The 121,896-nt window shown below is 46.5% G+C and overlaps 2 protein-coding genes across 5 annotated transcripts; both read right to left on the bottom strand.

Moving 5' to 3' along the window:
• Positions 1-296: 296 nt before the first annotated feature.
• On the bottom strand, positions 297-40,273 carry TULP1 (TUB like protein 1). Of its 2 annotated transcripts, none has more exons than XM_030561271.1 (14): positions 39,872-40,273; positions 36,540-36,588; positions 17,919-18,048; positions 16,863-17,012; positions 14,860-14,991; positions 13,457-13,570; positions 12,073-12,213; positions 11,401-11,498; positions 10,472-10,642; positions 8,402-8,514; positions 5,688-5,796; positions 5,153-5,251; positions 4,562-4,733; positions 297-1,114 (listed from the first exon to the last, which is right to left on the bottom strand). In XM_030561271.1, the coding sequence occupies exons 1-14, from the start codon at positions 39,916-39,918 to the stop codon at positions 981-983; spliced, it is 1,659 nt and encodes a 552-aa protein (XP_030417131.1). In that variant the 5' UTR covers positions 39,919-40,273; the 3' UTR covers positions 297-980. The 2 variants fall into 2 exon arrangements, with proteins under 2 accessions (XP_030417131.1, XP_030417132.1); XM_030561272.1 differs by lacking the exon at positions 39,872-40,273 and adding an exon at positions 38,075-38,203.
• Positions 40,274-60,932: 20,659 nt separating this feature from the next.
• FKBP5 (FKBP prolyl isomerase 5) lies at positions 60,933-112,557 on the bottom strand. Of its 3 annotated transcripts, none has more exons than XM_030561268.1 (11): positions 112,479-112,557; positions 88,088-88,216; positions 86,583-86,727; positions 84,806-84,948; positions 83,222-83,336; positions 73,768-73,924; positions 72,703-72,793; positions 71,219-71,302; positions 68,814-68,999; positions 63,837-64,076; positions 60,933-62,547 (listed from the first exon to the last, which is right to left on the bottom strand). In XM_030561268.1, exons 2-11 carry the CDS (start codon positions 88,190-88,192, stop codon positions 62,458-62,460), a joined length of 1,356 nt encoding a protein of 451 aa, XP_030417128.1. In that variant the 5' UTR covers positions 88,193-88,216; positions 112,479-112,557; the 3' UTR covers positions 60,933-62,457. The 3 variants fall into 3 exon arrangements, with proteins under 3 accessions (XP_030417128.1, XP_030417129.1, XP_030417130.1); XM_030561269.1 differs by lacking the exon at positions 112,479-112,557 and adding an exon at positions 111,700-111,794; XM_030561270.1 differs by lacking the exon at positions 71,219-71,302.
• Between the last annotated feature and the right edge of the window lie 9,339 nt (positions 112,558-121,896).

Genomic DNA, 121,896 nt, shown 5'->3' with positions numbered 1-121,896 from the left:
ATCCAGACAAGCTCTTGACGAAGTTTGTGCCTTGTTCTGGTTAGAAGCACCTTCACAAGTACATCCCAGACCGGTGCTCTCCATGAACCAGCCATGTCTGCTGCATAGCTAGAGGTCAGAGTATTGCTCTCCAAGAATCCAATACATGTTCTGCCTGGAGAGGGAGGAATCACATTGGCTGGACAGTGCACGTGAGGGATACTTACCTTCCATTCCCTTGCTGTACCTATTGTGGGGATATAGAAAGTACTCTGGTCCAGCACAAAGTTCAATTTCATTTTTTTAATGATCAGAGACTTGTCCCACAGTTCTTCATTTATTAACCATTATCAGTACAAAGAAAACAAATTAAAACAACCTGCTCCCCCACCTGTGTCATTTAAACCTAATGCTACAATCTATAAAACAGAATCTAAAAAAATCAAAGTATTTCAGGGATTCCGAGGAACTTCCTGAAGTCAGAGCAACTGTCGGGCTCATCCGCTAAACATATAGAGGGGGCAATTGTGCTTTGTGGTCTGGGACCAGTGGCCAGTTCTGAACCACCCACAGACTCAATGGAGACAAGAATACAAAAAGTATCTGGTATTCTACAGTAATGATCCAACCCACTATAGCTTAAAAGAGCGTATCTGCAGTGCTTGGGGTCATCTCCTCCATCAGGGTGGAAGCTGAGGAAGACGGAATGGTGACTGTGTGATATCTGACCTTCTACACCCTAATCAGTGGATATGTATTTGCATTTAACGACTCCACTTGGTCTCATTCCGCTCCACTCTCCAGATGTGGACAGGTAACATTAGTAACACCAGTCCAGCTTTATTCACATCCGCAGAGTGATTCATGGGTTCTCGAGTGTCAGCACAGATCCCCGTATTGTAGGCGAACCCCTGCCTAACTCAGCTGCTCCAGCTGGCAATGTTGCCCCTCCATCTGGCCTAGGCTCAGTGCGGCTCAGGGACGTAGGGCTCCCAGGCATGTTATTCACAGGCCAGCTTCCCATCAAAGCTGGACAGGGCAATGGCGAAAGCCTGCACAGTGCACATAGGGTAGTTGTAGTCCATGGTGAAAGCATCGTCAGCCACGCGGCCGAACTGCATCACAATGTAGTCAGCTGAAAGAGAGGCGGTAAGAGGCCATCAGAGCACACGAACAGGTTCCTGGGCTGGACTGAGCACCAAGGGTCAAAGCCCCACACCCTCCAACCAGCCAGAACTCTGGCATAGGGGACTACACAAGGCTACGCAGTCTGTGGCAGAGCCCAGAACAGAATTCAGATCTCCAGCGTCCTGGTCCCTCCTAGTCACTTTGAACCTCGTGAGCTGCATCAGTTTTCCCATCGGTAACCCAGGGATAACTAAATGGGTTGAGAGGTTTGATTCATTAATACATGTCAAAGCTTTGAGATCCTTGACTAGGAGGAGGCACCAGACGAAGTGCTCCTCTATACCTCTGAATTCCTGTTCGCGCTGTTACCCCCAGCAGCCCAGCCAGAAAACCCACGAGGATGTCCATCTGATGAACTGTTTCCAGTTCAGTTTTTCAGCTCCCAGAGGCTGAAGTCGTACCACTAGGGATCTGAATGCCCAGGGGCTCAGCTTGAACCCAGCCTCTGCAGTCTGTCTATCGAAGGTGACCTTCCAAAGAAGCAATGCGTCGTGTCTCCAAGTTTGAATGTGTGGGTCCTGCACCTGCTGCCAGCTCCCAGGCTGTGGCTGAGCGAAGCACTGTGCCATGGTGGACTGAAAGGCCGCAGGGCTCTCGCTCAAATGTCAAACCCAGCAGAGCAGGAGGAGACTGAGCAGGGTGGGGGCTGAGCTCAGCCACCTGCCTGACAATAAGCATTGCCATTTAATCAGCAGAACCAGCCCTTCCTCTCTCAGCGCCGATAGGGTAAGAGAACACAGGAGTCCCAAACACTGCCTCTCCCAAGGGGAAACTGATCCCTTGCTAGAATTCCTGACCTGACCATTTTCAGCACGGCAGTGGCACTCCCCCAGCCCACAGCCTCTCCCGTGGCTTCCTTTTGTTACACCAGCGAGGGTGACAGGAAATCTGTAAAAATAACCGGGGGGCCCCCTGACAGGTTCTTTCTGTCCTGTAATCCAACACTCTGGACATGAACGTCCCCTGATTGGACTGGACAGGTGACAGGCAGAAGAGTGCCTCACTGCTTTGCACGCTTCATAAAGCCGCTGAGCTGCTCTCGCTCAGATATTTGCAGGTGGTCTCTGCTGCAAGTCTGGGGTACAGGGTGGGTGGAGCCCGACAGCCCCCAAGCAGTCAGCTGTCTAAACTTCGAACTCTCTGACTGATCCTCAGGGACCTTCCAAATCCAGCCAAGTCATGAAGCCAACCAAGTAAAATGTCATTCCGTCTCCAGCATCAGCCTCGGAACGGAGCCAACACACGATTGTTTCGGCCTCTGGGTGGGACTCCCTCCCCTGAGCAGAGGCTGCCCAAGGTCTGTAGATTGCTGAACTCCCACTTACACCTAGGGGCCAGAATTTTCAAAAGGTCTCATCACCCCCCGCTGCTTGGGCCAGGTTTCCCAAAGAGCTCAGCTCCCAAAGCGCCAGGCCCCATTTGTGGGTGCTGAATGCTTGAAAATGTAGCCCTGAGCTCTTTTAGCCCCACAAGCCTGATTTTTGAGGACTTACGTGATGCATATCGGGGGACATAAGTGGTTGTGCCAGGACTCTGCCCAGAGGTGAATTTTCATAGATTCCAAAGCCAGACGGGACCACAGTGATCATGTAGCCTGACCTCCGGCAGAGCACGGGCCCAGAGAACTGCCCCCAAATAATTCCTATAATTTCTCCCTCTATGATCGTACATGTGATACGGGGAGTTCAGATGCAATGGATTCAAAACCAACCACAAAAGAGGCCCACGTAACGCTGGTGTAGGCAGGCGCTCAGCTATTGGCATCAGTGGGAGCTGGGCTTGCTTACACCAGGGTTGGATTTGCTTATCGAATGGGTTTTGGGGCGAGGGTGCTCACTGCCTCTCGTGCCCCCCCCCAGCTCAGGGCTTGGGCCCAGCTGGCCCAGGTTGGGGCCCTGGTAGGGTGACCTGCTCTGTGAGCTCTCCCCATCAGCGGGGGCCCCACCAGGAGTGGGCAGCAGCACCGATGGCCTGGGTGGGGAATTCTGGACAGCGGCATCCCAGGGCCTTCTCCTAGTTCAGGGATAGGCAACCTATGGCACAGATGCCGAAGGCGGCACGCAAGGTGATTTTCAGTGGCACTCACACTGCCCGGGTCCTGGCCACCGGTCCAGGGGGCTCTGCATTTTAATTTAATTTTAAATGAAGCTTCTTAAACATTTTAAAATCCTTATTTACTTTACATACAACAATAGTTTAGTTATATATTATAGACTTATAGAAAGAGACCTTCTAAAAATGTTTAAATGTATTACTGGCACGTGAAACCTTAAATTAGAGTGAATAAATGAAGATTCGGCACACCACTTCTGAAAGGTTGTCGACCCCTGTCCTAGTTATTCATCCAGTGACCAGCAGCGAGAAGCTGAGCCGGGAGCACAGCAAGGCAGAGCCCTTGTTTAAAGGCCCGGAGGAGAACAATTTCCTTGCTGCTAGACCGTGCCCATGGAAGGTTCCAGGCTCAAGCAGCATGAGCCAGACTGGGGAACTGCAGAACTTTGGCCGGGCTCCCTTGTCCACCAGACCCACGTAGCCCCAATCCCCTAGTACAATCTGCCTGGCCCTCTGGCTCCCCCTGGTGCTCCACTCCAGCACGATCCACACAGAGCATGAATTTGGCCCACCATGGGCCCAGAGCTGTGAGCAGCAAGGCTCCTAAGGAGTACCGTTTTGCTTGCGCAATGGGCCTAACGCTCCCTCCAAGCAGGTTCATTGCAGAGCGTAGCCCCTTATTTGAAGTGAGATTATGGTCTGGAAACTCCCACCAGGATTCCTCTCAGATCAAATGGCCTGCATGTTTCCGAGCGGGAACAAGACCTTTCCACCACTCAGCCTGCTGGGACTGTTCCTTCTCCCTCATGGTAAAGACTCTGCCCCCACCACTGGATGTCTGACTCTCCAGGTGATGCCTGAAGCCGAGCAGACTCAGCTGACCCTCTGTGACTGTCAGGAGGGGAAACTCGCTTTGGCTCAGATACTACCTACGCCCGGGGAGCAGAGAGGGTGAATGAAGCGACCGTGCTCAGTAAGGTGTGTGCCTAGCACCATAACTGCCATGTCAGTAACGTGCAAGCCCCAGAGCAGGGTGCCAGGACTGTGTTCCGGGGACAGACTGCAGCAGCCCAGAAAAGTTGCTGAGGACACCATATTCTCCCAGTTCTCATCTGGTGCCAATTCAAGGCCCAGATCAGCTTTCCATTCATATCCCACAGGATAACGCTGCTCACAATGACCAGAATGAAGCTCACAAGCACAAAACCTAAGCTGGAGAGATGGCGTGAGATCCCTCCAGACTGACAATCCCCAACCTCTTGGCAGGAATCGCCTGTGTCTCGTGCGCTGCTCCCTGACTGGGGAAATCGACCTTGCCGGGTGACTCTCCCTGCGGACTTACGATCGTTGCTGTGCACAATCTGGAAGTTCTTGACGGAGGCGTGGGTGACTCTGCCGTGGAAGTTCAGGACGTAAGACTGGGTCTCGTCATTCCATACCGGGGCCTTGTTGTGCAGCTCAATCAGGTTGTCCATGTTCTTGTTCTGCCATCTCGTAAGCAGCCCATCGTTATCCTGGGACCAGTGAGAAAACACGCTCAGGAGGCAGCGTGAGTCTTTCTACCCCTAGGAGTCCCTGTGACTATTTCCCAGGGTGTGCAGGGTCCATATCAGGTTGTGTACCATGTGCGCACCCCCTTGGTACTCCTGACATCAAGGGGAGCTGGCCATGGAGATCCAAGGCAGTATATGGCCCCATGTATCTCATGTGTGCATCTGGGCACTGGTCTGGACCTTCCATGCCCCTTTAAATCATCTCCAAGCTGTAGGCTTCTGCCATTCTGTTCTAGTTCTTATACCGTGCCTGTCCCCGTGGTATCTGAGTGCGTGGGTGGGGAATGATCACCTCCCTTAGAGATTGCTAAAAAGTGGGCGATGCCTCAGAGGAAAGAGGGGGCCTGCTCCCAGCATTGCTGGCTGGTGCGCTGACTTACGTTTCGGGGCCGGATTGGCACCCGCTCATTGTCCGAATTCATTCCAGGGATGATCACAGTCATCTTCCGGGGTCCTTTGAACCCTAAAACGTTTGTCTCCTGGAATAGAAACCCCAGTGGTCTCATCAATACATCACTGGAGGCTCACGCATGCCGAACAGGGAGAACAAACATCCCACTCCAAGAGTGAGCAGCTATTTCCTGACCCACTGGTAACAGGAGCATGCTCTGGGACTCCCTATCATGACCGGGATACGCAGTGCTCCACACTGCCCTGCCTCCCATCCAGATGTGCACGCAGCTGGGAGAAGCTCGCCCCACCGCCGCCCCCCAGTGGATCAACAGAGACCTCCGCTCTCCAGGACAGGATCAGGACAGCCACGCTTACTGGCAATGAATCCAGGACTCTCTCAGTCTGGCACAGACTGCAATGGGCACAGGAGTCGGAGATCATGGGCAGCCACTGTGGGATGCTGCTCAGCGAGCGCAGCTCTCTACTGGGAGAGGGTGGAAAGAGCCTACATCTGTTACTTACATACACGACGGCTGACAGCTCCTGTCGCACGTTTGACCAGTCGGCGTTTGCTCTGTCGGGGTTCACACCGTTATCAAACACAGTAAACTTAGTCCCCATTAAATTGGATCTACAACAAAAGACAGAAATCAGGCTGAGGACCTGGGGTGGGGGCATATGTGGCACCGTCACCCCTCTGTTTGCTCTTCCTTAGATTCCCCTCTGTGCTGCTATGAAAGGGGTCTTCGGGGCACCATGGTATCTCAGCAGATGCCCCACAGCAGCACAATGAAAGGGAGGAAACAGGAGGGGACGTGGGGTCTTTGCAGTGATCCCAAAAGTCCAGATCTCTCCGCAGGGAGCGACAGGAACAGCTCTCCTCCACCAGAGTCTGTCAAGGACAGTCACTTCCTGACAAGCACCTGATTAATGGGGTGGTGGGAGGGGCATGGGCTGTATCCTGCACAGGGAACAACCTGCACCAGGCCAGGCTCTGTATGGCCACATGAGACCCCAAGGCATGGAAGTGCTCCCTAGCTTCCTCCGGACCCAGTTTCCCCTTGCACATGGCTCCCTTCATCCATCGCACCTATCAGTTTGCCTAGCACATTTGTGTAGATTGCTGGCATTTCCCTAGATAGCCAAGCGGGGCAGGGTCTAGGCACAGAGGGGATTTGGGGGTCCCAATCCCACCATGCTTCCCAACGCAGCAACCGAGCAGGTGGTCTAACTGCAAATGCAGCCCGGATTCCTTTACACCACGGTTGTCGTGCTTTGAGGGGCATTGTCAGTAAGATTCTGGATAGGTGCCTGCTACACACAACTGAGCAGAAACAAAACAGTCTGCAGCGGGAGAATAGCATGTCACAGACACTGGCCAGTTTATGGGTGATTCCCGTGGCCTCTGCACCGGTCCTGCTACACCCCCATATAAGTAGAGGCTTATCTGTGCACAGATATTGCACCGGATTAACTTTAAAGGGATTGAAAAGGGATGCAAAGTCTCATGTGGACACTTTTATATATGGGTTTAAACTGGTTCTCTCTGTAACTTGCACCTGCAAAGTTACTCACTCGCTAACCCGATGTAAGAAGACAGGTTTGCATTGACCGAAGAGCGCCCATACACAGAGTCACGCTGGTATAACGAAACCAGTTTACAATCACAGCTTTAGGTAAGCATCTTTAGGTGCAACTCTGCAGGTAGAAAAGGTCTTGGCTCCCTAGGCAGCTCTGTGCTTAGTCCATGCCTGAGGTAGCCAGCCTCTGACCTGCTCTGAGCTAACCTCCTGTCATTTATGTGACAGGGTAGGGTGCTCGTAGGGTGGAACCTGTCTCTGAACTACCATACACACAGCTACCTCCCACTCCCTGCTCCAACAGACCACAGTGAACGCCTCTGGCCCACAACAAAGGCTGCTAGGATGGGCAGGACTCCTCCCCGCTGAAAGCAGTGTCAAGAGGTGACCTCTCTCTCCTTCCGAAAGAACCAGATGAGCCAGTTCTCCCCTCCCTGCCCCGCAGTGCCAGTCCAGAAGCCAGATCTAGTAACAGGAGGCTCCAGTTCTAGCCAGAAAAGCTGTGACCCCCAGCTACAAAGTCAGAAGGACCCAACTAGGCCGCAATGGGAAGCAGCAACCTAAACAACACGCGCACCCTCTTTGGCTTCTCATTGTGTTTCCAAGCAACTGCCAGTCTTGGATCCCCTCCCTCCAACAGTTTTCTTTCGGGGGCTGAACTGTGTGGGATTCATTCCTCCCTCTGAGGGATTCAGTGTAAGATCTGTTCCCTATGTCTGTGGGGGACATGTTCTCCCCACGTCAGCCATTGAAGGACCAGTTTCCACCCTACGTGCAGTATCAGTGCAGGGCCTGCACTGTAGGTAGTAAGCCAACCAGCCCGAATGGAGCTGGGGGGAAGCTGAATGCTGCTGTGTGGGTCACATCTCCGTGTAGGAAGGAGGGTATGTACATGGGGAAACTGCACCTGAGCCCAGGAAGTGAGGGAGCAGTGGGGGAAGGATCACCCCTTGCCCACTGTCTCCTGATAGCTTTTAGACATCAATTTAGTGCCAGTGAAAGGAGCCAGATGGACAGTCCTGGAGACTGGAGTCCTCCCTGTATCTCTGCAGCAGGGACAGACCAGGGTGGGACAGGGCTGGCTGCTCTCACGCTGCACCCACCATGGGCCCATCCTGCTCAGGACGGACCCCTCTAGGGCTGAGATACGAGTTCTGTCCCAATGGCCCAGACCGTCCCTGGATGCTCTGCTGAGGCTGCCAGCCCGGGGGCTGATTCGTGTCAAGTACGAAGGCACTTTTCATTATATGAACAACTGTCCCCAGAGAACAGGATTGGGACCCACCAAATCGCTACACACAGGCCACCTAACAACCCTTGGTTGGTGACCACTTTCACTCATTACCCACCAGGGTGGGATCTGAACCCATCACCTACATGTGCAAGCTCCCTGTCCCTCCCAGCATTCACGTAACTGTGGCAGCGTTTGCTAAACCAGGGTTCAGAGCTGCAGGAACAGCAGAATGCAGGAAATAGCCCACGCAGCAGGAGACCTAGGCTGGCATGATTCTAGATGTACAGGCAGAAGCTGCAATATAGCGGGTATTCTCACTTCACTCCCTGGCACAGTCACCTGCTGGGAATTTGCTCTGGACTCCTGGAAATGGGAGGTGGCCTAGGACTCAGTTTTGCCCAGTGCCACAGCTTTTCTCGTACCTCAGCTTCCCAATGAAGTTCTCTCCGCCTCGGGACAAATCAGTGGGATCAATGGAAATCAGGTAGTTTGAGGTCTTGCTCTTTTTCCGCTTCCGACCAGCCAATAGGAACACCTGTCGGAGACGGGAAGGAGGGGGCTGGATTACAGGGGCTGCGTGGGGGATGCTCAATTGTTGTAACTCATGGTACGTAGGACTGAAGCTGCACACCTTGAAGAAGCTCTACCAGGCACAAAACACTCACGCTGCTTGCTAACACGCTGCTGGGAATACAACACATGGTGCACTACCTCCCTAGTAAATACAGTACAAGGCCGCTGTCCTGATATTCAAAGCCCCCTTGGTGACTGGCCTTAGCTACCATAGAGATCACCTGTCTCTGTCTCCATGACCACCACCACCTATGACAGTTGTCTTCCCTGGAACAATGAAACTGTCAACACACAGGAGAAGCTCGGAGTGCAGGATGCAGCTTTCACAGGAGCTGGGCCTAGACCCACTGCCACAAGAGCTGGGAGTGACTAGGGAGCTCACCGTGTTCCAGACTAACTGCTAGACTCATGTCTGGGATTTAGATCTCCAGGGATCCTTACCATGGAGGGGTCTTTTTCAAGTCTCTGGGGACAGTGGCTCTAGGCCTCTTGGAAATTCTGCCTTGTGCAATAGGACAAGCTCATGAGTGGCCATCCTGTGACATTTATGTGACCCACGTTGCAGCAGGAAGCCATGCTAGAGGAGGAGAGGGTGGCGGCCCAATGTCTACGGGCTATGATTGTGATGACATCTATGGGTCTCCCAAAAGGAGACACTCTCAAAGACACTGGCTAAGCAGTGACACTGCCTGGGGAGTTCGATTCTGTGCCAGGCCTTGTATTCATACATTGGGTATATCTACGCTGCAAAGAAAAACCCATGGTGCAGTCTCAGAGCCTGAGTCAATTGTCTTGGGCTCTCAGGATATGTCTACACAGGGTTTGTGAGGTGGAAGAGCCCCAAAGTCTACACAGCAATGGAACAGCCCTGCAGCCCAAGCCCAAGTCACCTGGCCAGCCTTGGGTTTTTCTTTGCAGTGTAGACATGGCCCCTGTGGCTAGGGCTTTCTAACTGCACCTGCGGAGTGACAAAATCACACTGAATGTAAAGAGCCTGGGGTATCTCCCAAGAGGGATTGTGTGAATATGGACAGAAGGGAACAGATCAATCAGCGGACAAACGCATTTCAAATCGCAAGCTGCAGCCCTACTCCAGAAGCAGTGTGAAAACTCCACCACTGAAACAGCATCACCATTGGAAATGAGGCATCAGCTCCTGGGAGAGGTGCATCTTCAGGCAGACACAGTGGGCCTGAATTGAATAGGAGTGCTGACAGTCATCCTTCTCCCATCAGTATGCAGGCACAGCTGCATGGGTTCGTAACACTGCTCTCAGTCTGGAGCAAACAGGGGAAACCACCATGGAATATCAGGAAATAGAGATGGGAAAGACCCACTGGAACAAACTCAGCCTTGGAGTAACTGCAGTGACTGCCACAGGCTTATGCCAGGGATGGTTCTGACCCATTAGGTCAGTGTTCATCTCGATAGTATATTTTCAAGTGCTTTGTCTGGCTTTAAGTGTCCCGAGTAGAGCTGGTTGGGAATTTTCGAAAACAAACGTTTTTCGTGCTCAAGCAAAAGTTGGTTTCAACCACTTTCCCGATTCAAAAAATGTTTGAAACATACTGACACTGCCAGGACGGCTGATTCCACAGGTCCAGAACAAAACTGTTCACTTTACGATTCAAAATCACTTTCCCTTTGGACATTTCTATCAATTCAGCTAACACCAGGTTAAAATCCAAGTTACAAGGTCCAAGTGGAAATTAAACGTTTTGAACTTCTCAAAAAGGAACACTTCAGTTGATGCTTGCTGAAATGGGGACTTTTCGCCTCATTTCAGGGTGGGGAAAATTGCACAAAAACTCTCGCGGAAAAATCATTCCCCACTGAGCTCTCACCCTGAGCGAGGGGTTTGCCCCGCTCCCCTGGGAGGGGTACTCCGCAGTCTAATAGGCTGGGACCTCACTGCTTGCCTTTTTCTCATTGTCCAGGTGCAAGTAATATGTAGGATAGAGGCCCCGGTCCATCCCCTTTTTGTCTCGAGTGACCCGACACTTGATGGTCACCCCCTGAGGAGCCGGCCGCAGCACAAAGTCTTCCAGGTTGTCCACTTCGATGACAGGGGATGGCGGCCTCTCCTCTTTCTGTGGCCCGGCACCCAGAACAGAAAGGGGAGAAGGCTTTAGGGAGGGCTCATTTCAGGCACACACTGCTCTAGGGCTTTCCAGAAAGAAAGTGTCAGCAGCCAGAAACACACCCACCACCGCGCGACGTGTGCCCAGGCACATCTTGTTCTGATACCTTTCCCTTCCCATCCAGTCACAGAGCTGTTCCCTAGGCCATATTCCTCATTATCCCTAGGTCTGGCCAGTCAAGTGCCAGGCTCCTCAGTATCTCCCTTCTCTGAACTTAGTCCCCCCAACCACTGTGCGAACCTGCCGGGGCGACCTCCTCCTGACCCATGCCACCTCAGGAACCTGTTGGGGTGACCCCCTCCTCACCCTGGCCACCTCAGGAACCTGTTGGGGTGACCCCCTCTTCACCCTGACCACCGCAGGAACCTGCCGGGGTGGCCTCCTCCTCCCCCTGGCCACTTCAGGAACCTGCCAGGGACAACCTCCACTATGGGAACCTGCCGGGGCGACCCCCTCCCGCCAGCTGTTGCGGGAACCTGCCAGGGGCCCCTTTAGGCAGCCCCACCCTCTATTCTTTCTGTGGCCCTGCTCTGCGAGATGGGCTGCCTGCCCATCCTCCCACCCTCCTTCAGCATTAACACCAGAAAGCTACTGCAACTGCCCCTTGACTTGGCTCCGGGGCTGCCATACCCCAGGGGGGGAGGGAGGCCGCGAGGAAACCCCCGTTCCCTGCGCTGCCCATTAGCCTGGACCTGCTGGCCCTTTACCTTCTTGGATTTCTTCCCTTTCCCTTTCCTATTGGAGTTCTTCTGAGGGCTTTCCAAGGCCTCTCCCTCACTCTCCTCTCTGGCGGCTTTGGGGAGAGCTGCAGAGAGAAACACACAATGGGCATCGCCCGCTTTGCTGCCCAGAAGCAGCCCAGACCCCATCAACCCAGCGGGATGGCAGGGAGGAGCTGAGTGCACTGGCAGGTGGAGGGCATTGGTGGATTGATTTATAGAGGAAGTGGCTTCCCTCGACACAGCCTGCCATCCGGGAGCAGAGCATTTTAAATGACCCCCGGCTGTGGCAGGTCATGTCTGAAGCAATGTGATGAGTACCCTGCCAGCAAAGGGAGGGTGAGGAATCCTAACTCAATCATGTGGACCTGCTGGCCTGGACAAGCAGCCACTGTGGCATTTCTGCACAAGGCAAGTCAAAGGACATGGACAATTCCACTAGTTAAATTAGCCAGCAGGGGGCAATACATCCTCCTCCTCTAGAGCCCAAACATATGACCCACAATAATACCCCCACCTGGCGAAGATGGAAGAGTTCGTAACCCCAGGTGTCCAGTATCTGCCCATGCGCTGCCCTGCTGCTGGCCCTGAGTAATGGGACTTGTACCCTTCAGTGCCCAGAGCCCACCATGGTGCACCCCTTGCTCAGGGAGCAACCACCTTTCTTTTTGGTCTTCTTCTCTTTGTGGCTGTCGCCTCCCGCCTGGAACATGGAAGCCGTGTCCTTTTTTGTGTTGGGTTTGATTGGCTTGGTGCTGGAATCAGAGTCGTCTTCCTCCTCGCTGTTTGTGAAAGCTGGGGCTATGGTGGGGAAGACGCGCACAGAGGAATCAGTCAAGAGAGGGACTACAGATTCCTGTGCTAACACTCGTGCCTTTCATCTGAGGATCTCAAAGCCATAGAGAGACATTAGCTAAGGACTGTACACATCTGTCATGACAAGGGAATATTTCTCTCAGGAGAATGGAGTTGCTCAGGGTGGGATTTGGTCAAGATCTGGCTAGTGGCAGTCAAAAAGACGAACAGAATGTTGGGGAATCATTAAGAAAGGGATAGATAATAAGACAGAAAATATCATATTGCCTCTATATAAATCCATGGTACACCCACATCTTGAATACTTGTGCAGATGTGGTCACTCCATCTCAAAAAGATATATTGGAATTGGAAAAGGTTCAGAAAAGGGCAATAAAAATGATTAGGGGTATGGAACAGCTTCCATATGAAGAGAGATTAATAAGACTGGGACTTTTCAGCTTGGAAAAAGACGATTACAGGAAGGATATGATAGAGGTCTATAAAATCACGACAGGTGTAGAGAAAGTAAGAAGTGTTATTTACTCCTTCTCATAACCCAAGAACTAGGGGTCACCAAATGAAATTAATAGGCAACAGGTTTAAAACAAACCAAAGGAAGTATTTCTTCACACAGCGCAGAGTCAACCAGTGGAACTCTTTGCCAGAGGATGTTGTGAAGGCCAAGACTACAACAGGGTTCAAAAAAGAACTACATAAGTTCCTGGAGGATAGGTTCATCAATGGCTATTAGCCAGGATGGGGAGGGACAGTGTCCCTAGCCTCTGTTGCCAGAAGCTGGGAATGAGCGACAGAGGATGGATCACTTGATAATTACCTGTTCTATTCATTCCCTCTGGGGCACCTGGCATTGGCCACTGTGGGAAGGCAGGATATGGGCTAGATGGACTTTGGTCTGACCCAGTATGGCTGTTTTTATGTTCTTATGTAGCACCTGCACTCTTTGGAGACATGTCATGGGTCTATTACTGATTGCATGGGCCTCATCCAAACGTTGGACAGGCATGTGCCAGGGGAATCGGGTCAGCACTGAGGCAGGGCAGGATGCTTCCCTTGCTGAAGCCTCACCAGAGTTTTCCTGGGAGGTCTCCCATCCAAGTACTGACCACCCACTCCTAGCCATATCCCAAGGGCTCCCATGGTACCAGTGGTGACTCCTCATGCACCCTTTGTTGATGACGAGAGCTCTGGGGGCCCAGGGGATGTATGGGCAGCTGTCACTCTTCACCTTTCTTTTTGCCTTTTCTCTCCTTCTTGTCCCTGCTCACTTGGAACATGGACGTCGGCTCCTTCTTCGTGGGCTTGGCAGCTCTGGGCTTGGCATCGCAATCACTTTTGTCTCCTACCGGGCGGGAGAAAGGACCCAGTGTGAGGACAGGAGGGGAGAGAAAGGGCAGCAAGCAGGGAGGGCGGAGGGAATAGCGAGGGGTAAGAGATGGAGAAGGGAGGGGGAGAGAGCAGGAAGGAGTGGGGACAAGCCTGGGAGAAAGGAAAGAGGGGGAATGGGGGAAAGCCAGGTTTGTTGAGGGGAGAGAGCGAGGGGCAGGGAGGAGACGAGAGAAAAGGGGGACAGAGGGACATGACTTCAGGGCCTCTGGAAACACAGACACAGGAGAGCCTCAGCCCTCTGCTGCCCTCCTCCCTCAGTCACTTCCCAGGAGGCTTGGGGACTCAGCCGGCCAGTGCTCTCTGCTCATTCCTGGCCTGGGTGTTAACCGCTCAATCCTGCCGACTTCCTTAATAACCACCCATTGCAACCTGCCACCTCTGGCTGGGGCTTACCTTAGGCCAGCCCCGAGTCCTGGCTCTCCCTGGATCAGAGCTGCCCTCTTCATGCCCTGCCTGTGTCCCAGGCCCCCATCTCCTGCTCTCTAGCAGTGTGTGTCACATAACACCCAGCCTTAGCCTGCTCCACTGACCCGGGGGAGAGAGATTTCCTCTTGGCTCCTCTGGGAGGCAACTAATTGGAAGACAATGCTGAGAATACCCTGCCAGTGGAGTCCCCAGGGAGGAACTCGGATGGGCTCCAGCTGGGAGGAGGGTGCTTGATTGGAAAGAGCCTTGTCCGCCCCTCATGCCCTGTGGTGGATCCTCAGGCTTCGGAAGCTCAGCTCTGCTGTGAATTACTCTGAATGCCGAGCTCCATCTGACTCCTGGGCTGTCTGCTCGCAAGGTGGAGGGATCCCAAAGTCAGGCAAAGAAACATCAGCCCCAGCCCATCTGCCTCACTTGACAGGGAAATGGAAATATGCAGCAAAAGGATCCTTCCACTCCTGTCCCCTAGGGCGTTTCCAGGAGAGGGACTCTGATGGACACACACAGATCCCCAGGGACAGAGGGTACCTCACCGAGCCTTGCATCACCATAGCATTTGAGCACCTCACGCCCTATGACCGGGCAGGGCTATGGTCCCCATCGGACAGAGCGGGGACTGAGGCTTGTAAAGGGGGAATGACTTACCCAAGATCACACCCGGAATCTGCAGAGGAGCAGGGAATTGACCCAGCTCCCCCAAGTCCTAGTCTAGCACCCTCACTGGGGGAGCATCCTTCCTCTCACCCATGCAGCACGGCTCACTCCCAGGGTTCACCTCCACATGTCAGCCCCTTCTCCGGGGCTCCAGCTGCTGACCTTTCAGCTTGGGTTTTCTCTCCCTGCTTTCTCCAGCTGGGATTTCTTTGGGGGGCTTCCTTTTTGGCTTTTTTGGTGGGTCATCATTCTCCACCTCCTCCTCTTCCTCCTCCTCCTCAGAGTCCTCTGGAGCTGCAGGGATGTGGGGGAGTGGAACGGGGATGAGAAGACGATTAAAGAAAAACGGACACAGCCACGTTAATAAGTGACTGTGGTGACGGTTCCGCCTGTCCTGTTTAGAGGAACTTTCCCCCCAGCTGGGGACTAGCTTGGGGCCCACTGGACCTGGACCTACCCATTGCCATATGTCACCCATTGCTTACACCACACCCACCTAGTATCTGGGAGTCTAGTCCGTGCTGGGACTCAAACCAAATTTGATCACAAATCCTGGAAAACTGGTTTCTAAACGGCATGGCCAGTCAGTGCAAATGGGATCAATCCAGGTGAGAAGAAGGCATAAAAGTGTGCTTAAAAGCCTACATAGAAACCTCCAGTCTGGAGGGCTGCTCTGACTTCACCGGGCCCACACTGGGGCCCACACTGGGCCCCCCCCCCCCCCCGCTCCCCAAACACATTCAAACCGCTTTGAGAACCAGTTACACCAGCTGAACCAGTTTCAAACCTGGTTGGAAATGCTGGAGTGTTTCCCCCAGTGTAGATTAGGCGCTAGAGCTTTTTACCCCAGGAGTTTACCCTATAGGAAACAGCAGGTTAGAAAATAAAGGCCACTGTATTTGTGTGCAGAAGAGTAAGAGAATTTGTGTGTTTGGTGGGTGGGGAGGGGGAAGCCCTGTGGTACAAGGCTGCCACCTAGTGATTGTCTTGCCTCCTGGGCTTTTCCTAGGAGTCTGTGTGGTACATGCATCCCTCCAGGGAGTCCTTTCCAGGGCTGCCCAGAGGATTCAGGGGGCCTGTGGCAAAGCGGGGAAGCTGTGGCGCTTGTACTCACCCCGCGGCAGTCCAGGTCTTTGGCGGCATTTTGGCGGAGGGGGACCCTTCAGTAGCTCCGCATCATTGGCAGCACTGAAGGGCCCCCTGCTGCTGAAATGCCAGCCAAAGACCCGAACTGTCACCGGGCCAGGGCTCTCAGGGCCCCTGTGGGGCCCGGGACCTGGGGCAAATTGCCCCCCCCCTCTGGGCAGCCCTGGTCCTTTCCTCTATCCCTCACCTCCTCCCTCCCCTGGAGAGACAGTAACAAGGAATGGAGCAATTGCCCATAGACATCCACCAATGATCAGGAGCTGATGGGTCCGGGTGGGTGAAATATTTGTCTGGAAAATGGACCTGGTGTGCATTAGAGGACAGGTATTAGAATGGGGCCCAAAACTGCAAAAGCCACCTGCCTGTTCTGTGCAGCTGTCTTCCGAAAGCAGAGCCGGGCGTTACTCACCCTATGTGGGAGTTGGGGACTTTCCCAGCACACGGCCTTTCATTGCCTTTTAGGGGTGGAGGGGGTCGGTTCTCCAGTGGTGCCAAGAGTGTTTTCAAGCAGGCTTTTGGATGGCTTTGGATCAAAAGTGCATAGCTCGTGTGGGAAGGCTGGGCTTGGCCTGGGATGCAAGGTGCTGTTTTGTGTCTGGATGGAGATTGTGTTGCAGTGTGATTTTTGGATTGTGGGATATGTGCAGGGCTGTGTGCTGGATTGTGAATGCCGTGTGTGTGTGTGGACTGCATTTGCATGGCGTAGTTGTGTTTGGATCGGGTTGTGAGTGCAAAGCAGTGTGCTGGATTGGGAGCACAATGCCAGTGTGTGAGGATTGTGTTTGGCTGGGCCATGTGGCATAGCTGTGTTTGGATTACCATGGTGCTGCGAGGATGTGCTTGCATTGTGGCGTGCAGGCCTGGCTGTTGTGTTTGGGCTGCGAGTGTGTGTGGCTGGATTGTGACACAGGCAGGAGTCTGTGGCCTGTATACTGGTGTGTGGCTGGTCGTGGCTGTGTGCTAGGGTTGGTTGTGATGGGCGTGAGGGTGTGCAGCACACATTAGACACACCTTCTTACCTTGCTTCTTTTTTGAGGCTTTGGCCACACTGAAATGCGATGTGGGACTTTCCTTCTTCTTCCTGGGATCTTTGGTGGATTTGGGGTAGGACTGCTTTTCACTCTCCTCCTTCAGTTTCTCCTCCTTCTTCTCCCTCAGTTTCCTGATAGCTGCATGTGGTGAGAGCGGCTAGAGTGAGGACGGAAACACAGACCAGGACAGGCGGGGGGGGGCGGAACGGCACATGCTCGGTGTGGTACGGCTTGGAATGAAGTCAGACTCCACTTACCCCCTAGTGCACTGCGGGAGGGGAGAAGTGGATGGGGATGTGTCTCGCCGGGGAAGGATGGGGGGGGGGGCGTTTGTCTCTGGGAGGCCATGGAAGTGAGTCCCTCAGGTGATCTTCCAGAGGGGGTGGATCAGATTGGGGAGGGGAGGCTATGGGTGCTGGGAGGGAGAGCTCATATATGGGACCCCCCTATATTTAGGGGCTTGTGCAGGCATACAGGTGGGGTTGGCCCTGGCTTGTGTCTAGGTCCAAATACGCTTTGCAGGGGTCAATCCCAGAGTACAGGCCTGCGTCTTGGAGGCAAAACTTAGGCACTGTGCCAGGCTAAATGCCAGGAGATGTCTGCATGTGTGCATGGCTGGCCTGGCACTGCTTTGGGGACAGTACAGCGAGGCACCACCACAGACAGGGGCTCAACCTCTTCTACTGGTAGAGCTCCCTCCAGCAGCTGGTTTCGTGCCCTGCAAGGGATCATGCACGCTGGACTGCTCCTACCAGCACTGCTGGGATTCTCAAGTCCCAGTCCCAGAATGGGTACTGGCACACAGAGATGGCCGGTGCCTTGTTCTGGGGACAAACCCAGGGCTTTGCTGGCTGCCCCAGTGCTGCTGGAGAGGAGAGAGGCAGGAAGCTGGCACAGAAGGGTAATGCACAGCCGGGAAGGCAGCAGGTGTGGGCTGTGTGCGCGTGTGTGATTAAGAGCCCTTCCCGATTTCTTATCACCCCTGTCCGCAGCTCCCAGGGGCTGCCTGTCCCTGGCTGTGGCCAAGCTGCTTACGTCTCTTACTCTGAGAGGGGGCGCTGGGCTCTTCTGCCGGGCTCAGGTTGTCCAACTTTTTTACTTTTGGTTTCTTGGGCTTGGCTTCCAGCGTGGGCTCCTGGCGCTGCTTCTTCTGCTTCTGCCCCGGCAAGAGGCGCTGGATGGAGGGACACATCATTTACAGGCATGCGAAAGACCCAATAACAGAGCCCCGGCCCTGGAAACCCTACAGTCCACAGGCACAGTCCAGTACAACCCACTGCAATACAGAACATGCACGAGGGGACCAGAACCCTTCTGCACGGGGGTGCAGTCTGCATAACTGCAATGTTTCCTGGGACAAGTGGGTCTCCACAGAGCCTCAGAGAGGAGGGGCAGGGCAATAGGAGGAAGTGAGAAGGCCACAGTGGGCAGAACAGACAGAGGCTGGAGCGGGCACAGGCAGGGAGCAGTCAGGAGAGAAGGGATGTGCAGGGAGGGGAAACTGAGGCGAGAGATCTAGGAGGGAACAGAGCTGCCAGGTGAGGATGAGAAGAATGATGGACCCTGAGAGCAGGAGGTATGCATGCAGGAGAGGGGCAAAGGGTCCAGTACAGAGACAGAGGGAGAGAGAAGATAAAGGAAAAATCAGCCTGGCCCAATCTGTTTTGTGTCTGGGTCTACCTTCAAAACCAGACACACTTGCTGACTAGCTAAACAGAAATTTTAAAGAAATGCTCCAGTGAAGCACTGGCAAAGGTGAGGGCCAGGAGTGAAGGGGCAGGTGGACAGGGCTAACAGCCCGCAGAGAAGGGACCTAGCTAGCTAGGGGAAGACATCCCTAACCTAGGCATCCCCCTTGCTGCTTGAAAAAAGCAGTTTTTCCTTAGTGGGTCCCTCCTTCAGCACCTAGAGCCTGATTCCCATTTCACCCAGCCTGGTGTAAATCAGGAGTAACTCTGTTGAAGTAAATGGAGTAACTCTGCTGAAGTAAATGGAGTTATACTGATGTAAAAGCAGTGTGAATGAGATCAGAATCATGTCCTATGTCTTTCTCCCATTCTCAAGTCCTCTATTCAGCAATCACATTTTCCCCTCATCGTTTTAAAAAGACGCTGCCAGGGTGGTCCAAAAGGAAAATTTTGTTAGGGAAAATAAGACAATAAAACTTATTTTAATACACTGATTTCTCCTTTTCTTTTACCTTTCCCCCCTTTCTTAACAAAATGAAAAGCCTCATTGTACAATAACGTGGATTTCTTTTCAATGTGCCCCTGCTCCACCTACAACCCAAGCAGTGCCCCATTGTGCTAATGCCTGGGAGCCAATGTGAAATGATCTGATCTGAAATGTCAAAAGGAAAACCACCACCACCAAATAAGAGAATTAGATTTTTAAAATTTCCCTCCATTTTAAATCATTTCAGGGGTTAAAAGAAACACAGGTCTGGACTCCTCTGCCTTTTTTTTTTTTTTTTAATTGTATGTTTAATCTGACAATGTTCCTTTAAGCGCTAAACATTAACACCTGGATCTTTCCTTCACAGTCATTCTGCCCGCAGGCTGATGTTGAGACATGCAGGGAGCCAGGAGCCAGACAAGCCTTTCCCAGCCGGGGATGGTGGCCAGAGAGTCACAATCGCCTAAAACTCGAACCAGGCTTCTTTATTCCGTTCTTTTCCCTGTCGTCTTTCATAGGCTGCCCTATGGGTGGAGACGGAACTGCACCGTGGTCACTGTTTTTGTCATGGATTTTCCGCTGACATAAGGGGAGAGATGGCCAGCCCTAGAGCCTGACTGATGTCCTGCTACAGTCCACGATCAGTGCGGGCAGCAGCCACGCATGCGGCCTTCATGCCATCCCTACCGGGATCTCCAGAAACCATTCCTAGGCTTGGATGGGCGCTCCAGTTCCAGACTTTTACCTCTGTGTTGAGATGGACAGTTAGTGCCAACTGAGAGGGTGACGTCTACAGCCAAATAGAGCCACCAACTGATTTCACAACCAGCCACTTGGTTGCAACCCTGCTGAAAGGACAGTTACCTGTTCCGTAACTGGCATTTTTCGAGATGTGTTGCTCAGGTGTATTTAGGGTGACCAGATGTCCCGATTTTATAGGGACAGTCCCGATTTTTGGGTCTTTTTCTTATATAGGCTCCTATTACCCCCCACCCCCTGTCCTGATTTTTCACACTTGCTCTCTGTTCGCCCTAGGTGTATTCCACAGTAGGTGTTCATGCTCACCATATGCACTGGTGCTGGAAGTTTTTCCCTTAGCGGTACCCGTACGGAGGGAGCACAGCTGCAATCCCTGGAGTGGCACCTCTATATCACGCTGTACGATGAGCTGCGCACTCCCCTCACCCTCGATTCCTTCTTGCCAGACAACTCCGACAGAGAGGAAGGAGGGCAAGATGTGGAATACAGCTAAGCAGCACATCTTGAAGAACGCCAGTTACAGAACAGGTAACTGTCCTTTCTTCTTCGAGTGATTGCTCATGTGTATTCCACAGTAGGTGACTCCAAGCTATATCTGATGGAACTGGGTAGGAGTTTAAGGGTTTGTGGGATGTGTTTGGGAGATGATCGCATAATGCGAAGAAAAGGTGTGGACAGAGGACCACGTGGCAGCTCTACATATGTCCTGGATAGGGACATGAGCTACACAGGTGGCTGATGAATTAGAATGCGCCTTAACGATAGGTGGCAGGGGAACCCCTGCCAGGTCATAACACGTGAGTATGCATGAGGTGATCCAGGGGAAAGGCGCTGGGTGGAAATTGGTTGCCCCCTCATACGTTCGGCTGACGCAATGAACAGCTGCGAGGATTTCCGAAACGGCCTGGTTCGGTCCAGGTAAAAAGCTAGCACCCGACACACATCTAGCAGATGTAGGCGGCACTCCTTGTTGGAGGAATGGGGCTTAGGACAGAGTACCGGTAGGAAGATGTCCTGATACATATGGAAGGCAGAGACCACCTTTGGAAGATAAGCAGGGTGTGGGCGAAGCTGGACCTTATCCTTGTGGAAGACCGTATACGGGGGTTCCGAGGTCAAGGCCCTAAGCTCTGAGACATGACGAGCTGATGTGATTGCAACAAGGAATGCTACCTTCCATGACAGGTGGGACCAGGAACACGTGGCCAAGGGTTCAGAGGCAAGACCTGTGAGGTGGAATAACATTAGGTTTAGATCCCATTGCGGCACGGGGTGCCTAGCATATGGGAATGAACGATCCAGGCCCTTTAGAAAGCAGGAGGTCATATGGTGGGAAAAGACTGAGTGGCCCTGTACCAGGGAGTGGAAGGCCGATATGGCCACCAAATGCACCCTGACGGAGACAGGAGCTAGCCCTTGGGTCCTAAGGGACAGGAGGTAATCGAAAATGAGTTGGAGTGATGTGACGATGGGGAAGTTCCCCACTCCGCCGCCCACCTAGAGAACCTATACCATTTGGCCAGGTACATCCGTTGTGTGGATGGATTTCTGCTTTCCAATGTAACTCGTTTGACATTCTCCAAACACCTCCCCTCCTCCACTCTAACCATGGAGCAACCATGCTGTCAAGTGAAGTGTGGCCAGGTTGGGGTGGAGGAGGCATACCCCCTCCTGGGAGAGGAGATCCGAGTGACGAAGAAGTCTCCACAGGGGAGCCGCTAAGAGTTGAAGAAGCTGACAGGCCCAATCCAGGGCTATGAGGATGACCCGCATCCTGTCTGGTTTTACGTTCTGCAGGACTTTGCCTATCAGGGGGAGCAGTGGTAAGGCGTAGAAAAGCTGGCCTGATCACCGAAGGAGGAAGGTGTCTGAGATTGCCCCACTTCCTGCTCTTTCCCTGGAGCAGAACTGGGGGCAGCGTCGATTCTGGTCGATTGCAAAGAGGTCGACCTGGGGAGCTCCCCACTTTCAGAAAAGCTGCAGGACGACCTCCCGGTGGAGTGACCACTCATGTTGGTGGGAAAAAACCCTGTTGAGGTGATTGACTCGCACATTGCGGACGCCAGGTAAGTGGAAGGGTCTCAGGGAGATATTGTGGGCTATACAGAACTCCCATAGGCTCAGGGCTTCCAGGCACAGGGCAGAGGAGTGCATTCCCCATCTGTTGATGTAATACATCACAGCCATATTGTCCGTGAGGGCTCTGATCACCCTCCCACGAAGGTGCGCACTGAAAGCTACACATGCCAGGCGTATTGTCCTGAGCTCCCTGACGTTTATGTGTAGGGACAATTCTGAGGCCGACCATCTCCCTTGGGTTTGACTGTCCCCTATATGGGCTCCCCAGTGCAGGTCCGAGGCATTCGACACCAGGTCTAGTGAGAGGAAGACTTCTTGGAAGGGGATCCCTTGTTGCATGTTGCATGGGAGGGACCACCATTGCAGGGCAGCCACTACGTGGGGCGGTAACGAGACAACCTTGTCCAGCCCGTCCCTGATCTGGGAATACTGGGAGGCTAACCAGAGCTGGAGGGGCCTGTCATGGAGTCACCAGGTGATGCTCTGGAACTGCTCCCCACCAAGCCAGTCAGGACTTTGGGGAGCCTCCTCTCCCTTGGAGCAGACTTGTTCAGGGCAAGAAGCTCACACAGCTTCACCTCCTGGGTCTCTCCTTGGAGCATTCAGCATCCTCTGCCCCTCCGTGCGCTTCCCACAGCGAGCCCGCCCCAAAGGGGTCCTGGGGAAGCCACAGGGTCCTGCACCCCCACTTCGCAGTCAGACGTGACTCTCAGCCAGCCAGTAACACAGAGGTTTATTCGATGACAGGAACAGGGTCTAAAACAGAGCTTGTAGATACAGCGAACCAGACCCCTCAGCCGGGTCCATTTTGGGGGGCAGTGAGCCAGACCCCCCACGTCTGCACTTCACTCCTCGACCCCAGCCAGCTCCAGACTAACCACCCCTCCCAGCCCCTCCTCTCTGCTCAGCTCCTTTCCCGGGCCAGGAGGTCACCTGATCCCTTTGTCTCCAAGACCTTCAGCTGGCACCTTTGCAGAGGAGGGGCCCAGGCCATCAGTTGCTAGGAGACAGAGTGCCAGGTATTTAGGTGCACTGGCCCTTTGCTCTGCCAGATACTTAAGAACTGCCTAGGGGACACTGAGGCACCAACACAGTATTTAGAGAAAACATTAAGAACATTCCTAGTTCGTCACAGGGCCTCATTCTGAGCCTGGCATAGCGGGCCATGGACGTGCATGCTGCCATGTGACTGAGGATCTGAAGGCACACCCTCACCGTCATCACAGGGAATGCCGTGACTGAGGCGATGAGACCTTTGAGGGTCTCGAATCTGTCCTAGGAAAGAGAGGCTGTCGCCTCTAATGAGTCCAGTAGAGTCCCTATGAATTGTATGCGTTGAACCAGAACTAACGTAGACTTGGCCTCGTTCAGCACTAGGCTGAGATCTGCCCACATGGACAGAAGTCATCCCACCTGGGCTTGTACCTGGGACTGAGAGTTGCCCTTCAGGAGCCAATTGTCCAGGTAAGGGAAAATTTGTACCCCTTTCCTCTGGAGGTACGCTGCTACCACCGCCATGCATTTGGTGAAAACACTGGGGGCCGTGGAAAGGCCAAATGGAAGGACTGTGAACTAGTAATGGTCCCCCCGCCCAGGAATCGGAGGAAACACCTGTGCCTCTCGATAATATTGGTATGGAAGTACACATCCTGGAGGTCCAGGGCTGCAAACCAATCCCCTGGGTCCAAGGAGGGGATGACAGAGGCCAGGGATACCATATGGAACCTGTAGCGGACCATAACATTGTTGAGATCCCATAGGTCTAGGATGGGCCTGAGCCCCTCTTTTGCCTTCAGGATCAGGAAATACCAGGAGTAGAAGCCCTTACCCTGGAATTCTACTGGTACCTTTCCACCGCCCCCAGGCGGAGGAGGCGCGCCATTTTCTGGTCTAGGAGGCGGGCATGTTCTGGATCCCTGAGGCTCACCCAGCGTGGGAGGTGGGGGGGGGCGGGCAGCGAGGTGAACTGCAACATGTAGCCCTTGAGAACAGTGTTGAGGAGAGGTCTGACGTTATATGGGACCACTCCACTTGGAAGGCAGATAAACGGTTGCAGAACACAAACTTTATTAACTGGGGGGCTTCCCTGGCAACAGGCCCGGTGGCCCCCCGCAAAAAGTCAAAACCACCTCTTTCCCTGCCTTTTTCCTTCAAGGAGCCAGGCTGAACGGGACTGATGCTGGGACCAGCGTGTCTGTTCCCTCGGTCTCTTAGGCAGGGGTTTGTATCTGCTCCTAGTAGGAGGAGCCGAAGTTTAAGGCCTAGGTTTGTCCTTTGCCAGAGGGACATACAGGCCCAAGGTTTGCAGGGTGGTGTGGGAGTCTTTCATCCCATGAAGGTGGACATCAGTTTGGTCCACAAACAATGCTTTCCTGCTGAAGGGAAGGTCCTGCATCAAGGACTGGGACTCCACAGACAGTCCGGACAGGAGAAGCCACGACGCCCTGCGCATAGATATGGCGGAGGCCTTCGAACGGGCTGTCGTGTCTACCGCATCCAATGCTGCCTGGAGGGCTGCTTTAGCTGCTGACGTGCCTTCCTCTACCAGAGCCCTGAACTCCTTTTTGTCCCGCTCCAGGAGGAGAGGTTCAAACTTTGGTAGGGACCCCCATAAACTGAAGTCATATCGACTCAGAAATGGTTGGCTACCCTAAGCTGGAAACTTGCAGAGGAATAAATCTTCCTGCCAAAAGTGTCCAGTCTCCTGGCATCTTTGTCCTTGGGGGTGGGTGCGGGCTGACCATGATGTTCCCAGTGGTTCACTGACTCTACCACTAGGGAGTTAGGTGCTGGGTGGAAGTACAGGTATTCGTGGCCCTTAGCTGGCATGAAGTATTTCCTCTCCGCTTTCCTGGAGATGGGGGCCAAAGAAGCTGGGGTTTGCCACAGTGTAGTCGAGATGTTGCCTACCCTTTGGTGAAGAGGTAGGGCCACCCGGCTCGGTGCCAAGGATGACAGTACATTAAAGAGAGAGTCAGATGGCTCCTCCATCTCCTCAGCCTGGAGCTGGAGTTTGGACACCACCCACTTGAGGTGCTCTTGGTGAGCCTTGAAGTTCTCCTGTGGGATGGGTGGCGGTGCTGCTATGGTGTCCTCCGGTGCCAGCGAGGGGACTGGCACAGAGCCTAGGGTGTTGGGCGGTACCGGTGGGTTGATCCCCAGGTCAGAGGCCGGGCACAGTGCCGTCGGCTCGGGACCCATTGATTTTTCCCTCTGTCGAGGACGGAAGGCTGATGGAGCCTGAGACGCTCCGGCCACCACGCGGGATCACCTTGCCATGGTGTTCCGTGCCATTGCCCAACTTGGGTTCCAGGCGGCGCCGTTTGTTCTCGCTGAGCTGTCTGACTTGGAGACGGGCGACTGGGTGCTGATGCGGAAGTTGCCGTCGACCGCACGGTACTGTATGAGTGGCAAGAGCAACGGTGTCCGCGATGGTGCCATCCGTGTGATTGGGACCTCGAGGACGAGGATCAGTACCCATCCAAGGTGCTGCTCCTGTACTCAGCCTGGTGGCTGGAGCTACGATGCTTCAGTGCCAGTGAATCTCAAGAGGAGTTCCGAGAGTGATATCTGGCGGATCAGGAACTCGAATCGGAGCATCTATGTTGTTGGTGTCGGGATCAGTTTCGGCAGCTGCGGCACGAGGAGGAGCATTGGCACTGCTTATCCAGGTGCCTGCGTCCTTGGTCACAGGGCGTGGAGGAGCTCTGAGGCTTCTTCGCGGTGGTGAGTTGATCAGCCTGAGAGGGGTAGAGGGCTGGCGCGAGCTGTGGGAAGACCACATCTAGCAAGGCGGCTGTTGTTAGAGCGGGGACTGTGCTGCATCGGGGAGGCCTGTTGTGCTCCCAGTGGCGTTTTCCCTCAAGACTGGGGGCCCACCTCAGGTGGCGCCCCAGGTACTAGGAGGGTTAAAATGTCACGCACAGCCTGTGCAGCCTCCGGAGTCAACAGCATCCTCTCTGCAGGGGAGGCACGTGCAAACGGGACCGGGCTGCTCCACTCAATGTGAGTCAGATGTCTGGGTCCTGAGAGGGATCGTGGGCTGCCCAGCTCGGGTCCGGCCTCACCTCTATCTTTCTCTCGGCACCGCTAAGTCTTCCCCTGCTTCTTGGAGGGGGAGCGGTGCTGGCTAGTGGAGGGGACTTCACTCTGTACTGAAGACGCGGTGCCGAGCACAGAGTCTGTTCAGCGTGCCAGTGCCGGGGCCACTGCTGATTCCATTAGGAGAGCGCGAAGCCTAATGTCCCTCTCCTTCTTAGTCAGGGGCTTGAATGATCTGCAGATCCTACAGCGCTCACTTACATGGGTCTCGCCCAAGCAACGGAGACACTGAGTGTGCGGGTCGCTTCTTGGCATAGAACTGCGACAGGAGTCACAGGACTTGAAGCCTGGGGCATGGGGCATGCCCCGAACCCAGACAACTAACTGGAGAAAACTATTTAACTATTGGAAGAACTGTACTTCTAAGGCTAACTAGAGAAGCTGCAGCAAGGCTGGAGCACGAAGTTCCAACTACCTTCACCGGCGTTAAGAAGGAACTGAGGGTGGCGGGAAGTGCACGGCTCCGCTTGTAGTGCGATATACAGGCGCCACTCCAGGGGTCCCAGCGGTGCTCCCCCGCCCCCCGTATAGGTACTGCTAAGGGAAAAACTTCCGGCACTGGTGCACGTGGCAAGCACGTACAGCTACTGTGGAATACACATGAGCAATCACTCAAGGAAGAACTTTCTGGTTCATTACCAAACTGCCATGATTTGGACTGGCAGAAACCATCCACCTCTGTGCTCTTTCATTGTCTCATTCAACCTGCTCCAGCTGCAGTTCTATTGTGGTGGTGGATGGGTGGTGGTTGTTTTTTAAACAATCCAAAAATATCCTTCCAAGAATTCCTTGTGCCTCAGGGAAACAGCTTCAAAGAACAAAAGAAAAATCAGATTGGGCCACATTCTTCTGAAAGTTTCTCCCACCAACATCGTTTTTTGAAGCAAAATTCCCAAGCTGCCATCCTCCCGCTGAACTTTGCACTTTGCCCGCGAGTCTTTTTTGTGCGTAGAGGGCGGTGTGGATTATACTTCTTCCAAAGTCTTCAGGTTGAGTTTCCTCAAAACCTTTTCTGCTGGAGAATGGAATTCCTGAGAAAGCAGCATCCATCGGCTACAGGAGCAGGCCAATTGGCAGTAGGAATAATTGCCTCCAGCCCCAGAACCAGCACATTGGAGCGATCTCCCCAACACAATATGAATCTAATTACATGTCAAACCCCTGCCCAGAGCCAATATGATACAGAGGTCAGAGGAGAGTGACGAGGGGCTGCTGGCAAAGAGCCCAGAGTGCTGATGACTTGACCTTCTGGAGAGTTAATGCAGGTCAGTCTTTGGGGTTTAGTGATCACACAGTGTCACTAGCTGTCAAAATGCACAGAGTAAATATGAATGGGAGCACTGCAGCCTCCCCACACACACTGATGTAAATCAGGAGAGATTCCTGGGAGCCAAGGGAGTTACCTCAGTGTAAAAGTGATGGTAATGGGGTCAGAGCCAGGGGCAGGAGGACGTGGGATATGCCTTCGTAGGATGGACCAAACTATTTGTGATGTGGTGAAGGCCAAGACTATAACAGGGTTCAAAAAAGAACTAGATAAGTTCATGGAGGATAGATCCACCCATGGCTATTAGCCAGGTTGGGCAGGAATGATGTCCTTAGTCTCTGTTTCCCAGAAGCTGGGAATGAGCGACAGGGGATGGATCACTTGATGATTCCATATTCTGTTCGTTCCCTTTGGGGCACCTGGCATTGGCCACTGTTGGTAGACAGGATACTGGGCTAGATGGATCTTTGGTCTGACCCAGTATGGCCATTTGTTCTTATGGGGAAAGAATGAAGAATTAAGCCAACGGATGGGACCTGGCTAAAGGTGAAACATATCTCTACTCAGCTTCAGAACTGCCAGGCTCGGCAGACCAGAGGTCTGTCTAGTTCAGTATTGTGTCTCCGGCAATGGTCGGAACTGGCTGTTTGGCAGAAGATGTAAGAACCCTGCTGGACGCAGAGGTGGGATAACATGCCCCCAGCATTGGTCTCATCCTGGTCTCTAAGAGGTTGGCACCTCTGAAGCATGAAGTTGAATATCCCTTCCAGAATCATTGAAATGCAGAGCTGGAAGGGACCTCGAGAGACCTAGTCCAGCCCACTGCACTGAGGTGGGACCAAGTAAACCTAGACCAGCCCTGACAGGGGTTTGTCCAACCTGTTCTTAGAAACGTCTAATGATGGGGATTCCACACCTTCCCTTGGAAGCCTATTCCAGAGCTTAAACTAACCTGCCAGTTAGCAAGCTTTTCCCAATAGCTAATCTCCCTTGCTGCAGATTAAGCCTTTTACTTCTTGTTCTACCTTCGGTGGATGTGAAGAACAATTGTTACCCATCCTATTTATAACAGTCCTTTGCATATTTGAAGACTGTTACCGGGTCTGTTCATCCCCAAGTCTTCTTTTCTCAAGACTAAACGTGCCTACTTTTTAAGCTTTCCTCACATGTCAGGTTTTCTAAACCTTTTGTCCGTTTTGTCACTCTCCTTTGGACTCTCTCCAATTTGTCCACATCTTCCCTGAAGTGCGGCACCCAGAACCAGACCCAGGACTCCAGCTGAGGCCTCACCAGTGCCAAGTAGAGTGGGATAAGCTGTAACGCTACGTATTCTTGATATCCATATGAATAGCCAATCCCTTCTCTGAGCAGAGACAAGAACAACAGAGGCGGGTGGGGGGGGGGAGAGGTGGGGGGGGGCCGTCATTAAAGGCACAGAGAGGAGTGGGAGTGATAAGGAAACAGGTTTGTGAAAGGAATTGGAGCTCTCACAGCAGTTCCTAGTGGGCAGGTGTCCTCAGCTCAATACACACTAGCTGGTCCTGGTTCCTCGAGATAATGCTCCCCTCTGCAGTCCCTCCAGGCGCACACAGGCACCTTGGTGGTAGAAGTTCACAACTCTGGGACCTATGCTGTACATACTCTGGGGATAAAGGGAGGGTTTCAGTCTGCAGGGCTGGCAATACCTTTGCTTTAAAATAAAGGCGAACGGGACCAGGGGGTTTAGCCAAATTCAAGGAAGTTAAGTCCATTAATGGCTATTAGCCAGGATGGGTAAGGAATGGTGTCCCTAGCCTCTGTCTGTCAGAGGATGGAGATGGATGGCAGGAGAGAGATCACTTGATCATTACCTGTTAGGTTAACTGCCTCCGGGGCACCTTGCATTGGCCACTGTCAGAAGACAGGATACTGGGCTAGATGGACCTTTGGTCTGACCCAGTATGGCCGTTCTTATGTACCATTGAAATGAACGGGAGTGTGTGTCTAAGTCCCTGTGTCAGCACTGAAACTCTCAGCCGAGCAGCTGAAAGTTTTTGAGGGTAGACCCTGCCTTGTGTCCAGTCGCTAGCTAGGACTATCTCCCTCGCCGAGAGAGGACGGCATAGAAATGGGTGTGAGCCTAAACTCAGCTCCAAACCTCGCCCAGCTCCTGAGGAAGCCTGACTCGAAATGTAAAAGCTCAGGCCTGTCTCTAACTAAACAACACAATGACAGAGCAGGGAGGGGCGGTTGAGAGACACTTACTCATGTCAGAGTCTGTATTGCGTCCATCACAGTAGTATCTGGGTGCGTTCCCAGAACACAACCAAACCAATGTTGTCCCAAAACCAGGCCAGTTCCTGCCTTTGCACTGCACCTGCTAGCAAAATAATACTGGTGTGTGAAGCACGGACTGTGTGTGTATGTGCTCCCCTCCAATGCCACAAATTTAGTTTTTGGGAACCAACAGGGTTTGATTGCCAGGGGAGGACTCTTTGGAGAAAGGAATATTCTGGCTTTCTTCTAAATCACAGGCCTATTGTTTCTTTGCTCATCTGGTTATTACAGCACTAATAGCTTTCTGCCCTTCTGTCTTGCTCACTCTGAGGATCTTTGAACTCTTTATAAATGCCTTCTAACACAGGCATTACTTCACAAATGTGATTAAATGAAGATTTAATCAGCCTCAGATGTGGTCGCCCCATCTCAATAAAAAATACATTGGAATTGGAAAAGGTTCAGAAAAGGGCAACAAAAGTGTTTAGGGGTATGGAACGGCTTCCATATGAGGAGAGATTAATAAGACTGGGACTTTTCAGCTTGGAAAAGAGATGGCTATGGAGAGAGATTATAGAGGTCTATAAAATTGTAACTGGTGTGGAGAAAGTAAATAAGGACGTGTTATTTACTCTCTCTCATAACACAAGAACTAAGGGTCAGCAAATAAAATTAATAGGCAGCAGGTTTAAAACAAATAAAAGGAAGTATTTCTTCACACAATGCATAGTCAACCTGTGGAATTCCTTGCCAGAGAATGTTGTGAAGGCCAAGACTATAACAGGGTTAAAAAAAGAACTAGATAGATTCAGGGAGGATGGGCAGGAATGGTGTCCCAGCCTCTCTTTGCCAGAAGCTGGGAATGGATGACGGGGATGGATCACTTGATGATTACCTGTTCTGTTCATTCCCCCTGGGGCACCTGCATTAGCCACTGTGGGAAGACAGGATACTGGGCTAGATGAACCTTTGGTCTGACCCAGTATGGCCGTTCTTATGTTCTTTCAGCACATGGCAGATTCAAGAACAGAACCCAGAAATGCTGGCTCATGTGCTTTTCTACTCCCTGCAACTAAGCTAGGGGTTTGTACTGACAGTATCTACATTTGTGTTACCTCTATCAAGGGCACAACATTTTAAAAACCATAGAAACAAATTTTGGATGGAAAACCCTTTTGGCCCTGTCATAAACGGATAGTTAAGAGTTAATAGAACAGAAGTACTTCATATCTCTTTTGCCTGTAAAGGGTTAACAAGATTAGTGAGAGCCAGGCTGTCACCTGACCAGAGGATCAGTCAGGGGACAGGATACTTTCAAATCTTGAGGGAGGGAAGTTTTTGTGTGTGCTGATATTTTTTGGTTGTTGTTCACTCTGGGGGCTCAGAGGGACCAGACGTGCAACCAGGTTTCTCTCCAATCTCTCCGATACAAGCTCTTATAAGTTCAGAATAGTGAGTACTAGGTAGATAAAGCGAGTTAGGCTTATGGTTGTTTTCTTTATTTGAAAATGTGTATTTGGCTGGAAGGAGTTCAAATTTGTATTTTGCTGGAAGGATTTTAATTTGTACTTGTATACTTAGGCTGGGAGGGTATTCCCAGTGTCTATAGCTGAAAGACCCTGTACCTATTCCATTTTAAATTTACAAAGATAATTTTTACTGTTTTTCCTTTCTTTAATTAAAAGCTTTTCTTGTTTAAGAACCTGATTGTTTTTTTATTCTGGTGAGACCCCAGGGGACTGGGTCTGGATTCACCAGGGAATTGGTGGGGAAAAAGGAGGGAAGGGGGAGAGAAAGGTTAATTTTCTCTCTTATGTTAGGATTACTTTCTCTCTCTCAGGGAGAGTCTGGGAGGGGGAGAGAGAAGGAGGGGGGAAGGTGGATTTTCCTCTCTGTTTAAAGATTAGAGGAGTTTGAATCACAGTGATCTTCCAGGGTAACCCAGGGAGGGGAAGCCTGGGAGAGGAACAGTGAGGGAAAGGGTTTACCTTCCTTATGTTAAGATCCAGAGGGTCTGGGTCTTGGGGGTCCCCGGGCAAGGTTTTGGGGGGACCAGAGTGTACCAGGCACTGGAATTCCTGGTTGGTGGCAGCGCTACAAGTACTAAGCTGGTAACTGAGCTTAGAGGAATTCATGCTGGTACCCCATCTTTTGGACGCTAAGGTTCAGAGTGGGGAATTATACCTTGACAGGCCCATCAACCTAACTGAGCCTCCATTTCACAGAAGGACAGCCCCACCTCTCCACCCATGTAGCCAGAGATGTTGGGAGCTTTGAGGTAATTCTCCATTCTTGCCTTAAATTCTCAGCTTCTACAATTCTTTGCAGATTTGTTGTGTGCAGTGTTGTTGTAGCCGTGTTGGTTCCAACAGGACATGAGAGAGACAAGGTGGTTATGGTGATATCTTCGATTGGACCAACTTCTGTTGGTGAGAGAGACAAGCTTTCAAGCTTATAGAGAGCTCTTCTTCAGGTTTTTTTCAGATTATTGCAGGTTAGTTGACAGTTCAGCGAGCTTTCTTCTCAGAGAAGGAGCCTCTCCAGATATCTAATCTCATGTCACCCAGGTCTCAGAGCAGGTGGGCTTCTATCTTCTTCTGGTTGAAGATGTGGGCCCTTAGGAATATAGGAACTACCCTGACTTGATCAGACCACCTAGCTCAGGATCCTGCCTCCAACACTGGCCAGCACCAGCTGCATCAGAGAAAGGAGCAAGAAACTCTCAAGTGAGCAGTTATGGGATAACCTGCCCTTAGGGGAAGTTTCCTCTTGACCCCCAGTTGTGAGAGGTTGGCCTGGGCCCTGAAGCAGGAGGGTTGATGGCCATTCCAAAACTATTCTAAATCTAAATAACCTCATTATCCATACAACTATTCCAGGGGTCAGCAAACCTTTCAGAAGTGGTGTGCCATGTCTTCATTTATTTGCTGTAATTTAAGGTTTCACATGCCAGTAATACATTTTACATTTACAGGGACTGGCAGATGGAACCTCAGATGGGCAGTGGGCTGAGCGGACTGGCGGCTGAGATCCCAGGCCAGCAGTGGGCTGAGTGGCTGATGCTAGGAAGGAAAGCCTGGGCTGATTAGGGAAGGTAGGCTCAGCTGTGGCCAGGCCCCAATCAGACCCAGCTGGTCCCTATAAAAGGCTGTGAGCCAGAGGCCCAGGGGAGTCTCTCTCTGGCTATAGAGGGAGATGGGCTTGGCTACGGGGACCTGAGCAGAGTACCTGAGTGGAGCAGGGCTGGGGAAAGGTTGAGGAGCTGGGGAGCTCCAGCCTGGAAAGCTCCAGGCTGCAGCCTAGCATTGGGCCAACAGGTACTAGGGGTTGCAGAGGGCAGGCCAGAGGTAGGTCAAGGCAGCAGGTCTAAACCCTCCTTGCCAGTGATGACTGGCTGATACTGCAGTCTGCCCCAGTGAACGGGGGCTAGATGGAGACTGGGCTTATCATAACCTAGTCCTAGATTTGGACCTTAGCGTCCAAAATATGGGGGTTAGCATGAAAACCTCCAAGCTTAGTTACCAGCTTGGACCTGGTAAAGCTGCCACCACCCAAAAAATTAGAGTGTTTTGGGGCACTCTGGTCCCCCCAACAACCTTCCCTGGGGACCCCAAGACCCAAATTCCTTGAGTCTTATAACAAAGGGGAATAAACCTTTTCCCTTCCCCCCCCTCCAGGTGTTCCTGGAGAGACACACAGAAGCAAGCTCCGTGAATCTAAACAGAGGGATTCCACCCTCCCCGTTCCCAGCCTTGGAAAACAAAAGTACCGAGAGCTAATCTCTCTTCCCCCCTCACCCAGAGGGAATGCAAAGTCAGGCTAGTAAATCTAACACACACAGATTTCCCCCTGACTTCTTTCTCCCACCACTTCCCTGACGAGCACAGACTCAATTCCCTGGAGTTCCCCACTAAAGAAAAACTCCAACAGGTCTTAAAAAGAAAGCTTTATGTAAAAAGAAAGACAAATACATAAAAATTGGTCTCTCTGTATTAAGGTGACAAATACAGGGTCAATTGCTTAAAAGAAATATGAATAAACAGCCTTATTCAAAAAGAATACAATTCAAAGCACTCCAGCAACTATACCATGTAAATACAAAAGAAAAAAACAATAACCCCTATTGTATTATGATCTCTGTACTCACAACTTGGAAACAGAAGATTAGAAAGCAGGAAACAGAAATCCTCTCATAGCCGAGAGAGAGTCAGACAGAAGACCCAAGAACAAAGGACTCACACACAAACTTCCCTCCACCCAGATTTGAAAAAGTCTGGTTTCCTGATTGGTCCTCTGGTCAGGTGTTTCAGGTACTTCTTTCCAGGTGTAAGAGACATTAACCCTTAGCTATCTGTTTATGACAGGGCTGTAGCCAAAACTGAGGCAAAGTGGGGGTAGTGGGTTGGGGGTTCCCCAGGGAGGGGAGACCCAGATTGGAGGGGTTACTGCCAGTGGGCAGCATCCGCAGCTAAAAGGGAACCAGGGTCCTGGGAGGGACACGGGGACCAGAGAACAGGCGGATCACTGGCCTGCAGAGGGCTCTCCGGAGGCTGGAATGAGCTAATTCCCAGGAGTTAGCAGAAGGAGGCACCGCAGGTGTGAGTCCTCTCCTCTACAAAGCTCTTTCACTTACACAACACCTGCAGAGAAGGGATAACTTCCCTGGGAAGGACGTTTCAGCCACTCACTAGACCAGGATGCTTTCTCAAGTGTGTTCCATGTATTGTAACAAACACGGCCACCATGTGGGTGTTTCAGGTGAGCGTGGGAGGCCATTCCCCCTGGCCCGGCATAATCATGGTGCTCCGACGTTCATCTTCAGTGGAGACTGTGAAGGAGGCGTCTTGCTTCGCAGCCAGGGAGTGACAGGAGGAGCCTGTGCTAAAGACGATTAGGGTCCTATGGAAGAGTGGTAGCAGGTAAAGAGATTTCAGTGACTCGAAGGTGTCCAGAAATAGCTTGTGAGAACCAGTTCCTCTGGGACTGAGGTCACCCAGAGCCAGAGCACAGAGGAAGTAAATGGATTAGGTGTACCACATCTAATCCCATTGAGCCAGGGCTATAAATAATGAAGATTCATCAGATAGAGACCACATGGCTTGGCAATTAGCTAGATAATAAAACATTTGGGAAGTAGGTGCTGATGTAGAGCCCGCAGCCTGGTGCAAGGTGATGTAAGTAACACCGGCTGCAGCCTCTTGCTGGATTGCTGGTGTATTTGCCATTAAATCAAATCACCTTTCACGTCTCCACCTACAACCTGCGCTCCAGTGGTTTCATTCTGGGCTGCTGCGTGGGCTGGGGCTAATTATAAATTGATACCGAAACGAAAAAGGAAACAGAGTAGGTCTCAGTCACTTCAATGAAATAGCGCCATATTGTGATAATTTACCATCTCCTGGGACATTTTGCAAGAGAAGGGGTGTGACCTCCACTGCCCTGGCCAGATTGCATCTGCCTCCCTACACTCTCCTGCAGCTTCAACGGGCTACCGGTTTCTCCTTCCCCAAACTGCCATGTGTTGTTGCCGTGTGCTGTTAAACAGCAGATGTGTTGCACCCCAGAGGTGATCGCCCTTGCAGGATGTGCAAAGTAATTTGTGCTCCAACAAGTTCCGTAGCGCTAGTGGTGAGGATGATATTATCCAGTCTACTGAGAAGGTAAGGCCTTTGCTCTGAGTTTTCATTCCAGAGAGTTTATACATATGCAATACACTGGTTTTAAAAGATTTTGATGACAGAAACTCTTCAAGCTCCATCTGGATGAAAATTAGAAGATCACTGTCAGATCCTAATGAGAAAAGCAGCTCCCTGTCCGTTTTTGCTCTGTCGACCATGGCATACAGTTCAAACAGAAGAGGAGATTTGGGTAGGCAGAACACAATTACCTTCATCGGAATAAGACCTTCCAGGCCAAGTTTTAGCTGTAAACCAACTGTTACGAACCACTGGACAGAGGAACATGTTGTCACAGAAACACTGACAGACCCGTAAGCGTCAGAATGGGGCTGCCAGCTGCTGCTGCCACGGATCAGAAAGCGTTCCACCCATTGAGGAGTCATGTATAGCTCAGCCCAGACCTTGAGATAAGCGTGGAGCAAGGAATTGACTTGCCCCAGGCTACGCGCCGCAGCTACGGGAGCCAATCCTGATGCCACCGACGCAGACGCTCTGATTAGAGTGCCCGCAGTGAGCGGGCAGCATGCGAGATGAAAGATGCGGACTGATTTCCCTGCTGAATTTGATTTTGAACACCATTGTAAGCTGAAGCCACGTGAGCTCTGCCATAGCTTTGGCCCCACCAATCAGCCATATCTAAACCATCTTTTTTCAGCTTCTCTAAAATAACCTCAGTAATCAGCTGTCTTGCTTTGGTGTGGAGGGCAATGAAATCTGCAAAGCATTAAAGAGGGCTCTGAATGATCCATTTGGGGCTCTTGTTGGAAGGAAAGAGCAACAAAACAAAACAAAGAATGAGGTCCTGTACATGCCTGGTTCCACTGGAATCATTTGAACCTCCGTTCACACGGGCCTGCTCAGGCCCCAAGTTCAGAGCTGGACCAGAATTTAGCCAAAGTCTTGGCTGTGGGTGGTGTAGGGGAACCAGCTGGGGTCACACTCGCATGGGTGTGTTTGGGTAGACCCACCAGTACAAACTCCAGAGAGGGCAGCGTGTCATTCCCAAAACTCACCGTTAGTTCTAAGAGCCTCATACACAAACACAACTGCTTTGAGCACAAGAAACTGGAGAGTCCCTCCGTTCTGGGCTCACAACCCATACCCCCATCTCTGTGAAACACCGTCACAGTCACAATTATCTTCCCAGCCCTGCCAGCAGGTTCAGTCCAGGAACACAAACACAGATCGGTACCCGAAGCAGACGGCAAGTCTGCATCTCCTGCATTCTCATCAGCTACTCTCAGAAACTGTGTGAGATATTGCCATGATGGGAGCCAGAGGAAAACCGAAGGTAGGCAGACGTATAGGGGCTTAGCATTAGGCAGAAGAAGTGTGGGAAGATTTTCTTACCTGCTTGTTAAGTTTCTGCTTCTGGGGGCTCCCGGGTTCCTCATTCACGCTGTGAGGGGAAAAAGTGCAATGAGATGAGGGCCTGTGTTTCCAAAAGCGACGGTGACTTCGCATGGTTCTGTTTTCAAGGGCCCACGTGGAGTGGCCTTAAAGGCCATGCTTAATTTGTGCCAGGGCCTGGCATTTCCGAGCCCCGGCACCTCTGGGCCTGGCAGTTCTGAGCCCCGGCACCTCTGGGCCTGCTGCATCACTTATGGATGTAAAAAAATTGCTTGAGCCCTGTCACGCCTTTCATTACAAATTAAGCGCTGCTTAAAAGGGCTTGATTGTCAAAGGATGGATGCGCAGTGCTGTCTCACACAGCATGCCCCAAGCTGGGCTCCCAACCGTGGAAGCAGCCAAAGTCACCAGTCCCATTAGAAAATCGTGGAGAGGGAAACAAACAAACATTGACCCTTGGGTTTACATCAATCCCAGCTGAGAGAGAGAATCCACTGCCTACTCCCACTCCTCCATATGCTCCCTGCCCACTTCTTTCTTCTGGGGCTAGAGAGAACATACCTCTGTACCAAGTGGGCATTCTGTAGACTGGCGTATTACAGGTCCCTAACCCAGGATCTCTGAGCGAGAGGTGGACAATCCACAGAGGTGCCCTGTGTGCCCTTCTAAGTTGCCACTTGCTGTTTCCTATCCCCTTTATTTCCCACTGGTTTCAGTTCCCATTCCCATTCTTGCCTGTTCTTCTGGCTGCTCCCAGCACTTGTGGCTGTTTGTCACAGGAACAGAGAATTTGGGAGTGTTTACAATAGAAGAACCAGCAAACAGACCTCTAGCAAATCCAGCTGCGCAACAAGGTAGTTCTGGGACACCCAGAAAAGCTGCACGAGCTGTTAAGGCTCTCAGGGGGAGGGAGGGAGGGAGGGAAGGAGATTCTGCTTCTAGTTTAGCCCAGAAAGTCCTAATGCTGCTCAGAGCTGGAGATGCGGAGTGGGGTGAGTGATGGCAGATGGGATAGACCAGCAGTGCTCAGGCTGTCATGGCACCATTGGTAAAACATCTCTGAACAGAAATTGCCACTGTCCTCTGGAGAGGTGACCCTCTCATTCCAGCAGATGGCACTGCAGCCTGTCAGTGTAGCTAGCAATGTTTGTTGTTAAATACTAATTACACACACACACACACACACACACACACACACACACACACACACCCCCCAGTGGCTGTTGGGGAGAGGGATCCTTTGGTAGGCTTGTGGCCCAGTGGTCAGGCAGAGGAACCCCTGCCGGTATGGGTTTTGTGCATTTTCAGACCAGAAGAGATCAACCAGCCTGACATCCTGCCTAACCCAGGCCAGAGGATTTCACCGAGTGACTGATTCGTGCATCAAGCCCACGAGTGCTGGCTGAGCCAGAGCAGATCTTTTAGAAAGAGACACCCAGCCTGGATTTAAACACCCTGTCCCATCCCCAAGTAAGATATTCTAGGGGTTAATCACCTCACTGGTAAAATAATCAATACATAGATATAAATTTCACCTCATTTCTACTCTGAATTTATGTAGCTCCAACTTCCGGCCATTGGATCGTTGTCTGCGAGATTCAGAAAGCTTCTCTCCCGTTAGGTACGTACAGACAGTGATCAGGTTACCTCTGAACCTACCCCTTTGGCAAACTAAATGGATTGAGCTGCTTTAGTCTCGCTGCAGAGGCAGGTTTTCCAGAGCTCAGTAATTCTTGTAGTCCCCCTTCCCCCCCGCCAAATCTGCCAACATACTTTTTGAATTGTGATGATCCTTCCAGCCAAGGATGGCCAGAACCCCTTTCGGAGCCTGGCAATGCCAGAGGGGGTATTGCTGATCCCTGAAAAATATCTCGGTCATCGCCAGCCCAGGAACAGATGTTCGGGTCTCTGACATGGCAGGCGGTAGCCAACCCTTGGTCCTGTCTGGCCCATTGCTGCTAGTGGAGATGGTGAATGTCAGATTACTAGCTTCACTCTCTCCTGGGTTTTGGAGCAAGCATCTGTTTGCAGTCTTACAGATTGCTGCTCTTTTTGGAACAGTCTAAGAAGCCATCAGCTGGCCCAAGAAAATTCTGCAGGCCTCTCGTCTAACTCAGATGTCTGCAGTCCATCAGAGCAGCCATCTGAAATGCCCAGTATTCTGCTGCAGCGTTTCCTGGGGGACATATAGGAGTCCAATGAATATGCTGGCTAAGGCAGCAGCAAAGCACACATCCAGAGCATGCCAGTGACTGAGTATACGCTCGGCTGCGTAGGGACTCAGGTAATAGCTCTGTTCTCCCAAATACAGCCAGCCTATCTGGTAGGTGAGCCTGATGACAAAGATACCTTAGCACAGTGTTTCCACGCAGCCAGCCCCGCCAGACCCCTCCCAAGCAGGAAACCTGCGAAGCAACCCCCCCTCCCCCGCAAGCAATCCCTGTTCTTCACTCTTTGTTCAACAGACTCTGCCTGCTTACAGCTGGTGGAAATTTTCCGATGGGAGGGTTTCCCGTAGGAACAGGGCAAGTTTAGTCGAAACCAAAACCTTTCCTGTTTTGATTTCAATGACAATTTCAATGGGCACAAAGTCAATAAAACACATTTTGTGTCAACAGCATCATTTCAATTCATTCCATTCAGATTCGTAAATTTGAATTTGAATAGTAATGTGATATTTAGATCTATATCATACAGCATCATGTTTTGACATAATTGAAAAACTTTTTGATGGCCCTGAATGGACATGTTTTAGAATTTTCATTATCTGGCCAATTGCATCTCGTTCTTCCGATTCCAAATGATTAGCCCCTCCCTCCAAAATATTGACATTTCCCACAGAATGGAAATTTCCCTCGCTGGCCAACTCTAGGTCTGCTGACTGATGACTGTAGAGTATCCCTTCCCACAGGAGAAAGTGGGATGGGATCTCCCCAGGACAAGATTGAGGTACAGCAATAGACTGTGGGGGAACCCTAAAATGGTAGGCTCCCTTTGGGGTCCACGGGAAAGCCTCTCTCATCTTCCATAAAGCTTTGGATGAGGCCCTGAATGAACATGGAGAGACTGGTTTCCTGGAGAGCAACGTTCCTCCAAGTCAGGGGTAGGGTCTACACTGGGGAGACCCCTGTGTTTGATCGAGGCAATGCTCCCTGACTGCTCAGGGGTAGAGAAGCGCCGAGGCTACAAACCCAGGCTGCAGTATTCCACTGTGATCTTGGAGCCTGATCTTCAGACAAAACTAACCCCTCCCCCGCCACCTTCCCCCTACAACCAGGACCATGTCAAATATGTGTGTGAGCAGCCTGAGGCAGAAGGAATTGAACACTCACCTGTCTGAGGTCCATACCTCACGCAGGATCTCCGACTGAAGGGGCATGGCAAGCTGCCGGTGGGGCTCTGGCTCACGGGGAAGAGAGGCTGGGCCGCAGACCTGGAGCACAAAGTCACCTTATTGGCAGATGCGAAGCTGGAGCACTCCCTGCTCCTCCTCCAGATGTTCGTCTTCTCCGGCACAGACTTGAAAACGGCGCACACAGACGGGGTGGATTTTAAATGCAAGATGTGACTATCTACAGATTTGATCTTATCTGGCTGGGGAATCCCCGCTCCAGCTTGCCCGTTAATCTGCCCCAGAGAATCCTGGGGCAGCCTCACAACATTCACTTATTTCGATGGAGTCGATTAGCTGATCAAATTCATTTTCTCTGGTACCCACCACCCAGCCTTCAGCTCAGGCAGGTCTGCGTAGCACTTCGGCGGCCACAGACAGCCACAGAGATGATTAACTTTATTTATCTTGAAACTCCGTAATAGGATTTCAGGGGCTCAGGGCCAGGCAGCCAGGCCTCCGGAGAGGTTCTACAGAATGCAGCAGCTGTCACAGTAATTCATTCAAACAGGGCCAAGGGAGCTTGATGGATCACACAATATACCGCTGCGACTCCGGATGAGTGAGTGTAAAACGCATGTGTGCCATGCACACAGAGAGACACATAGACAGTGTGTGTGCATATACAGTTAGTGAGTGCGAGTGTGCATGTGTATAGCACACCAGAGTTTCAATGGCACCTCTCTGTGCTCAACAAAAGCTGGAGCAGGGCATGCTAGCCTGGGATGGAAAGAGAAGGGAGCTGAAGTCTGATATATGATCAGCTATAGAAGCCGAGCCATTCACAGGGGAGATGTCGCTGTGGGTTCGTCTCCACTGCGATCTGAGGCGTGACTGCAGCATGCGTAGTACCAGACTAGCCTTCATCTTGCTAGCTCCAATAACAGCAGCAGTGGTGGCACAGGCTGGACAAGCCTATGAGGGATACGTGCTGGAGCAGCACTAGCAGGGAAGCTAAAGCAGGACAGGCCGGCTGCGTAGATTTCAAGGCCAGAGAGCCCATTCTGAACACGTTGTCTGAGCGTCTGCATTTCCCGGAGTTTACTGCGGTGCGACTGAGAGTCCGGTCTGCCTCCCCATCGACTCCCACCATATAAACCACTGACATTCAGTGGAGTTCCATCAGCATCAAACCCACACAAGAGGCAAACCAGGTCTAGGATCTCTTTGGGTCAGTTACCCCTCACCCTCTCTGGCATCACAGAACACCACGCCCCCATCCCCATATGCCCACAGTGCAAGCGGAGGTGTGGCTGCAGCTTCCTTCTTGCGTGGCTACATGCAGACAAAGCCCTCAGCATTGCTGGGTAATCAGTGCTAATGATTCCACCCACGTGACCCCTTCCTCCCCCCATTTTGGTGGGCTGATGCCATCGACACAGGCAGGTTCAGCTTAAACATGAGCAGGGAGCTGGGCAAGCTATTCTGGGCACTCCAGCCCCACATCGCTCAGCCTTGAGACAAGGGATTTCAACCTTGATCTACTTAGGAGAAACACAACCTGACTGAGCTGGGCCCCTGATGTAACTGCCCTGGCACACAGATGCCGTCCTGTGGCCTAGAATTGCTGTGGAAGATGATACCATGGATCCTGGTTCTGCATTGGCTTACCCCTGTTCCTAGGGGAGTGGAGTACGGCTGGCATGCACAACTGCACGACATAGAGCATCAGGGCTACAACAAACTGTATCTTCGGCTGCTTTACGGCATCAAGCCCCACAGGCAGGGGGCCTGGTTCTGTGTAGCTAATCCCTTTACCTAACTATGCCACGCTCAGCCCTTTGCATAGTCAGCCCCCACTTTCCGCTAGCAGAAGCTGAGCTTGCAAGACCTGGTCGCAATGAGTCTGTCTGCACGGGGGTTCCAGCCACCGGGGCCGGATTAACCCATAGGCTAATAAGGCTACAAGCCTTAGACCCTACTGGTCAGGCAGGGGGTGCAGCCGGGGCCAGGTGAGGGGGGAGCTTGCTCACGCAGCCCTGCTGGAGCGCTCCTGCCAGCAGGAAAGGCAAAGCAGCCCCCTGTGGATTGGCAGGAGCTCAGACCACCACCTGCTGCTGCGTCGCCCCCCGCTGTAGGAACACACTGACAGGGATCCGGTTAACACTGGTGACCGGACACTAAAAATCCGGTTACCATGGGAACCCATTGTTGTGTATTTGGTTGTCGCGGTTTTTGTTCCTGTGGCAACTGAGTTAGATTATTAGAGGATAGCCCAGCCAGCTTCGGCAGGTTAGGCGAGCTCTGTGTCTGTAAATAAATGGTAGTTTTGTTAGCTGTCTGCTGTCTGGCCTCAAGTGATTTCTTCCTAAACCAGCTGCCCCCAAGGATGTAACAAGTGGCGACGATAGATGGGATTCCGGTGCTGCTTCAGTAACAGAAGGAAGTAAGTAGAAGTCAAGGTAAAGAACAAACAAACAAAAAAACTGCTTGTTTGCACTGACTGTGAAAGTGAAACTAAAAATCACGGCTACTCTGACCGGGCCGCTGGAACCTTTTGATGAGAGCAATGGCCTGTGTATACTCAGCGTTTTGAGCTTTTTGTTATTGCAAATGACATTACAGAAGAGAAGAAGGTGCCAACATTCTTAAGTGTTGTAGGGGCTAAAACCTACTCCCTGCTACGCAGCTGTTAAGCCTGAGACTAAATCTTACACTGACATTGTGGAAATCCTGGGGTCCCATTTTTCCCCCAAACCACTGGTAATTGCTGAAAGATATCGGTTCCACAAAAGAGACCAAAAAGAAGATGAAACAGTTGTACAATTTGTAGCAATTTTAAAAAAGCTAGCAGAAAACTGTGAATTTGAAGAGATGTTAAATGATGCCCTGCGTGACAGGTTAGTGTGTGGCCTGTACAGTGAAGCTATACGGAAGTGCCTACTGACAGAGGCTCAGCTTACATTACAGAAGGCTGTTGATATTGCTGTCTCCATGGAACTGGCTACAAGGGAGGCGCAGTACATCGATGCATCCCCTAGGGTGCAAAAAGCGTCACAAGAACCTACCCACAAAACTGTGCAGAGTCAGGAATGTTACCGCTGTGGTAAGCCAGGTCACCAGGCATCACAATGCTGGTGTAAGGACCTGGTGTGTCGACACTGTGGCAAAAAGGGACACATTGAGTGTGCCTGTAAACAAAAGAAAAAAAAAAAAGAGGCCTGTGGTCTGGCTGACAAAAAGAGGAACCCTGCATACCCTAGAGCAGACCCAGGATGATCAAGGTGACACCTCATCGCAAGAGGAAGTGCCACTGCATGTTTTGTCTTTGGCAGTGGGCTCACATGAATACAGGGTAACCCTGTTGTTGGATGGCAAACCTATACGCGTGGAACTGGACACCGGTGCAGCCGTCTCACTGGTCTCCGAGACTGTGTATAAAGAAAAGCTACAGCATCTTCCGCTTAAGGCAACAAAAACTGTTCCGAAGACGTATACAGGAGAAGCTGTGCCCATGTTGGGTACTATTGATGTTAAGGTGGAGCTCAATGGACAGGCTGCTAAATTGCCACTGTTTGTGGTGAGAGGTAATTACCCAGCCTTAATGGGTAGGTATTGGCTTGGGAAGATTCAGCTGAACTGGGCAGAAGAGCACCGGATGACTAAAGAAGAAACCAGTCTAACCCCTATACTAAGGAAACATGGTGCTGTTTTTGGAGAGGATTTGGGAAGTACGAAGGGAATCACTGTGACATTGAACATTAAACCTGACAGTCCACCAAAATATCTGAAAGCCTGAACTGTGCCATATGCCATCAGGCCAAAAGTTGAAGCAGACCTAGAGCGCCTGGTCACCAACGGAGTCCTAACACCAGTTACCCATAGCCCATGGGCCACTCCTATCATTCCAATAGTGAAGAAAGATGGCTCTCTCCGGATCTGCGGTGATTTTAAAGTCACTGTCAACCCAGTGTTATGTGCAGAGCAATACCCGCTTCCCTGCATCAATGACCTTTTCGCAGGCCTGGCTAGGGGACAAAAGTTCAGTAAGATTGATCTGAGTCAAGCATATTTACAGATGCACATCGATGAAAAGTCCCAAGAGCTGTTGACTATTGTGACTCATAAGGGGCTTTATTGATACTGTCGCCTACCCTTCGGAATAACATCTGCTCCCGCCCTGTTCCAGAGGGCTATGGACCAGATCTTGTGTGGCTTGTCAGGAGTTCAGTGCTATCTGGATGATATCTTGGTCACTGGAAGGAATGAAGAGGATCACTTAAAGAATTTAGAGGCTACCCTACAAAGACTGGAAGAGTATGGCCTACGAGTTCGCAAAGACAAGTGTAAATTCTTCAAGCCCTCTGTTGAATATTTGGGACACATCATTGATTCTGCAGGTCTTCATAAGGCCCCTGCAAAAGTTAAAGCTATTGTGGAGGCTTCCCCACCTCGAAATGTAAGCCAGCTACGCTCGTTTCTAGGACTACTGAACTATTATGGAAAGTTCATCTCACAGTTAGCCACACTGCTAAAACCACTTCATGAGCTCCTGGGGCAGAACAAGGCCTGGAAGTGGACTGAAGCCTGTGATGTTGCATTTAACAAAGCTAAGGATGCATTGCTAAATTCTGAAGTTCTAACGCACTTTGATCCATCTTTACCCCTACAATTGGCCTGCGATGCCTCCCCTTATGGAGTGGGAGCAGTCGTGTCACACATTATGCCTTCGGGAGAAAAGAGACCTATTGCTTTTGCTTCAAGTACTCTAAGCAAAGCAGAAACTAACTACGCCCAAATCGAACGTGAGGCATTAGGAATTGTTTTTGGAATTCGGAAGTTTCATCAGTACCTGTTTGGGCGGAAGTTTACTCTTCTCACAGACCATCGACCTCTGACATCAGTTTTTGGACCCTACAAAGGCATTCCCCCATTAGCTGCTAGTCATATGCAACGTTGGGCATTGTTACTTTCAGCACACACATATGAAATCAAATATCGGAAATCCACTCTGTATGGCAATGGAGATGGCCTCTCAAGGTTGCCTTTGCCGGTCAAACATCAAGATAGTGCCCAAAAGGAAATCTTCTACTTTGAACAGGTAGAGAATACACCCATCACTGCTACTCAGATAAAGAAGGCAACTCGTGTTGACCCAGTATTGTCCCAAGTTATGGACCTGGTGATGCATGGAAAAATCTTGACCAACCTCTCCGGTCTCACCCGTCCTTGTTACCTACATGTGCAGGAGGAGGGAGTTATCGGTCCAATCTGGTTGTTTGTTGTGGGGGAGAAGTGTCGTCATTCCACCACCACTGAGATCACAGATGTTAGAACAGCTACATTCCGGTCACTGTGGAATAGTGCGCATGAAGGAAATTGCACGAAGCTATTTTTGGTGGCCTGGATTGGACAGTGCTATTGAAGAGAAGGCAAAAGCTTGTATGTCGTGTCAGGGTGTGAGGAATGCACCCCAGTGGGCACCCCTACACCCATGAGACTGGCCTGAAAACCCGTGGCAACGTATTCATATTGACTTCGCTGGCCCCCTTGAAGGAAGCATGTTCTTGGTGGCAGTAGATGCCCATTCTAAATGGCCAGAAGTCTCTATAATGCAGTCCACTACTGCAGAGAGTACTATCCAAAAACTACGGGGACTCTTTAGTCGTTTCGGTCTGCCAGAACAACTTGTGAGCGACAACGGACCGCAGTTCGTCTCTCAGGAGTTTCAAAATTTTATGAAGGCAACCGGGGTACACCACATCATGTCAGCACCATATCATCCATCCACCAATGGATTAGCTGAAAGATTTGTGCAGACAATGAAACACGCTTTCAAATCAGCAAGGGGACAACACTCCATTCAAAAGCGTCTGGATACCTTCTTAGCATTTCTGTAGGAAAGTACGACCCAGGCATCCCCGGCCTTTCTAATGATGGGACAACAGCTGCGCACTTGCTTTGATCTGCTGAAACCTTCTGAACCCCGACAAATTGTGCAATATCAGCAGCAATATCAAGTTATCAGACGGGCACCCAGAACAAAAGACCGAACCTTTAGCCTGGGACAGCCAGTTTTGGCTCGGAATTATACTTCCGGAGCTAAATGGGTCCCTGCCACGATCATCACTCAAACAGGACCTGTTTCCTACACAGTCCGGACTGCAGAGAATCTTACCTGGAGGCAACATGTAGATCAGCTGTTGCCAGGTCATGCCAGTCCTCAGGACACATCTGCAGTTGAGTGGTCTGACTTCACCTCTTCTGGTGAGACACCGAATCACGAATCACCTGTTCCTGACTGTTCTCCTCCATTACTGCTGGCGGCTGAGATACCCCTTTGCCCAGCACGAGCTGATACCACCTTCTCACCTGTTTGTGCTTCGGATCAGGAACCCATGGTACTTTCGGGTGCAACAACACCAGAAATTCACCGTAATCCACCTACAGACAGAAGGCCTCCTCATCGGCTGGATCTTTAGCTAGGGCGAACCCACATTTATGGGGCAAAATAATCCCCAGGGTTTAGCCCGGAATGGAGGCAGTCTATCCTCCTTCTCTAGTCTAGTGTGTGTTTTATTTAGGGGAGGTGTTCTTATTGGGGGGGGGGGAGGAATATGTTGTGTATTTGGTTGTCATGGTTTTTGTTCCAATGGCAACTGAGTTAGATTATTAGGGGATAGCCCAGCCAGCTTCGGCCCGTTAGGTGAGCTCTGTGTCTGTAAATAAATGGTAGTTTTGTTAGCTGTCTGCTATCTGGCCTCAAGTGATTTCTTCCTAAACCGGCTGCCCCCAAGGATATAACACCCATGCCAGCCATGGGTGTCGTTTGAGCAAGCATTGCCCCCTCCCCAGCAGCTCCCCCCAGCCCCGATTTCTCTTCTGGGCTGAGGCTGGCCGGCAGCTTCAGGACATTGCCTCCTGGGTCCTAGTGCCTGTCATGGTCATCTTCTGTGTGTTCTGGGTCCCATTTCTGGACAACTGATGAGTGCCTGGAGGTGGGAGGGCAGGGTAAGGGAGTGGCAGGGGGAAGAGGCAGTACCACAGTGGTAGGGGAGGAAGCTTGCACAGAACCCGCATACACACTATCCAGCTCCAGCCAGAACTACTGCCCCTCCCGTGTCTAAGGAACGAATTCCTGCACATTTGTAGGAAAAGCAAATCCAAACCTCCCATTCTGGATACCAGTCCTTTAACTTTTACAGAACTTTCCACTGAGGGGCTTCAGATGTATATGATGCACTGTGTTCGACGCTGTATTGAACTGTACTAAAAATCAAAGAAATCCATTTTTTTTCTCTCTGATATATTTTTCGGTACTTGGATGCACAAGCCACCAAGTTCTTTCCTTCTCCTCAGTCTAGTCACCAGCCAACACATCTTTGCAAAAGCACTGGAGGAAGCTCAACACACAATGTTGTAGGTTGCTCCTTCCCCTCTCCCTCAAGGATTTTAAATCCACTTCTTAGCAGGCTATGATAGAAAGACTGGCTGAATAGGCTAAAGGCTGGTTCTCTAGCAGTTCAATCCATCATAGAAGTACCTCTCATTTGATTTCTTTTGAGTTTCATTCCAAAAACTTAAAGCTAAATAAACCTGAAGTTAGTCCCCGTTTTTCTGCCCCAACTCCAACTAACTGCTTTCCCAAGTGGAAAATGTTGGGTGAGCCTGGAATGTGATTCGAGAAGGGAACAGGAACACCTGCCAATTCCTGCCGACAGTGACACCTGTGCAGCCTGATTGACTTCAGGGAGAACAGATTTTTGTCCCTTCTGCTTTTTCACACTGGTAGAAGCAGAACCTCATTCACTTTCCTCCCCTAAGCTCTGAGCACTTTAAAGAAAACAAAGCCAGGTCTGCTTGATTTAGACATGCAAACAGAACAGGAAGCTCTCCCTTCACAAGAACATAACATAAGAACGGCCGTACTAGGTCAGACCAAAGGTCCATCTTGCCCAGTATCCTGTCTACCGACAGTGGCCAATGCCAGGTTCCCCAGAGGGAGTGGACCTAACAGGCAATGATCAAGTGATCTCTCTCCTGCCATCCATCTCCAGCCTCTGACAAACAGAGGCTAGAGACACCCTTCCTTACCCATCCTGGCTAACAGCCATTTATGGACTTAACCACCATGAATTTATCCAGTTCCCTTTTAAACACTGTTATAGTTCTAACCTTCACAACTTCCACAGGCAAGGAGTTCCACAGGTTGACTCTGTGCTGCTTGAAGAACTTCCTTTTATTCGTTTAAAACCTGCTGCCTATTAACTCTACCTCAGCCTTAAACTAGGGTGACCAGACAGCAAATATGAAAAATTGGGATGGGGGTGGGGGGTAATAGGATCCTATATAAGATAAAGACCCCAAAATTAGGACTGTCCCTATAAAATCAGGACATCTGGTCACCCTAGCCTTAAACAAACACTAGACCTGATGTAACAAGGGTGTCACTACAGCAGCCTTGGTTGGACTGTTTTTCTGAAAGATCCTTCACAGTTCTTTTAAGATGCTGATTTTCAGTGAAGTCTTTTTGTTCACGAGGGGCAGAGAACACAACAGGGAATAGCTCTGTTTTGTCACCTCCTAGTCCAAGGGTAGGCAACCTATGGCACAGGTGCTGAAGGCAGCACGCGAGCTGATTTTCAGTGGTACTCACACTGCCCGGGTCCTGGCCACCGGTCCGGGGGACTCTGCATTTTAATTTAATTTTAAATGAAGCTTCTTAAACATTTTAAAAACTTTATTTACTTTATATACAACAATAGTTTAGTTATATATTATAGACTTATAGAAAGAGACCTTCTAAAAATGTTAAAATGTATTACTGGCATGTGAAACCTTAAACTAGAGTGAATAAATGAAGACTTGGCACACCACTTCTGAAAAGTTGCCGACCCCTGTCCTAGTCATTCAAAAGCTGAAAGGCTTTCGATTAAGTCTGTTTAATGTTTATACAGTGATTTTGAAGAGCTAATATAGTACAGAAGTGCTAAATATTATGACTGGGCAGCCACCTAAAGATCTGTGTCACTTCTAGCTGTTACATTTTTCTTTCAGAAAGCTTAAAACAAACAAATGCAAATGGTAGGGGGCTGGTGCACACAGAACTCATGCTTAAAAAACCTCATGTCAGAGCTGCTGATCACACATTCTAGAATAGATAATACTTAGTCCTGCCAGGAGTGCAGGGACCAGACTAGGTGACCTCTCGAGGTCCCTTCCAGTCCTATGATTCTAATTGCGGCAGAGCTTGGTGACAGAGTGGCCTGATGTGGTGAATCACTGGAGATTAACTACACAAACTGGGTATCATCCCACAAATAATATTGGGGTCCAATACATTGTCCTCAGCCAGTGCAACACTGGGAGGCAGCTTTCAGAGCAAGACAAGCCTAAAATACAACGGCACCCAATGTAATTTCCCCACTCCTCCTTCCTCTACTTCAGTGGATTTTACACTCCCAGTGCTTTTCTTTTACATAATTAATGCTGTCTGCCTCCCAGAGTGCAGTCAGAGTGAGATAGGGTGTGTGGTGTAGAGTCCATAGCTTGGGGGAAAACACCTGCAGGGCTTGGCTTTGCATTGTGCCATGTGGAGAGCAGAGGGTAGACGCACAAGGTGGAAAGAGGTGAGCAGGATGGGGGATGTTGCAGTGTTCATCCTCATACAGATGAGCACTCCACTTCCTCAGAGGAAGAATGCCCAGGAGAACGACAGCATAGCATCCCCTGTGCTACCTCTTACTCAGAAGTATCTGTAGAGAGATGTTTGATGACTTCTTCATTTTTTTTCTTTTTTGCAATATATCATTCATACTTAGGCCCTTCCCTCCATTAGCATTAGGCCCCTCGTAACTTTAATCCTGCCCTGCCAGCCACACAGGTATCCTGCAACTCTCTGTTCCACCATGGGGCTCGGAGCCAGCTGGAGCAGCCTAGAAACTGGGTGTGAGGGCATGTAGCCAGAGCACCCATACAATGAGTCGATTCATACAATGAGTCGGCTTATGTGAACGGGGCTCTTTCCAAGCCTGGAACCCCCGAGAGGGGGCAGTACCAGTGCCTGCCCTCCGTCAGTGTGAACACCTCCACTGGCACAGATGACAGCACGGTCGACAGGGTTCCATCCCTCTCTACCCGAGGGGTGAATGGAGCCCAGGAAGTGATGCAACCAATCAGTGCTCTGCTTGAAGACAGAACTTTCTCTCCTCTTTCCTGTGTAACATCAGGGCTGGGAACCCTGAAGAACAGACAGGCTAGTTGCTAGCAGCTGGCTGTACTATCTAATCCATCTATGTATTTACAGGTGTGCAACTTCATAGCATCTAACATTCCCTTTGAAGTTACTTCGCTTGCATATTATGCACACAATATTATGCACACAATCACATCTCTGCCTACTGAGCAGGGTCACTGGGTCTTTTTTACCTGTTGAGTTGATGAGGTTAAATCTGATGCGACTCGGCTGCCAGGACAGATCAATTGTATTTTTGACTTTCCCATTGTTGCTTGACTGTCATTGTTGTGTCACCAAGCCAGCACACACAGCACAACGCGAGTGAGAGAGGTTATAAACTTACAGAGAAACGGGATGGAAAGAGACTGAAAGGTGAAATCTATAGCATGTGCAGCCTTCACCTGGTGGTAATGGAAAGTCAGGTCCTGATCCTGTCCCTTGTGCCTGTGCAAAGTTCCAGCCAAATCAGCAGGGCTCCAGCCACATGCATCTGATTGGGAGTCAGAGTAGTGTTTCTTGTGACCACTTGAGGGTCTGCATAACATTCTCCTAGTGCAACCGAAACCTACTGAGAACAAAACGTTAATCAAGAAATGCTATGGGGAAAGCTCTAAAGTTCCTTAGTTTAGCCAGAGGGCTGCAGAGATGCAAGATATCAAGTCACTGCACTTAATCTCTTATATTCTGCTTCATTGTCAGCACCAGTGAGTGATTTTTCATTCAGCAGGCCGTGCATCATCTCTCAGGGTGGTCTGCTGACGTCCCGAGGTGGGTGCCCTGGAATTTTCTAACTGTGACTCTGAAGACCAAGGCCTTGTTCACGGGTGGGCGGAGTCAAATGTCTGTCCACTGGCGATAAACTTTTTCCCTATTATAGCAATGACCAGAGTAAAGAAATGGCAGGCACTTGTTCAAGTCTAATTTATCCTGAGCCGTTCAGCTGTTAAAATGTCTTGGTTTCATTCATTTAAATGTGTTAGGAAACTTTTGTATCATTTCCCTTACCAAACCAAGAACGGCTCCCTGAGTCATTCCCCAGCTCAACTCCTGCAGTGGCTTCACCCCCTGATTTTGGGTTTTTTTCTCTATTTTACCTTCCAGGATCCTGGAGCCTGGCAGACAATTTGGGACTTAGCTGCTGTCTTTCCCCATCTGTTTAGCCAGAAAGACAAATTTCTGGCCCCATTCCTAGGCTACTTCTCAAGGTAACAGAGGCTTTGTCACTGAACCGGAGCTGTAGAAATGGGATCAGCTGCTCCCTCGGGAGAGCCATAGTTCAGTGAAGCTACTTCTGATCTACCCAGGGGTAAGTCAGAGTTGAATGGGGCCCCATCTGCTAATCACCGAAGTTCCAGTCTGGCTGCCTGCATGCTGGGGCAGAATGTGAATGGTTCAACAATCAGAACAAACTTGGAGGAAAAACTTTCCTGTTGAAGGGGAATGCTCCCCTGTGCCCACATTGCCACAAGCAACACTTGGTAAAATGAAGGGGGTCTAGAACTCGGATGATGCTAAGAACATTGGCTACTAAGGCAGTGATGGTTTATTAATGAAGTGCAGGTAACAGCAAGGGAAGATAGGCAGAGCCAAGAGCACGCAACGCATGCAGTGAGGCTCTTGAAGTCTTCTCAGCTCCAATGGAGTCAAGCTTCGCAGCAGCACTGCTTCCAAGAATGGGCCACGATCCCCCCTCAAACTCAGCGCCTAGAGTTGAGCTCTGACCCCCTGGTTAGTACAGCTTTGACTTATTTGCAGCAATCATCCTACTTTTAATGCTCATGGTGTGTTCTGCCCGTCTTACTTCCTAACCAGCTGCATCTGTGCCACTAGGTGGCACCACAATACCATTTATCTATTTGAATGTCAGAGCAAAAACATGCCGTGGTTTCGAAGAGGAAAGGGGACCCGTGTGATGGGCCGAGGGAGGACTGCGGTGCGTGAGCCCTTTCCCTCCACATCAAACATCGTCTGCAAAGCAATTGCTCTTGTTATTCTTTGACCAGGCTAATGCATTATTCTTAGCCAGCGAGTCACTGTGACTGGCATTTGGCAAGCTTCCAAGCCAGTGGCTCCTTCACCTACAACATCCTCCCACGCCTTCAAATCCTTTTTCCAATACTTGCTTCTTGTCACCAGAATCCTTCCTCCACGTCTCTCCTCTCTGCAGCCCTCTGCCGGAACACAGAAACCTCTACTCTAGCTCCCCCATGTTCAGTCCCTCCAAGCCACCTCTTCCCCAGAGGCCTGCCAATAAAGGTGGGTGTTGCAGGAATTCTAACAAATCAGGGGGTGCTCTCCATTTTAAGTCAGTCCTGAGACAATTGACCGGCATGGCAATAGAGTGATGAGCTGCTGATGGTATCTCCACCAGCACGGGATGTCAAACCAAAGAGCTAAGCAGCCATGGCCATTAGACCTCCATAATATTTTGCACAAGAGTAACAGTGTTAGCCCAGGCATCCTGATCGGATTCCAATCTGTGCGTAAATACATTCTGCCTAACTCTCTCCTTCATGTCTCATTTTAAAACTGCTGTGAAGTGTCGCCATGCATCATTAAACAGTCCGCCCCAGAGGCAGCTGCATTTCAGCAGTGGGTGATGCTGGGCACAGCTTTCAAAACACCGGGCTCCTTTACGGTTGAATCTTTTCACTCTGATGACAGCTATAATTAATAAAACAGCCAACAGGCGTAGCTCAACTGATTGTCTCAGCACCCTGCAAAATGTTCAGTTAAACACAGACCAGTTCTCGAGTTACATGAGGTCAGCAAAGCAACACACTCATTTTTCATTACCCGAATGCGTAGTAAAAACAGACAATCACAAGTAAAACCCAATCATGCATGCATGGCCTCTTGTGGGTTCAGTTTCGCCTCTGATCTTATTTTTATAGTCATTATGCATATACTTCCAAGAAACTGCAGCGTAGGAACGGCCGGCCGCTATAGGAACAGGGTTGCTATAATTAAGCAACAAGCCAGATTAGGAGATGTTACACACACACACACACACACACACACACACACACACACACACACACACACACACACACACACACACACACACACACACACACGGTGAGTTTTACAGAGCATAGCATATAGCAAAGTGCTTCTAAGGTGCTTTGACACCGAGGTAGGACCCATGTCATGTACAATGGTAACAAGCCACTGCTCTGACCTGTATTTTCAAGTGCTGGGTCAAACTGATCCGTCACCCGTGGTTATCACAGAGGAGGGAATCCAGGTCAGTAGCTGACAGACTGGAACTAAGAGGTCTGGGTTTTTTGGTCTCAGTTCCATTTCAGGCTCACTGTGTTAATTCACTCTCTGTGCCTCGTTGGCCCCCATTTATAGACAAAGCAGCAAACACACCCCTACCTCTACAGCTTGTGAAGCTTGGTTTGTATTCGGGGAAGGGTATAGACAGCCTCAGCGCAAAGACACTACGGGCAAAGCATTTCTTACGTCGTATATAAGAATTAACACTAACAAGATCGCTTATTGTGCCTTGTTCATGCTAAGGCATCCAATCCAGCCGAATGATTTTGAAGAGCGGACTCTGGCTGGGTGGGAAGCTTTTAGGAGTTTGTCAACTCTCAGCTAAGCTGGGATAAGTGTAGTTGTTGTCAATACTTCGGTGGAAGGACTCAGGGAGTTAGTGGCCTCTCATCAGAATCTGGACTGCCCCAATGTGCCAGGTGGCACCATGCTGATGGAAGTCACGTCTCTTGGAGACGGTCTCGATCACACATGTAGTCATTAAAGATCACATGGTGTTCTTCACGAGACAGGATGTGAATGGGACACGGGCAGGCCAAGTGCCAGGTTATGCCAAAGTCCCCATGTCTCAACTAAACGCTGACAAGTATGTTGCTGGAACCTGTCTGGCTCACCTGCGTGTTACCATTGTTCCAATAGGAAGCAGCCTTCTAAGGACGTGTTTGGACATTATTGAATGCGTGTGAGTTGCTGCCTGCTTTAATCTCATTTAGCGCATCTGTATCCCGTGGAACTGGCATTTTCTTACATCCCATCAACAAGATAAAAAGCTGTGTTATTCTGCCCTCCTCCCCTGAAAGTGAGTCATGCAAGCGGATTCCCCTCATCAGCTGAGCTTGCAGCTCTGGGTACATGGCAGGGAGGGAATAAAACCCCTTAAAAAGGGAACTAATTATCTCTATGCTTCTTGGATTCCAGGAGGCAAGGCTTTTCTAGGCATAAGCAAGATCCTCAGCTGCTTAGCCTGGGTTAGCCCTAATGGACACAGAGTTTGCAGTTCATAGAAGCTTCTATGACCTTTAGAAAAAGTTAAGATTGGAACTCATTTGTGTCCTTACATTTGCCAGCTTTAATCTTGTAAATACTTCTTTAATTTCCTTTTCCCATTTAATCACTCTGTATATAGTTTATTATAAGATTGGCTACAAGCATTGTCTTTGGTGAGAGATCGAAGGTGCGACTGACCTAGGGTAACTGACTGGTCCTTTAGGACTGGGACTAATCTAAATATTGCTGTGATCCTTGGTGGAAGGGTCTATATCGATCCCAAAAGAATGCTCACCTGGGTAGCGAGATCAGAGTGCCCAAGGGAACTGTTCAGGCTGTTCTAGTCCATGAGGATTTACACTCGATAAGTGGTTTGTGAAATCCAAGCGTAGGACTCACAACCAGTTTGGGGTTTGTGCCGTGGTTCTAACAGTTTGCCCTGACAGTGGTAGTCACACTCTCGAGTCACTGAAAGCAGCCTTACAGTGAGCTAACAGGTCCTTTCTGAATTCCAGATTCTGGACCACACATCCTGGCCCCTTTAAATTCCCCTCTGCAGTTTCAGTTCAATACAGGATTCTTTGTCACTTCCTCTCCTACACAGTTTCCTAGAGTTGCTATGCACTGGTAGGTAGCTGCCAGGCTGTAACCTCCAAGATCCTGCCCCTTCCTGGTAACACAACCATCTCTGAACAGGACCCAGAGAACCTCTGCAACCATTCACAATGAACACTGGGGCAGTTCTCTGTAGGTAAGTTATAATGAGCCAGGATGCTGGTGCTCAGATCTCCTATTCTTCAAAAAGGTGTGGAAAGATTTTAATTGGCCACATTCATTGAAGTGAAGAAACTGACACCCTAGCAGCACAGTGTCCCTAGCCATGGGAGGGAGGGGGTGTTATGATTCAGCAGCCCAAGGGAAGAGAGCCGTTTGCTGAATAACCAGTGCACTACCTGAACAACCCAAGTGTACCCTGCCAATCTCCCATCCACATATAGACCAGGCCAAACCCTATTTAGCTTGTGATAACTGACAAGTTTGCAGTCAGCAATGTTACAGCAGCAGACGCTTAGAAGACTGTTCAGCAGATTGTGGGTGGCCAGTGTCGAGAACCCCACTTCCACAGGCAGAGGTGCTTAGGTGCCATATAGAACTCCTGAAAAGTAAATAAACACATACGAGAACACACTTCTTGGCAGCAGGCTTGGCATAGTCTCTACCCTTGTGGCCTGCAGGGTTGTGGGGGAAGAGGTGGGGAGAAAGCGAAATCTTAAATCCTAGCTTTAAAACAAAGACTGATCATATTGTAGGTGTGAATCAGATTTGCATTTATGCAAGTGATAGCAATGATAACCAGGAAATGTCCAGGGCCCAAACCGATTAGCTGGGGTAATTAGAAATGTCTGCGCTTAGGCCTTCTCTCCTCTGCATAAATGACTAGATGCAATATGGGGTTCCCTCTTCCTCTGCCTGAGCCATGTCAGGAGCCAAACAAAGCGTTCATAGGAGGGACACTCGGCTTCCAAGATCACTTTCTACTTCCATCCTGTTGCCATCCAGCTGTTGGTTTCTTAGCAACTTCTCCTGTTCCACAAAGACATGCATGAGAGAACCACAGTCCATTCACAGCAGGAAATAAGGAAAGATACTGTGCAGCTAAGGGGCTGATCTAGATATGCCTGCCTGGTGGGAATTGATCCGCTTTTACAGGAAGCATGCTACCCCTCCCCCTTCTATGCTTACCTCAGGGCACTGTGGCAAATAGAGAGAGCTGTGAACAGATGCTGAAATTTTGCCAGGTGCTCCTATGCGAGTGGGGTGGGGTGGGGTGGGGGAAGCCCCATGACCTCCAGCAGGAATAGCAATAGCAGTAAGAGCTACTGCAGTTCTGCAGCATGAGGATGTACAATCCAACATCCCAGCCTAACTGGAGAGCAGACCCTGGTGCAATGCACGCCAAAGATGCGACCGCAGGGTGATAACCAATCTACAGAAACACTGCAGGTAGAAGGAAGGCTTCTAAAGAGTCTAGCTATACCAGAAGTGAAAACACTGCGAGGAAGCTCAATATCTATGCCAGTGGCTCTCAATGGGTATGTGTGCTCCTGGGAGTACACAGAGGTCTTCCAGGGGTTACATCAACACATCTAGAATCTGCCTTGTTTTATAAAAGGCTACACAAAAAGCACTAAAAGTCAGTACGAACTAAAATGTCATAGGCAATTATTTGTTTATACTCCTCTGTATACTGTACACTGAAATGGAGGTACAATATTTATATTCCAACTGATCTATTTTATAATTACGTGGTAAAAATGAGAAAGGACAGAATTCTTCAGTAATAGTGGCTGTAACATTTCTGTATTTGTATGTCAGATTTTGTAAGTTTCTATGTGAAGTGAAACTTGGGGGTACACAAGACAAATAAGACTCTTGAAAGGGGAAGAGAGAAGTCTGGAGAGGTTGAGTGCTACTGATCTACGCTTCAGAATTCTGCGGGCGGCTCAGACCGCCTCTCCCATTGGTGAGAATGAGCAGTTTAGGGTGACAGCCAGGAAAGCAAAAGGAGAATCGGATGCAGAGGGCGGAGCCGGAGTGACAGAAGGCACAGCCGTCTTTCCCATGCGGGAGAGCTGCAGATGAGCTGGGTGGTTGTAGGACACCAGACAGCTGTTGCAGGACACAGACAGCAACAAAGGGACAGAAAAACTGTCCAATTTGATGAGTGTTTCAAGCTTTGATGTGCCCAGGGATACAACATCCCCCAGGATAATAAATGCTTTAAAAACACTAACAGGCATGGCCAAGAGCCCTGTAGCCCCTCTAGTGATGAGGAGAGAGTTGGCAGTAAACCTCCCTCAGAACCATCTTCCTCAGCACTACATATATGCACCAGTGGCAACGGACACGGACTTGTAGGCCGCCCATTCCTCACCACAATAGAAATTAAACCACATCCAAGCCGAGGCACTCTCCACTCACAGGAGGAGTGGAACGCTAGGGTTGTGTATTGCTGCAATATACTGAACTGAAAGACACCTGGGTTGCTCTCTGCACAACAGCCCATGGCGTGGCAGCCGGAGCCGGGAAACAACTGGCAACATTCGTTTGGAGTTTTTCCTTATTAGCTGTCCAAGTAACGCTGGCTTCAAATCCTGCAATTTTGGCTTCACAAAATAAAGAGAAAAGGGTTGGCTTTGCTTTCAGCTACATCTTTATTATGATGTAAACGGATGACCACGCATGCTTTTGACCAGGCTCCCCAGACTGTAATACCAGGAGCATCTGCCATCAATACAGCCCTGCTAGCCCCTGGCCGAGGAACCCTGCTTCGGACTCAAAGATCCAGATACCCTTATTTTTTCATTCAAGGCTACTGCAGTTATCAATACAAGGAAGCCGCGTGGTCACTTGTGGCTGTGTATCTGTGTCTCCCCATCTCCCTGAGGCACCAAGCGTACAGTAGCATAGAGGATCCAGAGGCCAGGTTGAGTGCTGGGGAAGTCTCCAGCAGGTGAAACAACAGATGAGCTCAAAAGATACTGCAGCCTCAGGCAGCATTTGAATGAAGAGGAAGAAAGGATGCTGAATTTATCTGGCCTGCACTCTCCCTTTAAGGTGATGGGGTCTGGACTCCCACAACCTTTGCAGTGGGGTACAGGAAGATCACTGCCACTTACAGATACAATAAATTCCTCCGTTCCTGCTCTCTATTCCCTTTATGGCCTTCAGTAGGGACAGGCTGGATGAAGCAGCCTGTGTGGAACAACATATTCCGAGAAGAGGGAATGCTGAGCAGAGATGGGGTCCACACTATCACGGAAGGGGAAGAGTATCTGTGTAACCTTGTGAGGCGGGTTTCAAACAAGGTTCAATGGGGGCAGGAGACAAAAGCCCATAGGTAAACCCAACACATGGAGAGCTGGGTGAAGGGTCAGAGTCTGGGAGGATCATGAGCAATCATAGCAGGGAGAGATAAGAGAGATGAGAGAGGGGAATCTAATGAACATCTTAGGATGTCTGTATATGCAAGAAGCATGGGGGAATCAACTGGAAGAACTAGATATGCTTGTGAATAATCACAATTGTGACAACTGGCATCACAGACTTGGTGGGATAATTCACATGACTGGAATACTGGTACAGAAGGGACAGGCAGGAGAAAAAGTGATGATTTGATCGGGGCTACCACGTTGGCTGTGGGCAAAGGGGCTTTGGATAGCAAAGGTGGGGACTAGGGGAGCAGTTTATGACAGAGGATAGGGCAAGTGGATTGAGTAAGAGGCCCTGTTACCCTAGAAAGGGAATTTAGAAGAGCATGGGGAAGGGGGTGGATCTTGTGCCTATTACAGAAGTGATGTGTGACCACATGACCCGAGTCACCTTCATTCTTGCAGCTCCTGCCCATTTATCCACCTACAGGGGCTATGTATGAATACAAGTGTGGCATTTAGGGCTGGGTGTCCCAGGGCCATGAGAATAGGATACAGCACCTTCCATCTCTGTCCCCAGTTGAAATGTGGCCCAGTTGCACGTACTTAACAGGTAACTGTTTGGCCCTCTAGGAAATCAGTCCGTCCAGTCTGGATCACAAATGGTCACTTAAGCGCACTGGTCTCATCCAAGATTCAGTATGGAATGGGCAAGGAGTCTTACCTCCCCGCTCACTCCTAAAGATGGTACCTTTTACCGCCAGGTTGATGTTAGGCATACTGGAAGGACTGTGCATAGGGAGAAGGGGGAGGGACAGCTTGCCTGGCTGGATGCAATTCGTCTCCAAAGCCCAGTCTACACTAGAAACTTTTCCTGTGGTGCAACAGTCAAACTGAGGTCAGGTGCACATGCGGACAAGGACAAAATCTACATTCAGCCATACATGGTTTGTCTTTCCCATCTCTTGCAACTACACTGCATTCGGCATTCATTTAGCCGCACTAGCTGCTGACACCCATTGTCTGCAAGAAGTAGGTTTTCTAACAAAGGCTCAAGTCTCCCAGCCTGGCCCCTTTTGTACACCCTACAAAACCTGCAAATAAACACCACCAAAAACCATAATGCACGCATGCACTTTAGAAGTTAGTGTGCAGATCCCTGTAGAAGCAGAAGTCCTTTTACAGTGGCAAGAAAAGCTTTCCAAACACCAAACTGCTCACCCATCCTCCAGGTCAAATCACCTTTGTTGTCCAAAAGCATGCAAACTGATGCTTAAAGTTTCCCCAAAATACATTCAAATGAGATGACAAGGTCTGACTAAATAGACACAAAAGGCAGGACATTCAGCGTTCGGACTCAAATGCTATATTGAATGTACTTCACTGTGGAGCTACCATATAGTAGATGGAACATTCACTCAAATCCCTGCAAGGTTTAAAGAAGACAAGGACAGATTTAATCTTCCCTGGTTTGTGGGCTGAAGTTAAGCTCTTCCCGTTATCTAAGTGTCCTGCTTCATGGTAATAAAAAAGGGCAAATGCAGTTAAAGTATCAGAATCTTCCCTCCCGATGGACCCTCTAGCGTATCAGCTAATTCATTCAAGGGGCACTGCTTTCCTGCTCAGGACAAAAATGTTTATAAAGTGAGAATTGGGCTTTAAGTTCTAAATATATTGTGACAGGGTCAGGCCAGATGGCTGCAAGAGAGTGGTCGACGGTAGATACATTAGCTCCAGGTTAAGCAGGTCCCTTTCCCCTGGGTAAGTCAACAGGGGCTATTTCAGAACACTCAGGAAATTTCTAGAACTAATTAAGGCAGGCAGGCTAATTAGGACACCTGTAGCCAATTGGGAAGTTACTAGAATTAATTAAGGCTAATCAGGACACCTGTTATAAAAAGGCTCTCACCCCAGTTAGTGAGGTGTGTGTGCAGACCTGTGCAGAGCTGGGAGTGAGAAGGCATATTGCTGGAGCACTGAGGAGTACAAGCATTAACAGACATCAGGGGGAAGGTTCTGTGGTGAGGACAAAGAAGGTGTTGGGAGGAGGCCATGGGGAAGTAGCCCAGGAAATTGTAGCTGTCGTGTAGTTGTTCCAGGAGGCACGCTAGACAGCTGCAGTCCACAGGTCCCTGGGCTGGAACCTGGGGTAGAGGGCTGGCGGAGGAAGATCTCTGAGGCTAGCAAAATCCGCCAATAAGCGCACCTAGAGGAGGAACTTTATCACAATAGTTAACATTGTTTAAATCAATTACCAAGCTGATTTTTTAAAGCTGCTTTCCGTTTTCATGGGATTACACTAAAATACAACCATCTCCCTCTATTATGCCCTCAGCAGAGGCTAAACTCTGCCCTCAGGTACATAACTCCCAATTATGGTCAATGGCACCTTTTCATGCATGCACCAGGGCAGCGTTAGCCTGTGCCTTTATATAATGAACAGACTCCATCACTAGGGTCAAGCAGATTTTCAGGTTGGTTCCATTATCAGCCATGCACATTCCCCATGTCACAGTGCAAGGTGGAGAGACCGAGAAGTGAAGAGAGAGAGCCCGTTGGTTTCTGCAGCATTAAAAAAGAAAGAGCAAAATAAAATCCAGTATTTGCTAAATGGAGAACAAAACTGATAGGAAAAGAAGATTTTATTTTCAAGCTTCAAAAGGGGGTATTACAAACAATGGAGAGTAAATAAAAATTTAAAAGGTGGTTTAAAAAGGTAGTGACAATGTCCCTTTAAGGTAGAAGTACGTACTAGGTTTCAAAGGAGCCATAACGGTGTATGTTGAGAATGTGTATTCCCAGTCAGATCTGGGATTCACAACGTATTTCTGTGCTTTGTAAGTTATTAATAAACAAATACAGCTCTCACTAAAACAGCAGTGAGTGTTGGATAAAAGATATACATTGGCAAGCTATGATTCCTGGTACCACGTATGTGCAGTAAGAGACCAAATAACCATTTTGAACCACAATATTTCATCTGCCTTTTTTTTTTTTTGCACAACCCCCTAATAAGCTGTAAACTCCATTAAAAAAAAATTAAACCTGCAGATTGTAAATTAAGCATCTGAAAACAGCAGCTTCTGAAAACAATCTTTTGCACACCAACAACATTAAAATGTGGTGCAACTTTTTTTTTTTAATGTAAATAAATTAACTCCCAGAATAAAACCCTATTTTAAAGCCAAATTATAAATCCCTAAGAAGAGAGAGGAGTTCTAATGGAAGGGATGAAAAACGTAACTGAAGCAGCGCTACTGGGAGCCGTTGTAAGTTTCCGAAAAGGAAATGGGGAAGTCATGATGAAATGCAGTACTTTAATGCTGGTTACTGTCATCACTTTAATGCTGGTTACTGTAATCACATTGTAACATCCCCAGAAACGCGTCCAAGAAACCTCCAGACAGAAACCAACCCCCAACCGCTGAATGTAACTACAAGAGCTAGATTGTTCCATCCCCTGTGCTACACAAACCCATTTGAAGTCTATACTGAAGTGAGAGAGAAGAAAAATTACAGAGGAAGGTAACCTCTCTGCTTCTGGCTTTCAAGTCCATAACACTTCAGTACACAAACCATGGCACACTGCTTTGCACTTTGTTCTAATAGGTACAGCGCGATATCTTGAATCGGTAGCACTTGGGTCAAAAAAATTTTTTTTTAAACAACAACATAGACCCGTGTCGTGCTATAGCAGTACAACCCAAAGCAATACTGAATTGTACAACTGATAGCTCCTCCATTCTAACTCATTTCAGAGGACCCTGGACATTGTACAGAAAGTCGACACGAACTGAAATAAGCAGGACTTGAGCCGCCTCAGTTAACCCCCTTAGTGCCAAGTTTTGTTGTTTTGTTGTTTTTTTTGTCATTCCCCCTTTCTTTTAAAAAACCCATTTGTTCCACTTGGAGTGGTCCCACCATCCCTTTGCTTCTGCTCCACTGCCGAGCATGCTCACAGCAGAAGGGCTGTTTAAACATTTTTGTTTGTGAAGCTGCTGGTTAGGCATTTTGCTTCCACGATCACACAAACTGTAACAAGCTTTACAATAAACACTGTGGAGTCCTGAGTTCCGCAGAAACCTGTTTTGGCGCAGGCCAAGTTCATAAAGATCAACTTTCCACCTTCGCTTCTATCGGATGTGCCCTTCAGACTTTGCTTTCAGCCACTGGAGTCTTTAGCCCTTGTTCACATGTTTCTTTCTCCGCCTCGCTCTCTCCCACGGCTTTGCTGGCTTCCTGCACAACGGCAAGTAAACCACGCATGGTTAGTTGAGACACAAGCAGTAAAGACAAAGGGAACCCAAGGCTCCTCCCATGCATTCGTGAGGACAGACAATCCCTGCAAACACATTGTAAAGGATGTCTCTTCCTAATCTCAGGTTTGCCTACGGCATAGCAGGGGTAGTCATACAGAGCGCACCGACTGGGAACGTGTACCTTCTTGGCTAGGAGCGTTAGTACATCATATGCACATTACACTCCACTCCTCTTGGCTAAGTGAGATTAGGTACCTTATAGAAAGTACTGGATTAGCACTTCCGCAACTAATTCACAGGAACGGGGTGTTGTATGATTCACTCCTCCTCTGTGGACATTTGGTCCCATCACTGAGAACTCTTTCCAAAGTGGGTGTTTGGGGACATGGGGGAGTAGAACAGGGAAACAAGGTAAAATCTTCAGGATAGACTACATGGCATTATGGATGGAGCTACAGTGAATGCTCAAATACCGGGGGCCAACACTACAGAAACAGGAGAACATTATTCCTGGGAGAGCAACTCAACTGGCTATGCTAAATGTGACACAAAGAGGAAGTTAATAGCCCTGAGTATTCATTGATCCTTACGTAGCAATGTCTGGCAGAGTTAATTATTTGGCAGGGTTCTTTATTTATTTATCAGGCATTAGTTCTGAAGATAATGCTGTAAAGGATTTATGGTTTCACAGTTCATGTATTCCCTCCCGCTAGAGTAGTGTGTGCATTAGGTACTTGTTTGTTTAGGTGACTCAGCCTGCTGTTGTAAGAAAGAGAATCTATATTATAGATGGAGGAAATGGGGTCTTGTGTGGCAAGACACATGCTTGATATCCAGTGGATTTCCACTACCAACTCCTATCAGACATTTCAGGCCGAGCAATAGGACTGAATGACACCTTCAGTCCAGCACAGGTCGGCAGTGACCAGGAGCATGTCACCAAACAGTTGTCAGATGGAAATAATAAAATTGAGTCTTGGTCCCTGGAAAAGGTTCACATTGCAAATACACTTAACAACTGATACCTGTGATATCAGCCTCAGCTGTAGAGAGACCAAGAATGGACCATCAAAAAAATACACAGACTCTCTTTCCATAGGGTTGGTCCCTCCAGGTAATGGGTCAAACACCCCTTCATGCTCTATCTGTTAGAAAAATACAATCTGCAGTTCTGTTAATCTGGTCCCTTTCTCCATCACAAAGTCCACTTAACTTGTGTCAGCTATCAAGTCATAATGCATGCGCTCCAAGCATTAACACAATACAAACCTTTGCATCTCTCTCTGCAAACTTCTTGAACATGTTGGCATATATCCTCCGGTCACGCTCATTGTGCTCCTTCATCTTCTTCTGGCAGACTGTGATCTGGGACTTGGCAGCTTTGTTCTGCGGATTTACTTCCAGTACTTTTTGAAAGTCACATTTCGCTAAATCAAATTCGTTCATTAGTAGTCTGGCTTCACCTCTCCTATACAACCCCTTCTCGTTGACTTGATCCAGTCCTAATGCCTGTGAAGAGACACTTCCACATTAATGCTGGATGCCATCCTAAACTTTGCTAGTTACACTGGGGTTTCCCTTTACTGTACTCCAGTTAACACAAGCAAGGACTGTGCTGGAGGAAATGACTTTAGCACATATGCACCAGGTACAATTTATAAAAGATGTACATGGCCACAGGCATCATCAGGTATTTTTTGGCAGAACAGTCTGCCACCGAAAGGCACATAGAAGAATTCCATTACCTAACTGTTAGGTTGCGCAACAACAAAAATGGTCGCATGCTACTCTTTGGTGAGATGGAGTGCTTCATTCTGATCTCACACCAGTCTAACTCCACTGACTTCGCTGAAGTTACTCCAACTAAGATCAGATGAAAGGGATAAATACTTCCACCACAACTCAAAACCTAACCCCATAAAATGAGACATGCTGTAAGACACCCCTGTCATAAACAGATAGTTAAGGGTTAATGCCTCTTTTACCTGTAAAAGGTTAAGAAGCTCAGTAAACCTGGCTGACACCTGACCAGAGAACCAATAAAGGGACAAGATACTTTCAAATCTTGGTGGAGGGAAGTCTTTGTTTGTGCTCTTTGTTTTGGGTGTTGTTCGCTCTTGGGACTAAGAGGGACCAGACGTCAATCCAGGCTCTCCAAATCTTTCTGAATCAGTCTCTCATGTTTCAAAATTGTAAGTAACAGCCAGGCAAGGTGGATTAGTTTTATTTTTGTTTTCTCAACTTGTAAATGTCCCTTTTTTGCTGAGAGGATTTTACCTCTGCTTGCTGTAACTTTGAACCTAAGGCTAGAGGGGGTTCCTCTGGGCTATATGAATCTGAGTACCCTGTAAAGTATTTTCCATCCTGATTTTACAGAAATGATTTTTTACTTTTCTTTCTTTAATTAAAAACTTTCTTTTTAAAAATCTGATTGATTTTTCCTTGTTTTAAGATCCAAGGGGATTGGATCTGGACTTACCAGGGAATTGGTGGGGGGAAAAAAGGGGGGATGGTTAATTTATCCTTGTTTTAAGATCCAAGGGGTTTGGATCTGTGTTCACCAGGGAATTGGTGAAGCCTCTCAAGGCTGCCCAGAGAGGGGGAGGTTTTGGGGGGGACAAGAAGTGATCCAGACACTGAAATTTCTGGATGGTGGCAGAGTTACCAGATCTAAGCTAGTAAGTAAGCTTAGAAGCATCCATGCAGGTCCCCACATTTGTACCCTAAAGTTCAGAGTGGGGAAGAAACCTTGACAACCCCAATAATGTTGAGGTCATTCAGTCACCTGAGCGCTCCTTGTTCTGGGGTCCTAAATGCTCTGCTAATGTGAATGTGTCTCTCTTTCAAAAGCATTGCAAGTTGTAAAGCCTCATCAAGCATGACGAAATCGGAATGGCAGGAAGGCTTGAAATCTCTACAGTGCTCCTAACTTGTCTACAGAAAATGGCACTGGTCTCCAGTAGTGGTTGAAAATCCATATAAATATACTGTAGTTGATTAATATTATAATTGCTCCTCCCTCTCCCCCCCAAAAAGTAACATAGTCAGTGGGAGACAAACCATAAATGCAACAATTCGTGGGTAAATACCAAACCCAAGCCCAGAGGAACACACATGGACAACAGTAAAGTGAAACTCTCAGAACCCACTAAAGTTTAATCCTTAGCAGTGTCTGCTTTTTCACAAGTTTGTTTCACTGCTGTAAGCCCCTTCTTGAGGCAGCTGCATTACTTTCTCTCCGTTTTAAAAAATTATCTTCAGTTGACTTATACTTAAGAACATAAGAACGGCCAGACTGGGTCAGACCAAAGGTCCATCAAGCCCAGTATCCTGTCTGCCAACAGTGGCAGGTGCCCCAGAGGGAGTGAACCTAACAGGTAATGACCAAGTGATTTCTCTCCTGCCGCCCATCTCCATCCTCTGACAAACAGAGGCTAGGGACACCATTCCTTATCCATCCTGGCTAATTGCCATTAATGGACTTAACCACCATGAATTTATCTAGTTCTCTTTTAAACCCTGTTATAGTCCTAGCCTTCACAAACTCCTCAGGCAAGGAGTTCCACAGGTTGACTGTGTGCTGTATGAAGAAAAACTTCCTTTTATTTGTTTTAAACCTGCTGCCCATTGATTTCATTTGGTGGCCCCTAGTTCTTATATTATGGGAACAAGTAAATAACTTTTCCTTATTCAGTTTTTCCACACCACTCATGATTTTATATACCTCTATCATATCCCCCCTTAGTCTCCTCTTTTCCAAACTTAGTTGTGTGTGGAAAAGAGAAGACTGAGAGGGGACATGACAGCAGTTTTCAGGTATCTAAAAGGGTGTCATCAGGAGGAGGGAGAAAACTTGTTCACCTTTGCCTCTAAGGATAGAGCAAGAAGCAATGGGCTTAAACTGCAGCAAGGGAGGTTTAGGTTGGACATTAGGAAAAACTTCCTGTCAGGGTGGCTGAACACTGGAACAAATTGCCTAGGGAGGTTGTGGAATCTCCATCTCTGGAGATATTTAAGAATAGATTAGATAAATGTCTATCAGGGATGGTCTAGACAGTATTTGGTCCTGCCATGAGTGCAGGGGACTGGACTTGATGACCTCTCGAGGTCCCTTCCAGTCCTAGAATCTATGAATCTCTTCTAGAATTCCTTATGATAAGATCTTTATCTTTCATATTATTATCTATTACACACACACACATCTCTATGCCTACCCCAAGACAGAATTTGGCCCATTGGTAATTGTGAGTAACTGCATTATTAGTTCATGGAAAGAATGTAAGACTCATTTAGAAAAGCTTTGTTGAACAAATGTACCATGACTCATGATTACACGCAGAAGCTGATATTTAAAGGTTTCAATTTTATTTTTTTCCAGTTAAAATGACTAACTTATACTACAGATCAAGTCTGCAAGAATCCTAACCACCAAAGTCTAAGACAAAACTTAGACACAAGTTTAAGCTAAGTTAAGTTTAAGTTAAAAACTTAGCACAAGACAAAACTTTCAACACTCTAGCTTTTAGTTTACACAAACTCTTTTATTGCTGGCTACATGCTCAATATGCTTACATGTCTGCTGACATTCCAAAAGGCTGTTGGTATGCTGAAGAATGTCACTGATGCACAGGTCAGCACCTAGGGGCTAGATTCAAATTAGCTGTGTGTGGGTAGAACCCCACTGAAGTCATTGGGGTCTATCCACATGGATCCAGCTGCAGGATCTGGCCGTAAAAGTCATACCTTCTGGCTCCAAATTTCAGACAAACACACTTTTTAAAAAGACCAAAGGGCTAAATTTTGAACGCCTGAAGATCAAGGGGACCACCTCCCCCCGCATCTGAAATGCTTTTCCCCACCCAACCGATCTGTACCAGGCAGTCCTTGGGATGAATCAGCTCCTGAACTAATTCTGTGAAGTATTTCATTTTAACAAAGTTTGCATGAAAGACACTGTTCAAAATAAAATTATACCAGCATTACAAAGCATCTTAGTACAAATGAAATTGTGTCCCTTTAAAATCTTTAGGACCAAAACTCCCCTGGACAAGAGCACATAATTCCCTCACTAGGGTTAACAAGATATGCAGCAGAGATCAAGAGATCACCACTCCTAGCGCATGCAGCAATTTATTTTTAAGCAATTTTTAGAAGTGTTTGTAGTTAAGTAAGAGAAATAATCAAATGTCTGAAATTGACTTAGTTCAGATGCTTGTATGTTCCTGAAACTTAACAGATTGGTTTCAACTTACTTTAACTTCTCCATTCACAAACAGCACTAGACCCTTTTTTTTTCTTTTTAAAGAAACCCTGAGATTCTACAAAAACAAGTCTATACTGTCCAAGTGCCATGATGAAAAAGTACATTAGAACAGCCCCAGCAAGAGCAGCACAACACTCTGCTAGTATTTTTCATCTTTTAACAAATTTAACTTCAGTTTACTGATCTGTAACAACATTGCTAGACAGGGCCAGGCTCGGCAAGAAGGATTTGTTTGGCTCTACTTCACACCTTTCCAGCGAGACAGGCACTTTGATATGAATAGGTTAATTCGTATGCAAGTTGTACGAAGGGATGGATTACTATAACTATTTTCTGACGTTTTCAACTTTCGTTGTTAAATGATTACCAGCAGAATACTGTTTCAAGAACAGAATACATACAAGAGTAATCTTATTTAATCCCAGCAATGGGATTTTGATGTACATTTGCTAACCTATAAGGTTATTAATACTGCAAGTCCACAGAACATTTCAATTATTTGTTTTCCTGATTACAAGATAGGCTAGTCATCCTAAACGTACGAAGGCTGGCACGTTATCAATAAAACAGATACAAAGTGCAGTTAGTTGGGCTGAGGCTATTAGGAATTAGACACTAATCAACTTCTGAATATTTGAGAAGCCAAATTTGCTCTTACTTCACATTTTAATTGAGAAAATTCTTCTTTGATGCCAGCCCTCATTTTGTTCGATGCTGCTTTTAATTTAGTTTGAGTTGTAATGTGTCCAAGACCACTCTGTGCATAACTTTGTACAGAGGTGCTACCGCTTTACCCCTCCAAAAAAGTTACATTCAGAAAACCTTAAGTTTCAGTTCTAAGCCTACCAGAGAGGAGAGTAAACTTACACTGAGGTTTGGAAGTTGCTTCTGGAACGTAAAGAAATTCAGTGTAAGGGAAGAGGAGAAAGACAGGAGAGGTAGTGGTCAGAAAAACAATCTATTCTAGCCAGGTGTACGTTTACCTTATCGCAGCACTCAACAGCTTTGATGTACTCCCGCAGCTTCAGGTAGCACATGGCTAAGTTGAGGAAGGCTGCCAGCAAGAAGGATTCAGCTTCTTTAGATTCCCTTTCTGATAAGCCGTACTCCATCTCTAACCAGGACACGATTTTCCCATACTGAATCACTGCCTGCATGTACTTGCCTTCCTGGGATGAAGGGAAGACAAGGCTAAAGGATTGTTATTTGGCAAACTGAAGCTGATATGCTTCTGGAACAGTTTTAAAAGACAGTTTAACAATCTGAGCCACCTTGAGTCTTTTAAAATTAAAAACAAGGGGGTTGATTTTCAGAGGTGCTGTGCACTCACAACTCCAGAGGAAGTTAATGGAAGCTGCAATGCTCAGCACCTCTGCAAAGTCAGGCCCTGTTTTCTACTCCCCACTCCCATGAGTGCTAGGAGGAATGCCCACACATCCCACCGTCCTAGGCTTTCACCTGCCTGAGGAAATGAACTCAGCATTAGCCTGGTCCAAGTGGGAGACAGTGCTTCTCTCCTGTCCTTCCCTTTCAACGGCCATCTCTCTCTTTTCAGGGTTCCAAGGAGACACTCCCCTTGAAGCTAGGAGGGCAGGATGCAAGCCAACACCACCTGATAGGATGCCCGCTGTGGGAGTAGAAAAAAATTATGCCCTTTCCCCTGCCGGACAGGCAAAACTAGAGTAAATAAATATGGAGATATACCTATCTCAGAAATGGAAGGGACCCTGAAAGGTCATTGAGTCCAGCCCCCTGCCTTCACTAGCAGAATCAAGTACTGATTTTGCCCCAGATCCCTAATTGGCCCCCTCAAGGATTGAACTCACAACCCTGGGTTTAGCAGGCCAATGCTCAAACCACTGAGCTATCCCTCCCCCAAGTACAGTTTCCAGGGACCCAAAAAATGGGTGTCCCATAGTTCTCATGAGAGATAGACTGAACAGGGAACTGCTTATTCAGAAACACGCTGTGACACAGAGGGAGAAGGACCAATGGTGTTCATCCAGTTTCAGAAATTAAACAGAGCGTCACAGCTGAAAGTGGAAGGCTGAAAGGCAAGGATATGAATATCTTCATTAACTCAAATACAAATCCATCAAAACAGCCAACTACATTTAAACAATATGACTTGTAACAGATAACAGATGCCGATATCTCCTGACAGAGCAAAGTTTGGAGACTAAAACATCTTCTCCCAATCCGCTGTAGCCTTGATGGAAGCTATCTGATTTTCAAGGTCAGCTATATTTTGATGTTTCCCTGAATTCAAGTAATTTCGTTTTACTTACAAATACGTGTATCTTCCTTTCAATAAAGCTCTCTACTATTATAAGGAGCTATTGAAATTGTCATACCAGATAAAGCCAATATCCTGCATGGCACAGTGGCCAGTACCAGATGCTTCAGAGCAAGGGGTGAGAAACCACACAGCAGACCGTTTAGAATAACTAACCTATACAGGAATTTTCTTGGCAATTCCTCTCAGTGTTGAGGTTACATCCCAAAGCAGGAGGGTTTATAGCCCCATAAATTGTATTTGGCATAATGTAATTGTGGATATTCTCACTAGTCATATAAATGCCCAATCCTTTTTTTGAATCTTGCTAAACTCTTGATCTTAATATCCTATGACAATGAGTTCCACAGATTAAATTTGCACTGTGTAAATAACCATTAGCTGCATGAAGTTTGGCAGTCCTAAGGCTATTCCATACAGCGCCCAAAAAGGCAGCCAATAGTATTAAATGAAGAAACCTTTTCTTAGCAGTACCACCTTAGTCAGTAGGAACGATCTATCAGGCAAGAACAGTCCAATGCCAAACTGCTGTCCTACACTGCAGATCCTTCCTCAGGCTTCTGTGCCAGGCCAAGCTGGGAAGGTCAAGTTTGCAATAGATCATACTGGTCATCTGAAGAGGAGGGTAGGCAGGAGAGGGGCAATATTTGCCTTGCCTAGGGCTAAAACTGTTTGGGAGGGACAAACTGCGACACTTTAGGCCTGTTCAATGACGTTTTAGAGCTTGTCTACACAGGGAAGTTAGCGTGCAGCAAACTCGCGTGTGAATTTACAGCACACCGGCTACTTCGCATTAACTTCTCAAGTGAACACTCTTACTGCACACTAAAAGTACTCTCAGGAAGTTTAGCTTATTACACTGTAAAGCTAAACCACACAAAAGGCACCTTCAGGGTGCTATGAGTGTGCAGTTTAGCGAGCAGCAGCTAGCACACTGTAAAGTCAAACTCCAGCTTGCTGTACAGTAACTTCCCATGCTGACAAGCCCTTCAGTTGTTTCTCTGAAGGGTCCACCAGCAATTTAAGAAAATGTTAGACTGGAAGCCCAGTTTCATTTCTTGGCGACCCAGTTTCTACTAAGTCTTTACAAACCTTGAAATACACTGTCCCTTTCTCTTTGACAATGGCAGCCTGCTCAAGTTTCTCTTTGGTGTCCATCTCCCAGGATTCTTTGGCCTGTGTGCAAACATTTATAACAATTGTTAGAAGGTGAGACAGGAAACAATATCAGCTGGAGTTCCTGACTTCTAGGGCGGCTCCTCATCCCAACTTGTTTGTCATGTTGTTGTAGCCGTGTTGGTCCTAGATAGACGAGGTGGGGGAGGTAATATCTTTTATTTACCAACTTCTGGTGATAAAATAGACAAACTTTCGATCTACGTAGGGGATCTGAAGATCTCTGTGTAGCTTGAAAACTTGTCTTTTACCAACAGAATAAAATAAAAGGTATCACTCCACCCACCTCACTTCTCCTTATCCCAACAACAGAAACTGACTTCTAGAAACCCAGATTTTAAGACATGCTGGCTCCAAGCCACGTTGCTATTACCAATTCTTTGCCATGCCAATGCTCACTCATTATCTGAAGGCGTTTGTTCTCTGGTGTCAGGAGGAAGCCACTTTGCCCACTGGAGGCAGTTGGGAGGAGTTGATCACAAGAGCAAGTATGGGTCTATAGTCATAAATAAATCCTTGATCTGTCCACCAGATCCATTCAGCTTTAGGAATTGAAAAGGCAATAAAGTCAAAATGAGCAGCCCGTACGGTAACCTGAGACTCAAGTCCTTCATGTCAAGTGGCCAGAGCTGTCTAGGGTTTCTCCTTGACTGGCTGGGCTCGGCAGTGCTGCATGTTAAAGAAAGCCATTCTGTGCCTAAGATCAGTTAAGAGGACACTTGTTTAACAGGACTGGTCCATTCAACCCCCACGGGCTCCAAAACCCCATTCAAAACAACACACCAGCCAGCATCGGAGGGGTGGGTAAAGTGTCTCCACAGGGAAAAGGGAAATTCTGTCCTCTCCCTTTTTAAGAGGTGGGGGAGGGAAGCCAGGCACAGAAATCTTCCTCCCACAAACATGCCCCGGGACAGAGCCTGGCAGCACCTGCTCCGCCCCATGTACATCTTGTTCTTCATTAACACTGTACAAACACGGGCACAATTTCCAGCCTCCCGAAGAGGGCACAGCTTGTTCAGCAGCCCAGCCCTGCCCTCCTTTCAGAGCACTTTGGCAGGACATGAACTTTTTTGTCTGCAGTCCAGTAAAAAAAAAAAAAAAAAAAAAAAAAAAAAAAAAAAAAAGTACAAAGAGAACAGGCCTAGGAACAAATAAAGGAACAAGTCTTGAACCGCATCCAAAAAAATAAAACAAACATAGGAGAACAAATTTAAGAACACCGAGATCTTTGTTGATGTAACTGCTTTACCAGGGCTGCATTACAGCCACACCAAAGACAAAGTGTTAAACGCTTTCAATGCAGAACGGCTTCCAGTAGGTCTTGAGCGGGGGGGGGGGGGGGGGAGAGAGAGAGAGAGAGAGAGTGTGTGTGTGTGTGTGTAGAGAAATTCTATTCTCACCTTTTCAAAGCTTTTAAGTGTAACTTCATACACAAGCTCAGCATTTGCCTCGATGTCAAATTTAGGCTTCCCTGCCTCGCCAAACCCATATCTGAAACACAGCATAAAAATAAAGCGTCAGAGGAAAGGGTGTGTGATCAGGCACTTCATTCAATATTCTGATTACGCATGCACGCATGGAGGTACCAGTGGGGAGCTAAACACTAGACCCTAGAGACAAGCCAGATGTTGAATAGGAAACTGTGCCAAGTTTCTCGTCGGTGGCAATGTTGTTTTTAGAAACAGGACTGAATTCAACCCTATTTCCCTGGCATTCAGATGGGATGCATCACCCATGCTCTTAGGAATTATTAACCCCACCTGGTCTCCAGCTCTGTTGTTCTTCAGTTCATTGTCTATTTTCATTTTCTTTCAATATCACCCTTCTAGGGCAGTGCTCTTTTCCCTTTGCCTCTGAAAGGCAGGCAATCCGTATGTAGGCACCTGACCCTGCAAACCAGAATTGGACGTTTTGGCCAAAATTTATCTTGGTAACTGGATGCCGTTCCAACCCTCTCCTAGTGTTTAAACATGTCAGGATAGGATGACTTTATTCTGTAAAAGCAAAATGAAGATATCTTAGATCACAGGATGCTTTGGGTGCATGTGGATATTCCTATCATCAACCACCAGGCATGTGATTTTGGTCTATGTAATATGCGGAAGCTATAAGGCTGCACAAAAACAAGTAGTTCAGATACAAATACTTGAACAAGAGCACTCGCTCACAACTCAACTCTCCTTAATCCTGTGTTTGTGACAGATCATGAACAAGGCCAAACTAGATGCCATTATCTATTCCACAGATGGAGTTTCGCACAGGCACAACAATGCTCTTGTCAAACTTTCCAGAAACGGAAAATATCAGTTTACGAGTCTGAGTGGCTCCTAGGAGATTGAAGGGGTGGGCATTTGTAGAGAACATCCTAGGAAAGAAACATCTCCTTTTCAGTAACAGCCTGCTACTGAGATTGTCTGCAAGATGCTCAGACAGATACTGCTCACCCAGAGCTAGAAGTTTCTTACCGTGGTGCAAGGTACAAGATACAGTATTCTTCTCTCTGCATTTTTTCTAGAGCTTTGTCAATTCCAATTGGAATGTCATGATCTTCCCCTTCTCCAACAATGAACGTCACATCTCTGCAGTCAAACATTCTGCCACCATAAAATCCTTCCAGGTGGACTGCAGGGAAACAAAACAGAGTAAGAGATGCAAGGAAGGCACACAAAATTGCCAGAAAAGTTTCACTGGGCCCACAGAGTTGCACAATTAAAGACCGTTTTGCTAGCACTGTTACAGCGCTGTTATCCAACACAGCAAATCAGTTTCCAATATGGAGTTCTCTAAATTACTCCCTGCATTTGGGAAGTAAGGCAGTCTTAAGGATCTAGAAGTGCAGTTTGTCTCTGGACATCTGAGTTCTACCAGGTTGAGAAAACTAGTCTTATGGTCTTGATCTAATTCCCCATTTGTGATTATTGCCTAAACTCCACCTGCAATCTTTGATCAGATCGATAACTGGGGGAATACTACAGAAAAGTGTGGGGAAGCCAGCCAGCCAGCCAGCCAGCCAATCTGTGCAGCACTTGGCGGTACACCGATGATTAGCCCGTCATAGGGGGGCAGGGGGAAGGACCTGAAAACTAGTATTGGAGAGCACTGTATTTGAATCTCTGACCATGCACCTTCTGTCCAAGGTGAGGACATCAGATAAGCACACTGACTAACACATCCTCTTGTCCTAAACTATACTGGACAGACTCCTCGAATCTGAAATAGACACAGCCCCTTGCATTGCAATTACAACTCCTCTGCATAGTGCTATAAGCTTGCCCTATACTTTACACAGCTAAGACCAAGTCCCCTGCCCTTAAGAGTTTCAAGTACAAGGTTAACATTTTGTAATCTTCAGGAACAACCCAGCTCTATTTTGAGACAGAGACAAATACAGTCTCAGGTACGTAGCTTCTGGCTACAGGTAAGAAGAATCCTGTCTATAGCATCCATGTTTGTTTACACAAATTGAAACCTCTTGTAAGCAACAACCAAATTGTCTTTAAAAGTTTACTGCCTACCCCCAGGGCAGTCTCAAAGAGTTACCACAATGCTGCTAAAAATCTCGGTGATTACTTAAAGTGGCGACTTAAGACAAGTGGGTGCCTACTAGTGGTCAGGGACTTTGTGTAAGCGTCACTACAATCTGGGAAAAGAAGGGTTTTCGTTCTTTTGCAATATAAAGTTTAAAATTAGTTCTCGTGAAAATACCTTTAAAATTTGGGGGAAAAGCTGTCCCTAACCCATGGCTGAACAGAATGTGACAGACTGAATCTGTAGACTATGGAAAAAGCATGAACTTCCTGCTTGTTTAAGATTCATGTACTCTGTGTTCTCAAAGTGGTACCAATACCCACAACATCTCCAGTATGTTTAAATAAAAGTTACTAAGAATCGTAAAGTCTGGACACTACAAGAACCACAGTCGTTTAGACTGGGTTTCAGCTTGCAAATTCTCAACAATGAGAAGTGTATTCATACTACTGTGCCTAGTCACTACAGTGAGGGGTGCTTTAGAACCGTTCAGGGATATATTCCTTTATTCTGTCTTCATGTAGCACACAGCCTGCAGTGAGATATGCAACACAGCAGTTCACTTTCCTTGGGTTTTGGAAGGTTCAGCTCCTCCCTGCTTATGCAAAATCTAGCCAGCTACTGACCATGTGGCCCAGATTTCTGGTGGTGAGGAGGTTCAACATTCCTCTCTCCTCTGACCAGAAGCATTACAAAGCAAGGCAATGGGAAAGTAACTGAAAGTGTATTTTCCTTTAATCCCACCATCCTTAGTCAGATACGAGTTCTCCTGAAGTCAACAGGACCCTGGCCTGAGTAAGGAAACTGACTTACAGCCTGAGGCTGCAGGTATAATTCCTGTTCATTGCTAACTGGTGCTCAGATACTCACTTTTAAAAAACTATTGATTTAGGCAGTTTTAACAGGTTTATAAATCCTTTACTTGTAAATATCAGACAAAACAATCATCATTATAACACTGATGTTCTGTGTAGGGAAACATACACAAATGTTAGCATCAGGTCTCTCTATCCAGTAGCCATAGGGTATACCATACTAAAGCATACATTTCACACGACCCACATATTTAACAAATCAGGTGTGTCTAACCAATGTTAACATTCAAAGAAGTTGGACAGGTGTGCTTTTTTTTGGGGGGGGGGGAAGGATATGTAACTGGTGCGTTAAATTTTGCCATTCCTCCTCTGCTGGACTATTTTTCTTTTTCTAGAGAGAGGCTATCAGTAGCCTAGCAGCTCCCAGCAGATGAGAGAGTAATTCTCCATTTCCTTTCATGGGACCATTTTTGCTAGGAAGCCCCAGGAGGTTTGGTAATAAATACCCAAGTTACAAACTATCCCAATGCTCTCAAGACTGGACATGGCCACTATATATTCCTAGAATGTCCTCTCTCACCACAATTCCCCGCCATCTTATCCCCATTCAGTCATGTATACATATATTTTTAGCTGACTGGTGTAAGATGCCACTGAAGCAGAACCTTAAAGAAATGTTCTTTCATCATGCTACAGACTGAGGTTGCTTGTCCCCTTTTCCAAATCAAATCCCATTCCTCTGGGATAATCTGTCTATCCAGATGCTCTTTTTTTTCCTTCTGCGCACTTGGATAAGTTGTCTGCAAAGATTGATATAATCCATTATAATTTTTTGTTTAATTGACCAGTCACCATCACATCTATTAAAAGTGAACTTTCTAGGAAAGTTATTTTATACAGAAAGCTGAGAAACATAATGCCTAACTGGAATGTAGTGGTACCATGGGAGAGTGAGCCAGTTAAAGTTAGTTTTGATCTTTAAATAGGTTAGAAAAGTCTCTTTACCTAATATCTGACCAACCGTATCTATTCCATGGCCTTCCCAATCTTTAAAACTCTTTGGTTCTACTCACATATTTCTAATGATCCTAAATCAGCAACATGCTCTGCTGGTGTGCTCCGCAGGTGCTGCTGCGCCAGCTCAAATGTTTCCCGTATGGGCTAATAGTTTTATACATTTTATTAAAGTTAATGGTAAAAAATTATATAGTACACAGGTTAAGAAAAGAGTGTCTGTACATCTGGGTATAGTGCTTAGATTATCCACAAATACAAAGTTTGTTTTTAAAGTCATAAGATACATATAGTGCATAATCAGCAATAACCCAAATTTAAGTGAATAAATTTAAGAATACAGTTTAGATATTAGCATCCAAGTATTCGGGTACATTACTCATGAAAAGTTATACAGAGAGTTGGTTGTGGAAAGCAAATATGGCAATGAGTGAAGATTGTCCCTCAGTAATTGAGAATTTAGGGTAGGTTGTTCATTTAGAAAATACAATCCACGAGGAAAGTTACTACAAGTGGTAAGGAACAGAGAAAAGATATCAAACTAAAATGTTTTCCAGGATAACCTGAAGGAGAATCCATTTCAGTGTCAGAAGTCGATAAAACAGACAAATAGGAGTAACATAATGACACAAAGGAAGAGCTACTGATCTCTCTTGTAGAGAGCTGGCAAACCTCTGTCATGCAGAGGTTATCTTGCTTTGTGCCCTGTCTGGTGGGAGCCACCCCAGTTCAGCACACAGCAGTTAAACAGCCTTCTGATGAGACAGATCACTCTCTATTGCTACATCTGCACTGTTGTGTGATTTTGCGAAATTCTAGCCCACAACATGGATGACTAATCCAGTTTCCATTTAATCACAATTAGAGGCACTTGGAACTTTTACAAAGTGCAATCATTAGAGAGAGAGACATGAATCTTTACCAGCTTAACAAAGCCACATCTTAGCACTGATGCTGCACATGGAATACTGCAGAGAAGGACAGGGATTGTGATGATGCTCTGGAGTTGCCCAACAGCCTCGGGACATGTCTTGCATTGGGCATCTATAGTTAACAACTACAACAGCAGGACAGTGCGTGGCTGGCCAGTCACTGAACTAGAAAGCACAATGTGACAAGTTCTGTGCAATTGGTAACAGAGATCCTCTGACAATAGGGTCAAGAGACTCCAAGGGGAGAACGTCAGGTTGAACCTTCCCCAAAATGAGCAGCTGAACCAACTGATGGCAAGCTGTATTTCATCAACATTTGCAGTGTTCTGAACTGGAGGGTCATTATGAGATATCTACACAGGCTGCGGTTATGAATTTATGTATTTGTGTACATACAAAACTCTACACAAAATCTGTGTTGCAACATTTCGCTACCCCTTGCAGCAGTGCTGGGAGCAGTTAAGTGGAGAGGAGCAGCTCCCAAACCAGGCGTTTATACAAACCCAGTTCCAAGAAATGACTGATTGTGCAGCCTAGGAAAGGACAATGGTGGACCATTAGGAGTTAACCAGAAGATACTGAGACATCCTCAGCTATCAAGTCAAGAGGGAATTTCCTCTACTCTGAAGAAACAAGGAAACATCATGGACAGAGAGAGAAAGTGTCTTTTAAAAAAGAAGGCTTGTGTCTGAAGTTTGGCATGCAGGTTTAGGGCTATGCTGGGAAACAGCTCCCAGGCAATAGGAAACTTGCATTAGGAAAGGGATTTTATTTAACATGAAAGTGTAAAGCCTAAGGTTGCGTCTTTCCATTTATTTTCTTCCCTGACAATTTCATTTTTCAATCTGGGGGATTTGTATTAATTAAACCTTTTGTTTATTTTTATCCAGTCAGGTTTCTGGTGTGCAAACTGTGTGGAGCACGCATCCCAAAAGAAGCGGTGTCAGGGTGGCTGGTTTGGGGGAAGGAGTGACGAAGGAGAGGGGAAAAGTCCAAGTGTCCGGTACTTATGAACTCTGGAAGGACGGATCTAGGGAGACTCGGGACTGCATGGGCTGCAGGTATCACCCTGCAAAGAGTAACTAGCCTGGCAGAAGCTAGGGTGAGACCTTTTGCTTGTGGGAAGGCTTCCAATGTGAGGGACCTGAACCAACACTGCACAGCATGAAGGCACCCATGGTTACCAGACAGGCAATGAGGGAACTCTTCACTGGTTTGAGTGATCCCCTAAATGTCACAGCTCCCTACACAAGCCAGAGCTACAAGAAATCTACTGATTTCTATTTTCTATTTCTATTGCTGCATGAGGGCCCCTGTATGAATGATATGAAAGGACACCAACTGGAGAGAGGAGAGCTGGTCGGGAATTTTTGATCAAATGTTTCTGTAGGAAAATACCAATTCCTTGAAACAAACTCTTTGCGCACATGTATCGGTTCTAATGAAACTTTAGTTGGGAAGGTTTCTCAGGTCCAAAAACGAGAGTGCAAGAGACAGATGGGAACACCGCACCTCAGAATAGCCAACTGCCCAGTGGTTAGAGCACTCTTCTTGGATGTGGGAAACCGAGCCTCAAGCCCCGGCTCCAAATCTTCCCCCTCCACAAAAGGGTTCAAAAAGGTCTGGGGGGGGGGACACAAACAGTTTTTGAAACCTCAATTTTTCAGGAAAAGGAATCCTTGTTATCCCAGCCAGCCCTAGCCAAAAGCACGGTGATTCCTGACCTACACTCTTCCACTACCACCAAGTCACCTTGGTTTTCTGCTTTAACAAAAAACAGTGCACCTCACACACTCCCACACCAATTCTCAGCGTACATTCTGAAAACAAGTAACCTGATAACTTTGCAGTATCATGTGAAGCCTCCCTCCTCCTTTGCTTTGGTGCAGAGATCTGGCCTGCTATTGCCTGTAAACACCAACCACAATAATGGGGCTATCCAGGTTATTATAATTATTGAAACTGGCAGGAATCACTGTCGGGAATAAGCCAAAAGACTGAGCCGAAGAGGGAGCTCCTTGCTACTCCAGATCCATGCTGCTTTAAGAGGGAAAAGAAGGCTCATTGAAACGAGTGCTCCCAATTACCCAAATCCTTGCCTTTATCAGAATAATTCTGAGAGTCTGATATAAAAGGGATAGAGAAGAGGGGAGGGATAGGTCAGTGGTTTGAGCATTGGTCTGCTAAACCCAGGGTTGTGAGCTCAATCCTTAAGGGGGCCATTTAAGGATCTGGGACAAAAATCCGTCTGGGGATTGGTCCCCCTTTGAGCAGGGGCTGGACTAGATGACTTCCTGAGGTCCCTTCCAACCCTGATATTCTGTGATCCCTGGTTTTGGCAGTCACAGTTAATCTGTTGCCAGCCTCTGCCAGCATGAGAAGACAATGATCTAAGGTGCGAGCTTTAAGACTAAAACACACAGGATGGCATGAAGCTTCCAGCTGGCCTTTCACAGACTTGCTGTGAATTCAAGCGTGCTTTTTTTTTTTTTTTAAAGGCACAGTAGTTTTATTCCGTTTTAATTATATGGAAATATAATGGCAACAGGAAAGTCTCCTGCTCCATTTTTCAACTGTATTTAAGAGCTATCTAAAGCAGATCATTTGGATACAGTTACACTTGGATTACACAGCAAGAAGCCCCAGCCCGGCTGCAGAACATCACTTCAGCTGCAGCGTTGACTTATTGTTCTCTCAGTGCCTAGAGCGATTTTGTTTTGAAGAGCACAGAACGCTGTGTTCTGAATGTGGCTGGCACATGAACCTGATGTGCTGACTGCAATTTGTACTCCTATTAAAACAGAAAAAAGGCTGTAACAAAAGCTGGCATGCACAAATTCTACTGCAGGCTGTGTTTTAGGAAGTGAAGACTGTGAATTATGCCCTATAACTCAAGCTAATAACATTGCCTTTGAAAATCCAACCCAGAGATGTCAGTTCTGGTAAATGCACATTTTCTTCCAGTTTAATTATAGCAGTGATGCCAGGTTCCTTTGTACTAGTTTCTGAGTTAATACTGGGGTTTTTACTAGAACTGAATGGAAATATTTGAACAGTGAAAATGTGGCGGCTGTCTGATTGAAAATAGATTATGACAGATCATTGCTCTTCTTCTGGTTTTGTGCCATTCTAATCCTACTACCTGTGTCTGATCCTACTGCCTTGTGCCAGACATGGAGTCTAGATCAGAGTACACAGAGATAGACAGACAGACAGACATGTGTGTGCAACCAAAATACTGTTTTTAAGAGGCTATCAGGTCTGAAATGTGCCCCTATCCTTGAAGCACATTTAAGGAAACCCAGGCCCTAGTTAGATCAGAATGAAACTGAGGGCCACATTGGGAACTTGCTCTGAATCAAACTACTGGTACAGCACAACTTTGGGGAATAGGATTAGTAAAGAGTTCTTGACCTCAGCCTTGCACAGGCTGCATGTGTTATACAAAACTGCCTCAAGAGGGCATTAATCTCCACTATCCTGACTATGCTTGCGTCTGAATTAATGCAATAAGCTAAGAAGAAAATGTACCTTTTAAATAGTTAAAAAAAAAAAAAATTAAAGGAGGATTTACAATCATGTGCCATGAGAAAGGCCCAATACTAACGACCACTCTGAGGGAGTCTTTAAAGAACTGCTATATCAGGATGTTTTAAATCAAGATTGTATATATTTCCAAAGGATCTGCTCTAGGGATTATTTCAGGAAGTCCTATGGTCTGTGCAATGCAGGACATCAGACTAGATCATCACTATGGTTCCTTCTGGCCCTAGAATCTATGCTTAAGGAAGAGCCAAATTGCTGATTGATTTATCAGAAAGAGGAAAAAATATCAATTTCACTATATAGTGATTAAAAACAAAAATTGTGCTGTAAATGAGAACAGGGCTTTGTTCTATTTGTTACTTTGTGGCGTAACAAAGATAATTGTGTGTCTGGTTACAAACTTTCTGAGCACACAAAAGCATAATGGGTACGATGTTTAAATGAAACCAAAAAAATAAGTAATAAAAAAGAATGCAGCAGTTAGAACTATTAAACTGGTATCTACTTTGATTTTTTTTTTAACTTGGCCTTTAGGTACAATAAAGCAAGCTTAAAACTTTACACAAAGCTTGTCTCAGTGCACACAACCACAACCCAAAACATTTCATAGGCAGAGTGAAATTAGCAGGGCCCAAAGGAGTTCTCTCTAAAATCAGTCCCACTAAAGGACTAGACACTTAGATTAACAGGCTTAACAAGCTGAATGGATCAATTTCTCCCCTCCCAAAAAGGTTCAGAAACTCATACTGTACAGAAGCTCTGATATAGGGAGAAGGGTGACCAGCTAGTTCGAAATGTACAATTTGGCCATTCAAATGGCCAAGACTTCCGTAACTGCTGTTTCTCTCTTGTTCTATGGTTCAGTGGTTCTCTTTAAGCTTGGAAAGAGTACTATAAGAAATCTGAATGGGATTTCAGCTCACTACTTCGGGGTCAAATTAGGACTTCAGTTAAGCCCATAGAACAGTACTGACTCCAGTAGACCCTTCTCATTAATCTGTGCTCTCCAGTTAGTAGCCATCCAAAGTTAGCAGTAGTATTCTGGTCACAGGGAGAGGGAAAGAAAAACCTTAATTGTATTATGGATGCAACCCAAACATTGTGTAGGACTATGAAAATAGGAAGCTGCCTAGTTTAGGCCAAGACATGCATGCACGTAACAATTAATAAATATTGGACTCAAGTAAAAGTAGCTAAATTGAGGCTGAGATTTTAATCACATATACACAAGGAAATCCAGAGTTTGGATATACAAAGCAGCCTACACACTGTCCCCTATCGCATTGCAGTGCCTTTCAGACTGCAACGTGAGAACAGAAAATCTTCCAAAAAAAATTAATGAATAAAGGAAGACAACAAAGGAGACAGAACTCTCATACCGTACACGCTAATTTTCTTCCAAGTTTCCACATCAAGCTAAGGAGAACTGGTTGCACAATTTAGTATTGGTTTGTTTATCAAAGCCCGAGGGGGGCCTTCGACAGAATGCAGGACCAGGGTGACTCAGAGAGAAGAGCTGGAGTTATGCCTCAGTGGCCATTTCATCATCACCTACCTGCTGCCTTGGTTTAATGCTTTCCATTAAACCCTTATGAGCTAGTGTCTCTGGATTGGTCAAGGAAGGAAGAATTGTGTTAACATATGAAATGCTGACACTCACAGGCTGAGAGTTAACTGCCTCTTTCTTCTACTTCCTCCCTCCCCCCTCCACATCCCCATCTTCACATAAAACCACACAAACCATGGCCAGTGTCCTCTACGTGTATACCTTGTGTGCTACTGGACAAACGGCACACTCCAGTCTTTGAGCTAGAACATGTGCTAGAGAAACTCAATTCTAGCACAGCTGCAGGGTCTGACCTAGTCACACAGAAAGACAGTACAAAATACAGACTGGCAACCCGATGATGGATGAGCCTCCCACCACTCCTCAGAAACAACCCCTTCAACCTGCTTCATCGCCAGAGATGGCTACAGTGCTGCAAATCCTCTGGAATGCTATTACACAGGCTCATCTCACCAACACATTTGCACTCGGCTGCTAAGGTGCGTTTAGTTACTCCTGCAGCCAAGCTGGTACTCACTTTCTACGGTGGCTCCTTCGTTTGGGTTGGAGTATCCCTCCCCTTTTCGTTTGATTCTCCGGATGATTCCTCCATCCTCAAATAAATCCTCTCCTTTGAAATCAAGAAGCTCGATCTAAAAAAATAAATAAATAAAAAAGGTAGTCAAAGCAACAGTTGATCCTAGATGTGGAAAACCAACCAATCCAATTCTGCTGACACTGGAAGAAGCCCATGAAAGCCAGCTCTAAGCGAGGTAACAGGTCCAATGTATTAAAAACTGGAACGTGCATAATACCTGAAAAGCAGCACAAAGAAAGAATAAAACAAGAGTTACTAATCCTGTAAGGGTGTAATTCAAACAGTGATGTGGGATTCTCTGAAAACTGCCCTGAAAGGCACAGACCATAAGAATGTAAGAACGGCCACACTGGGTCAGACCAATGGCCCATCTATCCCAATATTCTGTCTTCTGACAGTGCCAATGCCAGATGCTTCGATGGAATGAACAGAACATGGCAATTATCGAGAGATCCATCCCATTGTCCAGTCCCAGCTGCTGGCAGTTAGAGGTTTAGGGATACCCAGAGCATGGGATTGCATCCCTGAGCATCTTGGCTAACAGTCATTGATGGATCTGTCCTCTATGGCTAATCTTATTATTTTTTTGGATCCAGTTATATTTCTGGCCTTCACAACATCCCCTGGCAAAGAGTTCCACAGGCTGACTATGCACTGTGTGAAGAAGTACTTCCTTATGTGTTTTAAACCTGCTGCCTATTAATTTAATTGGGTGACCACTGGCTCCTGCATTCTGCACAGAGCTAAATAATACTTCCCTATTTACTTTCTTGACACCATTCATGAGTTTATGGCCCTCTATCACAACTCCTCCCCCATAGTCATCTCTTTTCTAAGCAAACAAGTTCCAGTCATTTTAATCTCTCCTCATATGGAAGCTGTTCCCTTCCCCTAATCGTTTCTGTCGCCCTTCTCGATCTCTGTTGACCAGACATAGCACCATTAAGAAAGAGGCCATTAAGCCTGTTGACAATGAAAACAGGCACACTGAGGCCAATGGCTCTCCAAGGCAATCAATTGCAGCCAGAGCTGGGACAATCTGTGCCTTAATTAACTAAAGATGCTTTACTTCTGTTGGGTTTTGCAAGGTTTTGCCAAATGAACACATACACACTGTGCTCAGTTTGGCTGACCAGCAGCTGCTCCATGCCAACTCTCATGTTGATTTAGTTCACTGGCATTAATGGATTTTTATGACATGAAAACATTTTTGACCTGCCCTCCCCCAATTTTACAGATGTGTGCACACGCAGCAGAGAATTAACAGAATCTGTGTCCTATGTGTATCATTGTTTTCCATATGCTTCCAAGACAAGACTTCTTTTCTGGGCTTGGTAGCTTCAGATCCTGTTTGGGCACCGCTTCTCCAGTTTAGACACACATTTCTGAGACAGCATGGGAATGAATTGCTGAAGGTGGGGAAAAAAAAAAAATTCAAGAAGCCAACTGCTTTGTTGAATTGTTTTTTTAACAGCATGCTTCAAGGGAGGGAGTTTCCATACTAACACTCTTACACATACTTGCCTCAAAAAAGAGGGTTGCATTGGAAGGGATTTTCGGGATGCTACCAGCAGAGCCATACGCATATTCTGGTTTACACAGCAAGTGGCAGATCTCCCCTTTCTTCATGGTGGCAACCCCAATGTCCCATGCCTTGATTACCTGGCCTAAGAGAAGGACAAGCTTCAATACGAGAGAATGATTTATAACACAAACATGCCAAAAACAAGTTTTAGACACAGTCCGTTTTCTTTTTTCAAATGCTCTGCCATATCTAGGCATGCACGGTCTTTACTTGTGGTCATGAAACCAATACAATAAGAGTCACAACAGCTACACAACTCAGCTACTACAAGGAATCCATCAGATCCACCTGTCATCATTATCTAGGGATACTCTGAAGCATAAGTCGGAAAGTAGCGCAGGGAAATTTGCTGCCATCCCCTCCACATTAGTAGAGAACTTCACCCCAACACAGACAGGCTGCATAGCACTGTGTTATTTAGGTGCTAGAATAGGGCTGTGGAGGGGATATGCTCAGAGTGGCTACAAAGGGGTGTGTTGACACCCCCTGGGAGCAGAGGGCAGCTCCCCACAAGCTTGCACGAAAGGCCCCACAGCAGAATTCTAGGAGGGAAGGACTGTTGCATTGAGCTGTTCTTCTGGCTTAATACCCCAAATTCTATAGTCAGAGTTACATAAACTTGACAATCCATGAGTCTGGTCCACGTTCTCCAGTCCACTTTCTACAGAAGCATTTTGGAGCTGTAAACCATTACAGGAGCAAATGTTTCCATTCTGTAAGCTTAAAGGGTCATGAAGGGGAATGCAATTTTAGTATATAGAGGCCCTTAGTAAATGGAGGCCATTCATTCAAAAAAAATAAAGTCATTAAAAGCCATGTGCTCCAAAACAATTCCTTTTTGTTCTCAACCTGCCACGTGGCAGAGGGTAGAATTTCATTTATCTAAGCGTAACTCCATTCGTTGCTCACGAAGGGGTAATAGGAAGGCCAAAACCAAATTGCCTGGAAGATCTGCTGACACCTCATAAGAGCTTTGAAAAGCAAGTGTTCTAATTAGAAATCACTCCTTTATATTTTTAATTTGTTACAGCTCCACTCTTCCCACTCCCCGCGTTTATGTTACTAGCGAGATATGCCTGACAACAGGAACTTAAAAACTTCATGAGAGTTCTTCAGTCATTATTCAAGTTGGGGGATATAAAGGTTACCACTGGCTGCAAAAGATACGAATAGGCAGGTATTCAATTCAAATCCTGTCACACTCAACGTGAAGCACACTTAAAAAACCCATTTTGCAAGTGGCTATAACTCTGTGGACAGCTGGAATGGGTAAAGCAGCATACAAAATTAGAGGGAAAGGAAATATCTATTTCCATTGTGACTTGATTTTGAGCACCCACAGACAGATTCTCAGGGGTGCTGAGCGCAAGCATCAACTATTGACTTAATATAAACTGCTGGATATTAAACACCCACTGTCAGATATCCAGAGGCACCCAAAATCAGGAAACACTTGAAAATTTGGGCCTAATAAAACATGATCTCAATATCCCAGGGGTTCTGAACAGACACACTAAATGACTGAATACCCAGAGCCACATTTACTCAGCGACAGAACCAGGATTACAACCTAAAATTTCCTTATTCCCAGTCTTGTGTTCATTCCACTTAATCATGCGCTCTCTCTAACAACAAAATTATGTATCAACAAACTGACATTATCCAGAGAAAATGCACTGTGAAGCCCTGAGACTGCATTTCCATTTCACTCCTTACCTTTTCCCAGACTGAAAATAAATGGCTCATTTCTATCACGGCTGGAATCAAATTTTTTTCCATTGGCCAGCTTTCCTTTATAGTGGACGTAAACCTTGTCTCCAATCATAGGGGACTTATCCTCATGACCTGGCCTCTTCACGATCTAGGAGAGAGAAGGACAACTAGGATGAAGATGGTAGGAGTCCATTTTAACAAAGAGGAAGGCTTCAGTTGACTGAGTCCAACAGTTCTTCTACTTTAGGCAAGTGTCTTGGTTCTAGACACACCTGTGCAGCTAAGTGTTGCTAGCACAGCTCCTCTGTCCAACAACTCCAAACTCCCGTAACATAAAGCATATTTTTAATAAGGTGGTGCTGGCGCACCCCAACCTCATCCTAGCTGTGGTTCCAGCAATGCAATAAAACACCCACCACACAGTTCCTTGCACAGTTGCAATCCCAGAGAACAAGCCCAATTAGTATTGCATACCAGCCAGCAGGTCCAAAGTTGGTAGCACAGCAACACTGTCTTGTTTTTAAGTTTAAGTAGTACCACTGACACAGTGTTTAAGTAAAATTGCTGAACTTTCCCAGGTACTTTTTTTTATGCCACGTTTGAACCCAGAGCATGTTTTTATAGCCGTTTCCTTGGAGATCTAGGGTTGCTGATTCAGCCTCCCAATGGCCATGGCTATTCAAGCTATCTTCTGCCATAACCAGATCTCTAGATCAACCCTGTCTTCCAACTCACAATGGCAGAAATCTAAAGAGGTAATGATTTAAGTAACCTTTTTATTAATTTGTCCCCTCAAAATAAAAATCAATAAATAGCATTAGTTGTTCCCATCACATATATGGAGATTTTTACAGGTCTCAATAGAGAGAGCTGTAGAGGCTTTACAATTATACAACGATGTGTTTAAGTATCATATTTAGAAATCTAGTTAGTAAAATAATATTTACTTGCTGACAATGTAATGCCACATCTATGGGGTAAAATCATTTCATTCACTTTTGGTCAAAATGCTTTTATGCTACTGTTTGGAGCAGGTAGTTCTTAAGCTAAAAGAAGCAGGGAGTGTGCACAGAGGAGATACCACTGGGGAAAGAGTTATATTCATCGATGGGATGAAGCACTCGAAAATATACAGCGGAACAATTCTGAATTTGCCTCCAGTAGGAAAAGGGGAAATTAGATTTAGGGAAAAGCCTATGAGGACTGCATGGATGTACTACTAACGATCTGATTAGACATACACTAGCAGTGAAATTCACAGCGAAGGCTGATATCTGCACTGCAGTTGTGGTCTCCATGCCATTTAAGTCTTCCTATTTTTGTAAAGGGAATTGGACAATGAAATCCCCTGGACAACTTTGAAAAGCTCAGCTTTATTGTGCTAGAAGCTGTAAGACAACCCATGTCACTAACATTCAGATAGTTAACAGATGTGTACGTGCTCTAGATTCACTGAAGTAGGAGAGTAGCTATTGAAATGTGCCATTAAGCTTTGGCAATGACCTCACCTTCAGAACCCCTCGATCTTGATTCGGTGTGATGTCCTCTCCCTGTTCAGCAAGAGCTGCTGTCTGGACCTCTCCTTCATTCTTTGTGGCCTCGTCAGTTGTCATTGTCTTCTTTCATAAGCACAGACGCTGTCAAAACACACACAATATACCATGCTCAGTGGCAATTTGTATTTTCAGAGATCTACACTCCTCTAAAGTGTCCAGTGCTAGAGCACAAATCCAGAGAGGTATGAAACATTTTAGAAAAGTGACAGAGGAAACTTAACTACAAAGTTCTCCCATTTGACCTTTGCAGGAAAGAAAATCTATTAGCATAAAACTGATCTACATATACAAAGTGGAACATCCCTTTCTATGGAGGACACGAGCCACAAATTGTTAAAAAAGAAAATTTGTAAAACACAGAATCTAACTTGTATACACAACCAGGACTAGACCAATCTGATCTCCCATTGCACTGTTAGTGACTGGGAACAACTTTTTTTTAAACAGTCAATGAAAGCCAGATTTCTCCATGCAAGGCTTCCTCTGAATAGCCAATATGACTTCACCACCACTGCAGTCTACATAGTAGGATTCCAGGAGTGTCACTCAGAAGCCTAAAATGTCTGTTGAGTCAGTCTGAAGTGATGAAACAGCTACAAGCCTGGTGGAGAGCTCTTTTTGTTTAGAAGATCACCAGGTTCAATCATCAGTAGGGCTGGTGGGCTGTTCCCGTCCAATTTAAGTTTGCAGCCATTTTTGGCTTTTAATAAATACAAGTTACGCCCGTGTGACAAGCATGAGTTTTCAGCTACTAACAGTCTTGTTAATTCTTTGAGGATCTGTTTAGCAATACAGATCAGTGATAACCTCACACAATCACTCAATTACATGGAGTCATGGTGAGGTGTAAAGTTATCCTGGTTTACATGTTCTGTCATTGTCAATCAATCACTGCCATGTTTTGAGGCAACAGTATGACATCACAAATCAGCGTATCATGCCACAGAACGCCCTCAGATGAGTCTTGCCAATGGTCCTGGAAGGTTTAACACCAGGGACCCACAGCAAGAGCATGCTAGATAATCAACTGCTATGATGGGACAAAAAGACGGTCTCAAGCAGATGAACTCCAGATAATTCTGAGTTTGAAAGATTCCCACCGATGTGCTGAAATGGAACCCAAGCAGAGCAGAAGACCAGGACAGAGACCTGAGCACCAGAACTATGAGCCCCAAGTGTCCCATTCCAGTTAGCTAACAGATAGCTGTGTTCTGCATCCCTAGATTGCGAGAGTAGCACATTACAGTAGAAGCTTAGCAGAAAGGTGACAAAGGCATGGATGACAGTCTCAGCCTCTTGACCAACCGTAACAGATAGGCACAAGCGCTACCCCCATCAGAAATACACTAGCCATTTCTTCCGGGATCTTAGAGAGGAACCCATTTTAGAAAAACATACAAAAAGTTCAGCTTGGACCAGCCCAGTGTCCTCGTGACCATAAAGCTTCCAAACACAAGGTGACCAGCACGTGTGTTAAAGTTTGGTGGTAAAGATGCCAAGTAACATAGAAAACTCCTTCATTCCCTAAAAGGTAGACATTTCTGTTTACAAGGTATGGAAAACCATACATGTGCAAACTCCCCCTCATCCATCAGCCAAATAAGCCCGATCACTGAGGAGCTGTTTCAGGGCCCACAAGCTGAGAAAGTTATTTAGAACACTAACCTTTTTGTGCATTGTACTGCAAATTACTTTTGGCCCACAGTACATGTCAACCGTTTCCCATAGAGGATTATTTACTGTGTCTTTGGAAAATCAAAACCAAAAGCTATTTTTAAAAGCAGCAGCCCCACCCCAGATTCCTTGTTGTTTCTTCTTGCCCACCCTCCTGATCCATCTCATTTTTTGAAAATAAATTGACATCTATATCCAAAATATGCTCAGCACTGTACAGATGTGCCGGGAAGTATAATTCCCGCTCCAGTGAGCTGACATCCTGAAATCTCTGCATGCTTGTTGCCTTTTAAGATCCACTGCCTTTTGTCCTGTCAATGTCTTTCCTTGTTCCCTGTGTTGCAGACACACGCAGTAAAACAAGTCTCAAGACACTTGGTATTTTTATTTAAGCCCAAATTCCTGGAATCCTCTGCTTACATAAAAAGCTCAGCCTTTTTTTTAGAAGAGGGTTTAACCCACATGGCTGCAGAGGAAAGCTTGACAACATGACCTAAGTGTGCCCTTGACTACATCTGCACTGCACCTGGGAAGGGAGGTGTGATTCCCAACACATGTCGACAGGTGGTGGACTCTCCATCCTTACAGGTTTTTAAGTTCTGGCATGACAAAGCCCTAGCTGGGATGATTTAGTTGGGGACTGGTCCTGCTGTGAGCAGGGAGTTGGACTAGATGACCTCCTGAGGTCTCTTCCAACCCTAATCTTCTATGATTCTATGGCAGAGTCACACTAGCTTAGCTTGAGCTAGTGTGCTGAAATAGCAGCGTCGATGCTACAGAATGGGTGGTGGCTTGGGATAGCCATCCAAGCTTGGATGTAGAGGGTTGGGCAGGCTTGGACTCAGATGGCTAGCCTGAGCCGCTGCCCAGAACACAACGGGCACACTGGTATTTTCAGTGTGCTAGGTCAAGCTAAGCTAGTGCAAGTCTGAGTACCTGGGCTGAGAAACACATCCCCAGCTGTGCAGAGGCAGGTTCAAAAGCTAAAAGTCAAATAAAAAGAACCCCATGTTTTTTGTTTTGGTTTCAAAACCCATGATTTGTTAAGCCAATCACACAATTTCAGGGGTACTGACTCATGATTTTTGAACACTGAGGGCTGGCAATATTGCCTTCCTTCCCCTCAGTCTGGTATCTCATCTCACCACGTTATTCTTTTTGCCCTATTCCTCTTCCCACTTCCACCTCCTTCATTTGTCTCTTCCACATTCCTCCACTTTCCACTGCTCATGGACTACAGGCCTCAGAGAGAGACTAAAGTAAGTTTGTCTTTTAAACACATAGCTCAGATGGGGAGAGCAGAGAAGAGACGCACAGGGCCCAATGTGCCTGGTAAACTGGATTTCCTCTTGGAGTGCTAGGCCCATTGCTGCAAACAATTCTTGTTTAAAAAGATATACGATATGGCCATTATCTGAGAAAACACACTACTCGGGGTGTGGAGAGTAGAGGGGGGGAGTGTTCAAAAATCATGAATCAGATCCTGCCAAAAATATTATATATCATAAGGGTTTTTTAACATAACAAGTGTGCGGCTCTTTATTAGCCTTTAGGGTGTATTTGAAGATTTTTTCGTGGTTTTCACTGTGACAAAAAAGGGCTGAAGAAAGAAAGACGAGATTCTCACACGTGTGCAGAACCCCTTGGGCTGGAGCTTTAAGAAAAACACCAAGTCTCGCAAGCTGCATGATAGTAATGGCACTGAGTTGGCAACAAGGTCAGAAGGATGGAGGACAGAATTTGTGTAATTACAGACAGCCCTGCGACAACACCAGGCTCTTCTGGACTCATTGCGCAACCAGCTGAGGTTTTGACAATGAGGCAATTTTCTCCATCAAGGACACATGCTTTACAATACCCCCCCCCGATGAGAGAGGAATTGCCTGACATTTTAAAAATATTTCCTGGCAATTTCCTTATAATCATTTTTCTATTTTGGTAGCTGCACTGCTGTGCAATGCGTAATCAGGGAAACGCATGACGTAGAACTAAAAAGCAATTGTGTTTAGACATTAAACAGATCTATTAAACTAGTTACAATTGTGAAACTTTCCCACTGCCTTTGGCGTTGAGGCTAATAGAAACCAGTGGGAGAAATCATTCATTCAAGGATTTATAAACAGAAAACGGATTTTTCAAGTTTAAGTAGAGAAATCATTTGGTAAGGACACATCCACCTTTAAAGGTGAACACGACTTTGAACTCATGCTAACAGGGGAAACTGACTAGAGACAGTGTTGTTAAATACATGAGATAAACAAACAGAAAAGTAAAAAACATGCTTTGTTTAGTTAATTTCCCCTTACCTGTGGGTTTCGCACACTGGAACCAGGGAAAGAAAAACAACCACCTTTAAATGTCCTAAAGCCAGAAACCTTAGCAGAGGGACTTAGTGGCAGATATAATTGCAAAATTATCTAAAATTTTTTAAAAAACCAGATTGCATTTTAGATTGACAGTGTTCCTTGAGAGCTCTCTTTCCCAGTGATATTCATCTTTATACTATGTATTTTTTAAAATTATAAACATTTTGTGCACTATACACTCAAAGAAGCAGTTAGGGCAAAGACACTCTTGTATATCTCATTTTTTGTTTTAATTGAGAAGGGTTTTTTTTTCCCCCTTGGGACATCCACCCTAAGGTTTATTCGGTATTTAAGAGCTCATCTGTAGCTATGGATATTAACCCAAATAACAACAAAAAAGCTACCAACCAAACCCTACTGCACCCCAAAAAAGGGGTACTTACCCCAGCCAACAAGAAGGTAGCCTTTTTCTCTCTCCACACAGCTTCTATAAACACTTCTACTGCACTCATGTCCAAGGATCTCAAAGGTCTCTACAAATATTACAAAGCCTCAGAATTCCCCAAAGCAGCAGTTACACATTGTCCTGTTTTATTGGTGTGGATGATGAGGTACAGAAAGATTTACAAGACTTGCCAAACGTTACACAAGCGAGCCAACAGCAGAGCCAGGAACAGAAACCCAAAGTCCCAACTCGGAGGTCTGCGCTCTAAGCTACTGGACAATTTTTCCACGTGCCCACAAGTTACTGCTGTGTTCCCCCATAGTTCCAACAAGCACCTATCACAACAGAATAAACACTTCCTTATTGCCTACATAATGCCAATGTTTAGGCAGTTCCCATCACCAAAACCAATTAACCAGGGGCAGAAGAATTTGAAAGGAGATCATTTACTAAATCAATCCCGAATACCAACCTCTACCACCAGGCCAGCCTAATCTCAAGAATGATCAACTGTCTAGTGCAGAAACCATGGCCAAAGGACTGCAGCAGTTGCTGACTGTCTGCCGAGAACTGGTTGGTCAACAGATGCTGGCTCTCTTTATTTCCAGTTGCTCAATCACATTAAGAGACTATTAAAAACACATTCAGTACATCCTTAGTATTACTTTTTTATGTAAGCAATTACTGTCGTCACCACAGGGATGTTACACAATTGTGAATGGGAGGGGAGGTGGGCTGCGTCACAGCAAGCGAAAGGGAAGATGTTCACAAGATTCCCTTTTAAAATGTGGCCCATGTTATGACAGAGCCTGAGAACCCTTGTCTAGTGAAATTGCCTTTAGCTATAAAAGAGGGTGTTCTTTGGTCAGGCTTATCTGCAATTTATAGCAGCCCTTCCAGAGACACAAACGTAGCCAGTCTAGCTGGCTATGATCCACGTTTTCCATTAATTTGAAACAAGCAATGGTAGAAAAATCTGCCACTCACTGAGCATTTAACTAAAGTCTTCTGGCAGAGACAAATAGAGTCTTGCAAAGAGTCTTGTAAATGGGCTTTTAGATGTCAAAGCCTGACATTTTTCTTTACGGGACCACATGTATTCTGGCCAAAAGAAGGGAACTAATTATCTAAGACTTTAAAGGCCATGTCTACATCTAAAATTTTGCAGCGCTGGTTGTTACAGCTGTATTAGTACAGCTGTATAGGGCCAGCGCTGCAGAGTGGCCACACTTACAGCAACCAGCGCTGCAAGTGGTGTTAGATGTGGCCACACTGCAGCGCTGTTGGGCGGCTTCAAGGGGGGTTCCGGGACCGAGAGAGCAAACCGGGAAAGGAAACCAGCTTCGCCGCGGTTTGCTCTCTCGGTCCCGGAGCCAGCCAGCAAACTGCGGGGAAGGAGACCTGCTTGCTCGGGGTTCCGGGACCGAGAGAGCAAACCGGGAACGCCGCGGTTTGCTCTCTCGGTCCCGGAGCCAGCCAGCAAACCGCGGGGAAGGAGACCTGCTTGCTCGGGGTTCCGGGACCGAGAGAGCAAACCGGGAACGCCGCGGTTTGCTCTCTCGGTCCCGGAGCCAGCCAGCAAACCGCGGGGAAGGAGACCTGCTTGCTCGGGGTTCCGGGACCGAGAGAGCAAACCGCGGCGTTCCCGGTTTGCTCTCTCGGTCCCGGAGCCAGCCAGCAAACCGCGGGGAAGGAGACCTGCTTGCTCGGGGTTCCGGGACCGAGAGAGCAAACCGCGGCGTTCCCGGTTTGCTCTCTCGGTCCTGGAACCCCGAGCAAGCAGGTCTCCTTCCCCGCGGTTTGCTGGCTGGCTCCGGGACCGAGAGAGCAAACCGCGGCGTTCCCGGTTTGCTCTCTCGGTCCCGGAACCCCGAGCAAGCAGGTCTCCTTCCCCGCGGTTTGCTGGCTGGCTCCGGGACCGAGAGAGCAAACCGCGGCGTTCCCGGTTTGCTCTCTCGGTCCCGGAACCCCGAGCAAGCAGGTCTCCTTCCCCGCGGTTTGCTGGCTGGCTCCGGGAACGCGAGAGCAAACCGCGGCGAAGCTGGTCTCCTTTCCCGGTTTGCTCTCTCGGTCCCGGAACCCCGAGCAAGCAGGTCTCCTTCCCTGCGGTTTGCTGGGTGGCTCCGGGACCGAGAGAGCAAACCGGGAAAGGAAACCAGCTTGATTACCAGAGGCTTCCTCCTTCCACGGAGGTCAAGAAAAGCGCTGGTGAGTGTCTACATTGCATTACCAGCGCTGGATCACCAGCGCTGGATCCTCTACACCCGAGACAAAACGGGAGTACGGCCAGCGCTGCAAACAGGGAGTTGCAGCGCTGGTGATGCCCTGCAGATGTGGACACTCTCAAAGTTGCAGCGCTGTAACTCCCTCACCAGCGCTGCAACTTTCTGATGTAGACAAGCCCAAAAGGAACTGGCATTTCTGACAGACTCACATCCTAACCAGGTCCTGTTCTACCAGCACTTTGACTATACAGGACTAGGATATCGTTAGGTTTAACGTCAGACTGTCAAAAAGTATTCCCGGAGGGTCCTAAAAATTAAAGCCAAGTGGAAAGATAAATTACTTGGCAGCTTCTAGATGGTCTGTACACCTAGATGTTATGCTACTTGATGTACCACACATCCTGATATGCCATTAATTTAATGTTGATATGAGGGTGGGGAGAGCGGGAGACACAACAGGTGCAAAGGAAGGGATAATCAAATTACATCAATGTAGATATCTCCCTCCTGAATAGGCACCGATCCACTGAAGTGCATACCTATTAAGCAATCACTTATGCACATTTCACTTTAAGAGCATATTTAAGGACCACTGAAATGATGGAAACTCATGCACACGTTCAAAGGCAAGCATATTCTCAATTGGAGAATAGAAGTTTAGATGTCATGTGATAGAGCAGGGAATGAAACCCATCGCTATATCTAGCAACAATAGCAAAGGGTTGTTTTATTTAATATGGGGCAGTATTGCAGAATCTGATACCTTTAATTCTGAAACACTGCCTAAGATAGAGGAACACAAACATGCGGAAAAACCCCCTACATTCTAACTTAATGTTTTTAAATGGGCGAGACCAAAAGTTTTGATTTGGTTTTTAACAGCCAGATTCTATTGTGTCTCTTTCTCTTGCACTCTTTTCTCTTCTCCTGCTCCATGGCCCACCAAATCAGCTGGTTAACAAATTGTTTAGGAAATTGCTTCCTGTGGGAAATACAAAAAGCTGTTAACCTTTACTTTGTACAACCATTGCAAGTGGGCACAAAGCTGCTTAGGAATTCAAGAAAATGGGGGGGGGGGTCCTTGTTTTTAGCTATTTACCATTGCAAAGATTATCTGACAATTTAACATGGCGGCATAATCTGTAATGTAGGAGCAACTACAAACAAGTTTAAAAAAAAACAAGAAAAAAATTGAGGTCTTAACAAACCCTTCAAGTGTGACTATATAAACCAAGTTAATTGAATATGAAACAGTAAGGATCTGCCTAACTGAACAAAACAAGGCTGTCCCTTCCACCCTTGAATCCACACATTGCCCCTGTACTACCATGTACTGAACGTTAAGCAGGAACACACAGTAATACCCAGTTCACAATGGGTCTAGTCAAAAAGGACCCAGTACAGACTGCAGACCTCATATTTAACTCCGCTAAATAATTGTGAATTCTGGAGTTGATCAAAAGCAGAACTTGCAAATCTGTTGTTTCCCCAAACACAATCCAGCACATTAGTGTGAGCAGTGGAAAACATTGGCTTTCATTTATTATTTTCAACTCCCCAGACTGAGAATGATGGTAATCAATGCACCCAGGCAAATGAAGCACGCCACAATATGCAAAGATTACAAGTCTGTGCCCATGTGCCTAGAATCCAGAATATTTAGTCACCACTATGAAATGCTTTTCTTATCCAGATTTTGAAACAGCCATATGTACAGAAGTGAATTCCGGCTCTTGTTTTAGAAAAATGTTGTGCAATCATTACAAGAACGATAAAAAGACAATGTTCAGCTGTGAAGCAACTTTCTGGAATGTTCTCTACATCTATGTTCTGTGGTTGCAGACATATTTTTTAAAAATTCCTCTGTACTTCGATGATTTTTCAGACTGTCTAAAGCCACTGCCAGACATGTGGCATCACATATGTTGTCACGGGAAAAAATGGCAGTCTATAAAATATAGTGGAACCTTCTTAAAGTTGAAGTTGTTTTTCTTCAAACCACCCCTCAGCTACCACCCAAGTGTTTACTATCAAGTGGAATTTTACTACAAGCCATTTGCACTACATAGGTGTTGCTAACATCCAGTGTACAGAAAAGTATGCAAAGCAGAGAACAGGATGCAGCTGTATAATCTACCTCATGGAAACAGACAGGTATTACACATACTAGAATTTCAACAAAATAAGCACTACATCAGTCCTGATTCACACTTCCTAGAAATCAACACGCCAGACTCTTTCAAGCTCCAAATGGAAACTGGACTTTGTAAATCTCCGCTGGATGTTTGTATGAACGAAAAAGAAAGGATTTTGTGTTAAAAGAAATAAAGGAACAAAATGTCTAGCCATAAATCCATAAATCAAAAAACATTTCACCCTAACACAATTTACTAGCTGGAATTGTCTGAAATAATAATGATCTTCCTTTACAGGAGGGAAACTGCCAATAGACACGACAGAAATTTATGACAGCAAACAGCCAACTGCTATATAAAAATAAATTCATGGGATTCTTAATCCTAAACCATAATTTACTTAAAAAAAGAATAAGTAAACAGAGGACATAGTTTTAAACCATGAACCTAACCTAAGCTGTTAAGGAGGGAAGGGGGCATATCATTTGGTAGCCTTTTTAAAAATTGATTTCAGTAAGTAAGGAATCTGTACACCCCATGTTTATTGTATTATGAGCCATTTTATTTGTAAACCGAATGAAAGCCACATCACATGTGCCCGCACACACACACACCCCACAAAAAGAAAAAACTATTTTAAAAACAAACAAAACAACACGGGTATGTAGAAAACCAGCTTCTACTCAAAGCCAGGTTTAAGTTCAGAATTCCATGTGCTAAGAGGGTGTTACAGAACCTAACTCAAACGCTCATCCAAACAGATTGTAATACTTGCCTTTACAGAATTACAAGAACAACATTTTAAGAATGCAGAGCGCCTGAAGTTTATTTCCCATAGGCTAAAGAAAAAAGTTATTTGCTACTTCTGTGCAGCATTATTAAACAAGGGACACCATAAACCTTAAAAAAGGGCACAATTCTGTCAAACATTTTCAACTATTACAAGTCACTGAAGATTACTATAACTGAGAAAAAAAGAGGAATATCTATATTCTTCTTCTTCTTTGTACTCTTAGCAGTTTTGTATAGTTATTTTCACTCTTTCCTCTGCATAGACAATTTTGCTTCCAACAACAAACCATGGCCTCCAGCATGTCCTTCACACAGCAACATGGGAGACAAACATATTTTAAAAATAAAACATTTTTAAAATAGAAAAGTTAGTCTGAGAAACCACAAAAATAAAATAAAGTAAACTAATAGAGAGAGTCCGGGCAGGACCTCCAGTTACCTGTAACTTTTTTGAAATAGACTAGATTTTGAGCTTAGGTCGCTTTAAAACCACAACCATGTCAGTTAGCTGAATAGCTATCGGTATATACTGTCCATCAAATGGCACTCAAGTGATTAAACAGCTGTGTGTTGATTAGATAATGAAAACGGAAGGGGGTGGATGCAACAGCTGAAGTTTCCCTTCACAGTGTATGTGTTTTTGCCTGCCTTTGATTTAGAAAGCGGATTTTTTTCTGTTTTGTTTTTGAAGAAAATTGACTGACCAAAATGCTGACATACCCCAGGACAGAGGAAAAGAAGTGATTTTTCCCTGGTGACAGGCTTTTTTAAAGATGCCTATAATATAGTCCCTACAGTTACATTCTCTGCAGAGTGAAGTCTGAGATAAATGGTCTTTGATTCAGTAACCAACTGCAATTTGGATTTGAGAAAATATAACCTTCTTAAACCTGACACTGGCTCTCTGTCTCCAAATCAAATTATGCAGCTGCGGGGTTTCAAATCTGTATTGGAACAACAACAACGAAAATGAAATAAATAGAATAATTTGCACTCTGCTTGGTTGCCGTTAAGCAACAGATTTCTCCACTAGCCTGGCTGTGCAAATCTGATAAAAAGAAATCTTTAGTACTGTATTACTTCATTAGTCATTTATTTTGAGACCTGACTCAGTTCCCAAGAAGGCACATAGTGTTCTTCCTGAAACCACTTCAGAATTAGAGACACGAAGCAGCTCCAAATAAACTTCAATTCAATCTTCGACATGCATCTGCCCAAATGTTATATTTGGGTCTCTATAGAAAAAAAGAAGTTCTCTCTCTCTCTCTTTTTAATTACAGTCATACTATTTTTGGAACTCCATTTTTCTCTATGTACCTTTAAGTGTTTGTATCTCTAATTCAGATACACAAAATTTCATTAAAAACAAGGCAATATGTCAGGTATGTACTTTAAAATGTACCAGAATTTGAATTCAAAGATTCACAACTTTGTACAGTAATTTTCAGAATAGCTTTCAGCCTAACATTCAGATTTTTTCTTCTTTAAGAAAGGGGGGACAGCTATGAATTTCAAATTAACATCAGTTTAATCAAATTTGTCTGGATATACTTATCTTCTAGTGTGGGCGTTACGCAAGAAGCCAGCAAATGTACCACACAAAGTCATAACAATTAAAATAGCTCTTTTTTAATGAAAAGTTGCAATGTACATTGTTGAACCAAATGCACAATGTGAATTATGAGTCACTGGGCTAAAATGAACCCAATGTACTTCTAGGTTATCATCAGTTAGCTCATAGTTAAGACTGGCTGTTTCTCAAGGGGCGTTACAGAAATCAGGACTACATGTATTTTTCAGGGGCCCCTGTGCAGTTTCCAGTTTATCCCTTCCCAGCAAGGGGAGCAGTGAAGGCTCACTCCCTCACCTGGGAAGTTACAGTTGCCATCAGAGAGTCAAACACCTGGGTGAGATGGAAGCTTTCAACCCTATAACTTGTTGGTTTTTCAGGTGCCTACTAAAGATATGCACAAATGGCAAAAAGCATTTTTAAATGCCCATTTTTAAAGCTTACCACTACCAACAGGTATTGGGATCTCTCTCTTCTAGCAATCAGTCTCCTGGCTGATTTCTTAATTTAGGTTGTTAGCTTGTAAGATACATAGAACATAGAGCCTCCTTTTGGGGAAACTTATCCAATTATTTAGATTACATACAATGCAGCTGCACACTACAGTGGATGGGCACCTTATAAAAGAGTGTATAACAGCCAAAGGAATCCCAACAATGCTCATAGTGCACTAGAGCAGCTCCTCAGCCAAAGAGCCCTTTCATTTATATTTAGAGGTCTCAGCCACCACGTTGCCTGCAACCTTATCTGAACTTGTAATTACAGCACCATCTACAGGCGGCCATTGCCATTTTGGCATAGTTAGATTCACAGTTTCATTCTAATCCAAGTACAATTAAACTAATTAGGGAACACTAAAAGGAGTATTTCAAAGACACTTGTGCCAGGGTTAACTAAACAGTACCACTACCATAAGAAAATAAAAGACAGAAAGGGATGCCCATCCTCCCATGTACAATAATAATTGAATAAGTGCATTATGGATTTGCCTTCCTCTTAAGTACCAAGCATCACATACTGCCAGAAGCAGTGTATCAATCATCTTAGAAACCTAGTGTGGCAAATCTTATGTTCCTATTGTGCTTTACAGTTTTCCCAAGAAGCAAGGATAATTGGAAATCCAGCATTGGCCAGGGCCGCGGGGTCAGGGAAGACCTTAAATATATGCTACATTTCATTGAGAAATACTCACTTCCCTGGCAGTGTTTTCCATCCTGCACGGCACACCATATTGTGTGACTAATTACAGCATACACAACGGTTTCAGCACAGACCGTTTCAGCACAGCTGTGAAGACTTCACTGAGGACCCATGCTCTAGCATTGGAATTTCCCCTTTCTTGTAGATCCACTTTCAGACTACAAGACTATGTGTCAAAGGCAAGTATAATCATAGCATAGGGTACCTGACAACTGTATTTAACTATCTATTGCCAATCCTGTCTGTTCCCAAATTGGCAGGAAGTACAACTTCTGAAGACACCAAGAGCTACCTAACAAGCAGTGCTGAAAGGTTCCTGACAGTTTAAAAATAAAGAGAGAGCGGAGAAGCACAGTACATGTTGTGCAGCTAATATGAGGAGCATGTGTCTTAGCCACAGATGCGAACCTTTCTGCCCACCTAATATTCTTGTAACTTTCTAGTGGTTTTAGTTAGAATCCAACTCACAACCAGTTTTTAAAATATGTTGAATAAAAAGCCACCCTCACATTTAAGTAGTAGGAGAAAGTGAACAGTATGGCTCAATATCCTGCTGCTCTGAGTACCCACCATACTGTTGCCAACAGACAGCAGAACTGGCGAGGCCTGCCTGCATCCCTAAGAAGGATGGACTAAAGACAGTACTAACCAACAGCAGTGACATTTTAAAGAGATATAGGAGTTTTATGGATGCGCAGTTTCAAAGTACGGTACAAGCCTAAAATAATAATTTGCCTACTTATTCAGGCGTTGTTTGGAAGTGGATCCTTTATTTTTAAGCAATTTGGAAACATTAAAATCAATGACTAGCATGGGCAAAGTTCCTTTAGATTCAACCCACTGTATCCACATGTTACAAGGATCCCAATTTTAACAGGCATATTCGTACATAACATTCAGCATGCGTAGATCCAGCCTAGACACAACATCTTGGCTCAAGGAAGGCAGGTCACCTTTAATTTTAAAATCTAGAAGTCTAATGCCAGATTCTTAATGTTATTTCATAATGTCTGTTCCTTTAAGGGAGAGATTTATATGACACGAGACAAAACTCCAGAAACATCCATGGTCAATCTTTCCTCAAAAAAAAAAAAAAAAAAAGAGAGAGAGAATTGTATAGCTTCCATCAATGAGATGGGATTTAAAAATCACCTGTGAAACCTCCTGACTCCCATTTTGTATTTCCATCAGTATGGAAAAGTTATAGAAGACACCTCACACACATGCAATACAATATGCTATTTCCTGAACCTCCAGTTTTCAGTTTCTTGCTCCCTGAGTGGATGAGAGCCTGGTGAGGATGCTGCCATAAAATATATAAACATGTACACCACACCTGTTATTCCTGCCACTGGCAACTGTGGGGTAATTATGAACCCAGCATTACATTATGGCATCATGCTTAGCAAACACTCCCTAAATATAAATACATAATAATAGGGAGTGTGATTTCAAAGGTTTTCACAAGTTAGGAATAACAGCATTATAACAGACAGCCCCATCAGATTACAGAAGGTCATCTTTAAAAAGGTGTGAAAATATTTAAAATATCTGACTACCCACTGCTTGCTATTCTATTACTGCAATCTATTTTTACCATCTATTATGGTTAGTCTTCCTTGGTCACTTTTTCTTAAGAATAACTCTAGCTTATTTTAATTTCAATGCCCACAATCAAAACACAGCCTCAAATGGAGCACAGTCAGCCTTAGCGAAGTGTTAGTGAGGAACATGAACACGCATGCACATTTCTGGAAACCAGAAAAAAAAGAGCTAAATCTAATTTACCAGAGGAACAATGTGTATCTCCAGTGCCTGATCTGGGTGAGATTTTCCAAAGCACTCAGCGCTGACCTAACACTGCTCCCACTGAAATCCAGGATAAAGATTCCCAATGGAACTAATTAGGCCAACCCTGAGCACTAGTGAAAAGCCACTCGATGTGTGGAGATATACTTATTTATTATAAATCTCCCGACTTTATTACCTTTTGTTTTCAAATTCCATATCCATTTAGTTTTTCCTCCAGAATGAGTGTTTCCAGTTATTTTAAATTAAATATAAAAAGGCACTTAAAAAAATTGCTCAGTACCAGTAGTCTAGAATTCAGGAACGACACTACAGCAAGCCAAAGTACTGCTAAGTGGGGAATACATCTGTTTCAGATGGCCAAGAAGTTACTGTATAAACAGGAAGAACCAAAATATTCGAAATGACGACCACCTAGACATTCTTTTAATACACACATTCCAGCAAAACATCTCATATTCTTTGCATATGTTCAGATGTATAATTATAAAATGGCTGTTATGAAAGGTTTCAGAGTAGCAGCCGTGTTAGTCTGTATCCGCAAAAAGAACAGGAGTACTTGTGGCACCTTAGAGACTAACATTTATTTCAGCATGAGCTTTTGTGAGCTACAGCTCACTTCTTTGGATGCATAGAATGGAACACACAGACAGGAGATATTTATACATACAGAGAACATGAAAAGGTGGAAGTATGCATATCAACAGGAAGAGTCTAATCAATTGAGATGAGCTATCATCAGCAGGACAAAAAGAACTTCTGAAGTGATAATTGAAATGACTAGTCTCTAAGGTGCCACAAGTATTCCTGTTCTTGTTATGAAAGGGTACATTTGCTTGGGTGGCAACTATTCTCGCTGTGGTGGTTTCCATGTGTAACCACCACAGATTGGGATTTGTTAACCAATTTACCAACCTCAAACTCATTCTACCTGGGAAAGGGCAAGGACATGGAGAGCCAGCAGAAATCTCAGGAGTCAAAGCAAGCAACTCAGCAGAGAATTAGAGTGAAAATGAGCACCGGCCAGCTGGGATGAGTATTTTAGTATGGTCATTAATTGAATCAACATCAGCACAGAGCAGCGGAACTTAAAATGAGAAATCCACAACGATAAGGAATCTCCTCAGGGCTGCTTCAAAAGGCAGGACTAGCTCTGAAAACCCAGTGTTGGAGTTTGAAAAGAAGAGAGAAAATAGCAAGACTCCATCTGGAGGAATTCTGTTGCTGCTTGACAGGCCACAGCCAGTTCCAGAGAATGCACTCTACAGATTCCACAGGGTAAGGAGAGCACAAGGATAGGAAAGAGTTTAGCCCAGGGATATAACGAGACACGGGCATGAGTGAGGTGAGTGAGTGACAAGAAAGCTAATGATCACTAAATCCCCAATCTGAAAAGACTTACACATGTGCTTAACTTTAGGCACTGAAGTTAAGTATCTGCTTTAGTACTTGCAGAATTGTGGGCCTCACAAGTAGTTTGTTCTGTAATTTAGGGAATCCTAGCTCCCTATATGCTGGTTATATCAGAAATCCTACACTCAGCTACTATAATACTGTGCATCAATACTGCACCTTTAATCCAAGGATTTTGCGGTGATTTACGAACAATATGCATAAGAGATAACTGAAAAGCAAATAATACCCATTTCCCAGATGGGCAAATGGAGGCACACAGAAATTAAGTGATACAAAGTTTAGTGACAGACCTGTAAAACCTACAAGCCTGGACTCCTCAGGCCTCTGCTCTAGCCACTACATCTAGAGATTAGTAGTCTAGCTGAGGTGTTTTATAAGCATAAATTAATCTTATCCTACAATCATGAGGGAGATATGTAAGCAGTGAGTGACTGGCTGAGATGCAGACACAACTGAATATTTTAAAGTGTTCAGACAATGCAGGTTGGTATAAACTGGAAGGCTGGATCCATAGTAAAAGTAGTTCCCTGTAAGTCAGAAGAGTCTGTACTGTTTAGTGGTGAACTTAAGACTCTAGAAAGACTGCAGGTGTAACCACAAGGAGGAAAAGTAACTACCAATTAACCCAATGTTTTTCCATCACAGCAAACTGTAGCACCACTGTTAAGCAATCTGACAGGAGCCACCAGGCATTATGGTGGGGCAGTCCAAGTAATAGCTGTACACCTGAGACTTCTTTAAGCCCTGTGTACATAAATGGTTTAGTGTTGATACTGAATCCTATGCACCAGGGTGAACAATAATTCCTGTATATACTGAAATACAAGATTGTTGCAGGGCCAAGTCATGCTTCCTTTGGGAGGGCCCGGAAATGCCATGAGTGTCAGCTCAGTTTTCTCCAAATCAGACACGGGACTTGGGGTGGGTGGGTAATGCAGCTTGGCTCCAATAAGCTATGGATGTTCTAAAGATGCTACCAGGATCTGTGGAGATAATTCTGCGGCTCTTGGAAGGATGGATATATATATCATGCTGAGAAAGTATTAGCATTATCTGAAGTGGGGAGATCTATGCAGGGAGGTGACATTCTCCCCAAGCGAGCCCTCCCCTCCACTCACATGGAGATTGCAGAAGCCGCCCTCCCCCAGGCTCAGGAGGTGGAGGGATGAGATTTTCAACCAAATTTGGTCAAGAAGAGCAGGTTTTGTAGTAATTTCCTTCCTTCATGGTAAGAATTCCTGAGGGGATAATCTCACCACTGATCTCCACACAACACAAGGTGATTTTTATATTTACGCACCCAATCAGGTATACAGCAAAACCTCTCTCAGATGTCTTTGAAAAGTAACATACTGCAAAGTCTAATTGGAAAAAAAGGGCATTTTCAGCTCTCTCTACTGCCAGCATTATGAGAGGACTCCAGTACCTCAGGTGATGCTCAGGGACCAGAGTGTGCTCATGGACATGCACGTTTCATCGTTGGATGGGAGAGGATGTTTCAAACATAAAAACATCTCTTTTTGAAACAGCAACTAGTTCAAAGAGTCAAGGCAATAATCGTTTCCACTGGGACTGGAGTGGCAACCCACATATCAGAAATCTTATCAATCGTATCAGAGAAAAGGTGGCATTGGCTATAGTTTTCACTATTGTCCTCAACTTCACTAAGAGTATTCCTTTTAATGAAACTAGTTTATAAAACCAAAAATGGAATACAAGAGCAGCAATTATAAAACACTTCTCAGTCAGTTGAAGATGCTTTAATTCTGGCCTCTTAACAAGAGAGTTAAGTAGAGGGCCTGCATTATCCCAAGTCTGGATGGCCAAAAACAATTATTTCAATTGCAATTGCTGTTTAGACAAAAACATTGTTACTCATATGACAGACCGGATGAACTGCAATCAGTGCTTCAAGCTTTATAGAACCCCTCACCATTATTCTATGTCCCAGTAACCTAGAGAAAATAAATGATAGCTTTTTTCCTGCTAATTTTTCCTGTTTCCCATTGATTTGAATGGGATCAAAGCAGGCATCTGCAATTTAAAGCTGTTGTAGCTCCCCCAAGTGGCAGTCAGAAGTGCTCAAAACCCTGAAGGGTGAAGCTAACTCTCTTGACGTCTGATTTTCAAGACAGACCAAACTGTTTTAAAAAGTCATTTTTGCAAAGCTGCACACCAGCTCTTCATAACATTCACGCATTCAATAGGTTTCAAACAATAATACATAACCTGTCCTCTTGTGTGGCTTCGCCATCATCACTTGATTACTCTCTAGAGTTGAAATACAAGTACTACAGTATGTTATACCACCTTGCACAATCCTGGTCAGAGCCTCTGGGAGCTATTATTTCATTATTTCTGTTCTAATCAAATGTCTGAACAACATTATACTTTCGGGGAAAAAAACAAGTGAACTTTTAAATCAAGGACATTCCGTAATTCTGGATTAATAATAATTGTATAATCTTACTGCCAGTAAATTGTTCCTGATTAATGTGATTTTAAGTAGTCCCTGCACTCTTTTGGACGCAGTGTCTGAAAAACAATTTCAGTCACTGACTAAGGGCCCAACGGTGCAGGGGATTAGAGATTTATACATAGAATTCTGTAACTACCGGGGATGCTTTCAAAACATGTTTATGTGGTGTTTGTCATGACAACAACCACATTTACACACAGTCTCAATATATCAAAAATAGCCCGTAAGTTTTAGATGTAAATTCTTCAGAGCAGGGACTGTTATTTCCATAAAGCACTAACCATTTATAGAACAATACAACTACAGACACTTTTCCATGTCATAATAATTTTTTTAAATCAATTATTTATTTTTGGGGGGTGGGGGGGGAGAAGAGGTACAATATCAGACACAAAATGAAGGATGAGATTTAAACACAAAAAAAATTAAAAGATGCATAGATTAGTTAGGTGCCCAGCTTATAGTATTTCAGCAGGAGTTGGGCACCTAACTCCTTTTAGTCAACATTGGCAAGCTCACCCCAAGTGTTATTCAATTAAATAAATTAAGGTAGCAACAGCCCTGGAACTTTTTTTTCTCCCCAGTTTTACATAGCTAAGTGTACAACAACACTTAGAGAAATTCTGAAACTTTACAGAAGTATTAAAGGAGTTTCCCCTTTAGGAACCTGAAACATCATTGCAGGGGGAAGGACCAGACCACCTATAAGATTTCTCTCAATCTTAATAGCGAATACCATGAACTAATCCCCAGGGCAAACGCTCTTTCCTAGACCAATTCACACGCAAGATTTAAGTGACCCTTGTCATTAAAGCCCACTTTGTTATGCAGTAACGCATTGATGTTCATGAATGATACAGTTCGATTTGTGACTGCTTACATTCATCTCTTTTCAGGGGGTTATTTAACTGTTTGAGCTTAAATTTAGGATAAAAGTTCTTTCTTGGGAGCATATTTTTACTCTATTATACCTCACAACATATGAAAAAGCTTTTTAAAAGGTGTTCATAACAACTCAGAAATGCTCTCCATATAAATACAGACTTAGTTAGCTAGAACATTTAATAGTCTAGTAACTGCATTATAGATCGTTGATATTAAATAACGCTGCTATTACTTAATTCAAAGGATGTTAACACATGGGATCTCACAGTTGCCTAACAGATAGACCTGTCCTGAATTCAAATGGATACACTAGGTACTAGTTAGTATCCCAAACCTTTGGAGAAAGTCCTAGGACTACAGCAGTTTCTACCTGTCACCTCTCAAATCTATCTTCTACCCTTCCATACAACTTTCCTTTTCCCTGAAGGGCACCACTTTACTTGCCCATCCCTGTCTTCACAGCTCTCCTTAAAAACATCCTTCCCTGACCTGTTCCTCTGTGCCTCTCTCTCCTTCTGTTGTGTGGACTTGTCTTAGATTGAGCTAGCATGTTATTTAGACTTTGGCCTTCTCCATTGAGGGGGCTGTGCCTTCCATCACTAACAACCCACTCCTAGCCAAGTGAAAAGGATTCTTCTCCCTTTTTATCATGTCTATACTGCAATCAAGGGGTGTGATTGTAGCTCATGTAGACATGCCCACCCAGAACCCTGAGTAACACCTGCCTTCTTTATCACTGAAAACTTAATCCTTCCTCTTTCCCATGCTCACAACTTTGAGGTCATATGTGATTCTTCTTCCTGTGTTTGCAGTCTCTCACTCAAATTATTACTTATTCCACTAACGTCTCACAAAAAGTCCACTCTTCCCTCACTAGTCCCACTAATAAGTAAGGCATGGACAAGGGTTTTCATCTCTTGCCTCATTTACTGTAACTTTCCACTTTCCTGCCTTTTCAAAAAGCTCATGCTGAAGTCATCTTCCTTGGTAACTGCTTTGATTAAGTTACCCTTCTCCTAAAATCCCATCCTTCCTTCCACTTATCAAATCCAAGCTTGTTTTCCTCAGCTTCAGGTCCCTATATAGACTCAGCCCCAATGACATTGAATCTAATCTCCTCCTATACCACCCATCTCTTCCATCCTCACCCCCTTCCTACATTCCTCCCAATTCGCCTGCCGTGCTGCTTCCCTCGTCTTTCTTATGATTAATTTTACTCCCTCTCTTACACTCTCCACTGGCCTTAGAAAAATCTGCCAGCCCCACCCTTTATTTCTCTGAATCACTCCTCCCCAAGAATCCTCATTCTCTTCACCAACTAGCCCCCCTCATTCTCCTTCCCTCATCTTTATCTCTATGTAGTCTTGCATTTGTCTCATCCACATTAGGATACAAATTCTTCAGGATAAGGATTATGCCTTGCTTTGTAAAGCCGAGTGTAAAATTTACATCACTGTGCAGACTATAGCAATGGAAGGGGTTTTTCTCATCATTGCAGAAACTCCACTTCCGTGGGCAATAGTAGCTAGATCGACAGAAGCATTCTGAGCGCTATAGCTATGTCGACCTAAGTAAAAACAATGAGGAGTCCTTGTGGCCCCTTAGAGGCTAACAAATTTATTTGGGCATAAGCTTGTGTAGCCCAGGCCTTAGTAAGAGTTAGAAATGGAATACACCTACAGGGTTATTTTGTCCCTTTCCTGCCTAATTAGGCCTTTTCTCTATAGTGCATCATCCTGTAGTGTTTTGTCCAACCCAGTTTGAAATACTTTGTAAATACAGATAAATTTATTAGAGGATCTTAAAACACTGCAGAGCCAAATGGGTATTTATTCCTGTTTTATGGATGGGGAAACCAGAGATAAGGAGTTGAAGTGACTTCCCTAAGAGGACAAAAATGTAGTCACAGAGGCAGTTACAAAACCCTGCTCTGTCTCTCAAGTCCCCTGCTCTAACCACTATGCACATTTACCTCCTAGATTGAGCCAGTGGGGCTTCAACCCCCTTGGAAGATTACTGCAGGGTAATTTAGCCTACTGTTTGGCATTTTTTCCTGCTATTTAACCTAAATCCCCCAAACATTTTTAAAAAAAGTAACTGTAATACCAAGACATGTCTGTGCCTAAATTAAGTGTGTGATCTTACTGCAACACTTTGTCCTTTCACTCCCCTTCATCCTCCTACTCCCTAAATATTTGTTGCCCTCATTCATGACTTTGCATCTAATATTACATCATACGATCGTCAGGGCAGGGACTACATCTTTGTTCTGGGAAAAAAAACCCCACAGCACTGCAAACAAATTGCTCTTTTTTCAGTTTCATCCCACTTCTCCTTGATACTATGCTTTGGATCTCGGTAATCATTTCCTCTGCCTCCTTGGTTTTTATACCCCTCAGATACTTGCTGTAATTCAAGAGCTTGTAAGGTATATTACAACATTTAAAATCAAATATAAATAGAATTCAAAAACATTAAAAGCCAGAACATTCAGGACTCAAAGTAGAATTTGCAGATTGAGAGCAACATCCTCGTCTTTCTTCATTTTCCACTTAGGAATACCTTATTTTGACCCAATCCAACCGTATCTTTATGAAATTTGCCAAAAGGAGGCACCCTTGTTTTTCCCTGCGCCAAACAGCATTTCTTTGGCTCCTAGTCCATTATTACATTTATGGGGCAGTGTTCACACATGGTTCCAGGTAACCCTCTCGCTAATGCAACCTGATTAATCAATGAGGATGGGGTAAATAATGTTTTCAATCCTGTTTATAACACCAGTTTCTACGGTGACTAAGAAGTGTTTGAAATCAAGTTTAAGCCTCTTTCCCAACCCCTTGTAGAGAAAGTTTTGGTTTAAATGACCTGTCCTAAAAAAAAAGGTTGATATTTGAGGAAGCAATATTTAAATGGAATCAATTCACTCATCTGATGAAAAGAGACTCCCCAAATTGGCACCTTAAGGGCACTGTCTACGCCAGGGATTGGTAACCTTTCAGAAGCGGTGTTCCCAGTCTTCATTTATTCACTCTGATTTAAGATTTGGTGTGCCATTAATACATTTTAACATTTTTAGAAGGTCTCTTTCTGTATGTCTATAATATATAACTAAACATTTGTTGTATGTAAAGTAAATAAGGTTTTAAAAATGTTTAAGAAGGTTCATTTAAAATTAAATTAAAATGCAGAGCCCCCCAGACTGATGGCCAGGACCCAGGCAGTGTGAGTGCCACCGAAAATCAGCTCGTGTGCCACCTTTGGCACGCATACCATAGTTGCCTACCCCTAGTCTACACTGTGGAACTGAACATAGCAAAGCTCTGTTTGTTTATGATGGTCAATTTCACTCACAGACAGGATCAACTAAATGGTGCATCAAAGGAGGAACCTTGAATATAGCACTGGAAATATGAACCAGAATTAACCATCTGGAGACATTATATATTATTTCTGAGTTTACCCATCAAGGACTCTTACAGCTCTTCAGATAAATAATATTCCTTTGTGGCACTGATATGCACATCTGAATATGCACTTAGCAGGAAAATAACAACTTCACAAGAATGAGAGAAAAACGAGGGCAAGAGTCTTCAGTCGTGTTTATTTTGGGTTATATATGATAATTGCACTGAGATATACGTTTACTTTTACAACCCACGGGACATTTTTAGGGAGGTGTCATTACACAGAAACCTCATTTTGTGACAACACTGTGCTTTCACAACTCGATTAAAAAACATCCTCCCCAGTGCACCATTATCATGGCTGCAGACCATGTTCCAATTCATTAAAGAGCACTGCTGTAGGAAGTTGCAAAACAGTATTTCAGCGAAGGATACAGGGCTGCCTATAGTGAAAGTAGACCACTTCTCAATCAGTTGATCTAAAATTGTTTGAAAACAGGTGAAATCTCAGATATGGGACAAAGAATATTAATCTAGAAATAACTTTTTAAATGACTGGAATAAACAGGGTGGATTTAGAATCAATTTAACTTAAAATTTCCAGATCAAAATGATATTTAAATATCACAGTTGTAACATAATTAGACAAAAGTTAGAAGATTCAAAGCAAAGACTCCTAACTCACTTTTTTCCGTGAGAGTGAGATTAAAACAAATTCTGCAACTACTTTGATTTTGCTGGAGGCACCCAGGGTAGATCTGATATGCATATACTGTGAAAATTGAAACACGTTTCCTCCTCTCCCTCAATCATTTGCTTAAGGTTTGATTTAATCCGGTCCTTTCACCTGGCTCTTTCAGAATTTAACGGCACCAGCAGACTCTCCCTATTCTCCAAGAGTACAAGCGGCACATCACAACAGTTTAAGCAGATTCATTTATTTATTACATTCCATTCCCCCCCCCAACAAAAAATGTAACCCCAGCCAGCAGATCCTAAAGCAAAAAAAAAAAAACTAGCACAACCTACGGACACTGCCTTCCCTATCCTTGCATAACTGCATCTGTAGAGATAACACTGTTTTGTAAAAACAATTTGAAATCCTTGGTTAGGAGCAGAGCATAAGGCAGAGCTACCTCCCAAGGTTAAGGACCACGACAGTCACACAGATACTCCACTCTCACAGACCTTCCATACACAGGAGGCTTCTCCTGTGATACTTACCCGGGTTCTTTAGCCACAGCACAAATAACCCACCCGTTCTCCAGGTTCTTCCTGATCCCACATCCCATCACGTTCCTTCGCCCCCTTTCCGCCAGGCTTCCTCAATTACCTTCCTCCAATGTTACTATTACCACCTGGCTCTTACATAGCGCTTTAAATAAATATACCCAGTGCAATATGTACAGCATTTCCGTTTGCAGCTCTCCCTGACCTCCTAGCCCAGGGTCTCAACGTTGCTGGTTATGGGGGTGGGGATTATATCCCCCCTCACGCTCCTCTCAGCAGAAATATTAAAATTGACACGGTCTCATTGTATAAACCTTCCCTGTTGCCGGGGGTGTAATTCATCTTCCTCCCTTCCGCCCCCCCCCGAAACACCCACACTCCCCAAAATGTTCCCTTGGGGGATGTAATTCTTCTCCCCTTTAACATACATCCATGCAGAAGTCATACAAGGTGAGGGGGGCGGTCTGCGATGGTAAGGGATAAGGAGGAGGGTTTGGGGGACACAGGAAGGGGGAAGCAGGGAGAGACATGGGGTCCAGTGGGGGGGGGAGACTGTACCCAAAGTTGCCCATGAAGCTACCCCTGGGGGGGCTGCCTCTGACTAGGGGGCTGCCCCTAGGGGGTGAGGGGCTGCGCCTGACTATTGGGGGGCTGGCCCGGGGGGGGCTACGCGACCCCCCTCGAGGGGGCTGCCCCTAAGGCGGACGGTGGGAGGGAGGAATCGCCCCTGCTTTAAGCCGCGGTCCCGACATCCACCCCGGGGGCGCCGGTACCTGCCGCGCCGCCGCCGCCGCCTCCTCTGGCTCCTGCGGCCACCGGGCTGCCGGGCTAGGACTGACACCAAGCGCCCGGCCGCAGCCGGCCCCGAGACCCCCGCCTGCCCCCGCTAGGCCCCGCCCCTCAGAGCACCTATTGGCCGTCGAGACTGCCCGTCTTTGTCATGGGCACCCGCGGCGCTTCTTCATTGGCTATCGCTCCTCCCGTATGTAAATAAGACGGCTTCTTCTCAGCCTCCTTGCCTGGAGTAGTCCGCAGCCTTGAGCTCTGTTTGCAAGAGAGGGGCAGCGCAGGAGCCAGACAAACTGAGTACAACTCCCCCCAAATCGTCAGTGCAACCGCCCGCAGCCCCCACCCGTACAACCCCCCCAAATCCTCAGTGCAACCTCCCGAATCCTCACCGCACCCCACCGCAGCCCCCATGTAACCCTCCAAATCCTCACAGCAACCGCCCGCAGCCCCCTTTTAGCCCCTAAATCCTCACTGCAACCTCCTGCAGCCTCGTGCAACCCCCCCAATGCTTACTACAACCGTCCGTAGCCCCCGTGCAACTCCCCAAGCCGTCAGTGCAACCCCCCAATTCCTCAGGGTACACCCCCCAAGACCTCGTACAACCCCCAAACTGTCAGTGCAACCCCCAAAGCCTGAGGGCAGCCCCCCCCAAGACCACGTGCAACCCCAGAACTGTCGGTGCAACCTCCTAGCCCCCGTGCAAACCTCCCCAAATCATCAGTGCAAGTGCAACCTCCTCTCCAGCCCCGGTGCCTTCCACCAAACAGTCAGTGCAACCCCTAAACCTTCAGTGCAACCTTCCCCTCGCCCCCGGCCCGCCCCGTGCAACCCATAACCCCAAACCCACACATCAGCCCATGCCGATGATGCTGCGTGGTACAACGGAAAAACCCAATCCATCTCAAACGCGGTGCTGTAACAAACATGAAACCTATACGAAAGCAACGATACGGAACTCGGCGGTAATCAAGCAACTTACAACGGTTCAGGGCAAAGATAAGACCTTAGTGGGAATTTAGACTGGAAGATTAGCACAACTTTCATTGCCTGACTGTAGCAGGAGTGCAACCCATTATAATATTCAGAGTCCCCAAAATAATATCAAGTACATATCCACTGCTTAAAGTCTGGCGTTTATAAATCTCGGCATTATTACTTGTAACACCTCAAATTACTGCAACCGGAAGATTGGAGAAGTTATTTTGTATCCCTTTTTCAGTATGACAGCACTTGGTACATAGTTTCACTGTTTCCACTGTATAGTCAGTTTCGCCTGGGGTTTGTTTGGGTGCTTGACGCAGCAACAGTAGAAAGAAAAACATGTTACTAGGATTCCTGATCATGCAGATTGTAAGGCCATACAAGGGTGCAGAGGAATCAGCAGCAGGTATAGAACCTGGGGTTCCTTGATAATTATTTATTTTCTATTTGCTAGATGAAGTGGCCCTGTTCCTTTAAGCAATTTCTTTTCACTGGAGCAAAACCAAGCAACAGACTTGTGGCTTCCATTCCCCTGCTTTTCTCTTCCCTCCATTTTTACCTACAAATACAGACATTTTGCTACCATTATTTGGGGAAGTAGGTGGTTGGGTAAACTACTCTATACCTAGATCCACTGGCCCAGATTTCTGGTTTTCAGAAGGGCTGAGGACACAGCAGCTCCCCCATGGTGACACCTTCTGGCCAGGTTTTCAAAGGAGTTCAGCACTCAGGGGCTGAGCGAGTATGAAAAATTGGGCCACTTGTTTGAGCTGTGGCCACTGTTGCAGCAACAGCTATGAAATGGCTGCTTTGTGACCAGGGTGGAAGGAAGGAAGGGGAGGGAAAAGGGTCCTACCTAACTCTCTTTTATTAACACAAAGATGGTGAACAAGAGGCCCAATTTAAGGCCTGCAGGATCCTGTCAGTGTATTCCCCACCCCTCTTAAAGCAAAAACTCTATTCTCAACCCACCTCTTTGTGTATGTCTGGATATTGCAGCACTTATGGCATGTTATAAACACAGTGTAGAAACACAGCAATAATGGAGGGGGAGAATGGAGTTAAACACTAACTGCACTCTTCATATCCCTTGTTATTGTGGGTTTAATATTAGACTAGCAGCACCGTTAGCTGGACATATATTTTTCCTTGACTTTTAAAAAATAGTGAATAGAGAAATAAATCCTTTGTGGTTATCTGAAAGTTAATGATAGAAAGGAATTATTTCAGAGCAGACGTGGACTGTTGCAATAATCAGAATACCTATTGTTTGGTTTAAAAAAGAAGTTTGTTAATTGAAAATGCTAATCTGGGCTGGAGAACCACCTTAGATTAGAAAAAAAATCAAGTTTTTTTTAAACTATCTTTTTCAGTACTAGCAGCAAGGAGTCCTGTGACGCCTTATAGACTAACAGACATATTGGAGCATGAGCTTTTGTGGGTGAATACCCACTTCGTCGGATGCATCACCCATGAAAGCTCATGCTCCAATATGTCTGTTAGTCTATAAGGTGCCACAGGACCCTTTGCTGCTTTTACAGATCCAGACTAACACGGCTACCCCTCTGATAGTTTTTCAGTACTGTTGAACCTGGTTTACCTTTTTGTATCACTCAGCCTGGACAAGGAAACTACCCTAGTTACTTGTATTTCTAGTCAGTTTCACTTTCAGGTTTTCTTGCAGTAGCACAAGTGCTGCAGTGTTTGGGTTGGACACACTGCAAAAGGGACCTAGATAAGAAATATTTAGTGAAGACACTATGGCCATTGTTTTAGCAGGACTCAGAGTCAGCACCCACAGCTAGAGTCAGATTTTCAAGACAGCTCAGCTCTCACTTGGGCACCAAATTAGGTAGCCAAATTTTCAATCAAGCCTTTGCCTCCAACAGGCTGAACTCTTAAAAATCTGACCTCCAGTTGTGGGTGGTAAGTATTTCAAAATCCGACCCTGATGTCTTTTGAAAATGTGTCTCTATTTGACTGACAATCAGTACCCAGAGGCTGTAACCAGGATCAGATTCAGGACCCCATTGTCCTGAATGCTATATAAATATGAAATAAGGCATTTCTGTTCATTTTAGGAATGCTGGTTCTTACAAATCTGCATTTTGACCGGGTTATTTCCCTGTATGGCTACAATAGCTGACCAAAGAATGTGCTTGGTTGTCAATGGATTTATAATGTTTAACAAAGTCTTCCTTAGAACTTCTGTTCTGTGATACAATGTTGAAGAATGTTAGGTTTTGCATTTTGAATTAGACACCGCCAGCACAAGCTGGAAACAAGGAATTTAACTTGAAGCTGAATGTTCAGATAGCTAGTTCACTGTAACAAGGACTCACTCACTTTAACAGCATTTCCCTTCTTTAAAATATAGTGGGGAAAATATGGATCTTACTAAATGTCACTGATAGTAAAGAAATGAAATATAGGAGAGAAGAAAGTTTACCATCATGATTTTTATTCTGAATTTAAACATTTTCTAGAATATTGAAAGATACATTCTTTCCCCGTCCATATCCTAAACAGTTTTAGTTTTCCATTTAACTAGCAATTGTGTGTTTCTAATACAAAAAACCAACCAAACAAAAAAAAGCAAACTGATCACTTTACTGATCACTTTACTGTTATTTTTGTTCAGAAAAAATGCATAATTCTAAGAGTCCTCAACTTTTTATCCTAGACACCAGCAGGGGGAGATCACACATTGGTTTTGTGTTGTCCCACAAAAATGGTTGCTTTTTTACAATCTCTAGGCCAGAGGGTGATGGAATTTTCTTTCAAAAAGATCTTTAGAATCCAGATGACATTCCATACCAGATTCTAGGTACTTTAAAGACACATCAGTGTCCATTTTACTCCTATTTCTCCCCCCCCCCAACTCTTTATTTTATAGTAGAATTAAAAAAGGAGATTACAGTTTAAAAAACACATTAAAATAACAGTGAGACTGACGTAAACTCACAAAAGCCAGGAAATTCACAGTTAAGGCAGCCACTCTGTCCTCGATTCACCCTATTTGTGCCAGCGTATTGCAGCACATACGTTATGTAAGATCACAATGTTCCGAGCCCTCTGCAATGCTTATGTTAAAGTGGTTGACTTTAGAGCAAAATAGAAGCCTCAGATTGCTTGTTTTTCTCTCAGGCTTTCATAAGTGAATTTGGAGCAGATGAGTAAGTGAAGCCTTAAGAGCAGCAATTTCAGCTAGGTATATGGCTGACAGACTTCCCTGTAGAGATCTACCAATGCACCACTCCAGTTTTGGGGTCACATAAAGCTCTAGCAGTGGGCCCCCCTGCTATGTTAACCACATTTTTCAGTCCTGCCCATCCCCCTCTCCCCAGCTCTCCTAGTGCACTGAGTCATGACCAGCAGCAGCCTCTGCTGCTCCCCTCCTGAGCCCAGACAACACATTCAACTCCAAAGCACCTCAATCCTAACACAAATACCTTGTTATTTCAGTGCTGGGCCTCTCTTGAGCAGATATTGCCAATTGTGTAAGCCTCTATTTCCTGGCTTTGGCTGTTTAGGATATAACCTTAATACCATTTAAAACTTACTGTAGCTTTTAGTATTTGCTATGCAAAAGTTATTTAATATTAACCACAGAAAAACATGGGATAAGAATGTACGTTGGATATTTGTATGGGAGCACATTTAATATAGCTTGTAAGTTAAATATAGATACAGAGGCGTGTTATCTATGTATACTTAGATGCTATGGTAGTAGCTGGCTGGGGGTGGGGGGAATAAGGTAGTTCTAGCCATGGCATAGCATTATTTATTATTACTAAGGATGCTATGCCATGGCTAGAACTACCTTATTCCCCCCATTCCCCTGCCCAGCCATCTACTACTAAGGATGCTGTTCAGAGTTAGTGATGGTGTGTAAGAGGTGTGGTGGTTCTTTGCGCTGAGTAGAGCAACATCTGCAATAACACAAGTTACCACCTCATCCTCCATTTGATGTCAGTACCCTGTACTGGCTCGGGTCATAGCTACACCACTTCCATTGTGAGTGGCCTTTGCAGTTCATCAGCTTGTATGCTCAAGTTAACCATCATCCCAGTGTTCGTTGAGGGCCTGGGGCTGGGAATCTGGAGCAGAGGGAGGAAGGGAAAGAACCTTTATCACTGAGAGCTGCTTCCTCTGCTGGTCTGACAGAGTCTAACTTTGTTAACCTTACTTGCCAGTTTGGCACAACTTTCAGCCCCTACCAGCTGGCCCATGAGGTGTCTAAGCTGACCGGTACAATGTATAACAAGAAATGATGTATAGTATGTTGTGTCTAGAAAGAATGCAGCCAGGACCTGCTCCCTTATCGTTAGTCTAGGCCAGTGGTTTTCAAACTAGGGCCACCGCTTGTTCAGGGAAAGCCCCTGGCGGGCCGGGCCAGTTTGTTTACCTGCCACGCCTGCAGGTTCGGCCAATCGTGGCTCCCACTGGCCATGGTTCACCACTCCAGGCCAATGGGGGCTTCAGGAAGGGTGGCCAGCATGTCCCTCAGCCAGGACCACTTCCTGCAGCTCCCATTGGCCTGTCCACAGTTGGCCAAACATGTGGACGTGGCTGGTAAACGTACCGGCCCGACCTGCCACAGGCTTTCCCTGAACAAGCGGCAGACCAGCTTTGAGAACCACTTGTCGAGGCCCCATTAATAACCTCGGACTCTAAACTAGTAATATATACTCTGTATGCCATGCAGATACACATCTGGACAATACATTGCACACACAGTCCGTGTTAAGGAGTGACTCCGATTATACGCTGCCCATCTCTGTGCTATGGCACCTTCAGGGCTCCAGCAAAGCTTTCTGAAATATAGGACCAACTCAGGTGAAACATGCACAAAGATCAACCAAAGGCACCAGGCAAGTGTGTAAGGAGAGAGAGGATTAACAGCGGCCACCCCGGTCCACACCCATCCTAAATCCACGCAAGCCCTGAATGTGAATATCAAGTGGTCAAGGCTCTGTTAAACAAAGGGGGCAGGAAGGGGAGAGGAACACAGCTAATCAGCATCAGAGACAGCAACGCCCCAAGAAAGTCTCTATGGAAATTAGTTCTGTCCCCAGCGGCATTAAAACTTCCTGCTCCAAAGCCACTAGATAGAGGTCTGGGCCCAGGTGCAAGGAGGGGGATTATATCAGCTCAGAAATGAGGTGGGAAGGGGAAGCCAAGGTAATAATGCAGAAAGGCTGGCCTTTTCATGGGGATTCTCCCAGTCTTCCATTGTTCCACCAAAGTCTGCAGGGAAATACTATAGATCTCAGGCAATGGCTTTGTTAGGTGAAACTGTCTCCCCTCCATCCCTTAGACAGCGTGGGAGAGATCGTCAGAAGAGCTCAACGTGTTAGATGCTGAGCTGCTTGGAAAATCTGGTACCTATTGTGAATGCTTAACACCAGCCCTACGAGGTGGGGTGGGAAATTCCACAAATTTCACCTCTCAAAGAGTTTTCCTGCAGGAGCATGTGGTGCAGCCAGGATGGACCTGCATGCCAACAGCTCGATATCACCCTCTACCATGAACCACAGCATCTCCTCTAGAGAAAATCTCTGTTCTCCCCAAGCTATGACATCATAAATAATCTCCCAATACTTTGCTACCACAGGGACAGGCTGTTCTGCCTAAACGAGACAGCTGGGTTTGATGTACTACCTGATTGTATGAGGCAGAGCTGTCTAGGTTGACTCCAAGCTCATAACCTTGGCTCCAGTGGAGTGGGGGCAGAGGCAGGTCGGAGGCATGGGGGGAGGCTGGGAGAGGCCCTTGAGGACAAACTCAGGATTAGACAGATCAGTTTATTGCAAGAATTAATATAGCAGAACCAACCCCCATTTATAAGACCTCTCTCTCCCTTTTGACATAGATAGGATCCTGTCGCTTTTTAGTCTTTGTGGCATTGAGAATCTCAGCAGCATCTGATATGATGTGAGAGTGGAGGTAAAAGAGATATTTTTATTCATCTGTGTCTCATTCTAAAAATAGACTGTATTATCTGCCTTAACCACTTGAGATGGAGAAGAAAAAGAAGTCCCTGCTATGCTGCTTTACATCTAAAAGCCACATCAGCAAATCCCTCCAGCACATTTTAGATTAAAAACAAATAGGCTTCCTTTTGGTTTCCCCCTCACCCTGTGCTGTTAAGTTGGTAAGCTTTGAGTCATGTTTACCAGGCAAGGTTTCCATTCCTCAGTATTCGCTTGCTGGGAGGGAAGGGGAAAGGGAACCCCCCAAAATGCCTTGAATTTGATCGACGACACTGTCAGGGAGGTTCAGCTCTTTGCACTGGTGCCTTGGAAGGTGTCTGCTTTGAGTCCCAAAACAAGAACCATGTTAAAACACCAAAGTAAGGAAGCTGGTGTTCTGATCATCCAGTTTGGAAATGCTAAATAACTGGGGATTTGGCAGCCAGTTCCCATTGCAACCCATGATGTTTGCATTGTTACATATTTGAGAAGCTGCATGGCAAATAAGCTGGCCTGTTCCTGGAGGTGCCATCCACTTCCCATGTAAGGATATGCTAGGTGCCTTTTGAACTTAGATCTAGAATTGGATTGCTTTCTGCTGGTAGATTGGGGGGCTATTGCACAGCCTGTACGAGCGGTTGCCTCATTCACACACACCGATTCCCTTTCCACCTTCCTTTTTCTGACATTTTCTAAGTATATTTGTTTCAAGGCTGCCACTGCACCATGCCGAGTTTCAACCTGAAGTAGGGGGAAGTGATCTGGTGGCACAAGAGTCCTCGACATGTGGAGGTCAACCGCAGTCGTGGCCGTTCGCACTGAACAGCAGCACCAATGCCTACCATTGCTAGAATGAACCTGGGTCTAACCCAGCAGGACTACACAGTATTTACTGCTAGATCAGTCTCCGTATTACACCAGAGCCTGCCTACCACGAAGCACATTCTGTACTAGCTGTCAGCCACGGGCAAGGCTGCACCAGTGATGACAAGGGTTTTATCCTTGTCTATCCAAGCACTTCAACCATTTTCAATGCCATGTCAAGACCACCTGTTTGGAGCAGCTCGTCTTGAGACTACCTAAAATGGTGTGGCCCCACTCATGCTAATACTTAGCTGTTGTCAGTGAGGGTACAGAATATGCTAGCTTAGACAAAGCTTAAAAGTACAAGCGCTACAAGATCCGGTGCTTCATCCTGCAGTCTATCTGCTTCCAAGATTTCTCTCCCCCTATATCCCCCCCGCCTCTCTCTCTCGTGGGCCTGATTTCAATGGGAGTTTGAGGGTATAAGCAGTACAGGATCAGGGTATTTAATATCCGACTGGCAATGGCTTGATTCAAGGTGAGAAACACTTGTAGTCACACGGCATGAAAGCGCTGAGCAGCATAAGCTCAGGTGCCAAGAGTGTCCCTGCAGCCCCCTCCCAAAAATCTCCACTGGCACCAGCGTCAATGAGTATCTGTGTGCACTGCCCTCTGCTGGCTCGGATCACAGCTGCTCAATTGGGTCAGGCACGAGGGTACGACCAGCAAACCGATATTTTCCTTTGAGTTCAAGTGGCGACAGCCTGTGTTTTTGAAGCAAGAGGCCAGAGTTCTAATTCCATTCACAGGCGGAAGCTGTACTCCACGAGGTAGTGACGACTGCGAACTCCTAGCTACCTACGGACTGGGTACAACATTTTCATTTCTTTTTGCCGATTCACATTTCTGGTGATGAAATTTCAGATGTGAGAAGTGGCCATTAACTCCGGTCCCCATGTGGAGGGCGCTCAGACTCACTAGATCCTTGTTATCTGAATGTTCCATAGATTCCTTAGTGCAGCTTTTAGGTCCCCAAATAAATAACATGACCTAGCTCGCAGCTGGGAAAATGAGGTGTGAGCTGCGACCATTTACAGGAGTGTCCTTCTCCTGCTGACTTCAGTGAACACAGGATAAAGATTTTCGAAGGTGTTCTGGATCCATAAACTACTGGTTTAGGATCCTGTCTATTTCTACCACAAAGAAATCCCCTAAATCTAGAATCAAAAAGCTATTTTGCCTTTCCCCTAGCGCTTTCCATCAGAGGCTCTCAGTGCAATGCAATGGACACACACTCTCCCTGTGAGGTAGGCCTCACTGTACTCATTGGGAAACCGAGACACAAACTGGCCAAGAGACTTGGTCAGAATTATACAGAGTAGCTAACAGAACCAGGAGGCCAATCTCACTCGTATTTTTTACTCACTAGAAAGCGCTTCCTCTCTAACAACTTCCACCAGATGAAAGGGCAAAATATTTTCCTAGATGATCTTGCTCTATTTTAAAAATGGGCTTGTAAAAAATTTACAAGTCTGTAAATTAATTGCCAGTTGGCAGCCTGGGAGAGCAGGCAGGGTACAAGTCTATTTCCATGCATTAAATAGTATGAATGGCTTTTTAAGATCAGGTCATCCCCCTCGCA

Source organism: Gopherus evgoodei, chromosome 4 (genome assembly GCF_007399415.2).
Source record: "Gopherus evgoodei ecotype Sinaloan lineage chromosome 4, rGopEvg1_v1.p, whole genome shotgun sequence".
NCBI classification, from domain to species: domain Eukaryota; kingdom Metazoa; phylum Chordata; order Testudines; family Testudinidae; genus Gopherus; species Gopherus evgoodei.
Note: the sequence above shows the minus strand (reverse complement) of the source record. Positions and strands in the feature narration are given on the sequence as shown.

Coding starts and splice junctions, on each gene's coding strand:
- TULP1 (XM_030561271.1), bottom strand. CDS start 39,918: ATGCCCCTTCAGTCGGAGATCCTGCGTGAGGTATGGACCTCAGACAG. Junction 14,992..16,862: donor AGCCTCAAAAAAGAAGCAAG/GTAAGAAGGTGT, acceptor ACATCCCTGCAG/CTCCAGAGGACTCTGAGGAG. Junction 1,115..4,561: donor GATTGTGCACAGCAACGATC/GTAAGTCCGCAG, acceptor CCTCTCTTTCAG/CTGACTACATTGTGATGCAG.
- FKBP5 (XM_030561268.1), bottom strand. CDS start 88,192: ATGACAACTGACGAGGCCACAAAGAATGAAGGAGAGGTCCAGACAGCA. Junction 83,337..84,805: donor ATGCAACCCTCTTTTTTGAG/GCAAGTATGTGT, acceptor TTATTTTTTTAG/ATCGAGCTTCTTGATTTCAA. Junction 62,548..63,836: donor TTGCAGAGAGAGATGCAAAG/GTTTGTATTGTG, acceptor GCCGTTGTGCAG/GAAGCCAGCAAAGCCGTGGG.